Source organism: Mirounga leonina, unplaced genomic scaffold (genome assembly GCF_011800145.1).
Source record: "Mirounga leonina isolate KUSES-001 unplaced genomic scaffold, KU_Mleo_1.0 Mir_114, whole genome shotgun sequence".
In the NCBI taxonomy this organism is placed as follows: Eukaryota; Metazoa; Chordata; class Mammalia; order Carnivora; family Phocidae; genus Mirounga; species Mirounga leonina.
The window spans coordinates 19,460,878-19,592,634 of NW_023270265.1; the positions used below are offsets into that span (position 1 = coordinate 19,460,878).

The following is a 131,757-nucleotide window of genomic DNA, read 5'->3' on the forward strand; positions in this document are numbered from 1 at the left end:
AAAATGGTGTTTCCGGGACACCTGGCTGGCTCAGTCAGAGGAGTGTGCGACTCTTGATCTCGGGGTTGTGAATTCGAGCCCCATGCTGGCTGTAGATAGTACATAAATGAATAAATAAACTTTAAAGAAAATTATGTTTCCATTCCCCAAATCACTTTGGCTTATTTCTTTAGCTTAAAATCCTTTGCTAAAAGTAAGTAGTTGATCCAAAATTGGGTAGATGTTGTATATAACATTTTATGAACTGCCTTTTTTGTATATGGTTTTTATCTTGAAATATTAGACAATTACCATTTCCTGTATGATTAAAAATTCATTTTAAGAAACTAATTTTTATGGGACACCTGGGCTCAGTCGGTTAAGCGTCTGCCTTTGGCTCAGGTCACAATCCCAGGGTCCTGGGATCGAGCCCCACATCGGGCTCCCTGCTCAACGGGGAGTCCACCTCTCCTCTGCCTGCCGCTCCCCCTGCTTGTGCTCACTCTCTCTCTCTCTCTGATAAATAAATAAATAAGTAAATAAAATCTTTTTTAAAAAAGAAAAAAACTAATTTTTAGGACCTGGATATTATTTCACTGCAGTACTATAATTTATTTAATAATTACCCTATAGTGAACATTTCATAATACTTTATATTGGACATTTTCCCAATGTTTTATATAAATAATACTATGGTGATTATCGTCATATTGAAGTATTTGTCCACACTTTTTATTATTTTCTTAAGATATATTCATAGAAATGTCTGTACTAGGAAGTTGCATTAATTCATTTAAACCCATGTATTACATGGGAAATGATTGTTTAAATTGTATCATTGCCAAGAACCTAACTGACTAATTTGCTAACAGGAAGAGAATGATTAGCAACTACCCTCTAGTAAACCACAATTTCATAAGATTATTGTTTGTTTTACTAAAAGTTGGCCCTTGATTGCAAATCATTAGGAGCCAATCATAATGAAAACCCTGTATGAGTTCACAAGAGTGTTTAAATTTCACAAGCTTTGTATATCCCAGCACAAAGCTGAATTCAGTTTGGTGCTTTCATACAGTCTCTCAACCTTGCTTTTCAAAGAGTGCCCTTCATTTCCTTCTCCACATTTCCAAATGTCATAAGTCCATAAAGGTCCAAATCAAATGCTCTTTCCTTTAGGATCCCACCTTACCAAGAGAAACATCTGCCAAATCCTGCCCTCCTCTGTTCTCCTCCTCAGCCCTCATGGCACTCTTACAACATCGAGCACTCTCTGCTCCATCTTACAATAGTTGTGCCCATATCCCATCTCCTATATTAGGCCATATGCTTTCAGGACACAATCTTTTATTCCCAGCTTTACTGAGAAATAATTGGCATACATCACCGTGTAAGTTTCAGGTGTGTCGCATAATGGTTTGACACACATCCGTTGTGAAATGATTACCACAATAGGTTTAGTTAACATCCATCATCTCATATAAATACAATAAGGAGAAAAGAAAAAAATTTGTCCTCGTGACAAGAATTCTTAGGATCTACTCTCTTAACTACTTTCCTATATATCATCCAGTAGAGTTGACTATAGTCATCATGTTGTACATGACATCCCTAGTACTTATTTTCCTTATGACTGGAAGTTGGTACCTTCTGATCACCTTCCTCCAGTTACCCCTCCACTCACCCCCTGCATCTAGTAACCACAAGTCTGATCTCTTTTTCTATGATTTTGGTCTTTTTTGGTTTGGGGGGCAGGGAGGTTTAGATTCCACATATAAGTGAGAATCATACAGTATTGGTCTTTTTCTGTCTGACCTATTTCACTTAGCATAATACCCTCTGGGTACATCCATGTTGTTGCAAATGGTAGGATTTCCTTGGTTTTTTTAATGGCTGAATAATACGGCTGAGTAATACTACTATATATATATGTATATATTTATGTCTCAAAACTTCTTTATCCATTCATCCATCAATGGACATTTAAGGTTCTTTCCATATCTTGGCTACTGTAAATAAGGCTGCTATGAACATGGGGGTGCAGATGTCTTTTTTGAGTTAGTGTTTTCATCGAGGACAGAATCATTGATTCATCTTCACATCCCACAAAATACCTAAGGCATAGAAAAGACTCAATAAATAATTCTTGTAGACTTAAATGCACAAACGGTAACAACCCTAACTACACACAATTTCATTAACAACTAACCAAAAATATATATTTCTAGTATTAAAGAGTGAAAAATTAGCTTTTACTCAATGGTATTGAGGAAGTTTGTCTCGAAGAACATAAAGACTACCTTGATAAAAGCTGCCTAGTACTAGATTTGGACACATCAAAACCTAAGTAATTCAATATGATTCACACAGAAATAACATACAATTCAGAAATTTAGTTAATCTGAATTTTGCATCTAACATCATAACTAACTTTATCTACCTAAGGGCTGAGAATAAGCCTAATTATACTTCCAAATAGCAAAAGTTTCATGATTTTTCTTCCTTTTAAATTACTTTTTTCCTGGAGTTCCTGGGTGGCTCAGTCGTTAAGCGTCTGCCTTCGGCTCAGGTCATGGTCCCAGGGTCCTGGGATCGAGCCCCGCATCGGGCTCCCTGCTCGGCGGGGAGCCTGCTTCTCTCTCTCCCACTTACCCTGCTTGTGTTCTCTATTTCTCTGTCTCTTTCTGTCAAATAAATAAATAAAATATTTTTTAAAATAATAAATAAATAATTACTTTTTTCCTTTGGAATTTTTAATACTAATCCTTAACTACTTGATAAATGAATCTGACCACCAGTGATTATTTTGGTGTTCTCTTTTCCCCTGTCAACAGTAAGTTTATAATGGATTGATATGTGACAATACAAATACAGCGGCCTGTTAACTTCGGTATGATTTAAGTCAAAGGTTGGCAAACTTTGTCCATAGGGGGTCCTACGGTAAGGACTTTAGGCTTTGCAATCTCCCTTGCAGCTACTCAACTCTGATGATGTAGCACAAAAGCAGCCAGAAACAATACATAAACTAATGGGCACCACTGTGTTCCAGTGAAATTTTATTTACAACAACAGGCAAGCAACTGGATTTGGCCCGAGGACTGTAGTTTGCTGACTTCTGATCAGAATGGTGGGTATATTACTATACATTCTTTTGAATTTTCAGTGTGTTTTAAAGCTTTCATAATAAACTATTGGCAGGAAAAATATGTCTATGAATTATCCAAAGGTTTTAACTATTATGCAAAGGTTTAAATATTAAAAGCTTATAATTGTCCCCAAGTCTTTGTTTTTATATATGTTCTTTGTTAAAGCCTTCAGATGGTAGACACTCTGTATCAAATTGTCTCAAGTGTCTTTAGGTTTGGATGTTGAAATCATTCTGATGATTAATCCAAAATGGCAATAGGAAGAAGAAAATTTTCCTCCTTACTTTTCTCCCTCCGTGCTGCATGGTGACTTTCCACTCAACTGGGACCTTTCTGTTCCTGTCGTGGGGGGAGGTGGATGTTTTTGTGGCACAGTTATTTTATATGCAGTGGATGTGCCTTTTTCTGGGCTTGTTTTTTAATGTTCCATTATTTAAAGTTGACATTATCTGAAGTTGACAGCAGTGACTTTTCAAGTTGTGTTATTTCCCTGAATATTTCTGTCTTCATAGTGCTTAAATAATTTGACATATTTTCATTTTCTTCACAATGTGGATTTTTTAAACAGTTTTATCTGATAGTTGTGACATTGATTATTTAAAGACATTAAAAAGAACCTCAATTTGTAGGTGTTTATAATTTCAGCCTGCTGGATAGAGCAAGATGACAAGCAAGACCTAAGACATCATTTAGGGTATATGTAGCCTTCTTGAATTCAGGCAGAAAAAATTCTGTTTCGTCATTGGCTTAATTCATAATCACAGTCAGACCTTGAGAGACAATCATAGTGTCTTTGTTCCTGACAGAATTTTTCTTCAGGCCTATGAAGTCCTTCTGGCCCTAGGGCCAAAACTGTTCCCCATAGAAAACAAAAAATGGGAACACGGAAAAAAATTGTCTATGTGGTAGTATCATTCCCAGCACAATCACAGGTGCTTCTCTTGTGACTCCCAGTCCTCCAGGATGCTAAATGTTGCCTCTCTGCCAAAACTGAGGGTCCCGCCCAGGCTTCCTGCCTCTGGGCTCCTTCATGGAGACCCTTCCCTTAAGGTCTCCCCAGAGGGCTTGGCCCTCTTCCTGTGCTGCAGTCACCTGCACTAAAACCATGGTCGTTCTGGAGAGGCACCATTTTATTTTATTTTATTTTATTTTATTTTTAAGGTTATTTATTTTAGAGAGGGAACATGTGTGTATGAGTTGGAAGGAGGGACAGAGGGAGAAGGAGAATCTCCAGCAGACTCCCTGATGAGCACGGAGCCCAATGCAGGGCTCAATCCCACAACCTGAGATCATGACCTGAGCCAAAATCAAGAGTCAGAGGTTTAACCGACTGAGTCACCCAGGTGCCCCGGCACCATTTTAAATAAAGAAACTGAGGCCGAGAGAGGTTAGATTACTATCCTGCCTTCCCTCCTGCTGGGGTGAATCCCCCCCCTTCTGGAATGCTTCTGCCTGGCAGCCCACTACCGTTTCCTGACAAGACTACTCTCTTCATGAAATGGTGCAGACAGTACAAATTCTGAACTCAAAGAGATCAGGGTTCAGCTCACACAACTGCCACTTACTAGTTATGGATTTGGTCAACTTACTTAACCCTACTGTTGTGGCCTGATGATGGCTCCTAAGACACATCCACATCCTAATCCTGGAACCCATGAATGTTACTTTATTATATGGCAAAGTTTTTGCAGGTATGATTAATTAAGGATCTTGAACTGAGGAGATTATCCTGATTATCTGGGTCGGCCCTAAAGGCCATCCAAGTGTCCATATAAAAAAGAGACAGGGAATGTAGACACCACACACACTGAGGAGAAAGCTGTGTGAAGATGGAGGTGGGGATTGGAGTGTTGGGGCCACAAGCCAAAGAATACGACAGCCACCAGAAGCTGGAAGAGGCAAGGAATGGATGCTCCCCTGAAGCCTCCAGAGGAACCAGCCCCACTGACTTCTTGACTGCAGGCTCCTGGCCTTCAGAACCGTGCGAGAATTAATCTCTGTTGTTTTAAACCACAATTTCATGGTAGTTTGTTACAGCAGCCACAGGAGATTAATACACCTGCTCAGACTCCATTTCCTTATCTGTTTGACAGAAATAAAATATGTGCCTTGCTGGCTGTTTTGATAAGATTAACAAATGTAAAATACTAGCTCAATCTCCTGGCACATGGTAGGCGCACACAGCCGCTATTGTTCCTAATTACCTTCATCATTTCTGAATATGGATAGAAGAGTATAGGCAGCTTATCCTAAACCCATCACCACTGTTTTAAAAATCAGTCAACCAAATCCCCAGTGGTTTATCTTTGTATAGGAAGAACTGCATATTTATTTACAGTTTGTATCAAAATACTGCCTCTCATCAAAAAGCTCTTTTCTATACTGTTGCTATATTATTATGAAGTGCCGGATTTATTCATGCCAATAACCAAATAAGCCATGTTGCATTTTTCCAAGTATTTAATTGTGCATTTTATTGTAAATTACATGTTTAAAAACGGAAAATAAACATTTCCAGCTGTTTTGAGGACAGCAAATCTAAATTCAAACTGCTGAATTCTGGAAAAACTGCGGATCTCTTAAAGTATACTGCAATTAAGAAAAAAAACAACAATGTCAACTTTTGCTTATTCAAGACTTGAACATTCACTGAGGTGTAATTAGGGGAGGGTGGGAGTTTTATGTGATGAAAAATTGCCTCCCCACACACAGAAGTGTAGTAGTAGGGGAGTACTCATTCATTTCACCAACGATTATTACGGCACAGTGCCAGACAATGGAGCATGCAAGGATATGACAGAGCCTCTTTACCATGGAGGGATTCACAGGACAGTGAAGGACATAAACATATAAACAGACAGAGTAAAATTCAGAATAAGTGAAGCTAACATTTACCCTGTGTCTGCTCTGTGCAAGATACTGTATGACCCTTTACATGCATTCTCATCTCATCCTTACAACAACCCTATGAAGTAGGGTTTTGACAAGGCTAACTCCCCAAAGGCCACATGGCTAGTTTAAGAAGAATCTAATTCCTGAGCCCTCTCCCTTAACCAATCCTGCAGAGGCATAAACTACATAATATGAGAACACAGAAAAGGAAGAAACTTACTATGCCTGAAGGAAGTGAGGGGGTTTCGTCTCACAGCTACATTTAAGCTGGACCAAGGATGAATGAATAGGAGTTAAGACTTCATTTTTTAAGGTGGAGAAAAAGTCAAAAGGCACCCCAGCAGGGAGAAGGCTGTGCAAGTAGGAGGCATCAAGAAAGGACTATGTGTTCAAGATGGCTAGAGTGTCATTGAGCTTAGTGGTCAGGAGTAGTACCCTGTACACAAAGAAGGACATCGAATATTTAAATGCTTTGGCGAGAGACCAGATCATATTTGCATTTTGGAAAAATGCCTAAAGATCCTGGAGGATGGGCTACACAAAAAGAAGTCAGTCCTGGAAGCAGGGACTCCTAGTCCAAGATGGGAATCAGAGCACTACCCACTTAACAATTCCAGTTGGATAATCAAACAAATGCAAAAGAAAACATTTTATATTATTGTTGGAAATCAGGGAAGAATGCCATGCACATACCAGAAGACACTGTGGCAGAAGAGATGGCCCTGGTTGGTCACACTCATCTAAAAATGTCTGAAACAAATTTGAAGCTCAGCTGAGAAACTCCCTCCACACACACTACATTAATATTAGACAAAATAGAATCCAATGGAAAAAAATAATTTTTAAAAAAGAAAAAAGGGTAATATTAGGTGGATAAAAGGGAAAATTCAACCAAGAATACAGTCATGAGAGCGCCTGGGTGGCTCAGTTGTTAAGCGTCTGCCTTCGGCTCAGGTCATGATCCCAGAGTCCTGGGATGGAGCCCCATGTCGGGCTCCCTGCTCAGCGGGAAGCCTGCTTCTCCCTCTCCCACTCCCCCTGCTGGTGTTCCCTCTCTCACTGTGTCTCTCTCTGTCAAATAAATAAATAAAATCTTAAAAAAAAAAAGAATACAGTCATGAATGATCATGTACCATATAACATAGCGTCAAAATAGATAAAGCCAAAGCTGCTGTAAATACAGAGAAAAGTCTAAAATTGCAACCGTAATAGAAGGCTTCAACATACCTCTCTCTTCTTAGTAGATCTAGTTAACAGAAACAAACATGGTTAGTGTATAAAAGCATAATTGAAAGCTTGAGTTAATAATATATATCACACTTTGTACCATAAGCTTTATGTATTGTATCACATCCTAGTCAACAAGATTTCCACACATTTCAAAAACTAAAATATTGTACAGGCTACATTTCCTAACCACAATACAATTAATAAAAGGAAAAAAACCCAAAAAGGTAAGTCATTTGGTATTATTAAACACTGTCTTAAATAGTTTGAGCCACAAAAGAATATAATACTGCAGTTACAGAATTGAAGAAATAAATAGAACACTACATATCTAAACATGTGGAGAAAAAATGTGAGAAAACTCAGAGGAAAATGTGAAGCTGCAAGTATTTGTATTAAACAAACAAATAAATAATTCAAATATACTTTATTCGAGGAGCTGTAAAAAGCACCAAGAAATAAAGGAAATATGAGGAAAGACACAATGCAGCAGCTCACAGCGTAACCTAATCAATTCAAAGTATTAATTATTTTAAGAAATGGTTCATTTTTAAAGATCAGTAAAACTGGGCACCTGGGTGGCTCAGTTGGTTAAGCGACTGCCCTCGGCTCAGGTCATGATCCTGGAGTTCCCTGGATCGAGTCCCGCATCGGGCTCCCTGCTCGGCAGGGAGTCTGCTTTGCCCTCTGACCCTATCCCCTCTCATGTGTTCTCTCTCATTCTCTCTCTCACAAATAAATAAATAAAATCTTTAAAAAAAAAAGATCAGTAAAACTTAACTCTGGAAAGCTTAATCAAGGTAAGAAGAAAAAACAAAAATGTACTACATAAGGAATGAGAAATGGGACACAAACAAATTTTTTAAATTTCAACTAAATAGACAATTTTCTGAAAATATGTATAGATATATATTATAAAATCTTTGGTGAAAAGATGATAAATCTAGTAGGATAGTAACCACAGGGGAAGCTTTTTAATGAATCAAAAATATCCCCTCAAAGATACCAAGTTAAAGTCTCATGTTGTTTCACAGATTGGTTCTTACAAATCTTAAAGAGGAATACATAATTTATATGCTCAAGAACACAGAAAAAGAAGGAATGTTGCCCAATTCATTTTACCAGATGATATGACTTTGATACTTAAACCTGAAAAAATATGCAAAAAATACAATTATCTAACACATAGATTCAAAATTCTAAATAAAATATTGAAATTATAGCCTAGCAGTATATCTTTAGAATAACTTAATTTAGAATTCAATTAATGTAATTCACCATGTTAACAAACTAAAAATGTAAAAGCCATGTGATCATCTCAATAGACCTAAAGAAAGCATTTGACATCTAATTCTCAGTGAACTAGGAATACAAGGGAACTTTCTCAACACATTAAAAAATACCTATGAAAAATGTACAGCTAATATCAAACTCAGTGGTGAAGGTCAGGAATAAGACAAGGCACTCTTAGCACTTCTAGTCACCATTGTACTGGAGATGCTGGCCAGTGCAATAGGTAAGGATAAAATAAAAAGCATCCAGATTGTTAAAGAAGAGGTAAAACTGTTGTTACTCACAGATGGCATATTTGTCTGTGTAAAAGTCTGACGGAATCTACAAAAAAGGTACCAGAAACTCATAAGTGAGTCTAGCAACATTGCAGGATACAAGATCAATACAAAAGAAAAAAATCAATTGTATTTATATACTGCAATGAACAATGAAAATTTTATATTTTAAAATAATACTATTCACAATAACAAAATAATATTTTAGGGGGGGGCACCTGGGTGGCTCAGTCGGTTAAGCATCTGCCTTTGGCTTAGGTCATGATCTGGGGTCCTGGGATCAAGCCCCAGGTTGTCATCGGGTCCCCGCTCAGTGGAGGTCTGCTTCTCCCTCTCCCTCTGCCCCTCCCTCTGCTTGTGCTCTCTCTCAAATAAATAAATGATTTTTTCAATTTTTTAAATATTTTAGGGATAAATCTGACAAAAGATGTAGAGTGTCTATGCTCTGAAATCTACAAAACCTTGAGAAAAAAAATTAAAGAAAAACTAAATACATAGGCATACCATGTTCCTAAGTTTGAAAATTCAATATTGTTAAGATGGTGATTTTTCCCAAATTGGTCTGTAGATTCAACACAATCCCAATCAAAATATCAGCAATTTTTTTAAGAAGTGAACAAGCTAATTCTAAAATTCACATGGAAATACAAAGGACCTAAAAGCTGAAATAACACTGAAAAAGACCAAAGTTGGAGGACTAACACTAACTGATTTCATTACCTTTTAAAGAGCTATAATAATCAAGATAGTGTGGTATTGGCTTAAAGATAGATAAATTGACAATGGAACAGAATAGAGAATTTAGAAAAAAATGCATACATTAAGAACTAATTTTTGGCAAGTGCAAAGGCGTGAAAAAATTCTTCAAAGAATAGTCTTTCCAACAAAGGGTGCTGGAAACTTAAATACTCTATACAAAAAAACAGCAACATCTGATCCATACCTTGCACCATATACAAAGATTAACTCAAATGGATCATAGACCCAAATGTAAGACCTAAAGGTATAAAACTTACAGAAGAAAATAGAGGATATATTTGAGACCTTGGGTTGGGCCAAGATATCTTAAATATGACAATGAAAGCACAATCCATAAAAGAAAAAAATGATAAATTGGACTTCATCAAAATTAAAAACGGTTATTCTGCAAAAGACACTGTTAAGAAATGAAAAAGATAAGCAACAGAAAGGGAGAACATATTTGCCAAGCATGTACCTGAGAAAAGATTTATATGCTGAATACATAAAGAATTCTCAAAATTTAACAGTAAGGAGACAAAGAACCCACTTTTTTAAAATAGGCAAAATTTTTAGGCACTTCACCAACAAAGATATATGGATGGCAAATAATAAGCACATAAAAAGATGCTCAACATCACTGGTCATTATGGAAATGCAAATTAAAGCCACAAGGAACTACCACTATATACCTATTAGAATAGCTTAAATTTAAAAGACTGACCATACCAAGTGTTGGTAAGGATGTGAAGGAACTGGAACTCTCATACAATGCTGAAGGAAGTGTTAAGTGGTACCACAATTTTGGAAAATAGGTTGGCTCTTTGTTTTAAAAGTTAAACATTCTTCTCAGGTTTCCCACCACAGATTCTTTTGCCTGTTTCAGAATTTCATCTAAATAGAATCACACAGTATTATTAAATCATTTTGGATAAAGCTTCTTTCATTCATCACAATGCCTTTTAAGTTTATCTGTATTGTTGCATGTATCAGTAGTTCTTTTCTTTTTACCACTGAACAGTATTCAACTGTATGAATAAACTGTAGTGTGTTTATCTATTCTCTTATGCATGGACATCTGGGCTGTTTCCAGCTTGGGGTTATTATGAGTAAGGCTATGAATGTTCTTGCACAAGTCTTTCTGTGGACCATGTTTTCATTTCTCTTGGGTAGATGCCTAGGAATTAAATATCTGGATCATAAAGTGAGTCCGTTTCCTTTAATAAGGTACTGCCAGAACTTTTTCCAAAGTGGTTGTACTATCTTAGATCTTCACCAACAATGTACAGAAGTTTCTGTTCTGAGTAGGTACTGACAGAGCACAATTGTGAGCAACTTTCTGGGGTGCTGGAAATGTCCAAATCTTTATATGGGTTCTGGGAGGCACATATGCATGTATTTGTCAAAACTCAGCATAGGTACACTTTTGTGTACATTTCATTTCATGTAAACTTTGTATCACAAGAAAAAACTGCAAACAATACTGAATACTGGCTAATGATTTGGTTACTGAAATATATAGGGGGAATCATACTGGTGTTTGTAATTTACTTTGTAACGCATCAAAAAAAAAAAAAGACTGGACAGAAGGAGGTGGACAGAGTGATGATTGCATTGATATTTGTCTCATAAAGCAAGTAAATAAAATGTTAATGACAGAATTTTATACTGGGTAGAAAGGAGGTCACTGTAAAAATCTTTTCAACTTCACTATATGTTTAAAATATTTCAAAAAAATGCTGAAACTGAAAAAAGGTGCAATAAACATATACCTACAACAGGAGCCAACTATTCCACTCCACTCCTGGGTATCTACCCAAGAGAAATTAAAGCATACATCCATACAAAGACTTGTACACGGATGTTCAAAGCCACCCCCCCCCCCAAAAAAAAGTTCATACTGTATGATTTCACTTACATAAAATTCTAGAAGATGAAAACTAATCTATGGTGACAGAAAGCAGAACACTAACTGCCTGGAGATAGGATGTGGGATGGATTGTGGGGAAGGGCAGGGAGGGGAAGAGGGAAAGATTACAAATGAGAATGAGGAAGTATTTGGGCCTGACTGTGGTGATGGTTTCACAGTTATGTACATGTGTCAAAACTTATCAGATTTTACACTTTAAGTAGACACAATTTAGGGTTTATCAGTTGTACCTCAATAAAGCTAGGGGGTGATTTGTTTGGGTTTTTAAATCCTAAAGAAAATATCAGAAATTTTAATCCATCTAAAAAATGTTTTAGAAGATTTTAATAATGTAAGATTTAAGCAATGAATGAAAAGATTATATAATATTGGAAAATTATTAATTGCTAAATTATATTTAAAATTTTACATTTTAAATATTTATTTATTTGAGATAGAGAGAATGAGAGAGACAGAGAAAACACGAGTTGGGGGCAGAGGAAGAGAAGCAGGCTCCCCGCTGAGCAGTGAGTCTGATGCTGGCTCAATCCCAGGACCCTGGGATCCTGACCTGAGCTGAAGGCAGACGCTTAACTGACTGAGCCGCCCCGGTGTACTGAAATTTTAAATTTTAATTAATATTTAAAATTCTGTATTTTTTTAAAGATTTTATTTATTTATTTGAGAGAGAGAGAATGAGAGAGAGCAAGCACATGAGAGGGGGGAGGGTCAGAGGGAGAAGCAGGCTCCCTGCCGAGCAGGGAGCCCAATGCGGGACTCAATCCAGGGACTCCAGGATCATGACCTGAGCCGAAGGCAGTCGCTTAACCAACTGAGCCACCCAGGCGCCCAAAATTCTGTATTTTTAATTCTAAGATAATTCATAAATATTTCGTAAAATGATTTTTAGAAGTTTCTCAAGCTGATATCCAAAATGGTATTAATGGTAAAATCCTATATGGTTTCCCATGAAGTCAAGAATGCCCAATATTGCTACTTTTATTGTTTTTTTAATTAATCTGACATTCCTAACTAATAAAATTAAATAAGTAAATTGAATAAGAGATATAAATATTGGAAAAGAAGTGATAGAAATGTCATTATTTGTACATGAACTGGTTTTCTACCAAAATTTGTAAAAATAAATCAAATGGAAGAGTAGTGGAAGAAATTCCAGTAAGTAGGTGGTTTGTTATGAAACATGTAAAAATAATCATTTTCATATTTACTAAAAACAACAAAAATACAGAATATTCCAGAATACCTTTAAAATAAATATGCAGACCTGGGGCACCTGGGTGGCTCAGTCAATCAAGTGTCTGACTCTTGATTTTGGCTCAGGTCATGATCTCATGGGTCACGAGATCAAGCCCAGCATCAGGCTCTGCATGGGGCATGGAGCCAGCTTGGAATTTTCTCTCTCCTTCTCCCTCTGTCCCGCCCCCGACCCCCCACCCACCACCCCACACCCTCACGCTTTCTCTAAATAAATAAATAAAAATGCAGACTTAATATGGAAAAAAGTTGCAAGTCTTTATTGGACTTGGAAAACTAGAGAGATGTTTTATGATCCTGGAATAGGAAGGTTCGGTGGTAAGATGTAAATTCTGTAGAAATTAATCCAAAACAACACTATGACAGTAAAAATATCAACAGAATTTCTCTTCAGTTTGACATGATTCAAAATTTTATCTGCAAGAATAAACATACAAGAACAAAAAACAACAATGTTGAGAAGGAATATCAGTGGAAACCTGGAAACCTGCCCAACAAGTTAATAAAATGTACTAAGAAAGCACAATAACTTAAATATTAGGCTGGAATTTGGACAGTTGTAGGCAGATCAGTGGAACAGAGTTTAACATCCAGAGAAAGACCAGGATCTGATGCCAGTAGCACCTCAAATCAACTCAACATTAAAAGTGTAAAAACTGACAATAAAGACTGTAAACTTCTAACAGAAAATACCACAAACAAAAATGAAAAGACAGGTTGTGGGGAGAAAAATACAACATGTGTAACAGAAAAGAAGGTTAGTTATTCACATACAAAAGGATCTCTAACAAAATAATGTGCCTCATTAGAAAAATGTGCAAAATGCTAAACAGTGAATTTTTAAGAAATAATAATGATGAATAGACAAAGAATGAACATAATCATTATTATAAATCTGAGAAATGCATATTAAAATAATGAGATAAAGATTTTCACCTGTCGAATGGGCAAAGATACAAAAGCATAATAATACCAAATATTCACGAAAGTGACTTTTTGTTGCATTTGGCCAAAGGGAGGCACCAGAAAGAGATAGGAAGCAGGGGAGAAAGATTGGAATTTTTATTCCCCACATTAGGGCTGCTGTTTGCCATGCTGTTCTTCTACCTCTATCCACAGTACCCGTTAGATGGCCACCAAGAAGCTACAGCTCCCATCAGGTTCTAATAATAGCTTCCTCCCCATACCTCTTCAGACCCACGGGCCTTAGGTAGAAAAGATTTCCTGCAATTTGTACATGAACTGGTTTTCTACCAAAATTTGTAAAAATAAATCAAATGGAAGAGTAGTGGAAGAAATTCCAGTAAGTAGGTGGTTTGTTATGAAACATGTAAAAATAATCATTTTCATATTTAAAAAACTACCATTTAAAAAACTTAGTCCCTGGATATTCCAGCCTGCTGGTTCCCCTAACCCTGTCCCCACCCTTCTGTAAATGCTCCCTTTATTAAACTAACTCCCTTTAGCAACCTGGTTTCCTGACAGGACCCTGACTGATACATAACCCTACAGTATGAATTTATTGTTTAATTTAGTGTGTGTGTGTATAAATGCAAATGTGCACTTACATGTAGGTAGAGACACTCAGAAAAATATCAGGATGTTTAAACACTAAAATGTGTTACGACAGATAACTTAGAAACACACACACACATATATATATATACACATACACATATACATAATATAAATTCAATAAATGATAAAGAACGTAGGAAAGAATCAGTTCAAAAAATGCCATCACTTAGCTTTTTGTCCAAAAAGTCTATTTACACCTTAACTATAAAAAGATTATTTTAGGGGCACCTGGCTGGGTCAGTCGGTAGAGTGTGCAACTCTTGATCTCAGGATTCTGAATTCGAGCCCCACATTGGCTATAGAGATTACTTTAAAAAAATAAAATCTTTAAAAATATATATGCAAAGACTATTCTAAAATTGCATGTGAAAAAATTAAAACCTTAAAAGAAGAAAATATAAATTAAAATTTACCCAATCTCGGAGCAATAGGAATTTATAAGCTCCACAGGAAGGTTGGATGGGGAAGGTTTGGAAAAGATGAATCAACCTACCATTTAAAAAACTTAATTTATACTGGCTATAAATGAAACTAAATAAAAGTGTATACAAAAAAATAATTATTATAAGACCAACAAGAAGTTCAGATCATTAATATAGAAAGGACAATAGCCAATGAGAAAAGAACTTGAATGGAAAGTCCACAATTTTTATACCTCCTTTCGAAACATTCAAGCCCCATCTCTTGTGGCCCCTTCTCAAACCTATGCCTGTTCCTTTGGCTTAGAATTCTCACCCCTTCCCAACCAAATGTTATCCCAAAACCCCACCTCCCTGGCAAGTCTCACCGTATCTGCCAACTTCACAGGCAAACATCTTACCTGGCAAAACCCCAGCCAGAAACCCCCCACCCACCTCTGTGCCTACACCCAGGCAACTTATGTTGCTGGGGAAAACCACACAACCATGCAGATGATTTGGCTTTGAGTGAATGACCGTAAATCCCAATCAGATAGATATCCCGCCTGTCCTGCTCTTAAAGACAGTAACTGAATTTTAAAGCATTGTCTACAAACTGGATCCACTTCCTTATCTCTCGTTCACTTTCAGTCTCCCCCCATCTACCCCCTTCACTCACCCACTCTAATAATGTGTTTCTTAATCAGGTTGCCAAATCCCATAGACACTTTTCAGTCTTCAATCCTATTAAACCTCTCAACTGACCACATCCTCCGCATTGAAACGTCATTCTCTTCTGATTCCGTGAAACTTCACTCTGCTTTGTTTCCTCTTTACCTTCCTGCTTGCCCTTTCTCAGTCTCATTTTCCAGCTTCCCTTCTCTTGCCAATGTCTAAAGAGTAGAGTATTCCAGGCCTCTATTCTGGGGTCTTCTCATTCTATATTGGATGATCTCATCCATTCACATTTATTCTAACATCAGTTCTGTGCTACCAACTTCCAGATTTTTACCTCCAAACCAGGTTTCTCTCCTGACCTCAAGACCCATATCACCGCTACATTCTTGACATCTCCATCTGGATGTGTTGTAAGCTTCTCAGATCTGATGTGTTCAAAGCGGAGCTCTTCCCTTTCTACACCCTCCCCCATCCAAGCCTGTTGCTCCACATGTCAGTAAATGACACCTCCATCAAACCAGTTGCTTAAACCAAAAACCTGGAAGTCCTCATTGATATTTCCCTCTTCCTTACCTTCCAGATCTAATCCATTACCAGTTTTTGCTCATTCAACCTCCAAAATAGATCTCAAACCTATTCTCCTCTACTGAGGACTTGGCCCCATCCAAGCCACCTTCATTTCCCTGCTAGACTACTTTCAGAGCCTTTTGACACTTCTCACTCCCACTGTTCCCTTTCTCCAATCCATTCATCACATAATGGCCAGGAAAATACTCTTGAAATGTAAATCTGATCAAAACTCTTCATTGGCTTCCTATTAAAATTAGGATAAAAATCCAGACTCCTCACCATGATTCTACAATATCTGGCTCCATGTATGTTTTTTACTTCATTTCGTATCCTTTCTGACTTCTCATTCTACTCCAGTGACACTGCTCTTCTTTCAAGTCCTCAAACATACCAAACTCTTCCCATGTCAGGGAGGTCACGTGTGCTTTTCTCTCTACCAAACCATTTCCCATGACTCCTTGCCTGTCTAACCCCTATTTGTCCTTCTGGTCTCAGTTTAAAAGTCATTCCCTCTAAGCCAAGAGGCTTTCCCCAACCACCACTAACCCCCCCCCCAATCTAAATTTGGTCTATCTATTATACCATCTTACACTTTGCTTTCATAGAAGTTACTTTGGTTTGTATTATATACTTATTTATGCAATTATTTCTAAGTGTTTTCCCACTAGAGCTAGATCATATACTGCATGAGGACAGGTGCCAGCAAATATTTGCTTGGCTCATCACTTTTATAACCAGCACTCTGCCAGCACCTGGCACACGGTCTTGCTTTTTTTTTTCCCCCAACAATTGGATTAATGAATACATGAAGATTCAGCTCAAGCCTTACTTCTTCTATAATTTCTTTCTCAATCACCCTTCTGTTCCCCCACACTGGTAAATTTCAGCACGTGTTTCCTTGTTCCCCACTGGGTACTGTACATATAACTCACACTTGACAGTCTCACTGAACTTCTTTTGGGTCCTTAGATGAGCCATTACTCTGTTGTTTCTGTGTCTTCACATATGCTGTTCCCTCTACCTGCAATACTGCTTTGCTCATTTAACTAAATAATCCTACTCACATGGTCAGGGTCAATTAATGTTAAAGAATGAATTGTGAACCTGCTTGAACAGCTCCCTCCCTAAGAAGGTGAGAGTAGATCTGCTTAGAAGATCTACTTCTTACACTAAAATTTTCAATGTGATAATCACATTAGAAATAGGAAATTCTAGGGGCACCTGGGTGGTTCAGTCAGTTGAGCGTCTGACTCGATTTCAGCTCAGGTCATGATCTCAGAGTGGTGTAATCAAGCTCCGCACCAGGCTCTGTGCTGGGCATGGAGCCTGCTTGAGATTCTCTCCTTCTCCCTCAGCCCCTCCCTGCCCCAACTCTCTCTCTCTAAAAAATAATAATAATAATAATAATAATAATAATAATAAATAGGAAATTCTAAAATGACCGACTACTGTTCCCAGAATCACACTTTGCTGCTGAAAGTATTACAGACTTAACTCTATCTCCAACCAATGGAGAGGAAATAAATAAACCAGTTTCTCTGAATTGGCCTCAAGGGACAGTGTCAGTGCTATCTGTGCTAACAAAATTTCAGGCAAAAAAGTAATGATTACATGAGAGTGCCTAATTTTCTACATAGCTGATTGGCTTTTTCAGAAGAACAGCCTTGAAAGTATCCAGAAATCAATTGGGTAATGCACACTCAGCAACCCCAAAGTTGACATAGGATGAAAACCAGGGAGACCTTAATAGGCACTGTCCAAGTAAAGATGTGCCCTGAGAACAGAGAAAAAGGAAATGACTGACATATACTGATACAGAGTCAATCATCAATGATATGGCATGCGCTATTTTTTTATAATAACTATGTCACAGTCACCATAGGTTGGCTTACTTGGCATGCATCGCTACCCTTTGTTCCTTGGCTTCCTCTACTGTAGAAGCTAGGGAAGCTAAATAATCACTCTCCCAGCCTTTCTCAAAACTAAGGATGGCTAGATAAAAAGTTTTGGCTGAATAAGATACCTCCATTCTCCCATTCGCTTAAATCAAAAACTTGGAGTCATCCCTGACTCCTCTCTCCCACACCCCACATCTGCTCCATTAGCAAATTGTTTGCTCCATTTGTGTGATATATTCCAAGTCCAAATATTCCTCACACTTCCACCACTATTATCTTGCTCTAAGTCAGCATTATCTGTTGTCTGAGCTATGGCAATGGTCTCCTATTTGGTCTTTCTGCTTCCATCCTCCCCCCTACAACCTATTTTCCAAAGAACCCCTGAAGATCTTTTTAAAAATGCAAGCCTCATCATATTACTCCTTTGCTCAAAACTTTCCAATGTCTTGGGGCGCCTGGGTGGCTCAGTCGTTAAGTGTCTGCCTTCGGCTCAGGTCATGATCCCAGTGTCCTGGGATCGAGCCCCTCATCGGGCTCCCTGCTTAGCAGGAAGTCTGCTTCCCACTCCCACTCCCCTGCTTGTGTTCCCTCTCTCACTGTGTCTCTATCTGTCAAATAAATAAATAAAATCTTTAAAAAAAAAAAAAACTTTCCAATGTCTTTAAATACAGTAAAATATAAACTCCTTGCCATAATCTACAAGGCCTTGCATGATCTGACTTCCAGCTTCCTCTGTGGCCACCCCTCTGCTGCTTGCTCACTCTGTCCAGCATCACTAGCCTCCTTGCTCTTACTCAAACATGCCAAGCACATTCCTCATTAGAGCCTTTCTGTTTGCTGTTCCCTTTGCCTGGAACACTCTTCCTCCAGACACATTTCCCCCTCATTTATTCAGAACTCTACTCAACTATCACCCTATCAGGGGCAACTTCCCCAAACACTATTATCTAAAATAGCATGCTGCCCATCATTCTCTACCATCTACCTTCCCTAACTTTGTTGCACACATTGCTACTTGGCTTTATCTTTAATATGTATTGATTTCTTTATTATCTCTCTAACACATACATACACACATACACACGTATATACATGCACACTATTTTATTTACCAGTATATCCCCAGCATCTAAAAAAGTGCTTCACATGTAGTAGGAGCTCAATAATTATATTTGTTGAGTTAGTAAAGTTTCCATAGACCTCTGCCCATTCTTGAGTTATACCATATCACCATTCTTTATCATTTCTTTTATATTTTCTAGGTTAATAATTATGGCAGACATTGTTCATTGTCCACCCATCACTTAAGCCTCATACCCTGCTTCCATGACAATAAAACTTTGATCTGTTTGGGCAACCATAGAGCCATTGATCTATCCCAATCCTAAATGATGAATCATGATTTTCCTAGACTAGTCATGGTTATTCTATTCCACTTTGCCACGATTGTTATACAATAGACATGCGATCTGATTTTGTCAAAGGGAAAGTTAACTAAAAGGTTTCTCTTCTCAAATAAAAGACAGAGTCTTAGAAGTAGCTAATTTTTTGTGCCTGTCTCTTCTTTCCTTCTTGGAGTATGAGTGTGAAGATAAATGTTCAGAGCTGTAGCAGTTATCTTGCAGCCATGAGGTGACATGCATGAAGACTAAAAGTCACTCAGTGAGGATAGTAAAATGGAAAAGTAGAAAGACAATAGGTCCCTGATGACCTCATTGAGCCAGTGACTAAACTTGGAACTGCCTACTTCCAAAGTTCTTATTAAGTGAACAATAAATGTCCTTATGGCTTGGGGTGCCTGGGTGGCTCAGTTGGTTAAGCGACTGCCTTCGGCTCAGGTCATGATCCTGGAGTCCCGGGATCGAGTCCCGCATTGGGCTCTCTGCTCAGCAGGGAGTCTGCTTCTCCCTCTGCCCCTCCCCCTCTCATGCTCTCTCTCTCTCATTCTCTCTCTCAAATAAATAAATAAAATCTTAAAAAAAAAAATGTCCTTATGGCTTAAGCTATTGTTAGTTTGGTTTTCCTTCATTAACTACCAAATGAAATCCTAACTGATTCAGTTATTTTATTTATGAGTGTGTTTGTGAGAACAAATGTATTTTTCCTTTACATAGAACATTCTAGTTAAGAAAAGGAAAGGAAGGGCACCTGGGTGGCTCAGTCGTTAAGCGTCTGCCTTCGGCTCAGGTCATGATCCCAGGGTCCTGGGATTGAGCCCCACATCTGGTTCCCTGCTCGGCAGGAAGCCTGCTCCTCCTCCTTCCACTCCCCCTGCTTGTGTTCCCTCTCTCGCTGTGTCTCTCTCTGTCGAATAAATAAATAAAATCTTAAAAAAAAAAAAAGAAAAGGGAAGGAAGAAGGGAGAGAGGAAAGGGAGAAACAAACTCAACAAACTAACTTGTGGATGACATAATCCTGGAAGTGGAATAAATTACAGGAAGGATAATTACGTGTGTGTGTGTGTGTGTATGTATATATATGTATGTATGTAGATATATGTATATATATCTCCCTCACTCATCACCTAGTCTCAACCTCCTCCACTTTGTCTTTATCCAATCTTTCCACTGATATTGAAGGATCATAAACTAAGCCACTGTTTTCATACATCTACCACCACACTATAAAACCTTTAATGGCTTCTCCTAATTTATCAGAGAATGTTCATCTAGTTAGCATTGAAAGATTCTAAGATCCAGTCACACCAATTCATTGAATTTACCTCCCACTATCTCCTAACCTAAGCCTTCCTGCTCAAATAAACAAATAAGAACAAACTCTCCTTACTGAATTCTTATTCCTTATTACATCTAAGTAATTGATCTTGACATTCCTAGTTGCTGAATGACCCAGTAGACAAAGTAGGTATTTAAAACACTAGCAAAGCAGAAAGAGAGAGATGACTATAATGGACTTACCCAAAATTTTGCAACCAGAAAATATGGAATAAGCCATTTTAATTTCATCATATATGCAGGTTTTGTGCTTTACAGTTTTAGAATTGTTTATTTTGAATTACATCTGGTATACAAACATCATAAATTTTCTTCTAAAGGTTAAATTAAGTGCTGACCATTTAGAACACATCTTCTATCTAAAGCCTGCTCCACCCCTCGAGTGCAAGTCAAAATCCAATCTTCTCCAAATAACCTAAGACCACAATAGGATCTTCTTAATTGCATTTTTAGTTTTTATTAAAAACAGTTCATTAAAAATAATATTTGTTAAGAATATTAAAAACTGGACTCAAGTTTTCACTTAAATATACACACTTATTTGTATTGTAAACTGTTCTATGTGAGTTATAGCTCCTCTCTCTTATTAGACTCAAAATTTCCCACTCACAAAATCACCCTCTAGAACGCATCGTACTTTCGCTTTTGTCTCCCACATTGCAACTAGAACAGTAAGAATGCAATGAATACCTTTTGAACCCCTGACCCGCCAGTTTACATGACCAGTGTGCAAATGAATGTTTGAATAAAAATATTTTATGTTTCAAGAGTTATCAGCAAACTATTAGGCTAAAGATAAATCTCGGATTAAGTTATAAAGCAAGATACTATAATCAGCATCAATAAATGAAGAACTGAATCCTCCTTTATGAAGTTCTGCAGGAGTCCACCAATTTTAACCAATTGCTCTTGCAGAGTCTCTCCTAACAGGCAAGGGAAGAGCCACCCAGGAACTCCTTTGGTCAGACATTAATCATCCTTACCCATTCCTGCTCCTGTCCCTCTCACCCAGCACTACTATTACCCGCATCATCAAAAATATGTCTGTTTTAAATCAGAACATAGATTGGCAACCAACAGCATCTATGCCTTATCAGAACTGATTGCCAACACATGCCAACCCCCAGCTGCCTATGATTGTCTGCTACCTGCCTCACTGACAAAAACTGGTGGCCAGCTTACTTCTTCCTCCACTTCATTGTTAGCGGGCTATCCTGCTCCCTCCCTGTTTGGAAATCATGTCCAAAGATGCTCTCCATGAGCTGCCTCCAACATGCCAAAGGGAAGGGAGGAGTACTTTGGCACCCTAATTTTAAAAAGGTGCCAGCCCATGATGTAAAAGGAAGACAATATTCTTCTGCAAATGTGGACACTGCCTATTTCCGTTACTGCAGTCATTAGCTGATGTCTTTGGCAGAGAACATATCGAGTAAGCATTTCCAGGATGGGCCTGCAGCCTTGGAAATATATCATCCAAAACAAAAAGCCAAACTTCTGATTGTTTCTCAACTTGCACCCACATATTTGCCAAGACACCTCATTTTAAAACAAATTTTTTAACAAAGCAAGAGCCAAATTCATATTCCCTCTATCCCCATGCCAATGACAGGTCATTCTGATTTTTACTTTTCTTTTTGGCCTGTTTTCTTTCCCTTCTCAATTAAACATTTTCTGTCACCAGTAACTACTGCATTTCCCATTTGCCCATTTCTGTTCCCTGGCCTCATTTTTCCTGTCCTCTACCTGAACAATAGAAATTTAAAAAACTAAACTGAATTTTGGGTAATCTATAATTGAGATTTTAAGGTCAGTATATTAAAAACTGGATATGAATAGGACCTGACTCAACAGATAATTTATTTCCTTATAAATCTGAATATAGATGTGTTTAAGATTCATTATACTTCTAAAGAGAAATGTAAAGTTTTTCTCAGGAAACTTATTTTGGAAAGTTGTGTACTCACATTATGCCAATGTCACATTATGATAGATAATAAAATTGAACTATTATAAACTCTTTTCTATTAGATTCAATGACATGAGTTTAACAGGCAATCCAGAGCTCCAACTTCAACTTCAATTCCAGTGTTAAAATACCTGATTATCATGTGCTCCACTTAATGAGTAACTAGCTGGAGAGTGAGATCTCTTTGATTGCAGCATGATATGTACATACCAGACCACTGTTATTTCCTATTTTTAGCACAGTTAAAGAGTAACAAGTATGTTTTAGAAGGCCATGGAAAAATACCACATAGCTAGGAATGTTGAAAAAAAATAAATGCTTCTAATTACAAGTTAAGTTTCTCTCATTCTGGGCTTGATTTTCCTTAGGGTCTTAGAAGGATATTATATGATATATCAAGCCACAGAAACAAAAAATAACTTCCACCAACATCCTATTATTTAAGGCTGGGTTGTCTAGTGTGAAAACTAGGTCTTCAAGCACTGATTCAAGCATACGCATAATTTTTAACCTTTTCCTAAGAATTGATCAAGATCTGAGTCCCAATTCTACCACTCAATAGCTGTGACATTAGCTTTTCTGGATTTCAGTTTTCTTCATTTGTAAAACAGAGTTAATAACCCACTTCACAGAACTGTTGTGAGGATTAAATGAGAGAATATATATGAAATACCTAGTTCAGAGGCTAGAATCTAGTGAATTTCCTTCAAACCCCTCTTCATCTTCAAACTTCCATGCTTACTATTATGAGCCAATAGGGATGTATGTGAGCGTCCTTTCCACTCCTCTATAGCGATGAGTTAAATGAGTATCTTTGTTTATAGGTGGTCTTGCAAAAAATATTGTTTTGTGTGTGCACGTAATTTTAATTTATATAAATAGTATTATATAATATATCTCATTCTACTCCTTACCCTTTTTATTTTTTGGTTTAGGGCATGGAGGAGTTCTTTGTTTCTTATTACTGTAGTTTGGGAAAAATATAAAACTGTTATGAATTAGTCCTTCATAGCTCCTTTTCAAAAGAGAGACTTTCTAAGTCAGGTATGCCCAGACTTGCTTGGAACAACTTTATCTGAAAAGATTAGATATACGTGCAAAGCAAATACATGATGAAAGCATGCAGGAGGTTTTTTTTATCTGCAGAGGTGGGAGGGTGCGGTGGATGCTCCAGGGTTGAGTTAATCATATTCTTCACAGTCCATTATCATCATTGGTCTGTGCAAGGCCTCGCCCTTATTTAATTTATTTATTCCCTTTAATCACCATTCTTCATGCCTTGTTCCTTCACCCCCTGATAGGCAGCCATGCCGATGAGTTGAATGGGTATCTTTTTGTTTATTAAGTGTACTTGCAAAATATATTGTTTTGTGGAAAGATAATTTTAATTTGTTTAAACAGTATCACTCTGTATCTTTTCATTTCTTATTTTTGTCACTCTGCACTATGCTTTTAAGTTCATCTTTAGTGCCATGTGTAAATCTAAAATCTACTTAGCCATTTCTAATTCTTTTTTGTTCCCATGGTGTGCAACGATCATATGTTACCTAACCACTTTCCCAGCAATGGACACTCAAGAAAGCATCAAACCACCTACCACCACAAATAATGCTGAAATGAAAATTTCTATGAGTTCTTACATTTACCTGTGTGACATTTCTTTGACGTATATACCCAAGAGTAGAACTGCTATATACTAGCAATATAACTATATGCTATGTACTAGTATACAAGTAGAGTATAATATACTCGCTATAAACCTCTAATTTTATCAAGTAATGCTGGATAATGCCTGTCTAACAGTACCAGCAGTACCTGGGAGTTCCTATAACATCAAACCTGGCATGACATAGCTTTCTAATAAGTGAAAACTGATATCTCATTGTTTTAACTTGCATTTCTCAATTACTGATACATTTCTTCATGTGCTTGTTGGAGTTTCCTATACTGTAAATCAGGCAATTTGTGTTCCTGTCCTTTGCACATTTTCCTATTAGAATTATTGTCTTTTTCTTGTTGATTTGTAGGCGTTCTTTGGATATATTAAATATTAATTTCTTGTCAGTTTTAAAATTTCAAAATATATTCACATTATGTCATCTATTAATTTTGTCCACAGTATCCTTTGTGGTAACTGTTAATTTTGATGTAATACCTTTGTCTTATGATCTGTGCTTTTAGACTTTTGTTAAGTCTTCTTTCCTTGCCCCTGGGTTACAAAAAATATTCTTTTAAGTTTGCTTCTATTAGCTTTGTAGCTTACCTTCCTCATGTCAGTCTTTCAGCCATCGAGACTCCAACTTTGCATGTGAGCTTAGGTAGGAATTCAGTTTTATTTTTCTTCATGTACTGAGCCAATTTTCCCAACACCACTGCTAATAAAATCTATAACACCCAGTGCTCATCACATCACGTGTCCTCCTTAATGCCCGTCACTCAGTTACCCCATGCCCTACTTACCTCCCCTCCAGCAACCCTCAGTTTGTTTCCTGTAGTTGAGTCTCTCCATGGTTTATCTCCCTCTCTGATTTCTTCCCATTCTGTTTTCCCTCCCTTACCTATGATCCTCTGCACTGTTTCTTATATTCCACATACCATGATGTTTATAATGCTGAGGTTAAAATACTGAGATTTCATAAGAAAAGTGAATTGTAGTGAAAATGATTCAATAGTCAAGAATTTCACACTGCCAACACTTGATTCTCTTTACTCTTCAAAGAAAGAAATCTATGGTATATTAATGGGCATATTTTAAAACTGCAACCAGATGCTGCAAGAGGATACCAAGAAATATTTCTTAGAGCCATATACAACCGAGGAGTGTGTTATTAGATATTCAAATGTTTGAAAAACTTGAAGCATTAGCATCTGACTGAGAACCAAATGTGCTGTTCAGAGAAAAATCTCCCCACACTTTTGGATCTGTATTCAATCCAAAAATCCAAAACTATCTGACAAAGTCTGCAAACACTTTTTCCCACTTCTAATGACTTAAAACTGTGATTTAGCATTTTCTAATTTAGAAGAAAATAAAGAGTAAGAAAATAGCTACATAAAACCTGAACTACAGTTCAAGTCATCCATGATCAAACCTGTCAGAGAGTATTATTATTAATTTTAATATGCTTTACTTTTTTAAATGCCAATAGATTTTAAACCTAAAATTGGTGATTTATATATGCTCTAAAAATCCATTAAGTGGCCCATGGACATCCAAAGTTAGAGAAACACAGGTGATAATAAGTTATGATGAGAGAGCGTTTTACTCTGTGCCTCTGCATACCACTGATTCACAGCTTGCATCCAAGGTTTCCGGCAGGAGCCAAGAGAGAGTCACTCTCTTCCTCGATACATGTTGTTACTATACCAAACTATTTTTATAAACAAGAAAACTGTAATTTGGATAAGTAAAACGAGCAGAGTCATATAGATTGCACATACCAGAAGCAGATCTAACTCAGGTCTTCCCACCCCTAATTCAGATTCTGCTTTGCACCATTCCTTCTCAGAATTGGAGCCTTTGGGTGCATTTGGCATAGTACAGTGCTTTTCGGTTTTGTTTTTTGTTTGTTTGTTGCTTTTTTCTTATTTAGTATTGTTCTTCTCCTCCTCCTTTTTCCTCTCCTCCTTCTCCTCCTCTACCCTCCCCCTCCTCGTCCTCCTTCTCCACCTCCTCCTCCTTCTTCTTCTTTAATATAGGTGGCACATTGCTTTAGCTATTTAAACCATCAACTTAAAGGAATACTTATCCTAGAACTCTAACTGGGTTAATGGCTGCTAACTCACTGAAGTTCCTACATCTCAACTAGCTGCAAAGCACTTATTCTCTCTTTTGCACCTATTAATGCAAAGCATCGGTTTCTCTCCCTACCCGACAGCCTGCCTCCACTTCACTTCCAGACCTGCACATAAAATAAGAAAGCATGTGAGTACTGGATATTTTTTTATTTCTTTTTATGCCTTGAACCAACATTGTGGTTTGTAGTTGGGCTGAAGGTTCATATTCATCCTCTCTGCCAGTCTTTAAAACTCAGTATTACTAACTATTGCCACTAGATGGCGGTCTTTACCAAGAACTGTAAGAGCTATGCCAGCTGGTGGCAATTTACAAGTTTGAAAGCCTACCTTTTACAGAGGTTAAGTATATATGTGGCCATTTAGTAGACTTACTCATACAAAGCTTCTATCTAGGATCCCATTTTTTAACCCCCACTTTGGAAAAAGTCAATAAATGTTTAAAAATATAATGTGCTTTCCGGCGCCTGGGTGGCTCAGTCAGTTAAGCGTCTGACTTGATTTTGGCTCAGGTCATGATCTCAAGGTCTTGATCAGCCCTGCTTTGGGCTCTGTGCTCAGCCCAGAATCTGCTTGAGATTCTCTCTCTTCCTCTCCCTCTGTCCCTCCCCCAGCTCGCCCACTAAATAAATAAATAAATGAATGAATGAATGAATATCTTTTAAAAATGTAATGTGGTTTTGGGCGCCTGGATGGCTTAGTTGTTAAGCGTCTGCCTTCGGCTCAGGTCATGATCCCAGGGTCCTGGGATCGAGCCCCGCATCCGGCTCCCTGCTCCGCGGGAAGCCTGCTTCTCCTTCTCCCACTCCCGGCGTGTGCTCCCTCTCTCGCTGTCTCTCTCAGTCAAATAAATAAATAAAATCTTTTAAAAAAAAATGTAATGTGGTTTTTAAAACATAGAACAACTGTGTTTCAAGTTGAAGTTTTTTGTTTTTTTCTTTTTTTGTTGAAATATATTTGACCTATAACTGTGTCAAGGTATCAACATGTTAATTTGCTGTATTCATATAATATGTTTGTAGCAATAATTAGCACCTCTATCATGTTACATATTTGTCATTTCTTTTTAGTAATTGGAATAATTAAGTTCTAGTCTCTTAGCAAATTTGATGATAAAACAATAGAGTTGTTTATATTCACTGTACTGTGCATTAGATCTCTAGGACTCATTTACTATTCAGTGCAAGTTTGTTGCCTTAAACAACATCTGAAAATTTTCTTAAAGAAATAGGGAGTTTTGGGGCGCCTGGGTGGCTCATTCGGTTAAGCATCCTGACTTTGGCTCCAATCATGATCCCAGGGTCCTGGGATTGAGTCCCGCATTTGTTTTGCATCTTTTCTCCAGGTGATAAAAATATTTTTAAGTTAAAATATAATCTATTGAGGGCCACCTGGGTGGCTCAGTTGGTTAAGCATCTGACTTTTGGTTTCAGCTCAGGTCATGATCTCATGGGTTGCAGGATCAAGCCCCTTGTGGAGCTACTCCCTGACCACCCCCCAACCCTTGCACTCAACGGGGAGTCTGCTTGAAGATTCTCTCTCTCTGCCCCTCCCCACACGGGTGCTCTTGTGCACATGCTCACTCGATCTCTAAGTAAATAAATCTTTTAAAATCTATTATAGAATTTATTATGTGCTACAATTTTTCCTCTGGTCATCAATGAGATTGTTTCTTCCCCTCAGATGCCCTCTTATTTATTAATATTTAACAACTTATTATTTGATTAGTAGAAAAAATTGAGCACCTTGTTTGAAGGAGGATTGGTTGGTTGATAGTTTTTCAGTAAACTTTTTATTGAAGTATAACATAGCTAAAGAAAAGTACACAGATCAAAAGCATATAGTTTGATTAATTTTCACAAAGTGAAATGAGTGTGTTTTTGTGCAATTGCAGATTTTATGTTTTTAAAATTAATTTGCTATTTGTTTGGTTACACCCAAGTAATCAGCACCTAGATCAAGAATTAGGACACTACCAGCCACTCAGAAGCCTATCTGTGCTCCTTCTTGGTGGTCACTTCCCTGCAATGGTGACCATTATCCTGACTTCTAATACCATACATGACTTTTGCCTCTATTTGAAGCTTATATGAATCTTCTTGCTTCTGTTGCTTCCCATGGTGTTTGTGAGACTTATCATGTTGTTTTCATTGCTGCATATCACAACTTTTTATTCATTCTACTATTAATGGACATTGGTCTTATTTCCAGTTTGGAACTATTATGAATACTGCTTCTTTGAAGTTCATAAATATACCTTGGATCAAAGTATGTATGCATTTCTTGGGGTGAGTATATACCTAGAATAGGTGGGATTGCTGCGTCATGTGATTTGCATATGTTCAGCTTTGGTAAATACTGCCAGTTTTCTGAAATGGTTGTACCAATCTACACTCCCACCAGCAAGACATGAGTTCCATTGTTCTATTTCCTCCCCAGTATTTGGTATTGTCAGTCTTTTTATATTGTAGCCTTTCTGATGGATAAGTAGTGATTGATATCTTACTGTGGTTTTATTTTTTTTAAAAGATTTTATTTATTTGAGAGAGAGAGAATGAGAGAGAGAGAGAAAGCATGAAAGGGGGAAGGGTCAGAGGGAGAAGCAAGCTCCCTGCCAAGCAGGGAGCCTGAGGAGGGACTGATCCTGGGACTCCAGGATCATGACCTGAGCTGAAGGCAGTCGCTCAACCCAGGAGCCCCTCACTGCGGTTTTAAATTGTGTTTCCGTGAAGACTAATGAAATTGTTTATATGCCTATTAAGAATGTTCCAGGCTTTTGTTCACTTTCTTATCATCTTCTGTATCATTTTTAAAATTAATTTATAGGACTTCTTTATATATCTGAGGCTTTTCAAGTCAGTGGTCAGACATAAATATACTCTATCTTTTCCCACTCTGGGGCTTGACCTTTTTATTCTCTTAAAGGTATTTACCAACTTTTTTTCTATGTTAGCACATTCTTTGGGCCCTCTTTTTAAAACTTTGCTTATTCCAGGAGTGCCTGGGTGGCTCAGTTGGTTGAGTGCCTGACTCTTGACTTCAGCTCAGGTCATGATCTCGGGGTCTTGGGATCAAGCCCCACATTGGGCTCTGCACTCAGCATGGAATCTGCTTGAGATTCTCTCTCTCCCTCTCTCTCTGCCCCTCACCCCACTCATGCACTCTCTAAATTAAATAAATTAAATAAATTAATAAATAAATAAATAATTTTTAAAAAACTTTGTTCGAATTTCATGAATGTATTACTCTATGCTTTCTTCTTAAAGTTTTATTATTTAACTATTTATATTTAAATCTAATGCATCTGCAATTGTTTTTTGTGTGAGGTATGAGGCAAGAGCAAAAACTCATTTTATTTTTGTTAACACCAACACCATTTATTAAAAAGACCATCATGGGGCACCTGGCTGGCTGAGTTGGTAGAGCATGTGACTTGATCTCAGGGTTATAAGTTCGAGCTCCACTTTGGGTGTAGAGATCACTTAAAAATAATAAAAAATCTTTTGGAGTACCTGACTGGCTCCGTTGGAGGAGTGTGCAACTCTTGATCTTAGGGTCATGAGTTCAAGTCCCACATGGGGTGTAGAGCTTACTTAAATAAATAAAAAACCTTAAAAATAATAATAATGGGGCACCTGAGTGACTCAGACGGTTAAACGTCTGCCTTCAGCTCAGGTCATGATCCCAGGGGCCTGGGATGGAGCCCCATATCAGGCTCCCTGCTCAGCGGGAAGTCTGCTTCTCTCCTTCTCCCTCTCCCTCTGTGTGTGCTCTCTCTCTCTGTATCTCTCACTCTCTCCCAAATAAATAAATACAATCTTTAAATAATAATAATAATAATAAATCTTCTAAAAAATAAATTAAAAGACCATCATTCCACTACTGTACTGCAGTTTTTTATCTTTGTCATAAATGAGGTAACTATTTGTGGGTTTCTTTCTGGAATTTTTGTTTTCTTTCATTGGTCTATTTGTCTTTCCCTGGCTCTTCATTATTATAACAACATAACAAGTCTTGACAACTGGTATTCCAAATCACCAGCCTTGTTCTTCTTCAAGATTATAGTATTGACTATTCTTGGTCCTTTGCATTTGCAGATAAATTTTTGATTCAACTTATCAATTTCTGGGCGCCTGGGTGGCTCAGTTGGTTAAGCGACTGCCTTCGGCTCAGGTCATGATCCTGGAGTCCCGGGATCAAGTCCCGCATTGGGCTCCCTGCTCGGCAGGGAGTCTGCTTCTCCCTCTCCCGCTCCCCCCTCTTGTGCTCTTTCTCTCTCTCACTCTCTCTCTCAAATAAATAAATAAATAAAATCTTTAAAAAAAAACTTATCAATTTCTATGGGGCAATAAAAACAACTGCTAGGATTGCTATTAGAATTGAATTAAATCAGTAAGTTAATTCGGGAAAAATTGATACCTGTGGTAGCTTTATAATGTGTCAGTTTAGGCAGGCAAAACTACATCTTCCAGAATTCCCTTCCCTGATGGTTTTTTGTTAGAGTGGGCCACAAGAGACTTTTTTGGGGGGGGTGGCGGGCATGAGATTTGAAGGGCAGAAGTAATGCAGCAGTCATAATTTTTATGTTTAGAATTCCGGAGCAGGCACTGTTACAGCTCGTGCACGTTGTCACTTACCTCATGGCTCACCTTGTTGTGGTAACAGCAGTGGCGCCTGCAATTTTTCCAACTTCCTGCGAGTGCTCTTCCAGCTTCTCTGACTTCTATTAATTTGGTCATCTTTAATTTATCTCAACAATTATTTGTAGTCTTTTGGTGTGATGGTCTTGCCCACCTTTTTTATATTTATTACTAGATATTTGATGTTTTTGATGCAATTGTAGATTTTATCTTTTTAAATTTTATTTGCTATTGTTTGTGGCTGGTAGATAAAAAAACAAATTGATTTTTACATTGTGACCATGTATCCTACAACCTTGCTTAAATTTAGTTTTAATAGTTCATGAACACTTTTGGATTTTCTACATACACAATCATGTCATCTGAGATTAATCTGTTTCCTTCTTCTTCCTTTTCTTGCCTTTTTTGGACTGTCTGGGACCTCCAGGACAGTGTTGAGTAGAAGTGATGATAAAAGGTAACCTGTGGAGGCACCTGGGTGGCTTGGTTGGTTAAGCATCTGTCTTCAGCTCAGGTCATGATCTCAGGGTCCTGGGATCAGCCCTGCATTACGCTCCCTGCTCAGCGGGGAGTCTGCTTCTCCCTCTGCCCGTCCCTCTGCTTGGTAAACAAGGTAAACTTGTTTCATTGCCCATCTCAAGGGGGTGTTTTTAAATAACTTACTCTTACGTATTATGTTTTCTCCAGGTTTTTTGTAGATATTCCTTATCAGTTAAAAGAAATTCCTTCTAGGGACGCCTGGGTGGCTCAGTCGCTTAACTATCTGCCTTCAGCTCAAGTCATGATCCCAGGATCCTGGGCTGGAGTCCCACATTGGGCTCCTTGCTCAGCAGGGAAACTGCTTCTCCCTCTGCCTGCCACTCCCCCTGCTTGTGCTCTCTCTCTCTGACAAATAAATAAATAAAAAACCTTAAAAAAAAAAAAAAGAAGTTCCTTTTACTCTAAATTTGCTAGGAGTTTTATCATCAATGATTTTTGCATGATCAAATGCTTTTTCTGCATCTACTGAGATGATCATGCATTTCCTCTTTTTTCCATTAATATGGTGAGTTACACTGATTAATTTTCAAATGCCAAACCAACCTCAATTTGGTCGTGATATATCATTCTCTTTATACATTGATGGATTTAATTTGCTAATATTTTGTTTAGGATTTCTGCATATCTCCTGTTGTAAGAGATTGTAATGAAAATCATTTCATTTCTTAACGTCCTTTTCAAGCTTTGGTACCAGAGGTTATGCTAACCTCTTAAAATGAGTTGGAAGTGCTTCATATTTTTCTATTCTCTGGAGGAACTGTATAAAAGTAATGTTATTTCTTCCTGAAATATTTGTAAGAATTCACCCATAAGGCCATGTGGGCCTGAAAACATCTTTATGGGAAAGTTTTTAATTACAGAATCAACTTATTTAGTAGATATGGGACTATACAATCTATGTTGTATATATCATCTTATTTTTTTTAATGTCATATGATCTGTAGAAATGGCCTCTTTTTATTCCTGCTTTGGAATTTTGTGCTTTCTTTCTCTTTTTTCCTTGATTTACCTTGCCACAGGTCTCTCAAATTTACTAGTCTTTTCAAAGACCCAACTTTTGGTTCTGTTGGTTTTCTCTATTGTGCATTTGTTTTCTATTTAATTAATTTCTGCTCATATCTTTAATTACTTCTTTTTTTTTTAAAGATTTTATTTATTTATTTGACAGAGACAGAGATAGCAAGAGCAGGAACACAAGCAGTGGGAGCGGGAGAGGGAGAAGCAGGTTTCCCTTCGAGGAGGGAGCCCGATGTGGGACTCGATCCCAGGACCCTGGGATCATGACCTGAGCCGAAGGCAGATGCCTAACAACTGAACCACCCAGGCACCCTCTTTAATTACTTCTTCCTACTTTTATAGATGTATTTGCTGTTGTTTTTCTAAATTTTCAAAGTGACTATTTAGATACTTCATTTTCAGTCTTTCTTCTTTTCCAATATATGAATTTATTTTATTTTTTTATTATTTTCAGTTAGCCAGCATATAGTACATCATTAGTTTTTGATGTAGTGTTCAGTGATTCATTAGTTGCATATAACACCCAGTGCTCATCACATCATGTGCCCTCCTTAATACCCATCACCTGGTTACCCCATCCCTCCACCCCTTTCCCTTCTGTAGCCCTCAGTTTGTTTCCCAGAGTCCAGAGTCTCTCATGGTTTGTCTCCCTCTCTGATTTCTTCCCATTCAGTTTTCCCTCCCTTCCCCTCTGGTCGTCTGCGCTATTCCTTATATTCCACATATGAGTGAAACCATATGATAATTGTCTTCTCTGCTTGACTTATTTCACTTAGCATAATCCCCTCCGGTTCCATCCATGTCAACGCAAATGATAGGTATTCATCCTTTCTGATGGCTGAGTAATATTCCATTGTATATATGAACCACATCTTCTTTATCCATTCTTCTGTTGAAGGACATCTTGGCTCCTTCCCCAATAGATGCATTTAAAGCTATAAATTTCCCTGTATCTTTTTGGAGGAACACAATTTAACCCATGACACAGCCTTAAATTAATTGTTATTTTTACTACTTCCCTGACAATGCTAGGACTTTAGAACACTTTAACTCCATTTACCACCTCCTGCCTTTTGTGTTATTGTTATTGTACATTAATTCTATATATTTTAAATTGCAAAGAACATTACTGCTATTTTATATAGTCAAAATCCATTTATATTTACACATATATTTAGCTTTTTCATTGCCCTTCATTTGTTTTCTGCATTTTATTTTTCCATCTTGAAGCATTTGCTTTGCCTTTTGCTCTTAGTCTGCTGGGACTCAAATTACATGTATGTCAGACCCGTTCACTATGTCCCATTTGTCTCTGCTGAGATTCTCTTAATCTATTTTCTCCCTTTTTTCTATTTTCTTGACTATCCTCGTCATAGTTATATTTTAAAAATTGGCTGATATCTATAATTCTAAATCACCTGTCTGATTTTTCTCTTGTGTTCATGGTCATTTTGTCTTATTTCTTGGTATGCCTGATATTTTTGATTGATAGTCAGGTATTGTATTGAAAAACCATAGAGGCTCTGGATCATGAGGGAATTTCCAGGGAGGGTTCATCATTTCCTCTGCTAGGTAGGTAGAGTTAAGGCAATCACCTTAATCTAATCGAGACTGACGACTCAAGGTTAGGCTGCAGTTTTACTATAGGCTTTTTCTACCTCTTCATTATTCCCACCCCAGAGTACAGGCTGCAGAGTTCCAACCAACAACTTGGGCAGTTCCCCACAGTCCCCCCTTCATGACCTATCTTGAACTCTAATCCTTAACTCCTTGGTAGACTTAGATGACCAAAAAACTCCACTCTGCTTTTCAGAAACTTTCTCCCTAGCTTCTTGCCCCCTATACTTTGTTACTTCAGGATTCAGCAAAATGGCTTGGAATAAACCTAATCAATGGGGCTCAGTTTTCTGCCCCTCCAGCCTCCAGTTTGTGTCTGTTTAGATCCACAGGACTACCAAAAGCTTTGATGGTTTCTCTGCCTTCCAGCAGCAACCCTTTCCCCCAAGACTCTTAGGGGTTTCCAGCCACATTCCTTGAGCCCATATTTGTGAAATTCCTCATGGAAAAACATGACTGCAGAATGTTAGTTCAGCTCTCCATGGTTTTCCCCTGTTCAGAATCTTGACCTCTCAAGTTCTAAGTTGCCTTTACAGCATCCCCATACCCAAGATTTTTTTTAATCCAACTTCTCTATTCTTTTTTTTTTTTTTTTAAGATTTTATTTCTTTATTTGACAGAGAGATAGAGAGCATAAGCAGGCAGAGGGAGAGGGAGAAGCAGGCTCTCCACTGATCAGGGAGCCGGATGCGGGGCTTGATTCCAGGACCCCGGGATCATGACCTGAGCCAAAGGCAGCCGCTTGCTTAACTGACTGAGCCACCCAAGTGCCCCTCTAGTTATTCTTAAAGGGTGCATTTTTCTGCCATAAGTTACTCTATTGTGCTAAAAGTAGAAGGTCTAACCACAGAGTTTCAGAGCTTCCCCTTCAGTAAAGCTATTGATTATGATTTGGGAAGTTAGACTGCTGAACAAGAGAGTTTATCTTTTTTTTTTTTTTTGATCAGTATATGATGGTGTCTAAATCCCAACTGTAATTAGGTGTCTTATAACAAAATATATATTTAAATTATAGAACTTATCACTGGACACTTCTGTCTGTAAATTCATTTAGAAAAAGAAATATACAGGGGTGCCTGGGTGGCTCAGTCGTTAAGCGTCTGCCTTCGGCTCAGGTCATGATCCCAGAGTCCTGGGATCAAGCCCCACATCGGTCTCCCTGCTCCTCGGGAAGCCTGCTTCTCCCTCTCCCACTCCCCCTGCTTGTGTTCCCTCTCTCGTTGTGTCTCTCTCTGTCAAATAAATAAATAAAATCTTTAAGAAAAAAGAAGAAGAAATATACAAAATAAAAAACAAATCTTTCTCACAGTTCTGGATGCTGGGGCCGGCAGACTCATGTCTGATGAGAACCCTCTTTTTGGCTTGCAGATGGCCACCTTCTTGCTGGATCTTCACATGGTGGAAAGAGAGATCATCTTTCTCTGTTTCTTCTGAAGGCACTAATCCCATTATAAAATTCCACCCTCATGGCGTGATTACCTCCCAAAGGCCCCACATCCAAAAATCATTACACTGGGGTTTGGGGCTTCAACATACGAATTTTGGTGGGGACACAAACATTCAGTCCATAGCAGCCATGAATTGTGGTATATGATTAAATCAATTTTCTGTAGCTGTATGTGATAGATGCTGCATTTGCCACCCAGATCCCTCTCCAGAAATGGAGGACTTATCCCCTCAGCCCCTGGAAGTGCTGCAGGAGGACAGCCCTCAGCTCTCAGCCTTCTTTGGGGATTGTTTTGCCTGAAGAAAACTGGCCCAATATCCTACCTCCTTCCAAAGGTAGCTCATATCGAGTGACTAATCAGTGCAGGACATATAAGCACCTGTTCCCCTGGCCCAAACTTGGGACAATTTTGAAGGGCTGTCCCAGATCCAGAGTTTGTCATCAGGTTGGTTGATTGGGACGGCATCTCAGTTCAACTTTCTCCCTCTACCCAATCCTGTTTCTTTTGTCCCCCTCCCCAAGACCACTCCCTATTAAATGTCCTGCACACTAATCTCCATCTCAGAGTCAGCTTCCCAAAGAACCCAAGTTATGACACAAGCATTAATACAAGTACATGGTGTTAACCTTTGTTAACATATTTTTCCCTTTTGCTGACCTCTATTTTTCAAATTTTCAACAACAAACATTTGGGGAAAAGAACAAATATGAAAGGTTCTTTTTTTGTTTTTGTTTTTTTTTCTTTTTTTACAAAATAAGATGAGGATATATTTCTATCAGCTTTAGCAATAACAAAACATACCAAATTTTTGTCTTGAACATAAAATAGCTGAAAATACCATAGAAATTGAGAAGCCAAAATACCATCCCTATTTATCTAGAGAAATTCAAAGGAATACACAGATTAAAGTAAGTAGGCCAAATAAAAAATGCATTTTTATGAAGCCTGTGCATTTAGGTAGGTTTGAAGCTAGGAGGATTTTCTTTAGAATGCTTATTTGCATGTAAAGCACAAACTATGTTTCAGTTTAAATTCATGTCTTCCCTTTAATTTTTATGGGGAAGACAAGTGAGTCACAAACATTCTGTTGAAGGGAAATCTAGTCAGTTGCTTGAAAGAGCACAGCCCAAATAAAACAAGGACTGACTAGGTTGTAAAGAAATGACCTTATGATTTAAAAGAATTGCTGCTTTGACATGCTTATTTAAAGAAAAATACTGTTGGAAAATTTCCAGTTTCTATGTTCACCATCTCTCATGAGATCTGACATATGTTGAAGTTATGTTTTGATTTGACACAGCATGTTCAGTGATGGTTACTCACCTAGTACAAGACATGGAGAAGAAACCTTTGGACGCAGAGCAGAGGACACCTCCTTCCATTTTGTAGTGTATCCTGGTGTCATTTTCTGTGAATGTGGTCAGGTAGACTTGTTTTTGTTGTTGTTGGGCTTTCTTTTTTTTTTTTTGTCTCTTTTGGTGGGGTGGGGGTGAGCTAAAGCCATAGGAAGAAAAATGTGACGTATGTGTCCAGTATATACTGTTTTGTTTTTGTTTTGCAAGAAGAGTTGAACTATTTTTGGTAACAAGAGTAAATGGTGGAAAATGAAAAAAAAAGAAAAGAAAAATAAGAGGCATATAATCAGTTCCCATTAGGTAGTAAGTTAAATACCAAGCCACAGCTTCCTCACTAAATCATTTTGCAGTGCGGTCTCATTCCCAAGCTCCTACAACATCACACTTGAGCCGAGATTGCTTAGTAACACTTTTTCATTCCCTCGCCACTTGTTCATTTGATCCATCTGCCCAGTCTACTATGATCTTGTGAGCTTTCAGTCCCACACATATCTGTGTTTGACAAGCATTTCTTTTTTTTTTTTTTCAAGATTTTATTTTATTTATTTGAGAGAGAGAGAGAGCACAAGAGGGGGTATGGTCAGAGGGAGAAGCAGACTCCCTGCTGATCAGGGAGCCGGATGCAGGACTCGATCCCAGGACTCCGGGATCATGACCTGAGCCGAAGGCAGTAGCTTAACCAACTGAGCCACCCAGGCGTCCGACAAGCATTTCTTAACAACCATCAGTGGCTCAGTGTATTAATTGCCCAGGGCTGTGTACCATGAACTGGGTGGCTTATAATAACAGAAATTTATTCTTTTGTAAGTCTGGAAATCAAGGTGTCGACAGGGCCATGCTTTCTCCGAAACACTCTATGGAAGATCCTCCCATGCTTCTTCTAGCTATTGGTGATTGCCAGCAATCCTCACATGACATTTTCCCTATGTGTCTGTGTCTATGTGTCCTTTTCTTTCTTATAAGGACTCCAGTGGTTGTATTTAGGGCCCATCTTAATCCAATATAACCTCAACTTAATTACATTGACAAAGACCCTATTTCCAAATAAGGTCACATATTAAGGTTCAAATTAGACATGATTTTAGAGGAGATACCATTCAATTCAGTATAGTCTGCCCTCTGGCTCCCCCAAACCCACATCCATCGCATATGCAAAACACATTTTACCCCATCTCAAAATCCCCCCAAATCTTAACCCATTACAGCATTAAATCTAAATATCATCAACAATCAATTTGCTAGCTATATGAAGAAAATAAAAGATATTGAAAACCTATCTTATGCCATACTCCAAAATCAAGGGCAGAAGGATTAAGGATGTAAGTGTAAGAAGCAAAAATTTTCACTTTTAGAAGAAAATAAAAAATATGTTTTCCACCTTGGGGTAAGGGAAAATTCCTTAAACACACACAGAAACACAAAGTAGATGAAAATATTCATAATTCAACTATATTAAAGTTAAGACATCTTTTCATTGGGAAAGTAAGCAAGCAAACCATAATTGGGAGAAGATAGTTTCAACACTGATGAAGGATTAGTATCCAGAATATATAAAGAATGCCCATAAGTCAATAGTAAAAGGTAAACACCCCAATAGAAAAATGGGCTAAAGGTATAAATAAGCATTTTACTGCAAAGGAAATACAAATAGACCATAAACATGTGAAAAGATACTCAACTTTATTTGCACTTTATATCATCTTAACCGTTTTTAAGTGTACAGTTCAGTAGTGGTAACTACATTCACATTGTCCTATCACCATTTATTAAAACTCCTTCTTTTCAGATGAGAGTTGCAGTGCCACTTCAAGCTTCCCTATATTCATGAGTCTATTTCTGGACTGTATTTCATTCCATTGATTGATTTAGATATTCCCCCTCCAATACATCTCTTTTTTTTTTTAAGATTTTATTTATTTATTTGAGAGAGAGAGTGAGAGAGAGAAAGAGCACAAGAGGGGGGAGCGGGAGAGGGAGAAGCAGACTCCCTGCTGAGCAGGGAGCCCGATGCGGGACTCGATCCAGGGACTCCAGGATCATGACCTGAGCCAAAGGCAGTCGCTTAACCAACTGAGCCACCCAGGCGCCCCCACCTCCAATACATCTTAACACATCCTCTAGGACTATCATAGTACAACTTGGTAATAAGTTTTAAAATCGGGTAGGGCAAATCTCACACCTAATTCTTCCTTGCTTTTTTTTGAGATTTGGTCTCCCATATAAATTTTGGAATGTGTCCCGAGTTTAAATCCCATTGGGAATTTGATGAGACTTGCATTGAATTTATAGATCAATTTGGGAAGAATTGCTATGTTCAGGTTATCAAGTCCTCCCATCCTTGGATGTAGCATATCTCTGTTTATTTAGGTCTTATTTAATGAATTTCAATAAAATTTTGTTGTTTCCTTCATATAGGTCTTGCACATTCTAGTTTTATTGCAATCATAAGTGGGTTTTTTTTTAAGTATGGCTTATCAAACTACTGTAAAAAGACATTTTTGAAGCACTTGTTGACTTTTTTTTTTAATATTTTATTTATCTGACAGTGAGAGAGAGAGAACACAAGCAGGGGGAGTGGGAGAGGGAGAAGCAGGCTTCCCAAGGAGCAGGGAGCTGGATGTGGGGCTTGATCCCAGGACCCTGGGATCATGACCTGAGCTGAAGGCAGACGCTTAACGACTGAGCCACCCAGGCGCCCTGCACTTGTAGACATTTTAAATGGACTGGATATTAGATGATATTAAGGTATTGATGTTAATTTGGTTAGGTTAATATGTTCAAATGGTATTCATTATGGTAAAAAAAACAACAAGATCTTTGATTATTAGAAACTTATACCTAAATATTTACTAGTAAAGTGACATGATACTTTGTTTAAAAGTTAATAAAAATCATTTTACATAGTTCATTTTATAAATAAGAGAAGAGATAAAAGAAGAATGGCAACATTGTGACAATTGTTGAAGCTGGGCAATGGTTACAGGGGAGTTCATTATACTATTCTCCTTATTTTTGTGTATGTTTGAAATTGTCCATAATAGACTTTAAAATATATTTTCTACTTATTTTTTGTTAAGGTATAGAAATGTATATACCAATTCTGTGGTATTTTATTATGGCAGCCCTAACAAACTAATACACTTCATATAAGTGGAATAATACAGTATTTGTCCTTTTTGCAACCAGCTTATTTCACTTAGCATATTGTCCTCAAGCTTCATCCATATCATACCATATAACAGGAATTCCTTCCTTTTTTAAAAGTGGAAAAATATTCTTTTTTTTAAGATTTTATTTATTTGAGAGAGAGAGCTCAAGCACAAGCTGGGGGGGGGGGGAGGGGCAGAGGGAGAGGGAGAAGCAGGCTCCCTGCTCCTCAGGGAGCCTGACTCCTGACTTGGGGCTAGATTGAAGGACTCCAAGACCCCAGGATCATGATCTAAGCCGAAGGCAGAAACTTAACCAACTGAACCACCCAGGTGCCCCTAAAAGTGAAATAATACTCTATTGTATATGTATACCACATTTCGTTTATCCATTCATCTGCTTGTGGACATTTGAGTAGTTTCTGGCTATTGTGAATAATGCTGCTATGAACACAGCTGTGCAAATATCTCTTAGAGATCTTGCTTTCAGTTCTTCTGTATATATGCAAGAGGGATTACTGGATCATATGCTAGTCTGATTTTAAATTTCTTGAGGAAATGCCATAATGTTTTCCATGGTAGTCACACCATTTTATAGTCCACCAAAAGTGTGCAAGAATTCCAGAATTTCTCCACATCCTCACCAGCACTCATATTTTCTGTTCTTTTGACAGTAGTCATCCTAATGGATGTGCAGTAGTATCACATTGTGGTTTCGATTTGCATTTTCCTAATGATCATTCGGTATGTATAAAAATGCAGACTAAGACCTTTTTGAAATACCATTTACATCCACTATATTTATTGGAAAAATCAATCTGACAATACCAAGAATTGACAAGGACAGAGATTTAAAAAAAATACACACTGCTGGTGGGCATGTACATCATTAACAATCTCTTCAAAAAACAATTTGGCATTACCTTGTTAAGTGAACATTCATTTTCCCTCAGCAATTCTATTCCTAGGTAGTCCATTCCTGTGGTGCTTTTCAAACCCTGAGTCAACACTCATTTGTGAGTTCTGTAATCCATTTACTGAGAATCACAAATAGCATTTTTTAAGCACTGGGGATGTGAGTATTTAATTATTTCGTTAAACTTTTGTTCTATATATGTGAGTGTGTTTACTGGTTGAAGACACCAATTGCATTTCTGTCTCAAATAAATAAAATCTTTATAAAAAAATAAAATGATCATAATAACAAAACTTGGAAGCAAACCAAGTGGCCAGTAAAATTGTAAATTTGTGGTGTATTCATACAAAGCAACTCTATAAAGCAATGAAAATGAATTCATGAGACTTACAAACATCTCCTTAAGTGAAAAAAGACCACAAAGACTGACATTTTTATAAAGCTCCAAAACAAGTAAAACTGAACAATATGTTGTTGAGGGATACACACATGGGAAAAGATTAATAAGGGCAAATTAGTATACACAGAATAATAAAACTAGGAACACATTTGGCAAGTGGATGAAATGGGAAAGAAAAGCGTAGATGCAATAGTATTGATGCTGTAGTTCCTACATGTATTCATGGATATTCATTTTATTAATATGCAATATAAATTACTAAATATATTATGATGTATATATAGTTATATAATTTATATATGTATAAAAATGTTCCTTCCTAAAAGTGTACATCCTCTATCTTCTTGCACAGTAGTGAGTCAACATTCCCAAACAGAAACTGAATTTCCTGAAAAACAGGTTAAGAAGTTAAAGACAACAAGGGGGAAAATGCTTGTCAGCATGCCAAAGGTCAACATGTATCATTTCATGTAAGCGTACCTTACTTTCAAGCAGTTTCCTGAGGCCAGGGCATGGAGTAGGGAATGGTAACAGCTAGATCACTACCTTAAGCGTGACAGTTAACTGTGCTTTCTTTCCTTCCTTTGATTGTCTATACATATATATATATATATAGCAAATCATCAAACTTTGTCGGTGATGCGTATACCCAGTGTATCCACACCCCAACCAAGTCAGTACAATGATGATATCCTTATGGGCACATTAGTAACTTCTGAGCTAACGACTTGGGAAGAGTAATTAATCAGAGCCATCCCTCTCAATTATTAATTTAGAATTGGAACAAACTTTCATCGCTTTCCTAATTTTTAAATGAACTTGAGGCAGCTCATCCAAACGTCCCATTAAGTGGAAAGAAATTCATTTGTTTTCGAGATGTGACTCACAAGAAACAACAGAATAGCAGTTGCATGGGGAAGGGAAGAGACGGTAAAGAAAACGGAAAAGAAATCCCTCAGGAGAAAGGGATTGTGAAAGCTGAAAAATGGAAAACTTCCACACTAAGAATTCCAAAATAATATGCAAGATTGGCGGGGGGGGGGGGGGGGACTTTCAAGGGCTCTTTTCAGTGTAATAACAATAAGGAAATTCAGCTCAGGAAATCCATGCCTTAAGAAAAGACAACTAAAACCATTCGACTTCAGCAAAACCCACTGCAAAGATGGCGGTGGGACGAAGCCCCTCTCCTCCCGCGGCCAAAGGTTCTCGCCTCGCGTTTCCCACAAGCCCCTCCGCAAGGCCCCCGCTTGCCGAAACCTGCCGGGCCGGTCTCCCCCGACTGCGCACGCGCCGCACCACGTCACGTGCCCTCCCAGGGCTCAGCGGAGCTGGCAGGAGGGGCCTTGCCAGCTTCCGCCGCCGCGTCGCTTCGGAGCTCGAACGGCGGGTTCGCGCTGCCTCCGCCGCGGAGGGGTAGCCCGGGGTCGCGGGGCCGAGCGAGGGGCGCGCGGCGGCGCGGCCATGGGACTGCGCAGACCCCGGTGACAGCAGGGAGCCCAGCGGCCCGGGCCCTGAGCACGTCTCCTCCGGGGGGCCTCGCCCTCTTGCTCGCAGGGCCGGGGCTCCTACTGCCGTTGCTGGCGCTGCTGCTGGCGGCGGCGGCGGCCAGGATCATGTCGGGCCGCCGCTGCGCCGGCGGGGGCGCGGCCTGCGCGGGCGCGGCGGCCGAGGCCGTGGAGCCAGCCGCCCGCGAGCTGTTCGAAGCGTGCCGCAACGGGGACGTGGAGCGAGTCAAGAGGCTAGTGACCCCCGAGAAAGTGAACAGCCGCGACACGGCAGGCAGGAAATCCACCCCGCTCCACTTTGCCGCAGGTAACTGGGACCGACGTCGCCTGGCCTCGCCCTACACCCCACCTGCCCACCCTGGCTCTCGGGCCTGAAACCAAACACTGTGCTCCTCTGCCGCCAGCTGTTCCCCCCTAGGACTCCGGTGCTGGTCGTCTCGTTCTCATCGATTGGGGACCGAGGCGAGGACATAGGGCTAGGGGGCGAGCGTGCCCCACTCACTGGAATTTTTTTTTTTTTTTTTTGCTTTGTTTTATATCAACAATACCTGTACCAACTTCCGGTCTTGCTACTCCAAGAGCCTTACATACACAAGAAAGAGTAGGGGACGCAGTACACCTTGTGGTTTGAAAGGCCAGTTATCTCCACGATTTATCGTTCTTGCAAGTTCCATGATAACTTTATCAATCCTTTGGATTAGGGTCTTAAAGGCCTTTGTAAAATACAAGGATGTAATTTAGGAGGAGTAGCTTAATTAGCCATTGACACATTAGTGTTAATGGGTTTATCAGGGTAGTCAGTCATTAGCAAGTTTCTGGAGAGGCTAGAACTGGAAATAGTCTAGTTTGGGTGAACTGAGATCTGACTTAGGGTGGGTGGGGGCGGGTCGTGGCTGCCACATACACACAAGTTGGGGTGAAAAGTGGTAGGATGAGAGGAAAAGATGGTGGAGGTACTTTAGGTTGGATCTAGAATTGAAATTGGGACGAACCTCGCCTCATTCTGAGAGATCGTTTGAATTACATTTCCTTTAATATTTACTAGGTTGACTTTATGATATAAAGGTATTTAGTTTAATTGAAGAATTTAAAAGAACTAGGAATGAAATAGTTTATTTCCATAAAGCATTTATACCTTTCACTTGGAGAAAAGATCATGACTATATTCTCAGGTGAGCTATGCATGATTGAAAATGGGAGTAGGTTCTCATACTTAACGATAATCATGGTTTTTTATTTTGTTTTACATGATTGTTTAATTTTTTGAAAAAGCAGAAGGATACGTTTTAAAATGTTCCCTCCTTTTGGAGTAGAAATGATGAGCAGAGAAAGAGTGTAAGAAAAATTTCCATGTTCACAGACATTGCCTTTACTTGATTTGTTTGCTTAACTTGTCCCTGTTTTAAAATCTAAATCCTACTAGAAGGTATGCTTTCTTTATCAGTTCCAACTTTGTTGGGTTCCTATTTGGGGAGCCTTTTTAAGAGGAAGGTTTGGTGGGAGAACTAGAAACAGCCTGTGGGCAGCAGAAAGGGAAAGGAGAAAAATACTGAAGTCAGATCTCACCTGTTTGCCATTTTGCCTAAAATTTTAGTGATCAGTGCTATCTTTTGTCAGCTAATTTGGATTGTCCTGTTTGGCCATGTAGTCAACATTTAAACAACCGATTTGGCAAATTGTCGTAACCAACTGATAAGTAATCCAAAGGGTAGTGTTACTTAGATTCTGTTCACTTGATCTGTGGGATAAAAATAGCCAAGCAAGATCTTAGTTGCTACCTTTCAAGAATTTGGTGTATTAATGAGTTCATATCTGAAAATAGTAATATTTAGAGGTTATGGGATTAGCTTCTTATTGACCTTGTTCCTCCTCCACCATCCCACTCTCAGTTCTTTCCCAACATTTCAAAGTACTTTTTTTACATGGATTTCATGTGGCTGTGACTGAAATGGAAAATTTGTTTTTGGAACCAGCCTGTCTCACTGTTTATCCAAATTATCTGGTAAGAGGTTATACAACTGAGAATTTAAGGTGTAAAAGGAGAGTAAGAAAATAAAAGTTGCTAATGGTGTACATTAAACCAGAGCATTAAAAGCCCTGCATTTAAACCCAGGCATATAAGAAACTTTTTAAAAAATTAGCTTTGTAAATTCAATCTGAGTTATTAATTAATGAGAGAACCTATTTTAATTTTTAAATAAATGTATCCAGCTGCATTTTCTCTTATATGTGGAAAATAAATTTTATAATCTCTTGTAGACAGTGAGCTGTCACTCATGTTGGTGTGCATATAAACATGCCATTGGAAGCTCAGTGTAGGTGTGGGGACTGTGGAACTGCTTGATGAAGCAGTTCCTGGTGTTTGTACATCGTAGGGTAAGCTGTGGAGGGAAATTCTTTTTTTTTTTTTTTAACCAATTAAAGTTTGGCAGTTTTATGGGGACAGGACACATTTTTGTCTTTCTGTTTTGATTTCCAAGGAATAGGAATGAGATCTGTGCAGACTAAGGAAATGAATCATGATAGAACAGTTTAGGAAAATTTGGTTTGTCTTCTGATCTAAAATATTTAGTTAAATTAAAAGAAGGGACGCCTGGGTGGCTTAGTCGTTAAGTGTCGGCTAAGTGTCTGCCTTCGGCTCAGGTCATGGTCCCCTGGGATCGAGCTCCCTGCTCAGCAGGAAGCCTGCTTCTCCCTCTCACACTCCCCCTGCCTGTGTTCCCTCTCTAGCTGTCTCTCTCTCTCTGTCAAATAAATAAATAAAATCTTTAAAAAAAAAAAAAAAAGAATAGGCACTTGCTCCCAGTAGTTAACTCCCAAGGAGTTAAGTTCTGTTAATGAAAAATAATCAACATAAATAGGAACTTTTTTTCTATTGGGTGCTTTTTTACTCTTAAACTAGATTGCATTTCTTCTAGATAAATATGATTTAAGAAGCCATTTGGTTTGTTTGTTTTAAGATTGATTTATTTATTTTAGAGAGAGTGAGAGAGCTCAGGGTGGGGGGTGGCAGAGGGAGAGAAGGAATCTCAAGCAGGCTCTTCACTGAGCTTGGATTCCGATGTGGGGCTCAATCTCATGACCCTGAGATCATGACGTGAGCCAGAATCAAGAGTTGGACACTTAACGGACTGAGCTACCCAGGCGCCCCTTCAGAAAAATTGTTTCCTCTTCAGTCCCCCACCACACACAGAGGATATGAATGATTTTTTTTTGTAATACATCACAAAACCTGTAGAGGCAAGTTGATAGATAGGGAGGCTGCAAGTCTAATTTTGCCGAAAGCAATAGCATCTGAAATTCTTGACAGTATAATCCCCTAGAAAACAGCAGATTTCAGTATAGGAGCTTGGTTCTCTGAATTTATTTCTGAAAAATAAAGAAGAGAGACAAAAACTTTGGGAGAAAGTCATGTTGTTTGTCATAGCCGAAGAAAGAAATATGTAGCATTCTCTAGAATCTTAGAATGGGGTTGGGGGTGGTGATAGAATTCCATGGCTTCGGTCTTTGGGGTGTGCAGAGAGGTATCACTCAGTAGAGAAATGTGTAAAACATTTATTAGGTTTAAGGAATTCACATGTAGAGATGATGGAAAGAGATGAGGTACATAATTTATATGTTATTAGACAATGACAAGTTGAAAAGAGCTTGTATTGTAGAGTTCTAGCTAAGCAAGGTAACACTTGTTTTGTATTTATATGCTACTCAGCTGTCTACATTGGACTAAACCTGAATTTCAACTATTATATTCAGTTTTGTGTGAATTGCATGTAAAAGGGTTTTGGGGGGGTTGGTGTCTGTTTTTGTTTTTGTTTTTGTTTTAAAGATTTATTTATTTGAGAGGGAGATGGAAAGCGTGCTAGCAGAGGGGAGGGGCAGAGGGGGAGAGAGACAGAATCTCAAGCAGACTCCCCACTGGGTGCAGGGCTTGATCCCATGACCCTGCACTGAAAGGAATAGTCCAGCCGCCCAACCAGCTGAGCCACCCAGGCGCCCCTGGTTTTGTTTTTTATTCAGAGGAGGGAAGTGGAATTAGAGCATCTGGAATTTAGTATAAAAGCAACAGATAGAAAACTAGAGTCACTTTAGAGATGAAAGAAGACTACGGTTAGACAATGTGACTGTCTTCACATATGTAGAAGACAAGTATAAAAGTGAAGTGGATATTGGATATGAGTTGTGTGGCTTGGGCAATCAAAACCAGCGCCAGTAGGTGAAAGGTTACAAGGAGTCAGACTGCCTTTAATAATCTGTTCGACTGTGGAATCGGCTGGAAGTGTCCAAACAATGGTTGGAACATTGGCATCTTTCAGAGATGTTGTAGAAAGAGTGGGCAGTTGGACCAAATGGTCAGAATCTGGACTGGAATAAGAAAGTGGAATGTTTACCCCAAATGAATGTTCTAGCAAGTCAGCTACTGAAGATATAATAGCCTTTGTGATTGCCATTCATATCCTTTCCCAAAATGGTGCTGTTGAAGACCTCCAAAAACATCTCAATAGCATTTCCTAATTTTGGCTATAGGCCAAAGCCATAATTATAGGAGATGCACAAAATGGACCCATATTCCTTACCTAGGACTAGAATTATAGATTGTTTCCAGGATTTGTTTTTGTTGTGGGAAATGATTAAACCCCACATCAGTAAAAAACCCCAATATCGGGACGCCTGGGTGGCTCAGTCGGTTAAGCGTCTGCCTTCGGCTCAGGTCATGATCCCAGGGTCCTGGGATCGAGTCCCGCATCAGGCTCCCTGCTCCGCGGGGAGCCTGCTTCTCCCTCTGCCTCTGTCTCTCTGTCTCTCATGAATAAATAAATAAAATCTTAAAAAAAAAAAAAAAAAACCCAATATCAAGTAAAGACCAGTCTAAGAATTCAGAATCTTTCTTGACTTACCAGATCTCCCAGTATATTACCAAGACTTGAGCTATACCTCTTTCTTCAGATCTTGTTGGACTTAGAGATTGACTTCAGTAATAACTAGTTTGGAGTATTTGTTTCAGTACTCCCCCATTCAAATTGTCAGGATTTGAACAACCCAGAGGCTATGGCACTCTTTTCTTTTCTTTTTTTTTTTTTTTAAAGATTTTATTTATTTATTCATGAGAGGCAGAGAGAGAAGCAGGCTCCCAAGGAGCAGGGAGCCCGATGCAGGACTCGATCCCAGGACCCTGGGATCATGACCTGAGCCGAAGGCAGACGCTTAACCATCTGAGCCACCCAGGTGCCCTATGGCACTCTTTTCCAGGTTTCTCCTAGTCTGACCAGAGAGGTAGTGTATCTGTCCCAGGTTGAGCTGAGCAAAACCTTATTCCTTGTATTCCTCATTCTAAAGAAATATGTATGGAAAATACCTTTTCTGGATCTTGGTAAACTAAAGTTAATAGTGAGTGAGAGGTTTAAAATGGCATCCCTCAGAAAAATCTGGTAAGAGTCCTGGCTGTCTAAGTCAAAGCTGAAGGCTTCTTGATTATACATTCCCAACTCCCAGACCACAAGAGCCTTCTCTGTCTCATGGTGTTTGTTGACGTTTTCTGTTTTAGAGCTTTTCCTTCTGACAAAACCCTGTGTGACCAGCCTGAGCATCACTATCATTTCATATCGGACGGGTTATATCAATGGCCCATTCCACATTTGGACTGTAAAAAAAGGGGAGGTGGTGGCCCTCGGTGAAACTTCCTAAGAGGGGTTTTTCTGTTGTGACTTCCACTGCTCTTTGGAAGCCATTCAGATTAAATCATGTTTTAGTATGCAAAATAAGATGTTGTTAACAATAGTCATGGTTGGCAATAGTCCTGAAACTGATGACACTGAGATAGTAGTGAAATTTGGCAAGAAAAAAATTGAATAGACTCCTTAATGATCACAAATCATCAACTGCATATTCTCTTGTGAGGGCCATTTGCTTACTCTTCCAACAAAGTATTAGTGTACTAAACAAATGTTTATCAAGTCCTGCTATATGCCAGGTACTGGCCTTGGCCAGTAAACAGAAATGAACAGGACGGGCGCCTGGGTGGCTCAGTTGGTTAAGCGACTGCCTTCAGCTCAGGTCATGATCCTGGGGTCCCTGGATCGAGTCCCGCACCGGGCTCCCTGCTCAGCAGGGATCTGCTTCTCCCTCTGACCCTCCCCTCTCTCATGTGCTCTCTCTCTCTCTCATTCTCTCTCTCTCAAATAAATAAAATCTTTAAAAAGAAAAAAAAAGAAATGAACAGGACATAATACCTACCATTAAGTGACACAGTTTATTGATCAGCAAATTTACTTTCCAAATAAGCCTGTTTTGTTTTCCTGCCAGTGCTTTTTAGTGAATTCAAACTCAATGTATGATTTCATCAGTATTTTCAAATGTGGAGCAGTATTTGAAGATGAGTCCTGTTCCACAATTATAAAATAGACTGCAGTGTACCTGAGCAGCCATGACTACTAACTTTAGGCTTCTGATACCTTTGTAAAGAGATCCTTAGGATTTGGAGATTGGCATTAACTCTAAGGATATGCCTTCTCATGTTTTACCTGGCCATGATTGGAATATATCCTGCAAAGCTTTTTTTTTTTTTTTTTAATTTTTTAGAGTACTTACCAGAAGACTTTGAGCTGTTTTTGAGCCCATTAGAATGAGGATTTCATCAAGGATTAGCCCTCAGAGCTTGAGAAGCATCTTAAATCTAAAGGTTTTGGGCGCCTGGGTGGCTCAGTTGGTTAAGTGTCTGCCTTCTGCTCAGGTCATGATCTCATGGTCCTGAGATCGAGCCCTGCATCTGGCTCCCTGCTCAGCAGGGAGTCTGCTTCTCCCTCTCTGTCTGTCCTGCTAGTGCTCTCTCACTCTTTCTCAAATAAATAAATCTTTAAAAAAAAAATCTAAAGGTTTTGCCAAACTCCTAACAATAAAAGATTTTAAAATTTGAAATAGCTACTTACTGACCCCTCTAAATAATTTTTTTTCATGCCAAGAAGTGGCTTCAGACCTTCAAAAGCTCCAACTCTTCATTTAGTCTTTCAGGATAGCAACATGACCTCCACTCACATATTGTAGTCCTTACAATACGACTTTAAAAACGTGCTGATTTTGAGGGTGCCTGGGTGGCTCAGTCTGCCTTTAGCTCAGATCATGATCTCGGGGTCCTGGAATCGGGCTCCCTGCTCAGCGGGGAGTCTGCTTCTCCCTCTCCTCCCCCCCCCCATTCTCTCCCTCTCTCAAATCTTTAAAAAAAATAAAAAATAATTAAAAAATAATAAATAAAAAGGTGCTGGTTTCTGCTGTCAGTCTCCATACAGGTTTCAGTGATCTTAATGGCTAGGGAATCACGTTGATACGAAGCTATCTTAGTCATCTGTGTCTCCGACTGTTGGTAACTATGTAGCTATAATTCCACCCATATCTTCTCCCCCGCTAAAACTTCAGTTTTAGTATTCAGTCTAGTATTCTTTCATACATGTCAGTATTGAGTCTCTTTAACTCTGGTTTTAAGCAAGCCTCTTCTCTTCCCAAATGATATTTTAACAAAAGGCTACTTCTGGGCACCTGGGTGGCTCAGTCAATTAAGTGTCAGCCTTCGGCTCGGTCATGATCCCAGGGTCCTGCTTCTCTCTCTCTCTCTCTCAAATAAATAAATAAAATCTTAAAAAAAAAAAAAAAAGGCTACTACTTGACCTGTCTTCAGCTGGATCACCAATCCTTCAGAACAGGTGTCTTCCTAATTGACACTATCTGTTGCAACAACCACATGTTCAACATGCCCACCTCACCTTTTTTGAGAAGTTAGCCTGTGAGTCTCCATTTTGATTACTTCAGATGTGTTGATTACCACTGAAAAATAGTGATCCTTCTAAAAGTGCTTGGGCACATCGAGTAACTTTCCAAAAGAAGAGGTACTTTTATTAATTTTTCTTTATTCTGATTACTTTTCTCTTACTCTCCAGATCAAGAATTCTTTTCCAAAAGTATTTCTTCGTCCATGTGGGTACTGAATGGCTGGGGTAGAAGAACCATTAATTGGGGCAACTGTGGATGACTTACTTGGAGAGGACAGTAAGATCAGTGATGCCCAGGCAGAGATAAGGAAGACTCAAGTCAGAGCATAGTGGCAAGAGATTTGGCCTTTTCCTCAGACTTTTCCTTCTTGGCTTCTGCAATGTCATTCTTGCTTAATTTACTTCTCAGTCTCCTTTTCTCATATTATGATGTATTAACTCAGCAAATATCAGTAAATTGCTATGTGCCACACAGTATGAAGGACACTGGGACTGTAATGATAAACTAAAAGAGACTGGTTCCTGCCTTTTATGGAACTTAAGAGTCCAGGAGATAAGTAAATAGTAAATTCAAATTTTAGTAAATGCCAGTGGACATTGCTGTGAACAACAAAGACAAAAATCTCCATTTTTCTGCAGCTTGCATTCTAATGGAGAAGAGGGGGAGACCAAGGAAACAGAACGTTAAGATAGGAAGTAATACAGGTGAGTAGAATGGACTGCTTTAGGGAGGATGGTCAAGGATGGTCTCCTTAAAGTGGCGACATTTCAACAGATTAAACAATAAGCAGAAGGAATGAATAGTGAGGGATGGCTACAGTGAGTAGTGAGAAGTGCAGAGAAGAAAGAGGAGCAGCCCAAGCAGAAGGGCAGCATGTACCAAGTCCCTGAAGTAATGTTGGCATACTTGATAAGCTGAAAGAAAGCTCGGTCACAGCTTGGAAACTGAAGAGTGGCATGAAATGAAGTTAGAGAAGTAGGTAAGAGCTAGTTCATGCAGCATGCCTTGTAGGACACAGTAGTAGAGTGATTGAATTTTATTCTGTGAGCAGTACTAGGAAGCCAGGGAACTATTTTAAAGAAATATTGTATCACTGGGGCACCTGGGTGGCTCAGTCATTAAGCGTTTGCATTCAGCTCAGATCATGATCTGGGCGTCCTGGGATCAAGCCCCTCATTGGGCTCCCTGCTCAGCGGGGAGCCTGCTTCTCCCTCTCCCGCTCCCCCTCCCGCTCCCCCTGCTTGTGTTCCCTCTCTCGCTCGCTCTCTGTCAAATAAATAAAATCTTAAAAAAAAAAGAAATATATCATTGATAATATAATATTGGTACATATTATATCACGGTTTAAATAATTTAAATAACAATGATTGTTTATTTGTTTTCTGGTGGAGGTTTTTTTTTTGTTTTGTTTTTTTTAAGATTTTATTTATTTGAGAGAGAGAGAGCACAAGTAGGCAGAGAGGCAGGCAGAGGGAGAGGGAAAAGCAGGCTCTCCACTGAGCAGGGAGCCCGACATGGGGCTCGATCCCAGGACTCTGGGATCATGACCTGAGCCAAAGGCAGCTGCTTAACCAACTGAGCCAGTCAGGCGCCCCATCCATGATGATTGTTTTTTAAAGGTCACTGGGAACAGAACTGGAGAGGCCCAATTAGACTATTGAAATAGTTCAGGCTGGAGACAGTAGTGGTTGGGTCAGAGCAAGGGTCATTAGAAATGAAGAGAAGTTTGGGAACATGTTGAGTTTGAGATGCCTTTGAAATATCCAGGTGGAGATATGTCCAGTAAACTGTCTGGAATTCAGCTGAAGAGTCTAGCTAGACTGGAGATTTAAATTTGGAGGTTGTGTATCTAAATGGTACTTAATGCTATAGGAGTAGATGAGGTCATCTAAGAAGGGAAAAACGGATAGAGAACTGAGTCTGGAGGAATGCTGACATTTAGAAATTGGGTGGAGGAGGCAAGATGGCCTCAAGCAGATAGGACTGCCCAAGACGAACTCTTCCTCTTCTGCCACAAACCTATTTTGTCTTCAGCCTTCCCATCTAAGTTGATGCCAGCTCCACCCCTTTATCTCTCAGTCGAAAAACTTTAGTGTCCTCCATTAAATGTCATCCATCTCTCACTCTCACCTTTTCACCCCTACTCTCACCCCACATCCAATCCATGAGAAACTATGCTGGCTCTACCTTCAGAGTATCCAGAATCTGCACTATTACCCTGACAGTTGCCACCAGATTCTTAGAGTGGTCCTCGAGCCTATATATCTGGCCCTCATTACTTCTGACCTCATCTCCTACTTTGCTGCTGCTTTCTCACTCAGCTCCAGCCACTCTGGCCCTACTGTTGGCAATTAGGCTAACTCCCTGTCTTTCAAGTCCTTGATCAGATGTTACCATCTCAACAACACCTATGGTGACCTCCCTATTCAACTTTATAACCCACCTCCATACACACACACTGATCACTCTCCTTATTCTGCTCTCTTTCCTATAACATTCTAGCATATTTATTTTTGCATTTATTGCTCATCTCCCCCCATCTCCACAGAATAGAAGTTCCTCAAAGGCAGGGATTTGGTCTCTTGTTCACTAGCATGTCCCAGGCACCAAGAAAAGTGTCTGCCAGATATTCCCTGACCATTTGTTAAATGAATGGATGAGACAGGAGGAAAACCAGGAGTGTGTGATGAAATGGACATTTTTAGAGAGGCTGTTTCAGCAAGGAAGAGAGTACTTAGTTGCCAAATATTGATGAGGGGTCTGGTCAAATGACAAATATATGTCCCTTGGATTTGGTAACATGGAGGTTTTATTTATTTATTTATTTATTTATTTATTTATTTATTTATTTATTTTTAACGTGGAGGTTTTAAATGACCTTGATGAAAGCAGTTATAAAGAAGCAGCAGAAGCCAGACTGGATTTGGAAGAAATGTGAATAGGAGATAGAATTGGTGATAGCCTTTAGAGATTTGATTATGCAGGGGAGCAGAGAAATGGAAATTTGAGTTTAGGGAAAATATTGTTCATAAAATGAAAGATGTAGAACATGTTTACATACTGTCAAGAATGATCTAGTAGAAAGAGAGAGGTTGTTGGGAGTGGGGAGAGAACAGAGACCTTGAGAAGGTAAGAAGGGACTAAGGTGCAAGATGAAAAGTGATGGATCTTTGGTAGAAAGTACACCTCTTTCCACAAAACGGATAGAAAACTAGTGCTTTGTAGTCAGCCTCATTTATTTTCACGCATGGTTTCAAATGCCATCTTGATGGTCACAGCTCTAGCTCATACTGGTTTCCTGAGTTCCAGATCTGCAGAACTTTCTACTTGGTATTTGATCCACAGGCACCTCACAAAGCATTTCCAAAACCAAATCATCTTGACTCACAGAACCTGTTTTGTTTCTCAGAGATCTGATTGTCACCCCCATTCCTTCTCTGTCCCGAAATTAAAGAAGTCACCAGATGCTGTCAGTTTTCTCTTTTTAGTTACTTCTGGCAACATTGTGTGCAGTAGCAAAAAATTAGTAACAACTATCCTTGAGAAAGGAACTACAGATCTCCAATTGATGATGGTTTGACTTATGATTGTACAATTTTACAGTGGTGCAAAAGTGGTATGCATTCAGTAGAATCCATACGTCAAATTTTGAATTTTGATCTTTTCCCGGGGTGGCACTATGCGGTACAGTACTCATGATGCTGGGCAGGGGCATTGACCTGCAGCTCCAGTCAGCCATGCAATCGCAAGGGTAAACAACCAGTTCACTTAAAGCAATCCTGTGCAACCATTATGTTACTCTTTCAGTATAGTATCCAATCAATTACAGGAGACACCCAACACTATTATAAAATAGGCTTTGTGTTAAATGATTTAGCCCAGTTGTAGGGTAATATATGTGTCCTGAGCACATTTAAGGTGGGCTAGGCTAAGCTATGATTGATGTTCAGTGGGTTAGGTGTATTAAGTGCATTTTTTACTTAAGAGTATTTTCATTTTAATGGGTTTATCAGGATATAACCCCATCAGAAGTTGAGGAAGATCTGTAGTTAAATTATGATACTTCCAACAAATAAAATAGGTACTGATAGGAGTTGATTTCTGGGATATTATTAGAGTTTTTTTTAAAGAAAGATACAGAGCAGTGGTTTGTTTGTTGTTGTTTTTAAACACTACTAGGTATTTGTTTGTTCTTCAGTAACCTCTTAAAATGTATAGCAGTATTTTTCGTACTATTTCTAAGAGATGCCTCAGCAATACAGGGATAATTTTCTTTGGGTCTTTGTGAGGGGCTTTTGAAGAAGGAGGATTCACCCTGAATTGTATCATTACACTGAATTCAGTTAATTTGCAACTCTGTGAGTGCCAGTTATGTACCAGGCATTGGGTATTTTTGCAGTGATCATGCCATATATTGGAATTTTGTAAAATTTCGTTAGGAATTGTTAGCTCAAAAAGGTATATGCACACCCCTGTTCATTGCAGTGTTATTTACAATAGTCAAGACCTGAAGCAGCCTAAGTGTCAATTGATGGATGAATGGATGAAGGAAATGTGGTATATGTATATATTTATAATGGAATATTATTTAAACCACAAGAGTGAAATACTGCCATTTGTGACATGGATTGACCTTGAGCACATAATGCTAACTAAAAGAAAGAAATATTGTATGATTTCATTTACATGTGGAATCTTAAAAAACAAAACAAAAACCCAAACTCATGGATAGAACAGATTGGTGATTGCCAGAAGTAGGGGATGGGGATGGTGCATGGGTAAATGTGGTCCAAAGATACAAGCTTCCAATTACAAAAGTAAGTGCTGTGGATGTAATGTACAGTATGGTGACTGTAGTTAATCACTATATATTTGAAAGTTGCTAAGGGATGAGAGATTAGATCTTAAAAGTTCTCATCATAAGAAAATTTGTAATTATGTGTGGTAATGGATGTTAACTAGACTTACTGTGATCATTTGACAACATATATAAATACTGAATTATTATATTGTATGCCTGAAACTAATATGTTTTATGTCAATTATATCTCAGATTTTTTTAAGGACAGAAAATGATTCTATTAAAATCTGCTGCCTGAAAACAGTGTTAAAAAACACTATTCACTATTCCATAGACAAAATCCAGATGCTACCTTAGCATGATATATAAAAGGTTCTTCCTCATCTGGCATCTGCCTAATTGGCATTCTGTATCCTATTAGGAATGATTTGCTCTTTCATGTTCCATGCCTGTGTACATTTTGTCTCTTCTGCTTGTGCTCTTCCCTTATTCCGATCCTTCCCCTCATTGTTCCTCTCCCTATTCTCCTAATGACCCCTTAATTCTTCTGTAAGCCTTCAGCTCAGATGTCATTGCTGGAATCTCCTTGGGTAGTCCTTCTTAGTCTCTGCTTTCCCCCAATTTGGGTATTCCCTTCTTTGGACTCTAGTAACGTTTTATATATACCTCTATTATGGCAGTCATATTGTATTGAAATTCTTGACTCTTCTTGTTTCTCCCTGTCTTAAATTGTGAACTCTTTGAGAATAAGGAGAATCAGAGATACAAAGATACTCATTTTTGTGACATGGAGCCTAGAAATATTAAAAGAAAACATAGAATCCAGTTAATCTTTGCAGCCATCTAATTCTTCCATCAGCTGCAACTAGGCCAGCCCCGGGCATACACCTTAAAAGCATTCTACTGCTGCTTTCTCATTCAGCTCCCACTGTGGTCTTAGAAGAACTAGTATTCAGCGTTGGTGGTTTTAAGAATATTGGGGTAAAACTTTAGATGAGTGAGAAGGGTCTTCTGTCTCTCCCAGCACAAAGGTATACCTCCCCATCTGCTTTAACATATGCCTGAAATTCTTTTCATTTCATTTTTTTAGCTGTAAAAAGGTTTTAAGTGCTGTTATGTGAGAATGAGAATGGTAGGAGATTGAAATTCATTGGTACTAAATCCGTAAACCATTATAAATAAGTTGTAGGACTTTTTCGTTTTGTTAGATATGGGGGCAGTTACAGCAGAACTGTGGGACATGGTTTTCTAAAGGAGGCCTCCTACCTAGAAAGAAGTTGCTTGTGTTGTGCATGTGACAAAGTAGGGGCTCCTTTGAAGACACCTGACGTCACACCTTTGCTGGGATCACTTTTATCTTCCACTGCATAGACAAATATAAACTGTAAGCAGATTTCTTTTGTTGCTATCTCATAGTCCCCCAATTTAGTGGAACCATTTTATGAGATAGATGTGGGAAAGGGATTCTGTAGCAAGAGTTACTTAGCACATCTGAAAATGTATGCACTCTAAATATGCAGAACTCCATATTTGCAATTAGAAATGCTATTCTAGAGTGGAAAACATTTGAATGTTGGGCTTTCGGCCACCTATTTCATAACCATTCTCTGAAGCTGGTAGTACAGTTGACCCTTGAACAACGTGAAGGTTGGGGTGTTGACCCCCTGTGCAGTCAGAAATCTGCATATAACTTTCGACTCTCCCAAAATTTAACCACTAACAGCCTATTGTTGACCATAGAAGCCTTACTGATAATATAAACAGTCAAGTAATACATATTTTGTATATTATATTTACTGTATACTGTATTCTTACAATAATAACGAAGAGAAAATACATTTACAGAACTGTAAAAAATCTGCTTATAAGTGGACCCATGCATTTCAGACCCATGTTGTTCAAGGATCAGCTGTATTACTTAAACTGTTAGAGAGACCCTTGGCTTTCTCGTTAAGATTAGTGATATATTCCAGATCCTCTTTTCATCAGTTATTTTTTGAATTGTTGAATCTTTTGTTATTCTTCATCCAAAGACATTTTAGCATGGCTAGTACTTAGCGACACTAATTAATATATTTTCTTTGGCGAACTTAAATGTGGATAATTTGTTTTCTTCTAGGTTTTGGGCGGAAAGATGTAGTTGAATATTTGCTTCAGAATGGTGCAAATGTCCAAGCACGTGATGATGGCGGGCTTATTCCTCTTCATAATGCATGTTCTTTTGGTCATGCTGAAGTAGTCAGTCTCCTTTTGCGACATGGTGCAGACCCAAATGCTCGTGATAATTGGAATTATACCCCCCTCCATGAAGCTGCAATTAAAGGAAAGATTGATGTTTGCATCGGTAAGACTATTTACTTTCCTGAATTTTCCTGAAACAGTTTGTAACTATTCTAAGTCTAAATTGAATTCATTTGTTAATATGATCAAATTCTGCCAGGATGAATTTAAATACTAAAGAACACTTTGTGATTTAATCTAACCATTATTTATTGAGTGTCTGTTTTTATATGGTACTAAGCTTAAGTTCTTTAAAGAAGAGAATACAAAATTCCTGTTCTCTAGAAATTTAGATTTCTTCTGAGAGAGTAAGACACATGAAGAACCAGGTAAAGTCATGGTGGACGTGAACAGGAGTGTTAGAGGGAACTGATTACAGTGACTTGGTTGGAGTCAAGTTGCTTCCTCCTGGAGTCTTTCCAGGAAGTAGTGGGAGAAAGATTGAAAAGGTAGGTAGACTTCTTTAAAAGAGCTTTGAATTCCAGGTTAGGGTGCTTGATATTTTTATGTAGGTAGTATGGAATCACTGAAGACTTCTAAGGAAACAGTCTGATGAGAGTAGCATATTTTCAGAAGAATGATCTGATAGGGGGCTAGGTTGAATAGATGGCATCAGAGAGACCAGCTAGGAAGCTGTAGAATAACCCAGATGAGAAATGATGAGGGCATGAAGTAGGGCTTACAGAAACATTTGAAGGACAAATTATCAGTCATTTAGAATGCTTTAACAAATGATAGAGAATTTCCTGACAGGTTGATCACTGACAAAATTATCATTGAAAAGGTTGCTTATTTGAGAGTTTTCATTAATCTGGTGTTGACTTTTCTGAGCCTACCAGTCAGGGACTGGTAGTAAGCAGGAGTCTGCTTACCTTAGCTCTATTTCCTGATGCAAAACAGGGGCAGTTAAAATCCTGGAGACTGATAGAAAACCAACTGTGTGCATTAGGAAAAGTCCAGGTGCTCTAAGCTGGACTTAACTGTTCTCCCCTCATCCCAGTGCCCCAAATCACTATTTATACTGGTCAAGTTAGTTCAAGTTAGGTCATTTATAAAGATACACATTACCTAGTAACCTTTGCCCAATTCTCCTTTCCTGTGTGTTATCTAAGTTGCTACTCCCTCTGCTCATAGTCCTTTTCTAGTTCCTGAGTCTCAGGCATATAAATAATCAGCTTTAATAATAATGTAGGGTTTTCCAAATATAGTTATAGGTCTTCACTGTCCAATATGGTAGCTGAGGACTTGTAATATGGCTATTGAATTGAGATGTACTTTTTACAAACCAGATTTCAGAGATTTACTTTGGGGGGGAAAAAAAAAGGAATGCAAAAATCTCAATTTTATATTGATTACAATATAAGTAAAATACTGAAATGATGGTACTTTGGGTATATTGGGCTAAGTAAAACGTGTTTAGAATAACTTAACCTGTTACTTTTTATTTTTTTTAATATGGCTACTAGAAAATTTTAAATTACATATATGGCTCACATTTTATTTCTATCGGCCAGCACTATTACAGGTAGTAGTAGAGTGGAATGAATATAACCCTGTCAAAGAACAGGAGGTAGGCTCCGCTTTCTGCATGTTATTTGCCTGTCTTTCCCCAGCACCTTATTTATAGAGTGTGCTAGAATATCCTTATATAACAAATAACAATGCAGAATATAGCACAAGTCTTTTTTTATGTGCTCTAGGATGTAATGTAACGGTTTTGATTTGGGGTTTGTTAACCCTACAGAGAGTATTTTTTTCTTTTTTGAAGAATTTACCTGTGTGATTTTATTTTTCTTTTTTAATTCTATACATCCCTATTCCTGGGCTATCCGTAGCTTTAGAAATTCCATTTTTGTTATGATAGGACAGTCTAACATAGTCGTTCATTTGGAATGAGAGAACAAGCTTTCAAGCAAACTAGCCTTTTATTTCCTTATATACTTTTATCTCCTTAGTCACAAAGCAAAGGAAACCTGACATTGAGCTTAGGGGACATTTATTTAACGTGTCTTGTACATTAAATAATGCAATATTTTATACAATCTTATCTTTAAAATATAACATTTAGCATGCTATCAGGATATGAAAGGTCTTTAAATAACTCAAAGACTTCTGGACCAGAATTTTTGAGAAGATGATTTACTAAAATCAGATTGTCATGATTACCATTTTGAAAGGTAGTGTTGCTCTGTTGCAGTGCTCTTACAGCATGGAGCTGAGCCAACCATCCGGAATACAGATGGAAGGACAGCATTAGATTTAGCAGACCCGTCTGCCAAAGCAGTGCTGACCGGTAAGTCTATGTACTCATTGGGTATTCTAGGAAGAATATAAAGAATTGAGCTTGCTAGGTAGACGGTCTGCTTCCTGTAGTTAATGACTTAACTAGATTTTCAAAATACTATCAATTCAGTTGTTACTCTTTTCTACATCTGGACAATTGGCACTTGATTCTTGTCTAAGAAAAGTAAAACTTCTCTTTTTTCTTTTTAAATTGGTGTTTAGATTTGTGCTTCCTGCCTTATTTCAGTCAGGGGTAATAGATTATTGTGTGTTACTGCCATGTTTTCAGGATGTTCTTTAAATGTCCCTGACTTTTCCGAGCAAAAATAAACAATTGGGACTACATCAAAATAAAAAGCTTTTGCACAGAGAAGGAAACAGTCAACAAACTAAAAGGCACCCTACAGAATGGGAGAAGATATTTGTAAATGACATCTCTAATAAAGGATTGATATCCAAAATATAGACCTTAGAAAAATCAACACCCAAAAAACAAATAATCCGATTAAAAAATGGGCCGAAGACATGCACAGATATTTCTCCCAAAAGACATATAGATGGCCAACAGACACATGAAAAGATGCTCAACATTGGGGCACCTGGATGGCTCAGTCATTTAGCCTCCAACTCTTGATTTCAGCTCAGGTCATGATCTCAGGGTCATGAGATCGAGCCCTGCATCAGACTCCATGCCCAGCATGGATTCTCTCTCTGCCTTTCCCTCTGCTCCTCCCCACCCCACTCCTGTGCGCACATGCGTTCTCTCTCTCTCTCTCAAAAAAAAAAGATGCTCAACATCACTTATCATGAGGGAAATGCAAATCAAAACTACAATGAGCTATCCCCTTACACCTGACAGAATGGCTAAAATCGACACGAGAAACAACAGGTGTTGGATGTAGAGAAAAAGGAACCCTTGTGCACTGTTGGTGGGAATGCAAACTGGTGCAGCCACTATGGAAAACAGTATGGAGGTTCCTCAGAAAGTTAAAAATAGAACTACCCGACGATCCAGGAATTGCACTACTGGGTATTTACCCAAAGGATACAAAAACACTCATTCAAAGGGATACATGCACCCTGATGTTTATAAAAGCAGCATTATTTACAATAGCCGAGATACAGAAGCAGCCCAAGTATCCATCCATAGATAAATGGGTAAAAAAGATGTGGTATATATACACAATGGAATATTACTCAGACATAAAACGATGAATTCTTGCCATTTGCAACAACATGGATAGAGCTAGAGAGTATATGCTAAGTGAAATAAGTCAGTTAGAGAAAGACAAGTGCCATATGATTTCACTCTTGTGAGGAATTTAAGAAACAAACAAAAAAAACAAGCAAAGAGGGAAAAAAGAGAAACCAAGAAATAGACTCTTAACTATAGAGAACAAAACTGATGGTTAACAGGGAGGTGGGTGGGAAGATGGGTGAAATAGGTGATGAGGATTAAGGAGTGTACTTGTGATGAGCACCTGGTGATTAAAAAAAAAGGAAAGTAGCTTAAAATATTTGAAATCTCAGAAATTAATGTGCCCAGTGAGTAGGTTTATGAAACATCTCCTTTTGAAATCAGAGAATTGATATTTCCAAGCTAGAACTGCCTAAAAATGCTACTTTTCTAAGCATTGCAGTTCTGATAAAAATTTTTTGTAATGTATATGGTTTTATGATAAGGTTTTATATAGACTGTCAGTTTTAAAAAGTAAAATATTTTAAAATCTAAAAAAAAAATAAATGTCCCTGAGTTTTCCAGATAACATGTTTTACCCCTTTATATACTATTTTTTTAATGTGTTTTAATCTTTTTTTTTTTTAATGAAACCCTTTCAAAAAGCTCTAACCGTTATCTTTTCTAAACAGTGGATTCTGGTCATACCAGTTTCAGTACCTTGAAGCATGTCAGTTAATGTTCTCTCGTAACATATTCATGTCTTTGGAACCTATTAACATGTATAAGGCTTAGTCTCAGGTTCATTTTAGACTGTCAGGCTTTTTTGAATGGTAGTATCCCCTTCACATGTTTCTTCCTCATCAGAGTGTTCCTCTTAAAAAGCTCTCTGCCATATTGTTTTCTGGATTCTTATCTGTGTGATCACCATTAGAATCATGTCTGATCTAATAGTCAAGAGCCTGAGGGGTTCTGCTATGAGCTCTTGTGCTTGGACTTTGTGATATTTCTTCTGGTATTACCAGGAAAATTTAGACCAGTCCCCAAAGAGGTTCTAGAAAAGTGAGCTGTTATTGAAACTATCACTTCTGTGTTCATTTCCCCCTTCACTATACCATTTTATTCCCTGCTTTTCTCTTTTTAAAAAATCTTGGGGCTCAAAGAATCCTTGCATTAGCAATCTGTATATATTTGTATTGTGGACAGCAGTTTGGATTTTATTTCAGCAAATCAATAAACACTGTCCGTGACATTAAATTATGTTAATTTAAGTTGTATTCATTTTAAAGTTTTGTTTGTATGCATTTGTAAATATGGAAGCCAAGCTATGGGCATAAAGAATTTACATTTAATCCTGTTCTTATGTGTATATATTTAAAGTAGCACTATAATATAATTTTAGTGTTGGAAAATCTGCATTCATAAAAATATTAAGGATTATGTCCAGTTGGTAATGCCATAAGATTATCTTTTGTTATCTCTATAATGTTGGCATATTGGATTTTGTTTTGTGTTACTTTTGAATGAAGTTGTGGGTGCATTTTGTCCATTGCACAAATAACATTGGTTTTAGGAAATTTGAGGAGTAAAAAGAAAAGGAAAAGCTCTCAGTAACCTACCACCTAAGACAAACTTTGTTGAAATTTTGGTGTATTTTCTTCTTGGCTTTCCTTTTTTGGTGCATATTGTTTTCAAATAGCTTCATTATGTAATATTGGATTTTTTTTTTTTTTACTTTCATAACAAATGTATTCCATGTTCTTCATACAAATATTTTTTAAATTGCACAGTATTGTGTTAATTAATCATTTTGTATTTATTGGAAATTTATTTCCAAATTTATCTACTTTGAATGTAGTTCATGAGGATCTTTATGCATTAAGTTGTTACTACTTTTGTGATTAATTTTTTTTTCATTTTTTCCCCCTAATTCACAGGTGAATATAAGAAAGATGAACTTTTGGAAAGTGCCAGGTGTGTACTGGTGTTATAAATATGTATCGTGGATAACTTCATCATTAATTTTTTTAAATAATAAACTTTAAAAGAGAATGAATTTTTGTTTGCTCACATACATGTCTGCAGACGGGATCTGATGAATACAAATTGCTAATATGTTTTTTTGTGTGCTAGGAGTGGCAATGAAGAAAAAATGATGGCTCTGCTGACGCCCTTAAATGTCAACTGCCACGCAAGTGATGGCAGAAAGGTAGTTCCTTTGACAGCTAAGCTGTTGTTCTTCCTCCTGGTAACATGAAAATGCATTTATCTTACTAAAAATTAAAACATTTGATGAGAATGCTGATACTTTCTTTTAAGCAGTAATTTGGATTAATTCTTAAACTTAGTAAAACTTTACTGATAAACATTTAGTTGTTTGCTTCCTACTTACAATAATGAACTTACAAACTTATACTATGCCTTTGGTAAATATGTTGGATTTTGTAAACCCAAAATGAGAACTATGAAGATGGTAAGTTTTTTTCTGGAATTCTGGTATTATATTTGGTTTTTTACCTTTTCACACATTTTTTTAGCTATTATTGTAATTTCATTCATTTGATTAATATTTCAGTCAACTCCATTGCATTTGGCAGCAGGATACAACAGAGTAAAAATTGTACAGCTGTTACTACAACATGGAGCTGATGTCCATGCTAAAGATAAAGGGTAAGTAAGCATTGGGAAAAAATGAGGATTTCTTAAATGTTACTGTCTTTATTATAATCTCTGTAACCATATAAAAATCTTCTTGCTAAATAGTGTAAACATTATTGAGCTTTTACAGTATGCAGATTGCTCTGAGGACACAGGAATTATAAAACCTTAAAGCTACCACTTAGAGGGCTTACACTACACTTTAGGAAGCATGACTAGATACCTAACAATATAAGTTCTCTACTAAGTGTGAGGTGATAATAGAGATAGTACTGTAGGAGTTCCCAGGAGGGAACTCTCAGTGATAGCCATCCTGGATAGAAAATCCTTCAGGAGGAGGTGATACTCAACCTGGACTCAGCTTAAGAAAGCAGAGAGTTTAGGGAACATCATTGTGCAAGAAAATTTGTGTGAGAGGATGTGCTAAAGCAGATATTACAGCATATTTAAGAAACAATGACTAGACCAGTGTGGCTGAAGCAGATGGATTTACATAGGGGAGAAATGAAGGCTAGGGTTGGAGAAGTAGGTACAACCCAGGTTTTAGAGGACTTGATATTCCAGTCTAAGGAATTCACACTGTGAGCCACAGTAGCCGTTGAAAGATCTTAAGCAAGGGGAAAGATTTTTTCTAAAAGAGGAGTTTTAGGGGACACATTCTGGCAGCAATGTGTAAGGTAGTTTGGAGAGAAGGACCAGAGGTCAGAGAGCAGTGAGAGTAATCATTGTAAGGGTTCAGGCATAATGAGGATCTATAATAATGTTGCAGAGGAATGGAAATAAAGACACAGGTGCAAGAGATACTATAGTGTAAGAATGGGTAGGATTTGTTGACTGGATGTGAGGAGAGAGGAATAAAAAGATAACTACATTTCAAATTCTGAAGCTGAGTGACTGATCCCAGTGATACACATACTAAAATCCAGGAGGGAAAATTATTTTGGAGGAATTATTTTGGAACCAGAACTCAGGAAACTCAAGTAGAGGTAGCCATTAGATAGTTGGGGAATGAAATTGGTGCTCAGGTTAGAAATCATACAATAAAAAATGGTGAGGGGTGCCTGGGTGGCTCAGTCGGTGAGCATCTGACTCTTGATTTCCACTGAGGTCATGATCTTGGGGTTGTGAGATTGAGCCCCGCATTGGGCTCCACACTCAGTGGGGAGCATGCTTGAGTGCTCTCTCTCTCTCTCTCTCTAAAATAAATAAATCTGGGACGCGTAGGTGGCTCACGCAGGTAAGCGTCTGCCTTCGGCTCACGTCATGATCCCGGGGTCCTGGGACTCAATCCAATACCAGAAATCCAGAAATCACATAGGGTTCCTTGCCTAGCAGGGAACCTGCTTCTCCCTCTGCCTGTTGTTCCCCCCTGCTTGTGCTCACTCTCTTTCTCTTTCTCTCTCATAAATAAGTAAAATATTAAAAGAGTAAAAAATAAAATAAATTTAAGAAAAAAAGTGGTGAGGAAAGCCGTAAACCTTTAAAGAGAGGACAGGTAGAATTAATGACTACACTGTCAGTGGCCATTACTCACCAGAGGCCATCATAGCAGTGTCTGTGGTAATTAGTGAGTGATTCCCCAAGTAAGAGCAGCTTAAAGATACAAGCCAGGATTTTAAGGTTCCACTGTACCTTCCTATATAGAAAGTTCTTTCTCCATGACCATCATGAAGGAATTGGGTTTAGTTTATTAATTTACCCTATAGAATCTAAAAAAAGGTTTCAAAGAAGAGCCAGTGTTCGAGCTCTGAGTTTGGAAAGGATTGTAGGAGTAAGCCAGGAGGGAGGAAATCTGTTCTACACCAAGGGGACAGTATGCCCAGAGGCATAGAGGGAACTACATGTGGTTGAGCATACCATCACTAAAGGGTAAGGCTCCAGAGTGTTAGACCATTGCATGCCAGGCTAAGCAGTTGGAACCAGTTTTCAAAAGCAAGGAAGAACCAATGAGACATTAAAACAAGGAGTAACTACATCAGGGGTGCCTGGGTGGCTCAGTCGGTTAAGTGTCCAACTCCTGATTTTGGCTCACAGTCATGGGATCAAGCCCCACATGGTGCTCCACACTGGGTGTGGAACCTGCTTGAGATTCTTTCTCTGTCCCCCCACCAGCTGTCTCTGTCTCCCCCCTTAAAAAAAAAAAAGGAGTAGCTACATCAGATTTACTTTTAGAAAAATCTGGCTACAATTTGAAAAAGAAATTGAAATAGGGGCTGTTTGAGTAGTACAGGAAGAAATATTAAAGGCATGGTGGTAGCCTTGGAGAAAAAAAAGATGGATGTGAAAGAGACTTGGAAGTTAGAATTATTGGAACTTAGTGTTCAGATGGATGTTAAATTTTGTGCATTTCTATTAAAGATCACAAAAGCCATTTGCTATTTAAAGCTAAGTGTGAATTTAATTTAAATTAAATGAACTAACTGTAATAACACAAGCTTCTTTCATCCCCCTGCCCTCATATTGTAGTGATCTGGTGCCCTTACACAATGCCTGTTCTTATGGTCATTATGAAGTAACTGAGCTTCTGGTCAAGGTTAGTTCTCTTCTATTTTTCTTAGAATTATATAAAATCACTTGAAATACACCATATACCTGTTTACTTTGTGTTTTTAGTGCTTGGTGGATATAGAAGGAATACATATAATCATTCTAAGATGTAGATGAGTGATAAGTCAACATTTGACTGCTTTGAGATTTTTGAAATACCTTAAGATTTTAAATATAAAATAGCACTGTCATCTTGTGAATAGCACCTTAAATGATTCTATAATTTGTGGCTAACGGTGAAGTTTCAAAATCCTTGAAAATACCAGAAAGCAATTTTTAGTGATTCATATATTATGAAAACCACCGGTTACATTTGCAAGATCTTCCCAGTTATACTTTGGGTTGCAGCAGGCTCATTTGGTAAGCTGCACTTCTTCCAATATGCTGGGCGGCTCTTGTTTAACAAGCAGCTTCCCAGGACCAAAAACAAACTTATTTTGCTCCCTGTTGGATGAAAATAGAAGATACATATTCTCCTTCAGAGTAGGCAGGAGGATGTTATCCACATCTATTTCCTTTTGTCCCCCAGTCTCTGCACATATATTTGACCACATTTTTTAGGCTTCTCTTACTCTGCACCATTCTGCCCCTTTTAATGCTTTCCCTCATTCTAGCAGCAGCCGTCATGGCAAAGATATCTGTTCCCAATGCCTCCATGCTTTCTTTTCGGCATGTGCTACAACAGGATTATTTTCCCACAGAAACAACTTCAAGGATTAGATACTCTCTGAGTAGCCCCTAAGCCTTTTTAAATGTATAAGGCGGTGGTTGCAACATTATACATTTGTAGCAGTAATGCTTTTCTTATTGTAAAACTGAATCTTGAATTCAGCAGAACATTTGGAATATTATTATGGATAAAAGTGAAACATGAGACAGACTGCATTGGGACCTACAGACAACTGAACTGTGTTTTCCTAAGACCTGATGTTCAATAAATAAGAATGGCAGGCTGGGGCACCTGGGTGGCTTAGTTGGTTAAGCAACTGCCTTCGGCTCAGGTCATGATCCTGGAGTCCCGGGATCGAGTCCCGCATTGGGCTCCCTGCTCAGCAGGGAGTCTGCTTCTCCCTCTCCCGCTCCCCCCTCTGTGCTCTCTCTCTCTCTCTCAAATAAATAAATAAAATCTTTAAAAAAAAAAAGAATGGCAGGCTGACTAGAGGTCATATGTATAGAGGAGGTTAGCTGAGGTGAGGTTGCAGTTAGCAGAGCACTCAAGCTCAGGAGTGTCTGGATTTGGCAAGTAGATAGAGACAGGGAATACAGGCAGAAGGTGTAGGCAACACTGAGTCAGTTGGCAACTCTTACTAAACAGTTGGCTAGCAGAAGCTGGCATTTAACTGCAAACATTCACTTAACTGCTTTTCATGACCTGGACACTATAGAAATTGTGATGTGTTTCCTTAAAAAGCTAACATGATCTTATAGTAGAGTAGAAGTAATAGTGTCAACAGCAAATGTAGCAATAGATGGAATGTACTTTTTCTCAGACCAAATTGAGACTCTGTTGTTATTCTAGGCACTCAATAATTTCTTTAATGGAGCTTTTAAACTAAAGTATATTTAGCCAAGGGCCGTGAGGGTGAAAGGAAATCTAGAAACCATCTGATAAGAAAGATGAGTGAAGGAGCTGAAGGTGTTTAAACTCAAAAACGTAAGAGTTGCTCTTAAATATTGCCAAGAATATGGATCTCTTTTGCTCCAAAGAAAACCAGTAGATCAAAGTTTAAAATACATATTTAACTTAATGTAGAAAAGAACTTCTAGTAAGACAAGTTATCTAGTAATTATGAAAAGTCATAGTAGTTGAGAATTAGTTTCCCATCATTGAAAGTACTAAAGGAGTGAGTAGCTCATTTGCCATCTGAAGGAATGCTATGGAAGGGATTGTGAGAGATGAGAGATTGAACTAGAATGACTTCTGTGGTCTCTCCAACTCCAGTACTTGGAAATGGCTGAAATTAAAAAGACTAACAGTACCAAGTATTAACAAGGATGGGGGAACACTAGAACTCAAATATTGCTGATGGCAGTGCAGAAATAATACAACCACTTTAGAAGACTATTTGTCAGTTTCTAATAAAAGTAAACCTGTATCTACTATATCATCCATCCAGCAATTCCATTCCTAGGGACAAAGCACGTGTCCATAAAGAGACTTACAGATGAATGTTCATAACACCTTATTCAAAATAGTCAAAAACTAGAAATAGTCCAAATGCCCATCAGCAGGATGATGGTTAAGTAAATTATGGTCTGTCAGTACAATGCAATGCTACTCAGCAATGAAAACTATTGATAACGACATGAATGAATCTCAGAAACATTGTGTGTGAAGGAAGGTAGACACAAAAGTACATACCGTGTTACTCTGTTTTTATGAAGTTCAAGAACATATAAATCTAATATATGGTGCTAACAGAATGGGGGCATGAATTATCTATAAAAGCATGAGGCAACATTCTGGTGTAATGAAAGTGTCCTGTATCTTGAATTGGGTCATGGTATCATGGATATACACACACACACACATATTTGTCACAATTCCTCAAACTATTCACTTAAGAACTATGTTCTACTGTGTGTAAATTATACCTCAAAAAAGGGGAAAACTTAGAGAAGATGCAAGTTAAATCTAAAGCTTCATTCTTTTTTTTAATGTTAATCACCATACCTTACATCATTAGTTTTTGATGTAGTGTTCCATGATTCATTGTTTGCATATAACACCCAGTGCTCCATGCAATACATGCCCTCTTTAATACCCATCACCAGGCTAACCCATCCCCCCACCCCCTCCCCTCTAGAACCCTCAGTTTGTTTCTCAGAGTCCATAGTCTCTCATGGTTCATCTCCCCCTCCGATTTCCCCGCCTTCATTTTTCCCTTCCTGCTATCTTCTTCTTTTTTTTTTTTTAAACATATGTATTAATTTATTTCAGAGGTACAGATCTGTGATTCAACAGTCTTACACAATTCACAGCACTCACCACAGCACATACCCTCCCCAATGTCTGTCACCCAGCCACCCCATCCCTCCCACCCCCCACCACTCCAGCAACCCTCAGTTTGTTTCCTGAAATTAAGAATTCCTCGTATCAGTGAGATCATATGATACATGTCTTTCTCTGATTGACTTATTTCGCTCAGCATAACACCCTCCAGTTCCATCCATGTCGTTGCAAATGGCAAGATTTCATTCCTTTTGATGGCTGCATAATATTCCATTGTGTGTGTGTGTGTGTGTGTGTACACACCCACATCTTCTTTACCCATTCATCTGTTGATGGACATCTTGGCTCTTTCCATAGTTCGGCTATTGTGGACATTGCTGCTATAAACATCGGGATGCACGTACCCCTTCGGATCCCTACATTTGTATCTTTGGGGTAAATACCCAGTGGTGAAATTTAAAGCTTCATTCTTGTTTTTAACAATAAAAGAGTTAAGTAAGGGTCCTTGTGCATACGCCTAGCAACCGGCTACTTGGTTTTCCATGGGGAAAAAATGTATTTCTGAAATAATAGGTTTAAAAAATGAATTTTGAGGGTATAACCTATTTAAGCTTGCATGATGTTAAATTACACAGTACTAATAATTCTAAATTCTCTTAAAAAATTGGACACTAAATATATGCTTTACCCTCCCCCCCCAATCCCTCAGCATGGTGCCTGTGTAAATGCAATGGACTTGTGGCAATTCACTCCTCTTCATGAGGCAGCTTCAAAGAACAGGGTTGAAGTATGTTCTCTTCTCCTAAGTTATGGTGCAGATCCAACACTGCTGAATTGTCATAATAAAAGTGCTATAGACTTGGCTCCCACACCGCAGTTAAAAGAAAGATTATCATGTGAGTATACTATGATGAATGTTCAACTAGGATATTAAGATGCCAACAAACTAAAAATTTGTTCTTTCTCATTTGTTTTTAGAAATTTTTAAATAATGGAAAATTTTCCTTACCATGGGTATCTATTGTTCATACTAGCGTATTTAGTCATCTGGAGATTTCTACTCATTCTACTCTTAAGATGCTATGAAAAGAAAATATATTTGTATTTGTTTTTTCAAGTCAAGTTAAATGAGATGGTAATGCTTTTGAAAAGAATGAATTTGGGTTTTGTTCCTATCTTTGATGTGAGTTTCTTATTAATCTGCCATGTCATTGGTAGGATTACTGTCTTGTAAACATGGTCCCCAGATCCTAACCATCTAATATTCTTTGGTATCTGGCAGTTGTGTGGTTTTCTGTCTGTAACTGAAGTAAACATAGTGAGAAACAGCCACCTAATTCAGATATAGTATTGCTATACATAAATAGGAAACTTGTATTAAATTTGTATTATTCTAGAACAATAAAGGATAATGGGTAGTTTCATAAACCTGATGAATAAAAGAGGAATCTTGAGAAAATACTCTTTGATTTGTTCATCAGTAGGTGGCTCTTGGAAATACTCAATTTTCTGGTCACCAGCTCTCTGATGTTTGAGCAAAAAAATCATCTGCTACCGCCATGATGTTAGTGTACGAACCATGATCACTCTTTGTTTTATTTCTTTACTGAGAAAAGTTCTCTGCTTTGGAAAATTCTTAGAACTCTCAGGTCTGGTAATATATTGCAGTACTCCAGATTCCTACAGACCAGAATAGACCCTGAGTTGGCCATGGGCTATTTTATCCGTGTATACATTTAGGGATGAATTATGTCATAACTGAGGGAAACTGGTATAGCACTGTCTCTGCTTTGGGGGGTTATATTTGGAGAATATCTTTACAGCTTCTCTCTGACTATTTTGGTAGATAATTTTGAAAATAATTTCAAGAAAAATACTAAGTATCTTTTACTAGGTAAGTCCCATCAATTTGATAATTCTCATGCAGATTTACATGTTTTTCTCTTCATCTAGATGAGTTTAAAGGCCACTCACTGCTGCAGGCTGCCCGGGAAGCTGATGTAACACGAATTAAAAAACATCTCTCTCTGGAAATGGTGAATTTTAAGCATCCTCAAACACATGAAACAGCATTGGTAATGTTTCAGATTAAAGTTTTTAAGATGCAATAACCAAAAACATGTTGAACTGATCATAACATCCTACTTCTTTTGATGATACAGAGTAACATAACGTCCTACTTCTAGTAAAAGAATTGTTTTTAAAAATCTGTGTTTTTTAAAAATTAATGCCTGAACATAAAGAAAAAATGTCAAACAGTACAGAAAAATAGACAGCCTCACCCCAAAAGGCAATACTGTTACTCATTTGAGTATTCTTCCAGAAAAAAACTTAATTCATATACTGGCGTATGTATGTAGCTTTTTTATTATTGTAATAGTACATATCATTTCCTTTTCTTATTATGAAAATTATAAGTGCTTGTGATTGAGAATTTTAAACCCACTGAAAGTAATGAAAAAGAAAATAATTCTGTCATCCATAGAAAAACCACTTGGTTTTCCTTCCAGTATTATAATTTTTTTCAAAATTAGATCTGAAGTCTGTATATATCCCCTCTATACTATGTAAGTAAAGTGTCTGTGTGAATAGAGGCTACTTCCCTGGTAGAGGTAATAACACTTCTTTGGAGCTGTAACAGAGTAGATGAAAATCGGACAACCTATGGAAAAGCAGTCAGAAGAGAATGAGAGCTAGTAGAGATAAAGTCGGTGGAAGATAGGAAGGCAATGGTGTAATCAGAGACTACCTTAGAAATACCAATTTTTTTGGGAAGATTTTTATTTATGAGAGAGAGAGGGCACGTGAGCATGGGGAGGGGCAGAGGGGAGGAAGAGGCAGGCTCCCCACTGAGCAGGGGGCCCAATGCAGGGCTCGATCCAGGGCTCAATCCCAGGACCTCGAGATTGTGACCTGAGCCAAAGGCAACACTTAACCGATTGAGCCACCCACACGCCCCAAATAACAATTTAGAAGGAAGAAAATCAGTCCTGCTGTATGAATTGCAGAATGTGGTTTGGGTGAAGGAAGAGGACCCTAAATAGACCGATGTGTTGCAGGGCAAATTTAACTCATACTCTTACCTAATATTTTGTAGGTAATTAATTTTCTTGGTTATTGATTAATTTTCTTCCTTATACCATGATGTAAACTATGTGAAGGTTATGTAGAAACCTATCTATAAAACATATTAAGCCTTTTTGCTAACTTAAGTTGTAAAAAAAATCCAAGTAAAAAAATAAAGCTGCAGGGGCGCCTGGGTGGCTCAGTTGGTTAAGCGACTGCCTTCGGCTCAGGTCATGATCCCAGGGTCCTGGGATCGAGTCCCACATCGGGCTCCCTGCTCTGCGGGAAGCCTGCTTCTCCCTCTCCCACTCCCCCTGCTTGTGTTCCCTCTCTCGCTGTGTCTCTCTCTGTCAAATCAATCAATCAATCAATCAATCAATCAATCAATCTTTAAAAAAAAAATAACAAAGCTGCAGATTAATAAGAAATGCTAGTGCAAATTTAAAATCATAGCATTATCAAGATGGTGCAGAGAAATTTAGAAAAACTGACAGGAAAATTTTCTGGTCTGAAAAGCTAATACTACCTATTATCTCCCCCTAAATATTCTGCTATTGAGCAACTTATTTTTGTTATTAACCTTAAAACATACTAGGAGTTAAGTATTGATGGACAGTTGTGGTGCAGGGGCAGTGTCTTCCAGGTTTCCAGAGATTATAGGCACTGGCTCAGGATGGGACAGAGGAGTAGATGTGCTGTTTTGAAATGGACATGATCAAGAATACTTGGAAATAAACCATTTCCATTCTGTGTGCTGTCCTGATAGATGTCCTGGGATGATTACTCATAACATACCAAAGTAACTATGTTTACCAGTTAGAAATGGTTTTATTGAGGGCAAAGGAATGATTTTGGTAACAGCAACCACAACAAAGAATGAATCTGAAGCAAAGTCATGAAGATCAGATAAGCTTTATAATTAACAACAGGTTAAAATAAGAGAATAAATTTCATATGTACTGTATATTCAGATGTATAGAACAACTTAGCAGTTATCTAGAACTTTTATTCCATGAATTCTCAAGCTTCAATTTAACTTCATATTTTTACATTGATCTAGTCATTCATGCATCCAGACATTTATTGAACGCCTGTTGTAAATGAATATCATTTCAGAATTGGGGATGCAAAGATTTGGGACATGACCATGAGATACATTCTAGGTTTATAACTAGCAAATCCCTACCACCCGTCTCCTTTCCTCTTTGATATATCATAAATATAGATGCTACAGACTCCAGTTTAGTGTATCATCTGCTCCCATTGATTTTGACAAACAGGTAGTCCAAGCTCCTTACTCTGTTTGAGCAACTAATTGAGAAAGATATAAATACTAATCTTGTCACCTGTTTGATCTGTGCTGTTACCAGGCAGCATCCAGAGCTGATGAGTGTCTTTTATTACTTGATGTAAAGAAACTCCAACCTTTGGAGTGTTTCATTAATTAAACTTTTAAAAATAACATAGACACCGTGCTATGTGGGAATAGCTTTAAAAGGAGTGTTGGTGACATTAATTTAAATTTCCATCACATCAGTAGTGGCTTTTTCAAAGATATAGGGCAACTGTAAAACTTGATCAGAATATTTAGTAACATATCTGATAAATAGGATTTGCAGCCCTGGCCAGAATTTGGTAATTGTTGTACATTCTATCCAATAGAAAGCCTTTGAGTAGCGAAGTCAGGTCAAAAATAAAACAAAGAAGTTAAATAACTTCTTAGTTGTTCTTGATTGGAAACACAAATGTTCTTAAGTAAAAATTAGTTCTGTGTAGTCCTTGATTAATGCTGCAATTTAAATTATCTAGCATTGTGCTGCCGCATCTCCGTACCCCAAAAGAAAGCAAATATGTGAACTGTTGCTAAGAAAAGGAGCAAACATCAATGAAAAAACGAAAGAGTAAGTCTACTTTTAGTAATTAAAAACTACTGACACTTTTTTTTTTTTTTTGAAAATACATTGATTCTCGGCTGACTTTTTCTTTTTAAGATTCTTGACTCCTCTCCACGTGGCATCTGAGAAAGCTCATAATGACGTTGTCGAAGTAGTGGTGAAACATGAAGCAAAGGTAGACTTCCTTTTTGGTAATCCTTGGTAATCCACTGAGTTATTTTCTGTTTAGCAGATGAAACTCCTGGCTTCCTAAACTGTTTACTCTCTCAGAAGTATTACTTTTTTCCTCTTAATCTGTACTTAAAAGTAGTCTAGCAGATACTTTCCTTTAGCTGATTTTTTCCTAGAAAGCCTAAAGATTTACTCAAAAATACATGCTTCCTATATATCCTTCCTTCTCCATTCCTTTTACTCACACCCCACTGGTCTAGTTATCCTTAAGGTCTTTTTTTTTTTTTTCCTTAAAGATTTTATTGATTTATTTGACAGAGAGAGACACAGCGAGAGAGGGAACACAAGCAGGGGGAGTGGGAGAGGGAGAAGCAGGCTCCCCGCTGAGCAGGGAGCCCGGTGCGGGGCTTGATCCCAGGACCATGGGATCATGACCTGAGCTGAAGGCAGACGTTCAACTACTGAGCCACCCAGGCGCCCCTTTTTAAGGTCTTTTTCTAATAGAATACTCTTCAGAACATCCTCAGGTAGAGACACACTGATTATGACCAATCATCTCCAGTCTTCTCTCACTCGTATCTTCTGTTCCTTGGCTACCATGATAACTCTAGTTGTTTACACTAGCCACAGTCTTTCTTACTCTGTTATTTCTGTGACTAAACCAAAGGACTTGGAACAGAAAGAAATAAATTATTTAAATAATCTGACTGAAAACAGTTCCCCTTTTTGTGAAGTCAGTGTTCTTTAATTGGCATTTGTATACAAAGCATTTTATTCTTGGAATAATTATGTTTTCATCAGGCTAGAAATCATCATTTCTTACCCAGGAACTTTAAAAAACACTACTCAGTAAAAGATACATTTGGCATCCCAAATTGGAAGAGATGACAGTCACCTAATTCAACAGTTTTCACAGTTTTCAGCCACGGATCCTTGCCTTTTCCAAACAAAATCTTTAGTAGAAATTCATTATGTAACAAAGAATGGTGCTGCTCTGAATGAAGGGAAAAGAAAGGAGTAGAGACCCTTAGCCCTTGGGTGACCTCAAGGCTCTTCCCTAAATGTGCTTTGCAAAATAGTTTTCTGATCTGTCCTTTCTTGGGTTCCCACTCAAGGAACCACTTAGAATTCTTTCTACAACTTCTTGTTTGTGTTTCCTTTCAGTGTCCTAATTTCTCTTTGATTTGGGGGAATTCTTGATAATGTATAATCTCAATCTTTCCTATTGTAAATTATTGAATAAAATAAAGTTTATTCTGCTTGACTGCTTGGCATATCTCGTCTGTCTGTTCTATAACTTCTCATTGATTGCTTTTTTCATACATGTGGTACAATACTAGAATATCTGGATACATACTAAATGTGAGTTGTGAAACTCAATGAAACAGTCATGACTAGTGGGACCAACCATCCAGGAACTGAGGGATTTCCAGAAACACAGGACTGTCAGTACTAAAACCAGGGAAGTCCCAGGCAAACCAGAACAAGTTCGTCACCCTGATCTTAACACAAAGTGGTACCCAACTAAAGTTTTCAAGTGGATGTATTTCACATTTCAGTGAGTTTTGGTATGTGAATAAGTAGATTAATTGTCCTGAGCAGATTAATTGTCCTGAGCATTTTAAATCAATTTTCAAGTTCCATAAGCATGGAGACTAGCAATTCATAATCCAGTTTTTTTGGTTTCATTGAGAAAGTCTTACTATATTCCTGTTCAAATATTCTCCAATTCCATGGATATGAATTGGACTATGTGTCAGATCACACTAGTGGCCAGAGGAACTTAATTTCTGAGGAACTTAATTTCTCACTTGTGTTTTAAAAAATTAGTTACCTGGTGGGGAAGGGTGCAGGTACAGATGAGATGGGGGAGTTAATGTTTTACGATATTGTCTTATTACATAGCCATCACTTTCTCCCTTTATCCATAAATGTATATATACATATTAAACATTTCAAAGTAATTTGCAAATTGCTATGCACTTCTCCCTAAATATTTCCATGTATTCATCATCTAGAGGTCAGTATTTATTTACAGGTTTTTGGGGGGTGCAAAACTTACATGCAGTGAAATGCACAAATCTTCCATGAACATTTGCTGAATTTTGACTAACGTATACACCTGTGTTACCAAAACTCATCAAGGTACAGAACGTTATTTCATGGCTGAGGCAGCGCCCCATCCAAGGCAATCTCCACCCCTAATGCAACAACCATTTCATTTATTTCCTAGGTAGATTAGATTTGCCTGTTCTAGGCCTTCATGTCTATGGAATTGTACAATTCATACTCTTCTCCAAGGCTTTCTCCTCTGTATATTTTGGAGATTCATCCATGTACCGATCCTTTGTTCCTTTTATTGCTTAAAATAGACCATAATGTATTTATCTATACAGATTATATTTGTAAAAAGGGTAGAAAAGCCAGTAGGAATAAATATTTTAATGCTAAGTTAGTCTCTGGCTTTGTTACTGTTGTCTATCTTGGAGTTAGTCTCCACATTTCTGGACCTCAGAGATCCATAAAAACATGGATTAAACTTCGTTAGGCAATATCTACCTCTAAGTGCAGTAAATATACTAATACTTTTTAATGGCAAACACAACTGTTATTCAACATTTCCTGCTTTTAACCCAAAAGTCTTTTCTGATATCAACCTTCATGAACTGGTGAATTTATGCTCTAAATTTGAGCAAAAACATTTGTTTTGGCCCTGGATAATAGGCTTCATGAGAGAATAATTGGGATTTTTAAATTAGTAACAAGCGTTAAACACATGATTGGATGGTTTTAAATTTTGAGTTATACCTAATTTTAGCACTTTCTGCATTGTTAAGGTTAATGCTCTGGATAATCTTGGTCAGACTTCTCTGCATAGAGCTGCACACTGTGGTCATCTGCAAACCTGCCGCCTACTCCTGAGCTATGGGTGTGATCCGAACATCATATCCCTTCAGGGCTTTACTGCCTTACAGATGGGAAATGAAAACGTGCAGCAACTTCTTCAAGGTATTAAATGCTTTCATGAAATGAACTTTTTTTTTTTTTTAAAGATTTTATTTATTTGACAGAGAAAAACACAGCGAGAGAGGGAACACAAGCAGGGAGAGTGGGAGAGGGAGAAGCAGGCTTCCCGCGGAGCAGGGAGCCCGATGTGGGGCTCAATCCCAGGACCCTAGGATCATGACCTGAGCCAAAGGCAGACGCTTAACGACTGAGCCACCCAGGCGCCCTCATGAAATCAACTTTTTAAAATTAACCTTTAAATTTTTTCACATAGGGGCGCCTGGCTGGCTCATTCAGAAGAGCATGCAACTCTTGATTTCAGGGTCGTGAGTTTGAGCCCCACTTTGGGTGTAGAGATTACTTAAATAAATAAAACTTAAAAGTAAAAATAAAGTTTTCCACATACTATGTAGAAGTTGGTAATAAAAAGAAAATGTAGAATATTTAATTCATTATACTCAAGTGTTCCAAATGTCATTAAGTCTATGATTTTGTTCCAGAAGCATTATCTGCTCAAATTCTCTAATAGCTGGCTCTTAAGTTTTTATCTAGAAAGTATTTAAGGTGTAATAGTTGCTATTTTTTTTAAAGACAGGAAAACATAAAAAAAGTAGGGTCTCCTGGGGAGGGTATGTGCTCTGGTAAGCGCTGTGAATTGTGCAAGACTGTTGACTCTCAGATCTGTACCTCTGAAACAAATAATGCAATATATGTTAAGAAAAAAAAGAAGAAGAAGAAGAAGGTAGCAGGAGGGGAAGAATGAAGCGGGGGAAATCGGAAGGGTAGACGAACCATGAGAGACGATGGACTCTGAAAAACAAACTGAGGGTTCTAGAGGGGAGGGGGGTGGGAGGATGGCTTAGCCTGGTGGTGGGTATTGAGGAGGGCACATTCTGCATGGAGCACTGGGTGTTATGCACAAACAATGAATCATGGAACACTACATCTAAAACTAATGATGTAATGTATGGGGATTAACATAAGAATAAAAAAAATTTTTTAAAGTAGGTGTCTCTCAGTTGAGCATCCATAATGATAAATAATACTCTAAAGACTGGCCCTGCCTCTTCACTGTTTTTTTAGGTCTTTTATATATAAGGCATATAGAATTTTTGTACAAGGTAACCAATTATTTGACTTACTAAAACATATTTGACTATTGAATACTTGTATATTCATTATATTTTTAAATATTTAGATCAAATATATCTATACATTTTACATAGGTTATACATTTCACCCTAGAAATCTGGTCCAATAAATTTTAAAGTGACTTTGATGTCTGAAAGCTCAGATGAGAAGAAATACAACAGATCAAGCCTCTTGTATCTTTAACATTTTCGATGATCTTTATGCCTGTGATCTGGAAACCACCTTTTGAGAAAAATACTGAATAGATGAAGGCAGGTTGACAAAACAACCTGGAAACTGCCAAAATTGAACTATGAGACTCTTTCAGAATTCCCTTTAGTGCCTCATATAACACACATTTGTTTCAGTGTCAGTTTGGGGGTTATAACACCAGTCCTATTCAGTTGCCTCATGATGGACATTTACAGTCTTACTAGTTTTGTGCTAAGTGCGATTTCTTACCTTTCCAGCTAGTTTCTTTTTTTTTTTTAAGATTTTATTTATTTAACAGAGCACAAGCAAGGGGAGCAGCAGAGGAAGAGGGAAAAGCAGGCTCCCCACTGAGCAGGGAGCCTAATGCAGGACTTGATCCCAGGACCCTGGGATCATGACCTGAGCTGAAGGCAGACGCTTAACCAACTGAACTACCCAGGTGCCCCTCCAGCTAGTTTCTAGTAAATTGTCAAGGTAGAGTTTCCAGGTCAAAGGATAACATGTAATTGTTAAATCATCTTCTAGAACAGTTGTTAAGTACCATATTATATTCCTACTAACAGCATATGACAGGACTTGTTTGTCAGCACTGGGTATTATGATTCTTAATCTTTTCGTTTGGTGGACGTGTGTGTATGAACTTAAGAAGTAATAGATGCTTTTTTTTAATACAAAATATAGAAATATTGTCAGTGTAGTTCCCCCATTTCCTCTTTGCTCACTAATGGATAAAAAAGAAAAACCCAGGATCTCTCATTTTAATTTGCATTTTTAAGATATATGTTGCAATATTTTTTCCATTTTTTATTTGCCTTATAACTTTGTTTAATGTTATGTTATTGCCTGACATATTTTTCCAAATCATCATTGGTTCTGCCTTTAGTGTACTACTCTAAGATGCTTTTCTACTCCAAGTATAAAAATACTCACTTATATTTTCTTTTAATATTTTTAAGGTTTAATTTTTTTATCTTAAGGTCTCTAATCCATTGGAGTTTATTTTCTTATAAGATACAAAGGTACATGTTTTCTTCCTTTCCTGTGAGATTTTAAATGAGCTATAAAACAGAATTTCAGATCTGAAAATGACTTTAGTTACCTTCTAGTCCATCTCTTCTTTTTTTAGAACTGAAAAAATCTGAGGCCCCTTGCCCCAGTTTAGATAGCTACTTAAGGGCAGAACCATGGTTAGGTCTCTGGCCATTGGTCTCCTAACTTAAAGTTTTTCCACCATCCAGTGGCCTTGGTTATAGAACATGCCATCTTTCATCTGTTTTATATTCCATTACATTGTTTAAATCACATTTATTATTCATATTTACACACGTTTTGCTTATTTATATGTATATACATGAAATGTTTCCCCCAAAAAACTTTTTTTGTCTCACAAAAAAAATTTTTTTTTTTTTTAAGATTTTATTTATTTGACAGAGACACAGCGAGAGAGGGAACACAAGCAGGGGGAGTGGGAGAGGGAGAAGCAGGCTTCCCGCGGAGCAGGGAGCCCAATGTGGGGCTCGATCCCAGGACCCTGGGATCATGACCTGAGCCGAAGGCAGTCGCTTAACGACTGAGCCACACAGGCGCCCCTTGTCTCACAAAAATTCTTAACAAAGTCTTCCTGGTGTTCCTCTGCTACCATGGAGATTTATTATATAATCTGCCAAACTGTAAAAGAACTTTACTTTGAGATAAGCTGCCTCTCTTAAAGCTTGGTCCTGCCTTTTCCATGGGAGTTAATCACTCTTTCCTTCTCTTTTCAGAGGGTATCCCGTTAGGTAATTCAGAGGCAGACAGACAATTGCTGGAAGCTGCAAAGGCTGGTGATGTAGAAACTGTAAAAGTAAGATATGATCTTATGTTTTTGTTAACTTTGGGTTTTTATTTTCCGTATTTAATGAATCTGTACTGTTGTAATGAAGAGCCTAGTTATATGTGCCTTGTTTTAAAAGATAAATAATGATAATCTAGTTCTCTGAAAGTAAGAATCATTGTTCAATGAAAGAAACTTTTTAGTTTCACATGCATCTCAGTAAATACCTCACAATCACAAATTTAAATAAAGTGCATGTTTATGGAAATAAATTTCATTTAAAGAGCCTATTCATTTGTCCCTTTAAAAGAAAAAGATATCAAATTATTGTCCATTGTTCACATACGACACAACAGGAAAGGGACAAAGAACTAAACAGTGTGTCACTGTGTCGATGTATTTCTTCTGGTTTCATTTCTTTGCCCTCTCTACCACTGTGTTGCCACTGCCTCCTAATAATCTTCAGTTCATAGAGCCAGCTTCAGCTCTTATATGGCCCATCTCCTGTGGTTGTCCTCTGTAGAATAACCCTTCCTCAGATTTTCCTTTACTTTTTATCATAGAGTCATATATAATGTCTTAATAAAACATATTTGTTACCTACAGAAGTTGTATATCCCAGTAAATAACTCAGAAGCCTAACATTCTGAAAGAGCAAGACTACGTTTCCATTCAACTAATATGGATTAAAATTAACTCAACATGTTTTGTGAATGAAATAATTCTTCAGTAATGCGATGGAGTTTGGGGGTTTTTTCCAATTTATTCTAATGTTATTTTAATTCCCAAAGCTAGCAGGGAGATAAAAGCTTTGTTATATTCGCCCATCCCTCCCCCAATTGCCCCTAGACTTTTTCAGAAACAGTTCTGGTCCCATTTGAGGGAACAATGACATATAATAAGTTTTATGAAAATCTAAATTTATTGATTTGTGACAGAAGTAGCTACATGAAGCAATTTCACTATATTTCTATTTGGTGTCCTCAATCCTGAACAGATCCACCACACAAAGTCAATTTTAGATTTTCTGAGAATGAAATATGTTGGGCCCATCTGAACTTGAGCTCTGAGGAAACTTACTCACTGTCCTTTTAAGTAAAGAGATTTCGGGAAGTTGATTTAAAAGTCCATGGTATCTTTTCCTACTGCTTTATCTGTGTAGATAGTACAATCATCTCCAAGTAACTTAAGATTTTTTTTTTTAATAATTTCATTTTTCAAAGAAAAAACACCATTATAATGGAATCTTACTGTTTGACATGTTTTATATTTACATTCTCATTCCCTTAAGTGGGGGGTTAATAAGATATTAGGAGGATTTGGTTTCTATTACTAAATACTGCTGACTTGTGGAAAAACAAGTCACTTGAGTTAAAAGTAGTGAGCTGATTTTTTTTTTTTTCCTGGAAAATTGATTTAAAAATTAAAGGCAGGGGCGCCTGGGTGGCTCAGTCGTTAAGCGTCTGCCTTCAGCTCACATCATGATCCCAGGGTCCTGGAATTGAGTCCCACATTGGGCTCCCTGCTCGGCGGGAAGCCTGCTTCTCCCTCTCCCACTCCCCCTGCTTGTGTTCCCTCTCTCGCTGTCTCTCTGTCAGATAAATAAATAAAATCTTTTTAAAGAAAAGAAAACTTGTTTCAGAGTACACAAAACTAAACTGAGAAGTAGGGAGTAAAGTGGCTGGTAAAAACTACCCAATGTAGCAGCACTTGGCACATGTATTAAAAATACTCATTCCTAGAGCCCAACTTCAAAGCCATGAAATACTGTTTCAAATGGGACCCTGAATCTATATCTTAGCCTCTTCTTTGGGAAGCATAAAAAAGCTTTATCAGTCTGGTAATTAAACCCCTTGAGGTGAAACCCACAGATAGCTACCTCCATTGAGTTATTAGGCTTAGGTTATCCCTAAGGGATAGGGTAGAATAGTAAAAAGTAAGACTTTTTACTAATATTGATAGTCTTTAAACTTTTTTTGAGCACCACGATTTATTATTTATGTTGCTTTTCTTCCCCAAACATTTGTACTTTTCATACAAGCATGAATAAAAGTGTTATTCTTAAAGCTTTTCTCAGCCAGGCTTCCTCATCGAAACCAAAGAACACAAAAAAGTACTTGAGTATTTTCTTAATTTTCCCAAGGATCATAAGTGTAGTTCCTTGACTATAAGCATCACCTAGGAACTTGTTAAATTCTCAAAAAAAAAAAAAAGAAGAAGAAAAAGAAATGCAAGTTCTTAGGCCCCACCCCAGACACACTAAATTAGAAAATCTGGAGGCAGGACCCAGTGCACATGAAAATTTAAGACCTGCTGGTGCAGAGCAGAACTTTTTAAACTTTAATGTGCTTACAGATCATCTAGGGATCTTGTTAAAATGCAGATTCTGACTCAGTAGATGAGGGCAGAGATTCTGCATTCTTAACAAACCCCAGGATCCAGCGTACCTCTACTTATATTTGTCACAAAATGGAAGTTAGGATTGCTGATAATTGGTACTTTAGATTACATTTATGTTACTATTTGTAGTAGTGGTAATGATAAAATTTACCCACCAGCTTTAGCAAAAGATGATACAGGCGTAGATAAGAGGACCATAGGGATTCCCAATAAATGACAAGGTGAAATAAGTAGTTTCTGAGAATACTGATTTAATGAGATAAGAAATTAAATCAAAATATGTAGTGTTATGTGTATACTGTGTTTCATCCTGCAGAAACTGTGTACTGTTCAGAGTGTCAACTGCAGAGACATTGAAGGGCGTCAATCAACGCCACTCCATTTTGCAGCTGGCTATAATAGGGTGTCTGTGGTGGAGTATCTGCTGCAACACGGAGCTGACGTGCATGCTAAAGATAAAGGGCAAGTACCAACAATTGCCGTGGCCTCTTTTCCTTTATCTGACCTTTTTAGGAAAATCTGGAAAAACATTTTTTTAATAATTTTATGATAATTGGTAGCTCTTTTGTTTTTAGGGAAGTCTGTTACCTAATACTGGCTTAAATGTAGCTTCTTAATTTCAGTTAAGATTTTATGATGATTAGCATATATATATGTAAAGACTTATTTGCATAATGCCTTATAATCTTATAATGACTAAGGAGATTAATGTGATTGATTTTTAATATAGTAAATTTTTTAGTTTGCATTGAGGATATTTGAATTCTTCCAATTTGTCTTAAAATTATTATTTTTTTTAAAATACACAATTCTTGGGATGCCTGGGTGGCTTAGTCGGTTAAGGATCTGACTCTTGGTTTCAGCTCAGGTCATGATCTTGGGGTCAGGGAATCAAGCCCCACTTGGAGTCTGCTTGAGATTTTCTCTCTCCCTCCCTGCCCCCCCATGTGTGCGCTCTCTAAATAAATAAATAAATAAATAAATAAAATCTTTAAAAATACACATACACACCTCAATTCTAGATCGAGTCTATAGGTGTTTGTTACGTTCTCTACAATTTAAAAGTATTTTTAGGGCAACCCTCTCACATCCCCTCCCTTTTCCGGAGCTTTGTACTAACACTTTACTATTGCTCCCACCAAAAAGAAAAAAATATATATTTTTAAAATTTCCTTCCCACACCCTCCAAAAATAATTCCATTTCTGCTTTCAATAAATTTAGGTTCTATAAAATATAAGCACTGTGATCCCTTATGCAGTTCAAGAAATTTATCAACTATATGCAGTTATCTAAATTAAACATATCTTTGTGTTGCATCGCTTATGTAGTCTTTCATTTCAGAGGCCTTGTACCTTTGCACAATGCATGTTCATATGGACATTATGAAGTTGCAGAACTTCTTGTTAAGCATGGAGCAGTAGTTAATGTAGCTGATTTATGGAAATTTACACCTTTACATGAAGCTGCAGCAAAAGGAAAATACGAAATTTGCAAACTCCTGCTCCAGGTATATTTAAGTACTTACTGTGGACCTGGTTTATTACATAGATGTTTGTATTTCTAATAACTTTCAATATAAACTTAAACTGGTAAAGGGGTATGAAGCAAAGCTATTTAATTCTCTACCTAGATTTCAGAATAAATGTCATGAACACTGTATTTTAACCTACAAGGATGTTTACCACACACAGGTTTATTATTGTATAAAGTCAGCTATCATCAAGTAACAGTTCTCTGATTATTATCCTAATTTTTCCTATATAGTACTTTAACTCAAAATATTTGATGGATTATGTAATTTATAAGCCAGATTTATTTGGCACTAATAAAATTGATAGTACTGGTTTAATACAGGTACCCATGTAGATATTTTACAGTAAAAGCAAAAGTTAAGGCACTTGGCTGGCTTGGTAAGTAGCTCATGTAACTCTTGATCTTGGGGTTGTGAGTTCAAGCCACATTTTGTGCGTAGCGCTTACTTAATAAATACATTAAATTAAAAATATATATATATGTTAAATTTATACTTTATTTCAGGGTTTGTGGAAACTAAAAATAACATACATGAAAATAAGTTATTAATGAAATTCTGCCTTATTTTGAATGTAGTTTAAAATTTTTACTAAATTACGTTATAGGGGCTCCTGGCTAGCTCAGTCAGTAGAGCATGCGACTCTTGATCTCAGGGTCATGACTGAGTTCAAGCCCCACGCTGGGAATGGAGCCTACTTGAAGAAACAATAATAATAAGTTGAATTATAAAAGCCCAATAATATTTAACTGTCTCTGTATTCTTTTTATTATAATTTTCTGTGTACTAAATAAAATATAAGAAACGTTAACCTTTAAGGTAGTCTGTCAGTATAAAATAGTTTTTTTTGCTATAGTTCCACTGACTGTTTTCTCATAGATAGACTAAGGGCAAACTTAAGTCAGTTCCTCCTTATCTGTTTTTCACATGCCCAGCATGGTGCAGACCCTACAAAGAAAAACAGGGATGGAAATACCCCTTTGGATCTTGTTAAAGATGGAGATACAGATATCCAAGATCTACTTCGGGGAGATGCAGCTTTGTTAGATGCTGCCAAGAAGGGTTGTTTAGCCAGAGTAAAGAAGTTGTCTTCTCCTGATAATGTAAATTGCCGTGATACCCAAGGCCGACATTCAACCCCATTACATTTAGCGGGTAAGTGAATGAAGTTTCACAAATTTAAGCTGGTGACATCTAAGGTTCATTTTACCAGAGTAAAATATTTCCTGAAAGTAAACTGAAAAGATGCAGCTCAAATATCTCCTAATGCCACCATAAACCTGAGTGTGTTTGTGCAGGCCAAGTGTGTTTCACGTTCACTTTAGTACTGGTGTGGTTACCTGCAGTAAGAACAATGGAAGGAGACTCTGCCGGTCAGTATAGTGCTTTGGAATCTCTATTCCAGTCACCATAGTTTTAAGTCCTCTTTGGTGAGTGAGTTTTGGCTATAAAAACTTGAAAAATCAGCCTGCTTGAACAGCCTTTCTCGTGGGAAGCTAAAGCTTTCCATTCTTTTGAGGACAGCCGTTAAGCACAAGAAGAAAGAAAATCTTAAGGCTTTCAGAAGTTACATAAACCTATTACCAAAGTTGTTACATTAATTCATGAGGCCTGCCATAACAAGGTACCACAGACTGGGTGACTTAACAGAAATTTCTTTTCTCACAGTTGTGGAGATAAGGCATTGGCAGCATTGGTTTCTCCTGATGCCTCTCTCCTCCACCTGCAGATGGCCACCTTCTCACTGTGTCGTCACTTGGCCTTTTGTCTGTTGTGTGCACTTGCCTGGTGTCTCTCACTACATGTCCTAATCTTTTATAAGGACACCAGTCAGATGGGATTAGGGCCTTCCCTAACAGCCTCATTTTAACTTTTATTACCTCTTTAAAGACCTTACCTTCTAATACAGTCACATGCTAAGGTACTGATGGTTAGAGCCAATACAAGAATTTGGAAGACAGTTGAGTGCATAACATTTTTGTAAGTTTCACTCATGAAATTGACACAGTCCACCTTTGTTTCTAGTGCAGGTGCACAACATTTCCCTTGAGCTTTAGCTGCATTGAAAATGCTAAGGAATGGGCCATTAAAATCACTGAGCTTACAGCTAATACTTCAGTGGTGTTACATTGTAGGCATAATTTGACTCAGACAAGTTTATTTAAATACATATAGTTTAAAAAGAAAAAAGTAAATAGAGAAAAAAGTATGCAGATGATTCTACCACTTTGTGTAATATGGGAGATGGAAGTCTACCCTTCTCTTTTTTTTTTCCTCTGTTTATTTTAGTCTCATAGTGTGAAAAACTGAGTGTGTTCCTAGTATTTAAAAGATAATTTTGGTTATATGTGATTTTTACCTTTAAATTTTCACCCTCTGTAAGTTAGGACCCCACTGTCCAAGGAAAAGAATTATTCTATCTATATGTCTTTTAGAGAATTTTGGAAGTGATAAGCACAAATGCTAACATGGTGAGAAAAGGCTTTTATACTTCCACTTGCAATCAGAAGTTTCTCGTCCATGCAAGACAGGATGTGACCTGTGTATATCTGAATTATGCTGTGTATATTTATTTAGATTAGCTTTTCTATATCTTTATGGTAGCTTATCTAGAACATTTAATAATTACTATTTAAACCCATGTTGTTGGGCACCTGGGTGGCTCTGTTGGTTAAGCGTCTGTCTTCAGCCCAGGTCATGATCCCAGGGTCCTGGAATTGAGCACCATGTCAGACTCCCTGCTCAGCCTGCTGAGCCTGGGAGCCTGTGGAGCCTGCTGCTCCCTCTCCTTCTGCTCTTCCCCTCTGCTCGCTCTCTCTCCTTGCTCTCTTTCTCTCGCTTTCAAATAAATAAAAATCTTTTGAAAAAATAAAAATAAATCCATGCTGTCTCTGTGAGTGGTAAATAGGTTGTATATACAAAACATTTCTGCCCACTTGTGCAGTATTATACCTTGAGACTTGGAAAGACTTTGGATTCATTGTAATACTTAGCTTATGGTAGTTCTGTGGTTTTGTTTTTCCCTCCTTGATCTTATTAAATTTTTTGGCTTTAAATCCTTCAGCAAAAGAATAAAAACTACAAGAAAGTAAATGTGAAAAATATTTTGAACTGTTCTAAAGTTTCAGGTGATAGCTGGTTTTATTTTGGCGAAGTTAAGTTCCAGATTTGCTCTCGATCTGTGATACTAAGCTAGCTGACAATTCCCAAGATGACAGCTAAGAGGTTATGGTATATTTATAAAATGCTAAGTTTTATTTCATGGCTTTAGCAACACTAGATTTTGCTGCCAGACTTGCAGAGATGTATATCCCAAAGATCTCTCTCTACAAAATGTCTCTGTGTCCTTCTGGGAAAATAGGGTCCTGAGCCCCGTGCTGGTGTGCTATCTCCTACTCTGCTGGCTTCTTGTGTTCCTTACTTGGCTTTTATATGCTTGAATGCCTCTTACTTATAGCCCTTGAGACCATGTACCTGAATTTAGGAAGTTGCATATAACAACCATAAAGGCAAAGACTTTGGTAGAAGATTTTAAAAGGAAAGATACAAGCAAATCCATCATATAACTTTTGAGAGTCTCTGAAATGAATGAGTGTCATCACTGAAAGCTTCCAACTTGAGACCAGTGGGCAGTTTTTTCCATAAGATAAATTTTTAATAGACTCCAATGGGGAATATCAGATTTCTATAAAATCTCTTTATTTTTTAAAGAATGTTTGTGCTTTTTATACAGATATATACAGATACATAGATGTAATTAATTTTTATATTAACAAGTGAAAGTAATTTTACTTCTTTTCTAAATTAGCTGGTTATAATAATTTAGAAGTTGCAGAGTATTTGTTACAACATGGAGCTGATGTGAATGCCCAGGACAAAGGAGGACTTATTCCTTTACATAATGCGGCATCTTATGGGGTAAGTTCTTTCATATTACCTTTAAAAATCTCTGAAATTTTCTAAGTGAAAATCAGTATTGCAGTTCAAAGGGCATTTAGTTTGACTTTCTCATTTTATAGAGGAGTAAATATGAGGACTAAAGAGATGAAATAATGTCCAAGTCTCAATTCTGAATCTGTTGTAAGTGAGCTGTGTGACATGCAGCACATCTGTCATTCATTGTATTACCTTTCTTAGCACCTCTTATTTTCAGTGGGATGTTGATGGTTTTGTTTATTTGTTGGTGCTAGGAAACCCACTAGGACTCCTAGGAATCTGTAGAGATTCAGATGCATTGTTCCTGAGTTTATAATAGCCCTAAATGTTATAATCAGTATTGACCATCTTCAATAGTATAGTTGGAATAAGTGAGAAAGGTTGCTGGTTTATAAATTGATGTTCAGCAGTTATAACACTTGAATAAATGAGAAATTGTTTAAGTTGTATTCATTTATTTAGTTCCCATCCTGTGTAGAATTCTTAAATATTTTCTAATTTCTCAAGTTATTAAAACATCTGTAATTTTTAATCAACTACACATAAATTATGATGTTGGGGAGAAACACAATTTTTCATTTCCAGAGTAGGTTTGAAAATATGGAAAAATAGGTATATAGCTAGTTTCTTTTTAGGAACTAAAATGTGATAATATTTCAGAGTGTAACAGGAGTATTTTCTTTTACAGCATGTAGATGTTGCAGCTTTACTAATAAAATATAATGCATGTGTCAATGCCACGGACAAATGGGCTTTCACACCTTTGCATGAAGCAGCCCAAAAGGGACGAACACAGCTTTGTGCTTTATTGTTGGCCCATGGAGCTGACCCTACTCTTAAAAATCAGGAAGGACAAACACCTTTAGATTTAGTTTCAGTAAGTGATGGACTCTTTGAAAAATCTCAGTGCTTTTCTGACTTTTTATTTTTTATTTTTTATTTTTTTAAGATTTTATTTATTTATATGAGAGAGAGAGAATGAGAGACAGAGAGCACGAGAGGGAAGAGGGCAGAGGGAGAAGCAGACCCCTGCTGAGCAGGGAGCCCGATGTGGGACTCGATCCCGGGACTCCAGGATCATGACCTGAGCCGAAGGCAGTCGCTTAACCAACTGAGCCACCCAGGCGCCCCATTTTTCTGACTTTTTAAAGTTCACTTGGTGTATATAAAATGTCTTTGTGGTGAATGTGGCAAAATCTATTTTTTAGCCCAATTTAAACATAGGACTTCTTTGGTGTTAAAATATAATATGTAAATAATAGGATTATCAGTCAGTTATTGTATCCTGAGTGCTTTTGGAAATAGGAAAAAGAAGTATATGGAATATAGCTGCTTACATTATAGTTGGGAAACAAAACAGGCACAGGCCCTCAGTGAAGGCTGTTAACAGTGCATACTGTGCAGAGTCATACAGGACATACGGGTCTTGATGAACTTGCCTAGCCAGGGACATTGCCCTCAAGGTACAGCCACAGAGCCTGCTTCTAGTAGGGATTCCCTTCCCTCCCCACCGCCTCTTCCCAGAGTTCCTGTTGCTTACCTCACCAGTAGTGTTCATGAAACAAGCTTGTTCCTCCAGTTTTCTATGAAGTTTTGGGTTTTTTTTCCTTCTTCTCAAGGGAACTCGTGTAGGCATCTCCATTGTAGCCTTTACCTCTGCTTTGGCTGCTGGGACACTGGCGCCTCTCTGGCCTCGACCACTGGGGAAATTGACCAGCGTGGTGGAGGGAAAGGGAGAAATTCTTGTTGCGATGGGATGGAAGGGAAGTCTTTTCTGCAGATTGCTTTCTACTGAGAGAGAGTCCACTGTTTAAAGTTACACTGAGAAGCTGATTGAGTTCAGCTGCATTGGGGGTTAAATAGATTTTTCTCAGCAGGCTGACAACCCAACTGTATCTGCAATATTTCTTCAGGGAAATGTCTTTGTGGTTCCAAACTACCTGGGAAGTGCACTTTTCTAATTCATTCCACCCATTTGTTAGTCGACCAGACATAAGTGATGTGAAACAAAGTGCTCTAGAGGACAGGTATGGGCTTTAGAGTCCAACAGACCTGCCGTAGAATTCCAGCTCTACCACTTGGAGTTGTACAGTCTTTCACCTTGCCTAATCTCGAAGCATCTGTCACATCATCTATAAATGGGGGTTAAATATGTCTGGTTAAGGGGCACCTGGCTGGCTCAGAAGAGCATGCTACTCTTGATCTTGGGCTTGTGAGTTTGGGCTCCACGTGGGGTATAGAGATTACTTAAAAATAAAATCTTTAGGGGCGCCTGGGTGGCTCAGTCGTTAAATGTCTGCCTTTGGCTCAGGTCGTGATCCTTGGGTCCTGGGATCAAGCCCCGCATCAGGCTCCCTGCTCAGCAGGAAGTCGGCTTCTCCCTCTGCCCCTCCCCCAACTTGTGCTATCTCACTCTCTCTTTCAAATAAATAAAATCTTTAAAATAAATAAAATAAGGGCGCCTGGGTGGCTCAGTTGGTTAAGCGACTGCCTTCGGCTCAGGTCGTGATCCTGGAGTCCCGGTATAGAGTCCCGCATCGGGCTCCCTGCTCGGCAGGGAGTCTGCTTCTCCCTCTGACCCTCCTCCCTCTCATGCTCTCTGTCTCTCATTCTCTCTGTCTCAAATAAATAAATAAAATCTTTAAAAAATAAAAAATAAAATAAATAAAAAATAAAATAGATAAAATTGATACTACTATAACTCATTTCAGTGTTTTTCAGAAAATCAGAGTATCAAAGTTAGATTTTTTTTATGCTTTGCCACATTTAACAGGTTTTTTTTATTTTCTGTGTCTTGAAACATGTTCTGAATTGTTTTATATTTAATAACAGTTTGATGATATCACTTGTTCTACTTTTTAAAATAATTGTTTTTATATAATATGCAATTCTAGTGCAAATCTGCTGAGTCTTTGTCATATTTTTAAATGCATTCTGTTGGGTGTAGGAGAATTTTAAAACTTGCTTATCACAGATTTAATCTCTCTCTTACACACACACTAGGCAGATGACGTTAGCGCTCTCCTCACGGCAGCCATGCCCCCTTCTGCTCTGCCTTCATGTTATAAACCTCAAGTGCTCAATGGCGTGAGAAGCCCAGGAGCTACCGGAGATGCTCTGTCTTCAGGTCCATCCAGCCCATCAAGTCTTTCTGCAGCCAGCAGTCTTGACAACTTATCTGGGAGTTTTTCTGAACTGTCTTCGGTAGTTAGTTCAAGTGGAACAGAGGGTTCCTCTAGTTTGGAGAAAAAGGAGGGTGAGACATTCTGCAAAAATAACTTTCTGTCTTGTAGCCACATATTTGTCATTTAGAATGCTACCAAGTCATTTTTTAACCTTAAATACAACTGTTAGTATCAGATTAATTAGCATAGCCTTCAAGTTTTAGTCTTTTATTGTTTTCTTCATGTTAGTAGAATTCCTAATGAAACTTTCTCCTTCTGAGTTGAGAGTTCATGAGTCTTATGCCGCTAACCTACTACTTAGATGTAAATATGCTTTTTGAAAGGTTTAGAAGTCTTGTGGTTGAGTAGGTCTGCCTTTATTTACCTCTTCCAGTGCATTATTACAGTTATGAAATACCTTTATTCCATGTCAAAATACCCAATTGTGAAGATCGTTTTAAGAGAAAGAAAAAGACACACATACTTACAGTCTATAAAACTGTTCTCTTTACTTTTTACCTGTCAAAATTTATCTCACCTTATGCAGCATTGTGGAACTCTTTTGTGAAGTAGCTTACATTCTCAAAGATAAGGAATTTTTTTTTGAGCAGAAATAAAATTGACTTATTAGTTTCAGTATGGACACTTATCTTAAAGATACAGTTAAAAGTAAAAATTTTTTTAATGAAAAGATTTTTTTTTTAACCTGAGAGTGCCCCATAGGCTGTTTCTTCTAATGATGTTGAAATTTTGTAGCTTTTTCTTTTTGCAATTTTTGATGCTATGTTCAGATATTCAGTATTATATCCCAAATGCCAATTAGTAGTTTGCTTCATCTTTACATTCTTCATGTGTATAGTAATACCACAAAACTTTGATGTTATAATGTTGATATACGTTACTCTGTTCGTTCTGGATTTTTTATTTTCTAGTTCCAGCAGTAGATTTTAGCATAACTCAATTTGTAAGGAATCTTGGACTTGAGCACCTGATGGATATATTTGAGAGAGAACAGGTGAGTAGATGAATTATTTGGTTTGGTTTGGTTTTCTGTGGGACCTCAAGGAAAAATTAGGACATACTTGAAATGCCCTGGACCATTCAGCCTGTTTGTGGGGAGAGGAGAAGGGTTTTTTAAGACTGGAAATCAGTCACTCTTCTAATTTGGCTATCTTGGAATTTCTGTTTAGTTTATTAGCACATAAAGGTGGACTCTCATGAAATTAAAAAAAATACATGGAAACAAATGAAAGTACACATTTCTTTCAAGTGCACATGAGACATTCTCCAGAATAGATCACATTAAGTCACAAATCAGGCCTGAACAAATACAAAAAGATGGAGATCATAGCATGCATATTTTCTGACCACAATGCTATGAAACTTGAAGTCAACCACAGGAAAAAGTTTGGAAAGACCATAAATACATGGAGGTTATACAGCTTTGCTATTAAACAATGAATGGGTCAACAGGAAATCAAAGAAGAAATTTAAAAATGCATGGAACAAGTAGTAATAGTAAAATAGCTTTCTCCAGTGGAAAGCTTAGCTTATTTAGCCCTTAAAGTAGGTTATCTTTGAGCTCTTGTTTGTTCAGTTCCGTTGTGTCAGTCACTACCTGCTCTTGACACTTCGCTGGCCACTCTGGGAAGGCACATAGGTACGCTAGGTATAGATCTGGGCTTTTCTGGAACAGTCCCAGTTTAAAGTACACTGTCAGAATATATTTACTGATTTTTTTTGGTTCAGAGAATATGGTTAACGTAGACTTGTACCCCTAAGAAACTTTTGATCTACTTATGGAGCTCTAACAATATATGAAGAAATAACTTTGAGGCATGGATTTTAGAAATTCCAAGAAAAAAAGGTTACTGCGTGCTGGACTATTCAGGGAAAGCTTCAAGATTTCTGAATGTCTTCAGTTTCATAAAGTGAGAATAATATATTTGAGGGAAAAGGAATAGTTTGAACCCTGAGGCAGAAGTACTAGTTAGCGTAGTCCGGAGTCTGGAGGAAGCAGTGAAGGCATTGTATAAATAGGTTGGTTGTAGAGTGATGGTAGATAAGTGCATTTTTATTTTGCAGTTTAAGTCAGCTCAGGTTCTTATGCTGAATGAAAATAATTATATTTTTGGTAGTTCATACCTGTAATTTAATCAGCTGCAACTTTTCAGCTTCAGTTTAATAACTGATTTGCTTTCATTTCTAAGCTGTTCACAAAAATCCGAAGTAAATATATAAATCTAATACACTATAAAAACACCAGTATATGAATGTCTAGCAAATGTAAGCCTTCTAAACAGTTTCATCCTCTTTTGTCAGATCACTTTGGATGTATTAGTTGAGATGGGGCACAAGGAGCTGAAGGAGATTGGAATCAATGCTTACGGACATAGACACAAACTAATTAAAGGAGTTGAGAGACTTATCTCTGGACAACAAGGTATTTCATTTTAAATTAATGCTATCATCAATTTAACAGTTGGCATAAAGACAACCCTCAACTTACTAAATGATAATATATAAATCTGTGAGAGCAAGTCCATTTAATAGGAAGAACACTAGGATTCAGGAAACCTGGAATCAAGTTGTAACGCTGCTACTGTTAAGTTTCCTGAGCTTCTGCTGGTAATTTTGTGAACCTAAGTAAAATTTCTGGGCCATTCAGAAGTTTGGGAATTTTTTTCGCTCTTAAGTTACTCTAGCTCTAAAATTTTATGATTCTAAAAGATCAGAAACTTGAATATCTCCTATCTTATGGTAATATAATAGGCAACACCTAGGCATTCAGGCTGCCTATAAAATGTTGTAAATCTCTCTTTTGTTGTAAATGGCTAAATTCTAAACACTTGTAGTGGAAGTACTGGGAAACAGTGTTCTGAGGAAATCTGGCAGAACAGCATTGAATAATCTCTTTATTTCTTCTGAATGTTGGTACTTTAAAAAAATGCAAATTGCATTTGTTCAACAGATGTTAACATTTCCTATGTACCAAGTCCTGGGTATGAAAAGGTGAACTGTTCTAAGTATCAAGACCACATTGTTAAACTGAGGGTGTGATTTACCATGCCTGGGGTCAGACACTTCCTGTCATTGAGGTCCTGGCTATACACCTGGAGTTCAAAAAAAACCTAGACTAGCAAAAATGAAGACATTTTCAGGGAAGGATGTATGATAGGATAGGGTCCATCTCTTGAAAAAGAAAAAATACCTCTAAAAATTAGGTGATTGAAGCTAAGGAATACTTTGAACTGGAATTCTGGAATAGGATCAATTAAAGGTAGATATACTTTACTTGCCTGGTAGGGTCTAAGGCAAAAATGTTTAAAATATGAGGTAGTCTGGAATATGTCTTATAATGACAAAATTGTATAAGAAAAAGGAGGGAACACCCATGGCTCCCTGGAATGTTAGTATACAATATAAAAAACATCAAAAATGAAGAGAAACCAGAACCCTCAGTTGTGGACGGCCATCATGACTCTACTAGAATGATAGGTAGATCTGGTTAGGATAGAAATTACAGTGGAGTACTGGAATAACGGATCATTTAGGATAAAGAGGCAGGTTAAAAAAGAAATTAGGCAGTGTTTGTTCATTAAACGTACAGTGTCTGGGATACAGTTACTAAGACTGCATTGAAAGGCTCAGGAAACAATGGCAGAAACAAGATATACTGCCCCCAAGTGGCAGAGGTGTGTAACTCCATGCCGTCTCTGGTCTGTAGTCATTCTGTTACATCCAGCTGCAATTGCAAAGGAACGTTTGTTCGTACATGAAGGAGAATTGTCATGACACAGAATGACTGTGTCTGCTCTAGCACATCAGGGTCACTTGCCTGCATAAAGTTACCACCTTTCTTGTCTTCGTTTGAAGCCAGGATTCTATACATTTGTTATACGCAATTTTGCAAAGTGGAACCAGTGGTAGTCTTCTGACAGTCTGTCATTTTGCTGGCTTAGCCCTAGCTATAATTCAGTGCATCAAGTCAATAGATTACTTGTCCTTATCTTTGAGCACTGATAAAAGATCTTGGGATGGTACACAGATACTTTAGTCAAGCATGTGTTGTAGTCTTTATTCTGTTAAGTCTTTATTCTCTGAAATATTCCCCTTTATAAGTCCCCACACTTCTTGTAGCTATTGTAATTCAGCTATAAGTCTTTATCAGAGTTTAGCATGTTGCTGGTAGTCTTGTTATTCAGACCAGTACTCAGAACTAGAATAGTGCTCTAACTCTCCAGGGCAAACTGCCATGCTCTGATCTAGCAGTAATGGATTTGATCCCTGCCTGAGAAAACAGCAGAGCTTTAGAGATCTTGTTGTAAGGACTGAAGGAGAGGTGTGTTACAAATATACCAAAGAAAGTAGAAAATTCTTTTTGAGATTCCACATAAGAAACTTTTGTGAGAGTAAAGGTTCAAAATATATAGTTATCTTGACCATTGACGTTCAGAAAACACAACATTCGTTGCTAAATTAAAAACTGTTATGGGTTAGAATAAGCATTAAGTAGTTAGTAAACATTATGGAGTTATCATTCTGAGATGATTCAGAATTATCTGAGGCTATACAAGTTTCTGTCATAATTCATCCTCATATTTACAAAAATTAAAGACTAAATGCTGAAAGGGCTGTATAGTTAGTGAAGGGAAGTAATCTGAAGAAAAAATGTGTGACAAGCTCCTTAAGAATAAGAGATAAAGAATAAAAAGATTTTCTGAACTATTCCCAGAAAACCCTTACAGCTTGTTGAGTCAAAATTAGTAGTCCAAATGCAGTGTGGTGTTCTGATTTGGATCCTAGAACAGAAAAAGGACATTAGTGGGAAAAACTGGTGAAATCCAAATAAAGTCTATAATTTACTGTGACAGATGCACTGTGGCTATATAAAATGGTAACATTGGGGGAGCATTAATGTCCTTAATGGTAACATTAGGAAGTTGACTGAAAGGTACACAGGAATTCTCTGTATGATCTCAGCCTTCCTGAAAATCTAAATTCGTCTAAAATTAAAAGTTTTTAAAAATCGGTAGTAAGCATCAGATAAATGAAGTGGCTGTTTTGGGTTGATGTTAATTGGGGCGTTTTTTTGGCAAATTTTTTTTACCTTCAAATTTCATTTGCTAGGTCTTAACCCATACTTAACTCTGAACACCTCTGGAAGTGGAACAGTTCTCATAGATCTGTCTCCTGATGATAAAGAGTTTCAGTCTGTGGAGGAAGAGGTATGTTCATATACCTTAAATGAATCTTGGTTCAGTAGCTAAACTTCCTAGAGGTTTCCAGATCTTAAAAATGTAGGGTTTTTTAATTGTCCCTAACTCTTTACCACCTGGAAAACATTCACAATCAGCATTTAAGGTACACTCCCTCAATAAACTTTAATTCCAGTAATTTGGTTCAGTACTACAATTAATACTAACCCAGAATTCTGTTGGAGAAGAGTTTACTGTCATTTGGAAGAAAAAAAAAAAATGCCAATATTCCCTCCCTTCATGAAGGCAATTACAAAGCCCAGTATCTCAGACAAAACCCAGAGTATGTGGATGCTACTTATCCAGGAAATTTTTCTTCCAGCTTTCTTTCCACAAAACTCTAGGATCTACTGAAATCTCTGAATAGTGCCTTACACTTTGAAGAACATATGTGTGCGGAACACAGATAAAAAGTTGAGTAGGACTGAGTTCTAAAATTCAAGAAACTCCAATTCTCAATGAAGTACAAATTGTGCTTTGTTATAAGGGCAACATGAATGGAAACAGATAAATAATTGTTTTGTTTTTTAGCATGTCAGGTGGTTAGCTTTGTATGTTTAACTCACCTGTGCATCTTTTTTTTCTTTAGTTTGCATTATATAATTTTCACCTGTAGTTTTCAGATTGACTAGCTAATTAGCTAATAGCTATCTCTAGAAAATAATACTTGTGAACTTATAGAACTCATTCCTTAAACAACAAAAATATTAAAATCTCATTTTGTATTCTCAAAAATAGAATCATAGGAGTCAAGAACCATGTTCTCCATATCAGAAAAAACAAAAGTTAATACACATATATTTGACATATTTTTCCATCAGATGCAAAGTACAGTCCGAGAACACAGAGATGGAGGTCATGCAGGTGGGATCTTCAACAGATACAATATTCTCAAGGTAAGAAGTTAGTGAAAACAAAGTTTTCTGAGACCATAGTTTTTCAAAGCCTGAAATGATAATTAACTTTCATAAGAATATAATGGTCTTTCTAGCCTAGTAAGTCTTTGACATAGCATCAGGGGCTATTTTGGGAAAGATTATATCCTTGGAAGGTTAAGATTTTCAAAATCCTATACTCTTTTCTTTTTTTTTTTTAATACTGTTTTCTTTTTGGTGCTGTTTTCATAATGAATAATTAAGCCCCTGCTGAACATGCTCAAGTTTAGAGGATATGCTTTATCTTGGAATAATGATAAATCCTGTAGGTTTAGGACTTTAAATATATAAACTACTGTTAAGGTACTCTGTTATAACAAAGCTGAATTTCTTTTGTGGCTCAGGAAAGGCCTCCATCTTTATATTTATACCATGCTTCCTTTTATTTGTCTTGTGACTACTCCAGGTTTCTTTTTTTTTTTTTCTCCAGGTTTCTGTGAGTCCCCATACATATCACTTTTCTATAATTTTAATAGTACTCCCTCTATATCTTCATCTTTTCCAAAAACAGTCTTTAAAAAATGTTTTAAGTCATTCAAATGAGAGTCCTGTCTTTTACTTGACAGGACTTTCTCAGGTATTCTTCTCAGGGCCTTTTCCAGCTTTGCTATGTTTTTCTTGAACTACAGCAAGCAAAAATGCATACTCTACTTGAGATGCATAAATATTTTTGTTAACTATGTTGATATATTTTAATTCTAAAATAAGACAATTAAAATGTGGCAAGTGTCTTTATAATACCTAAATTTTAAACTCAAAAGTGAATAGTATCAAATCTTTCATCTGTTTTATATTAGTTTCAGAATAATAAACTATTATGAGTATATTAGTTATCATATTTTAGAGTTAGTGAATACTAAAACTATTTATTGAGATTGCTATGTTCATACTATTAAATGATTTAAAACAAAAGCACACATTATTCAGGTAAAGGAATCCTACTTCTGGAATTTCCTTTTTATTAGTTTATATCATAGTATGACAAGAATAACATCTTGAGATTTCCATTCATGAACATATATAGTAATTTTTAATAAAACAAATAATTATGCTTATTATAGGCAAATTTCAGTCAAGGCTGCATTATCTGCAAGCAGTAACAAAATGTAGAGATTTATTAAGGGTAAGGGCAGGAGAGAGAATATGTTTTTGATTTTCAAAATAGTTAAAGTCAAGCAAAGATATGCTGTTTTCTTCCTCTGTAAAGATATTTTAATGCAGTATTTAATGAATTTTTCAATGATTTTTGTTCCTTTTTTTTTTAACATGAATGAGATTTCTGTGTCAGTTGTGTTCGTTGATTACATCTGTGGCAGTATTTTGAGTGTTGTTTTTTTTTTTTAAGATTTTTATTTATTTATTTGACAGAGAGAGACACAGTGAGAGAGGGAACACGAGCAGGGGGAGTGGGAGAGGGAGAAGCAGGCTTCCCGCAGAGCAAGGAGCCCAATGCGGGGCTCGATCCCAGGACTCTGGGATCATGACCTGAGCCAAAGGCAGATGCTTAACGACTGAGCCACCCAGGCGCCCCTATTTTGAGTGTTTTTGAGCCAAGACTAAAACCACCACCTCCCAGATGTGCTCTAGGACCAGCAGGGGGTGTAACACCTTTAAACATAGCCAAGAAATAGCTCTAGGATTGTGAATTTTGATCCTAGAAATACTCCAAATAAGACCAGCATCCATCCATCTTTAACTCTTCTCCAAACAAAAATTTTAGGAATTGGAGGGATAGGGAAGAGTAGAGGGTGTGTCTGTGTGTCTGTGTACGTATTTTAAAAATGGTGTTTGAGGGTGCCTGGGTGACTCAGTTGGTTGGGCGATTGCCTTCAGCTCAGGTCATGATCCCGGAGTCCTGGGATTGAGTCCCACATCGGGTCCCAGCTTGGTGGGGAGTCTGCTTCTCCCTCTAACCCTCTCCCCTCTCATACTGTTTCTCTCTCTCTCCCTCTCAAATAAATAAATAAAATCTTAAAAAAAAAAAAATGTTTGTGGCACCTGGGTGGCTCAGTCGTTAAGCGTCTGAGGTCTTCAGCTCAGGTCATGATCCCAGGGTCCTGGGATCGAGCCCTGCATCGGGCTCCCTGCTCCACAGGAAGCCTGCTTCTCCCTCTCCCACTCCCCCTGCTTGTGTTCCGTCTCTCGCTGTGTCTCTCTCTGTCAAATAAAATCTTTAAAATAAATAAATAAGTAAAATGGTATTTGGTGTGGCTATTCCAAATATTTTTAATTAATAACAGATAAAGATGATACTTTGAGCCAGATAAGGTAGGGAGAGGTGAAAGAGACTGTCTCTTTTTAATACTTATATACAGAACTCAACCTACCTGATCGGGAGATGTTTTAGTAATAATTCTAAATTAGAATGGAAGTATTTTAGTCAATTGACAGTATTCTTGACGTTCACATAAGGCTGTATAAGTTTTTGATTTCCAAAATGTAGCTATATTTCTATCTTTATGTTTGAGACCAAGTATTTTTAGTTGAGTAAAATAAAACAGTTTACATTTCAGAAAAAACTTTTGCCTCTCTACTGGCTATGTGGCCCATTTTGGTTGAGATGAACAAGTAGGTAAGTATGACCTAAAGATTTTGATTTCTCCGATTTCTTTTTTATAGATTCAGAAAGTTTGTAACAAGAAACTATGGGAAAGATACACTCACAGGAGAAAAGAAGTTTCTGAAGAAAACCACAACCATGCAAATGAAAGAATGCTATTTCATGGTAAGAGTCCTCTTCCCCGAGATGCCTGGCTGGCTCAGTAGGGAGAACATGCAACTCTTCATCTCAGGGTTGTGAGTTCAAACCTTACTTTAAAAAAAAAAAAAAGATTCTTCTTCCCCTACCCTACCACCATCCTCTTCTACATTAGTTTTTTTTGTCACATAGGAAATAATGAGTCTGTTTTTCTCATGCCATTTTTAAAAAGTAAACATTATTTCTGTAAATATTACATTTATATTTGTATTTCCAATCTCTTTTGAGTTTGTATATTTTATAATGGATTTAAAAATAGGATTGCCATAAGGACAAAATGTAGAAATGGAAATGTTAACTATTCATATTTTCCTATTCTCTTTATATCGATGCTGCATATTATGATCACTCTTGAGAAATGGTGTATTTTACTTTTACCTAGTTGATTGAATTAAAATTAAAATAAGGTCTGAGGGGCGCCTGGGTGGCTCAGTCAGTTAAGCATCTGACTCTTGATTTTGGCTCAGGTCATGATCTCAGGAGGTCGAGCCCCGAGTTGGACTCTGTCTGCTCTGAGTGTGAAGTCTGCTTAAGATTCTTTCCCTCTCCCTCCCGTCTGCCCACCTCACACAAGCTCGCTTGCTCTCTCTCATTCTCTCAAAAAAATAAAAATAAAATGAAATAAGGTCTGCAAATCGCCTCAGAAGACCGTATACATCCTATTCTGCCTTTGATTCTAAGTGTCAAAACTACATTTAACTTCATTGTGTTAAAAGAGCCATTGTCAGTTAGGGGTGCCTGGCTAGCTCAGTCGATAGAGCATGCCACTCTTAATCTTGGTTTCCTGAGTTCAAGCCCCATTTTAGGGATGGAAATTACTTAAAAAAAATAAATAAAATATTTTTTAAAAAGCCATTGTCATTGAACTTAGAGAATTTTCTGAGAACTTCTGTAGAATTGAGAGCACCTTTATTCTTGAAATTTCTTGGGTTTTTTTTATGTTGCAAACTAACAGATGTTGATTGGTCTTTCTTTTTTTTTTTTTCTCTAAGCAGCGTGGAGCCCAATGTGGGGCCTGAACCCACAACCCTGAGACCAACACCTGAGCTGAGATGAAAGGTCAGACGTCCAACTTACTGAGCCACATAGGCGCCCCTGGTTTTTCAAATTTATAGCAAAGATGAATATAGATAGTAATATAGTGTTTATCAAGTCTTCAAGCACATAGTAGCTGCCATCTGTTTTTTCATTTGGCCTTAATTGCAGAAAATTTTTTAGAGACCTATAAAGTTCTATAAAACACAGCATTTAAATTTCACAATCCCCTGGAAGAATGGCTATAGCGAACTGAATTGGTGCATAATATCTAAATAGCATTTCTCATTCTGAAACCCTAAAAATCATTATGATAATGATTTGGCACAGAGTATAATATTTATTTATGTACTGACTTGATGATTATAATGAATGATTTTTCTATTTTATAGTATAAATGATTTTGGTTTTTCCAAATTAACTCAAATAAGTGATTCTATTCTTCAGTGTATCTGTAAAGTGGAATTTAGCATATTTTCCTGTCCCTTTATGAACGGGGACCTAATCTTGATGAATCAGTTAACTGTTATATTGGCTTTTCCCAACGCCCACCCCTCACCCTACTCTCCGGCCTGGTTCCCATGGCTACCTCCTTCCCTTTGGCTAAGCTCTCCTTGGCACACATGCAAGGAAGGGGGAGAAAGTAGTCAGTATGCAGAGAATGAAGGAACATACCACATATGCAGATAGAGTCTGGTATAACAGGATGAAAGGCAGAGAAGTGGAAGGATGGGAGAGAAGAGGTATAAAGAAGAGAATAAACAGGGGCGCCTGGGTGGCACAGTCAGTTAAGCATCTAACTCTGGTGTTTGGCTCAGGTCATGATCTCAGGGTCGTGAGATCGAGCCCCAGGTAGGGCTCCACGCAGAGTCTACTTAACACTCTCTCTCTTGACCCTGCCCCTCCCGCACCCCCCCACACACACATACACATGCATGCGTGCTCATGCTTGCTTGCTCTCTCTCTCCCTGTCAAATAAATAAATCTTTAAAAAAAAAAAAATGAACATGAGAAGACCACTTTGGGGATGCCTGGGTGGCTCAGTTGGTTAATCTCCCCCTTTGGCTCAGGTCATTGTCCCAGGGTCCTGGGATCAAGTCCCACATTGGGCTCCCTGCTCAGCAGGGAGCCTGCTTCTCCCTCTCCCTTTGGAACTCCCCCTGTTTGTGCTCATGCTCTCTCTCTGTCAAATAAATAAATAAAATCTAAAAAAAAAAACAAAGACCACTTTGGCCACTTTTGATACACAGATATGAGTGTCAGTGTAAGACGTAATTGCGTGCAGCCTTGCTGTATGAGGTGAATTGTAAAACTCTTGGTTCTGGATTTGTATGGATTTGGGGTCTGGAATTTGATAACTTTAGCATTGGTATTTCAAGTAATCTTTTTTCTAGTTGAATCTATGTGTGTCTTTTTTTTTTTTTTTGACAACTCATCCACCACCTTATTAGAAACATCAATCGATATTAGCAATTCTTCTAAAGTAGTTATTTATTCTAAAGGCATAAACTAGCTGACAGTTAACTTGTTATCCTTGTTTTTTTATATTCTTTCTTGTGATGTTCATGTATATATGTTTAAGAATTTAACTCCAAAGAGGATTTCATTTTATTCTTCTTCTAAGATAATTTTAAATTGTTACCCATCTACATGTATTTTAGGATCTCCCTTTGTGAATGCAATTATCCATAAAGGCTTCGATGAAAGGCACGCCTACATAGGTGGCATGTTTGGAGCTGGGATTTATTTTGCTGAAAACTCTTCCAAAAGCAATCAGTATGTCTATGGAATTGGAGGAGGTACTGGGTGTCCAGTTCACAAAGACAGATCTTGTTACGTTTGCCACAGGTAAGAGATGTACTTGTTCTCATTTTTTTTTTTCTTTAAATTCAGTTAACATATGATGTATTATTTGTTTCAGGGGTACAGGTCTGTGATTCATCAGTCTTATATAATACCCAGTGCTCATTACAACACATACCCTCCCCAGTGTCCATCACCCACTTACCCCATCCCTCCACCCCCGCTCCCCACCAGCAATCCTCAGTTTATTTCCTGTGATTAAGAGTCTCTTATGGTTTGTCTCCTTGTCTGGTTTCATCTTGTTTCTTTTTTTCCTCTCTTCCCCTATGATCCTCAGTCTTATTTCTTAAATTCTCATTTATTTTGATAAGAATTTGATAAGAACTGGTTTCATATTTGAGAAATTTGGGGAGAATGGCATCATCTTCGACAACTTTAGGTATCCAAGCCAGGCATGTTTCAGGTTGCTTTTGGCCCTCTCACCAGTTGTAACAATAGCTAGTATTTATTAAATGATCTGTATAGGACAAGCATAGTTCTGAGAACTTGACCTATTTAATCATTGGAACACCTAGTGTTTTAAAGAATATGGAGTAGAAAATACCTTTGGACTTGAGAGATTTTATTGTGTCCCTTAAATATTATAGGACTGTAGTTTTTTTTAAATATAGTATTCAAGGGACCCGTGGATGGCTCAGTTAAGCGTCTGACTCTTGATTTTGGCTCAAGTCATGATCTCAGGGTTGTGAGATCAAGCCCCATGTCAGGCTCCATTGCTGGGTTGGAGCTGCATAAGATTCTCTCCCTCTCCCTCTGCCCCTCCCATCCCCCCTATTTAAAGTTTATGGGGGGTTTTTTTTGGTTTTTTGTTGGTTGTTTTGTTTTGTTTTTTTAATTTGAGAGAGAGAGCGAGAGAGATCGCATAGGGAGAGAGAGAAGCAGACCTGCAGCCTATCAGGGAGCCCTGTGTGGGGCTCGATCCCAGGACTCCGAGCCCAAGGCAGATGCTTAACCAACCAAGCCACCCGGGCATCCCCCCCGCCCCTCCTATTTAAAAAAAAAATATATATATGTATGTATATATAGTATTCATATATATACATATATAGTACTCATATATGTATTATTCAAATGCCAAAATGGCATTACTTGCCAAGCCTAATTATTTCATAGAAATGCATGAAGGAGTGAGGGAGTCTCTCTTCCACTGAGATAGGATCCTAATCCTCTATTTATGATATTACTACTTGAAAAGTTACAATGAAACATACCAATCCCTTTTAAAAAGCACGTTATTATCAAATAACTACTTCGCACTTTCTTTCTCCACCTTTAGTTACCCTGGTCTAATAACTCAGTTGTTAAAATCATTCAGATAACTTGCCCCTATTAATAAACTCCTCATGGGTAAGTATAAATTATCTTTTGCCATTTGAAAAATTGAGTAAAATTAATTGTTGAGATTTATTCTGTAGTTAGGACACTGCTTATAAAAATCTAGAACAATCTTCATCAAACATTAGCAAACATGAGAATCATTTAGAGGGCTTGCTAAAACAGAGATTCCTAAGCGCTGCCTACTCAGTTGCTGATTTAGTAGGTCTGAGATGAGGCGCCAGAACTTGAATTTCTACCAAGTTCCCAGGTGATGCTGATGTTTTCTGGTCACTGATGTAGAAGAAAGCCCGAGAGCAGTAGTTCTCAGCCTTGATGACACAATGGAATCACCTGGGGAGCTTTACAAACTACTGATGCTGATGTCTCTCCCCGCCCCCGCGCCAAGAGATTCTGTTAGAATTGATTTGGGCATTAGGAATTTTTGAAGTCTTCCCAGCTGATTTTTGAAAGGTTGCCAAGGTAAAGAACTGTAGTCCTGGAGGAAAACAAGGTCTGTTTTTATATTACTCTTGTTGGTTTCCCCTTAAATTTAGACTTGTGTGGGTGCCTAAAGTCAGCCCTTCTGGGCATGAACTCCCATCCACTTCTGTTTTAGATCATAAATTAATTGGACAGGTTAAAAGGCGTATAATTTCTTGAGATTCTATAAATTGAACTCTGCTGTCTTACTATCTGGAGGTAAAAGTTCTGAGCATTTACTTTTTTTTTTTTTTTTTTTTTTAAAGATTTTATTTATTTATTCATGAGAGACAGAGAGAGAGAGAGAGAGAAGCAGAGGGAGAGGCAGGCTCCCAAGGAGCAGGGAGCCCGATGCGGGACTCGATCCCAGGACCCTGGGATCATGACCTGAGCCGAAGGCAGACGCTTAACCATCTGAGCCACCCAGGCACCCAAAAGTTCTGAGCATTTAACCTATTTGACTTATAGTTAAATAATTCTGATTATAATAAGCAGTGTTTTAGTACCTCTTGTAAACTGTCTTTTGAACGGAATGGTTGGTTCTCTGCAAATAAGTTTATTTTTATTTTTTTATTTTTTTTAAAGATTTTATTTATTTATTTGAGAGAGAGAGAATGAGAGACAGAGAGCATGAGAAGGAGGAGGGTCAGAGGGAGAAGCAGACTCCCTGCCAAGCAGGGAGCCCGATGCGGGACTCGATCCCGGGACTCCAGGATCATGACCTGAGCCGAAGGCAGTCGCTTAACCAACTGAGCCACCCAGGCGCCCCTGCAAATAAGTTTATTAACTTAAGACTTTTGTATTTGGATTATCATAGGGCTGATTTTAACTGTAATAGAAATCTATTAGAAATGCTAAGGTTTCCAGCAGGCATATTTAGAACAAAAAGTATAGATAGCTTCTCTTCTTTGGAGAACAGAATCAACTGGTTCACCAAAATCTTTTCTCCTCTGAAAAACAAGAGAAACCATGAAGTAATTAAAAAAAAAAAAGTTCATTGGAAATAAGGAAGGTCGGTCATATGCCTGAGGGGATTGGGAGAGAATCTACTTAAACTTCTGGTAAGGGAACACTATTTGAAGAACTAACATTTTAGCTGAAACCTAAAAAAATGAGTGTTAACCAGTTGAAGAGTGGCAGAATAGACACCATTTTTTGTGGTAGAGGAAACAGTGTGTATGATGGCCGTGGGGTTAAGAAAGTTGGCCTGTGTGAAGAAAGAAAATTAATGCTCCTGGTGCACAATGAACACGAAGCAAGATTTGAGAATCTGGAGCCATTGTAAGGAATTTGGATTTTCTTCAAGTACACTGAGTAGCCTCTACAAAGTTTTAAGCAGAAAAGTGATGTAATTTGATTAATGTTTTATGTGTTGGGTTATTTTTTTCTAAATAACTGGTTGCTTGGATAGAAAATAGTTTAGCTAGGAATTAGAGGAGAAATAGGAAGAGAAGTTCAGAGGCCATTGTTCCCAGTCCAAGTTTGTTTTTTTTTGTTTTTTGTTTTTTTAAAGATTTTATTTATTTATTTGACAGAAAGAGACACAGCGAGAGAGGGAACACAAGCAGGGGGAGTGGGAGAGGGGGAGAAGCAGGCTTCCCGCAGAGCAGGGAGCCTGATGCGGGGCTCGATCCCAGGACCCTGGGATCATGACCTGAGCCGAAGGCAGACGCTTAACGACTGAGCCACCCAGGCGCCCCTGTTCCCAGTCCAAGTAAAAATTTTGGTGATTTGAACTTAACAGTAGCCATAGAATTAAGAGAATGAATTTCAAGTACATTTTGAAGGTGGAATCAATTAGACTTAGTTACATGTCTTAGATAAATGTCCAACTTTGCAAGTTACTTCATGGGAGCCCCTTAAATCCTCCTTCCCACTTGGGCTGTGGTTTGTGCTTTTGCTCTGGGTACAACAAGATAGCAGAGCCTCCATCTCTATAAGGTTGTTACATTTTCAGTTTATATAGTTAACATAAGAATTCAAGTGGCAGATTCATTAATGAGAGTAGTAGAAGACATTCTTACAAAGTTTTTTTTAAGGATGAAATGACAAAACCAACTCTGTTTATGTCTGAGTACATTAAAAAACTTAGGTAGCATACAGAAATGAAACTGCCCTGTACTTCCTTGTTGTCATGGAGATCTTTTCCTTTTCCTGTTACAGGCAACTGCTCTTTTGCCGGGTAACCTTGGGAAAGTCTTTCCTGCAGTTCAGCGCAATGAAAATGGCACATTCTCCTCCAGGACATCACTCAGTCACTGGTCGACCCAGCGTAAATGGTCTAGCATTAGCTGAATATGTTATTTACAGAGGAGAACAGGTAATTCAGTTTTATTTGTTCATCTTCAGAAATGATTTAGAGCCATACTTCTTACTAGTCTCTTAAATTGACAAGGCATATTGCCTTAAAAACTGGGTTGGGGTTTTTTTTAACTTTTATTTGGAAATAATTTTAGATTTATGGAAAAGTAGCAAAAATAATAGAGAATTCCTGTATACCCTTTACCCAGATTTTCCCAGTGTTAACATTTTATCATTCTCCCGCGTATGTGCAAATACAGATTTTTTTCCTGAACTGCTGGAGAGGAAGTTGTAGGTTTGCTGTGTAACCTTAAATGCTTCAGTGTGTATTTCCCAAAAACAAGGACATTCTCTTTTAAAATTATCAACATTGGGAAAATACCATTGATAGACTATTATCTTACAGACTTTATTCAGATTTTGCCAATTCTGGTGGATCTTTTTCTTTTTTTTAACCTTCTGTAAAATATAATTAATCAGAATCCTGTATTTAGTAGTTAACCTGTCTGTAGCAAAGAAGCGTACAATTCCTTCTTGCTGTTAGTGACACAGATCCAGTCAAAAGCATCTCTAGAGCAGTATTCTGAACTGAGGATATGTAGCAGGATCACCTCAGTTACTAAAAACAAACACATGCTTAGGATTCATCCTAGACCTGCTTATTCGGAACCTAAGTGGGATTGAAATCAAGGTAAGGATGTTTTTAAGAAAATGTCCTTAGATGATTCAGATCCACACACTAACTTAGAACCTCTTCTCTGAAGATTAGGAATCCTTATGGTAAAATCACCTTTCAAAAAAATTTGTTTACCAATATTTAAATTAATCTTTCTCTTCCAGGCTTATCCTGAATATTTAATTACTTACCAGATTATGAGGCCTGAAGGTATGGTTGATGGATAAATAGTCGTTTTAGGAAGCTAAATCCACTGAACCTAAAATCATCTAAGCAGCTGGTGGCCTCTTAAATTTTACTCCTTTGCTGAGAAATATCATCTTGTCCACAAGCCTGTGGCAAAAGGATAAAAAATGTGAAAGAAGTTTAACATTCTGACTTGATAAAGCTTTAATAATGTACAGTGTTTTCTAAATATTTCCTGTTTTTCAGCACTTTAACAGATGCCATTCCAGGTTAAACTGGGTTTGTCTGTACTAAATTATAAACAAAGTTAACTTGAATCTTTTGTATGTTGTGCATTGATTCTAACAGAAATTGTAATCCCCTCAACAGAACTCATTTTACTAATACAGTACTGTGTTCTTGAAAACACAGCATTTACACTGAATACAATTTCATTTGTAAAACTGTAAATAAGAGCTTTTGTACTAGCCCAATATTTATTTACATTGCTTTGTAATATAAATCTGTTTTAGAACTGCAGCGGTTTACACATTTTTTTCATATGTACTGCACATCTGTACTTCATCTTGCATCATTATGATTGAGTGAACTTTACATTTGATTCCAGAATCTATGTTAAGCTGTTAACAAAGACTTTGTCAGTTGGGAAAGATTGATTTATCAGATTTAATTTGCTGATGGAAGCATTTATCTCTCATTAGGAATCTTTCCCATTGAAGAACTTATTTCATGAATACTCTGGGGATTTAATTTGTGATAACTTTGTATGTATAAGACACATTCCAAAGAGCTTTATGAACCTCCTGATTATTAAAGACACTTCTTTTCTGGGTTTCACATGGGAAAATTTTCTCATTTCATTTTGTGAAAATTAGAGTGAGTGCTTCTTTGTTTTAGAGGCTAAATCCTGCCACTGAGCAACTATGTATTCTTTTCGTGGAGTGTAAATAGGAAGTTACATTTCAGAGGTAGGAAGGGTAATCCTGAATAATTTTCCAATCTTTTCTAATTACCCTAAATCTAAAGAGGAAAAAGAAAGCAAATGGGAGTGGGTCATTTTTTTTGTCCTAAGTATTTTTTTCTTGTTCTTCTTCCTTGGCCTCACTGTTATAGCCAATCTGTACACCATAAGTAGGCTGAACCCAGAACCATGAAATAAATGTGGGTGTCCCAGTTCTCTCCAGGTCACCTGCATGGGCAGGTGCTGTGACACGGTGCTTCCTGGTCCTGGGTAGCCTCACTGTGACATTCACAGTCACTTGGAAATATGCTTTGTGCACACATGGTGACAGGCTTGTTGGGCAGCTGTAGAGGGGAATGCTGTCCCATAAAATGCCATTCCTGTTTTCTGATGGAAAACTATCTTTTCCATGAAATAGGCTTAACGCTTCTTGGCACAGAGACATGAATTATATATAGCTTGGCAGTCTATTTGTTGACTCTAGCTGCCTCAGGAGGCAAGGCAGGGTTATACTGACTTAAGTCTCTGTAAGTGAGAATGTTCCCCTTCGCTCTATGTACCAGTTCACTTTTGTTTTATATTTTATTCCATCTCTAAATTATCTGGCCTTTTACAGTAACTTGTACATAAAGTGCTAGAAAATCATGTTTCTTGTCCTAAGTAAGAGTTAATCAGAGTAAATGCATATCTGGAGTTGTTTCTATAATGTAAATTGTGATCATTATTTAAGAGGTCAATTTTTGACCTTGAAAGTGCTTTTATACAGCTCTCTAATAATTGCAGTTATGATCCTAAAGTAATTTCTTGGAACACAAGTGGAGTCTGCCAAACTTTATATAATTTTTCAGATTCTGGAAGCTTCCAGATTTTATAATTAGAAGGTAATGAGATGAGTTAATGGAGTTTATATTTACATATCTCTCAACATTGAGCCCATACCACTCCCCCTATAAGTGAATCTGGAATTGCTTATCACATAAAGTCATCAAGGTCTCTGAGTTTATATAGTGCAGCCTGTGTTCTTTCATCTAATCCATTGCTTAATTACTGTGTTGTTTTCCTATGAATGATTACATTGTGGTTAATATGTTAGCATGGCAATATTTTCAGATAGCTTTTTGTTTGTTGGCAGTTTGGGGGTGGCTTAGGGGGTGGTTGGGAGGATTTTTTTGGAGTGTTTGCATGAAATATCTTACTTTATAATGATGGAATTGCTTTTCTTTTGTCTTGTGATTTTGGTTTTTTTGAAGTGAGATTTAACTTTGTGTGTGAGTAGTGCTATTCTATCCATCTGGGATGTCTTGTACTGTATCACATTCCATGCCCTCATTTAATTCTTAATAAAGTGTTCATTGGTTTTTCTGGGTAGCATGGTAATTACTGGAATAGTATAAATATGTTGAATGGTCTTTGAGAATATGGATTAAGATTACAATAAACCACAATTGCAGGAAAACAATGTAGTTCTGAGTCTAACAGTGATAGAGTGCAGTTTAAAGTTTGAAATTTTGAATGTTGTGACCATAACTTACTCAGATGCTTTAAGATGGAAGTAACTGTAAGATGCTTTCAGACATTTAATTGCTCCAATACAAGTTTTGGCAAACCTTGTAGCTTATTCCTGGGAAATCTGTCTTCTTCTAAAGAGGAATGAATTTTTTGTTTTTTGTTTTTTGTTTTTTATTTTTTTATTTTTTAGAGAGCGAGCGAGAGAGAAACAGCATGAGAGGGGAGAGGGTCAGAGGGAGAAGCAGGCTCCCCGCTGAGCCGGGAGCCCGATGTGGAACTCGATCCCAGGACCCTGGGATCATGACCTGAGCCGAAGGCAGACGCTTAACCATCTGAGCCACCCAGGCGCCCATCTTTTTTTTTTTTTTAAGTAAGCTCTTGACCCAGCTTGAACTCATGACCCCGAGATCAAGAGTTGCTGTTCTACTGACTGAGCCAGCCAGCCACCCCTAAAAAAAAACTTTATAGGGGCGCCTGGGTGGCTCAGTTGGTTAAGCGACTGCCTTCGGCTCAGGTCATGATCCTGGAGTCCCAGGATCGAGTCCCACATCAGGCTCCCTGCTCGGCGGGGAGCCTGCTTCTCCCTCTGACCCTCCCCCATCTCGTGCTCTCTCTCTCTGTCTCATTCTCTCTCTCAAATAAATAAATAAAATCTTTAAAAAAAACTTTATAAATTTTAAAATCTTAAAGTTAGTGGTATTTATTACTCTTAAAAGATAGTAATGTCTCTATTTTATATTTCAGTATAAGCGTTTTTGTGTATGTGATCAATTCTCTGCTTTCCATGATAAGAAAATAATGATGCAGATAACCCATGAGTCATTTTGCTTTGAAAGATTTTTCAGCAGCTTTATCTTACTGCTTTGGTTAGGATAATATTAAAGTGTGTGCTTGTTAGTTCCTAAGCATCCCAGTGTCTGATATGATCCAGTTGTTTGCTAGGTGGTGAGGAAAGAAAACATGTAAATAAATTTCCATAAGCTTTTGTAATTAGTATTCCTGACTGGCCCTTTACCTGCTGTCCTGCCCTGTTAGAGAACTAGAGTGACAGAGGAAGCAAGTAGTAGTAGCCAATCTTCACCAGGAAAACGGTCAGATTTTTATTTTTATTTTTTTAAGATTTTTTATTTATTTATTTGACAGATACAGCGAGAGAGGGAACACAAGCAGGGGCAGTGGGAGAGGGAGAAGCAGGCTTCCCACGGAGCAGGTAGCCCGCTGCGGGGCTCAATCCCAGGACCCTGGGATCATGACCTGAGCCAAAGGCAGACGCTTAACGACTGAGCCATCCAGGCGGCCCATGGTCAGATTTTTATAAAGTTAGACCATAATGTGGCCTTTTCACTATCTGCTCAATCTCACCCCCCACCCTGCCACCTCCTTTTCATGCATATTCCTTAGGCAGACTGTGACCTAAAATACTTAATTATACCCCCCTTTTTTTTTCAAATTTTTATTTAAATTCCAGTTAGTTAACATATAGTATAGTATTGGTTTCAATTATGCTTTTAGAAGGCTTTTGCTCCCTACAGAGAAGCCACCATTGTCAGAAGTATCTTTCTAAAAAAAAGATAAATTAAAAAAAAAAAAGTATCTTTCTACTTCATCATCCACCCACAGTTGTCATCCTCAGAGCCCCCCGCCAGGTGGTCTTCCAGTAGACCAGTGCCGCAGAGAAGTTCCTGCAGGGGGAGTTGGTCTGCACACTGTTTGGTACCAGCCCACGGAGAGATGAAAACAAAATTGAGGGGAAATTTTTTTTTTTAAAGATTTTATTTGTCAGCGAGAGAGGGAGAGCACAAGCAGGGGGAGCCACAGGCAGAGGGAGAAGCAGTTTCCCCACTGAGCAGGGAGCCCAATGCGGGACTCAATCCCAGGACACTGAGATCATGACCTGAACCGAAGGCAGATGCTTAACCATCTGAGCCACCCAGGCGTCCCGAGGGGAAATTTTTATAGCAATTTGACATTGCTACAATGTTTTTAATTTCTTTAACAAAAATATTGGTCTGCAACAAATTGGAAGTTAAGAGGAAATAAAAACTGGCCCCTTAAAGATCATTTGAAATAGGAAAAATGTCTGTTTTGTTAACCTCATACTTATCACTTCACACATCTTGGCACATAATAGTTCCTCGGTAAATTTTTGTTGTGTGAATAAATTAATAGTGATTAAGTGGATTAGTGATTGGGTTCTAGTGTCAGATAGGTCTAGATTTGAATTTTACCCTGTCCCACACCAACTGTGCAACCTTAAATTATATAACCTTTATAGTACTCATTTCCTAGGGTTGTTGAGAGAATTGAATGATGTTCTGTATGTGCCTCTAAGTAGTTGGCAATAACTGGTTATTGTAACTAATATTACTGTTTGCTAGAATGCTCCAGGGCTAGTGGTTGAGTGTTCTCAGTTGTCATGGAAACATAGAACATAGAATTTTAAAACAGCAAGAATTATTAGCCACTGATCCCTTCAGTGTTCAAATGAAATCTTTAAAAGCTCAAAATGTCAAGTATATAAATCTTTAGATGCCTGAGAATCTTAGTTTGAAAATTGCTAATAAAAGCACATAGACCTTCTGGCAACCTGGTTGGAGAACCCACAGCCCAAGCCGCATCATATTCCTACAGTACAGAAAAAACAAGTGAACTCATCAAAAACCATCCATTGTAAGCACAAGTCAGCAGACATAATCTTGGAGGATTAGCACCCCCACAAACTTAAAATAGTAGAGGGCGCCTGGGTGACTCAGTTGGTTAAGTGACTGCCTTCGGCTCAGGTCATGATCCTGGAGTCCAGGGATCGAGTCCCACATCGGGCTCCCTGCTCAGCAGGGAGTCTGCTTCTCCCTCTGACCCTCCCCCCCTCTCATGCTCTCTGTCTCATTCTTTCTCTCACACATAAATAAATAAAATCTTTTAAAAAAAACAAAATAGAAAAACTGAAATAAAAATGGTTATAATGATTGGAGCAAGGGAAGAAAGCATAAAAACCATTAGAAAAGACACTATGAAAAAGGCAAAACAGATACAAAAAGCTAAGTCTCTTGGAAAAAGTATAATTCGTGAAATTAAGAACACAGTGGACAGATTAAGCCACAGATTGGGCATATCTGGAGGGAATTAGTGAACTGGAAGATAAGTCAGGAAAATACCTGCATTGTAACAGAGGAAGAAATGGGAAATAGAAGAGGGCTAAGAAGACAGGGAGTATAGAAGATCCAACTTAAGAGGGGAGGGAAGACATTTGAGGATTTTTCCGCAATATTAAGGACATGAAATGGAAAGAAAACATAACAAATATCTAGGAGGGTGAATGAAAACAAGTCTACTTCTAGACAGGTAGTAGAATTGCAAAAGACGAGAAAAATCTAAAAGCAACCAAAGAGAAAAGACCTCACCTGCAAAGGAAAAATTACACTAACAGCAGGCTTCCAATGGCAGCAATGCAGGCCAGGAGACGATAAAATAAGTGCTGAGGTTGTTGGCTATGAATTCTACATACGATAAATTAGTATTTAAAAGGGAGGATGGGGGACGCCTGGGTGGCTCAGTCAGTTAAGCGTCTGCCTTCAGCCCAGGTCATGATCCCAGGTCCTGGGATCGAGCCCCACATTGGGCTCCTTGCTCATCAGGGAGCCTGCTTCTCCCTCTCCGTCTGCCTGCCACTATCCCTGCATGTTCTCTCTAAATAAATAATAAATAAATAAAATCTTTTTTAAAAAAGAAAAAGGAGAATGGAAAAAACATTTTCAGATTTTGCTGAAAGAACATAGGATTGTTCTTTAGGAAAGAAGGCAGTTGAGACCAGAAGGAAGGAGTTAGATGCAAGCAGGATGAACGAAGAAATTGGTAAACAGAAATACTTCTGTAAAAACAGAATAAGTGTTTTATTAACTGGTAGGGAATAATCTTCAAGACATAACATGAAAAAGGCATGAAAAGAAAAAAGAGGTTAACCAATACCTATGATTGGCTACTATTCTATAAAAGGAAAAAATAAAATATGCATTTGCTTCTTTATGCATAAAATACCTCCGGGATACATATGAACTGTTGGAAGGACACCTGAGGTACCAGGGGGACAGAGGTGTTAAAAGACTTTTCACTATATATCCTTTTTTTTTTTTAAGATTTTATTTGAGAGCAAGAGAGCAAGCATTAGGTGGGGAGGGGCAGAGGGAGAGGGAGACTCCCCACTGAGCAGGGAGCCTGACATGGGGCTCAATCCCAGGACCCTGTGATCGTGACCTGAGCCAAAGGCAGATGCTTAACAGACTGAGCCACCCAGGTGCCCCTTAAGGCAGTGTATATCCTTTTATTCTTTTTGAATTGTGTATCAGGGCTATTTTATCTATTTAAATGAAACACTGTAATAAGTGTTGTCTATAAAAATACTGTAGAAGTAAAAAATAGATTTGATGTTTTAAAGACAAGGTGGAATGTACTACTTGACAATAATATAGAAGATGGGAGAAACTTTAAAATGTTGATGAATTTCAGAGTTTCTTAAGTGTGCATATTAAATTTTTAAGAATAATCACTAAAAGTGGAAATAGAATTGTAAAGATAAAAAAGGGTTAAAAAAAAATGAATACTCCCATAGAAATGAAAATAACAGACAAGTCCTGCACTTTTTTCCCATAAAATAACCTAGGGTAAGTGGGAAATACCTGTAAAGAGCTAAGAATAGGCTAGACACATTCCAGGGGAGAAAGGGGGTGGAGATTAAGAATATAATTAATGCTTTAGCAACTAAGTGTAATATTGGTGCAGGAATAAGCTCATTGAACCATTTGAGCAGAGTATATATGGGATTTTTATATACACCAGAGATAGCATTACAGATAATGTGGAAAGGAGGACCTTAATGGAACAACTGGTTATCCACATGAAAAAATCTATTTGGATACATATACAAAAATTGTAAATGTATTTTATGTAGTACTTATATATGAAAAGCAAAGTATGTTAAATGTTTAGGAGAAACTATGGAAGACTTTCTGATTTGGAGAGACAAGAGAACTTTTAACTGAGCTTTAAAGAATGCTAGCCCTAAAAGAAAAGACTGATAAATTTAACGTGTTAAAATTAAGAACATGTGTTCATCTAATAACATCTAGTTATTAGTAGAGAAAGTAAAGAGGCAAGTACACAAAGTGGGAGAAAATATTTGCAACACTTATAAAAGGGCAAAGGACTCAGACTATATTAAAAACTGCATATAATATGTGTATTTAAATCAATTTTATGTATAAGCCAAAAGCCAGCCTCCTGCTTATGGGAGAAACATAAGTCAAGAACCGGATGAAGGCTGCCCATTATCACTACTTAGCACTCTTCTAGAGGAGCTACCTGATACTATTAGTCAAGAGGGAAGACGTTAAAAATGATAAAGGAGACAGTGAAACTGTTTACTTACAGTTGATAGTATATGAAAAACGCAAGAAAATTGAAAAACTTTTAGAGTAAGAAAATTCAACAAGATGAGTAGGTACAAAATAAGCAGAAAGTAGTAGACTTCCTATTTATGCATAAAAAGCAGTTGTGAGATGAAATGGAAAGATCTCATTTATAATAACAAAATATATATAATACCTAAAAAATATGTAATGCTACTTAGAGACAGAAAATAAGACAGCACAAATAGAATACCATATATGCTATTCCTAGAAAGATTCAGTATGATAAATATTTTGTTTCTCCCTAGATTAATATATAAATTTGCCATGACCTAATAACATACCGAGCCTTTTCTGTTTTAATTGAAATACAGTTGACACACAATGTTACCATTAGTTTCAGGTGTACAACACAGTGATTCCACAAGCCTGCTAACACCTGCTCACCACGTGTAGCTCCCATCGGTCGCCTACAACACCGTCACAGTACCATTGACTACGTTCCCCATGCCGCACCTTTTATCCTGGTGCCCCGCTCATTCCATCACCAGAGCCAGTGTCTCCCACTCCCCTTCACCCATTTGGCCCATCCCCCCACCTCCTGCAACCATCAGTTTGTGCTCTATTTATGGATCTGTTTCTGCTTTTTATTTGTTTATTCACTCGTTTTTTAGATTCCCTGTGTAAGTGAAATCATACACTATTTGTCTTTGTCTACATGCCAACCTTTTTGATGGAAGGAGTGGAAAACCAAACATTCTAAAGCTACCACGGAAAAATTAATATACAAGGACTCTTACTAAAAATTCCCTAAGGGGTACCTGGGTGGTTCAATGGGTTGAGCGTCTGATCCTGAATTTGGCTCAGGTCATGATTTCAAGGTCCTGAGATCAAGCCCCGAGTCGGGCTCCACGTGGAGTCTGTTTCCTTCTCTCTCTCTCTCTCTCTGTGCCCCCCCTCAAATAAATAATAAATAAATAAAATCTTTTTTTAAAAATCTTAAGAAAAAAGTAGTGAAGGACTATTAGCCATATCATATGTTAAAAATATTTTTAAACTATTATTAAAATAGTAACCCTGATACATGAGCTAATCAGTGGAATGGAAGAGGGAGCCCAAAAGTGTGTGATAAGGGAGCCCAGTCTGTGATAAAAGTGTAGTATATTATGAAATTGTGGGAAACATAATGGTCTTGCAACAACTGAGCATTCATCTGGACCCAAGGCTTATTCCTTACATCAGAATATTTCAGGTGAGTCAAATGTGTAATGATAGAAAATGAAAAAAAAAAATTATAAGAAAAAAGGCAGAACAATGTTACTCATCTAGGCATAGTGAGGATCTTTCTGATGTAACACAAAACCCAGAAGCTATGAATGAAAGGATCTATAAATCCAACTTAAGAAAAATGTTACGTCTGCAAACAAAAAGGTAAATGGCAGACTGACGAATGTTTGCAACACAGCCAAGGAATTGATTCTCTTTAACAAAAAGCTCCTGAAATATCAAGAAGCAAAACAACAACCCAAAAGAAAATGAATATACAGAAAAGGAAATTGGCATTTAAATGGCATTTAAAAAAAAGAAATGCAACTTAACCCATGTACTGCGATACCATTTTCCACCTCTATTAGCAAAGATCAAAGAATGGTATTCAAAGTATTTAACACCCTGGTGCCCTGGTCAATCAGAACAGATTCTGAAGACTCCTTCTTCTGCCTGTTGTCAATCCTTCAGTTGGTGGATTGTGGGAGGGGTGTTGGAACTGGAGCGGAGATATCCCAGTGGAGCACTGGGGGGGGCTTGGGGCAGCAGCTTGTTGCTGGTGGGTATGGGAGTATGCTGATATTTACCAGTACAATCCCAGTGCAGTGTAGCTACCTATCACACCTGGTGGAGGAGAGTACCTGTCTTGCATTGTTGAGAAACAGCCTCGAAAAGGAAAACAGTATTATTTGCCCAAATTGTAAATGGGTCCTTTGAGTGAAAGGTCCCATGATAAGAAAATACATCACAGCCTTATTTGAAAAGACAAAGTTGTACGTAACACATCTATCAATAGGAAACTGGTTAAATAAATTATAGCACATTCATACACCGGAAAGTCTGGAGTTATGAAAAGAATGAGCCAGTCTGTGTGTACTCATCAAGACAGATTATTGGAGAAGGAGTGGGGAGCAAGACTCTTGATCTCAGGGTTCTAAGTTCGAGCCCCACGTTGGGTGTAGAGATTACTTAAATTATTTAAAAAACAGGGCGCCTGGGTGGCTCAGTTGGTTAAGCGACTGCCTTCAGCTCAGGTCATGATCCCAGGGTCCTGGGATCGAGTCCCGCATCAGGCTCCCTGCTCTGCGTGGAGCCTGCTTCTCCCTCTCCCACTCCCCCTGCTTGTGTTCCCTCTCTCGCTGTGTCTCTCTGTCAAATAAATAAAATCTTAAAAAATATATATATATTTAAAAAACAATATATATATTTTGTTTTCATTTTGTTTTAAGATGAGATTAAGTTAGGGAATATCTAAGGGTTCTCTTAAGCTCTAAGTCTGCAAAAGGGTAACCAAAACTGAACTGAGAAGATCCCCAAACCTGCTCTATCTTGAGTCTTCCTCTTCCTGGTTCATGGCCTCTCCATTCTTCCGGGTGTTCAAAACAGAAACCTTGGAGTCATCATCATCTTTCCCTCATGGCCCACATTCACCCTTGTCCACCACCGCCCCCCACTTCCAGATCCCATAGTTTTGGGGGTTTTTTATTTTTTAATTAAACTCTAGTCTACTTTCAATTCAGGAACCAGAATAATCCTGTTGAAGCATCAGTCGAACTATGTCCTGCCTCTCGCTCAGAATTCTGCGGTGACTCCCCACTTCGCTTAAAAAGATGAAGTCCTTCGAATGCACAGCTTGACATGCATGACCTGCCTGTGCCACCCCTCTGTCACTACTCTCCCACTCAACCCCTGGCCACTTCAGCCTAAGGAACAGGCAGGCATCTTCCCCCCAGTATTCCCCATGACTTACTCCCCCCCCCCACTTCCTTATTGTTCAAATGTCATGTTCTCCAGGAAGCCACCTTGTTTTAAATTTCATTGCATTCTCCCTCTTCCCCAGCCCACTCCAATCTTCCTTAACCTGCTCTATTTGTCCTATTAAACAGGTTCTAAATTCACTATAGTGTATTGATTATATTTATTGCCCATCTCCCCCCACTGAAAGATAAACTTCACAAGGACGGATTACTGTGATGTAGCCCGGTGCCTAGAACAGTGCCTGGCACATAGATGACAATGAATACCTGGTGAGGGAGTGGGCTTCTATGTTCTTCACTCAGGTCCTGTAGAGTCTACTTAACCATTATATGGAGAGAGCAGTAGCTAATAGTGGTATTACCAGTAGTAACAATCATAAAGACAGTCATTTATCTAATTCACTGCCAGCAATAATGTACTGTCAATACTTATAGTTATTTTTAAAGTTCACCCCCTGTAACAATAATAGCCGCAATCCCCGTCACCATGTATTAAATCCTTACACCAGGAATCAGATAATCCCACATTGAATATCTTTCAGATAAGGGAACTAGAGCCAAGAGTTAAACTTAATGCCCATGGCCAAGGCTGATAAATCTTTTCAGATTCCCTTTCTTCTGTGTTCCTCAACCTTGTAAGTGCTCTTGGCAAGCTGTAGTCTTTTCTCGAGACTCTGTGGGAATGCCGTTTGTTGCCCGAACCACACAGAAATGCAGGATGGGTCAGTCTCTGAGTTTTCTGGTACTTCCAGTCTCAAATCATGGGTCATGATCGCTGTGTTTCTCTCCTGGAGCCAGCACTTCTCCCCACCTCAGTCAGCTCGCAGATGCTGTCAGAGGAGCTTTATGTCCCTAAAGCAGAAAACTAGTCCACCGGGCCTGCAGTGCCTCCCCTCCTCAAACAGATGCTGGGAAGGATGTTTTTACTTAGGATCTCGAATCAACGGAATTTTAAACGGACCAATTGGAAGAACAGATGGATTCTGGATGAAGCTGTAATCCGGAGGTTGAAACTGATTTCCGTTGGCAGTTTCAACCCTATTTGTCAGGAAGGGAGAGTGGGAACTCTTCTGGGGGAGTGTTCTGTCCCAGAAAGAAAAGAATGTTTTCTGTTCTGACCACTGAATAAAGGGAGAATGAATCTAGGCAGAAATGACCTGGCTGAAGTTTAATAGATTTTAATATAAAAAGGCTAGCAGATTCCAGTGGAAGCGAATATAGTCAATTTGTATTTATTGACAGGGATTAAATAAACTAATCCGACAGGAGCCTTTGCAGGCAATTGTTTGGGAGCAAGATAGATCCATCTGCGTGCAAAGAATCGTGAATGAATGAGGATCCATGGCTCAGTGGGCAGGCGGAGCCTGGAGGAGACCACCAGTCCGGATAATCAGACATTCACATTTCCCACTGTTTTGTTCTATTGTATCCAAATGTGAGAAGCTGCTTTCCAGTCCCCCACATACAAAGCTCTTTATTGGACTTTACTGAGGCATGAACCCCACTGCTTTACCGAAGCTGCCAGCCTCAGAAGGAGTTTTGCTTGATGGCGTCTGGCAGCTTGGCTGTGCCCCCAAGTAGATTTATGAGCTGTGAAAGATGGTCAGATTCACACCCTAAGCATTCCTGATAGGATTAGAGGGTCGGAGACATGCCTGCATTTGCATACCGCCCCGATACAGGGCACAGCTTTGTGCCTTCCCAGCCCTTCTGGGTGGGGTGCGGAGAGGGGCGCAGGAGGTGACACCACGCTCCCCTCTTGCAGGTGGCAACACAAAGGGTCACCAGGAGACTCCAGATGATGTTATTTGGCATTTAACATCTTCGAATGGCAGCATCTCCCAATGAAAAGGACTGAACTGAAGTGGTAAATGCATCCCCTTTCAGGGCCAGCTACCCGTCCAGGACTCCCCATGGAGAGAAAGATCATCTCTTCTCTGGGGGTGGGATCGACTCTTCCAACCGCCCAGACGAGCCCTGAGGGTGGGCCTTAAAAACACCCATTTACATCATGCTAATTACCGATTGTTCTGATGGTAGCAGTAAAAGCATAGTGATTGTAGAAAATCTGGAAAAGGCTGAAAAATACAGCAAAGTGAAAATCACCCATTATCCCATTTCTTAGAAATAGCTAACCATTACCATTTTGGTTATATTTATTTACAGTCTGCTTTCTAGGCACATAGGCAAGTAATTGGTGGTTTTTGTTTTAACAAAGCCGGATCTTATTGTATAACAATCTTTTAATATTCTATCTGAAGCATTTTCCCATGTTCTTAAGTATCTCTTTAAGAGAAAAGCTTTTTTTTTTTAAGATTTTATTTATTTATTAGAGAGAGAGAGATCACAAGTAGTCAGACAGGCAGGCAGAGGGAGAGGGAGAAGCAGGCTCCCTGCTGAGCACGGAGCCCAATGCGGGGCTCAATCCCAGGACCCTGGGATCATGACCTGAGCCAAAGGCAGATGCTTAACGACTGAGCCACCCAGGCGTCCTGAGAAAAGCTTATTTTTAATGACTGCATAGTGTTCCATCATAAAGAATAAAATATCTCAGCTTAGGTTACATTAGCCCAAGTAATGTGTTTTACTTCAGGGGACAACGTGCATGAACAAGCGTGTGCCACACAAACAAGATGAAGTATTAAGACTCTCCCCCTGAGTTTAGCCTGACACTAAAAGGCTATAGGAAATTATATTAGGCTAAAGGATATTCTAAGTCTATAATAATTAATTAAAATATGGGCTATCGTTGCAAGAAGAGACTGAAAATTATTAAAACAGTAAAAAATATTTCAAATCAATGGGGGAAGAATGAATTCTATAATGGTTCTAATACAAGTGATTAGGGGAAAATTTAAATTAAATCCTTACTTCAGGGGCGCCTGGGTGGCTCAGTTGGTTGAGCATCTGCCTTCGGCTCAGGTCATGATGTCAGGTTCCTGGCTGGGATCGAGCCCCACACCGGGCTCCCTGCTCAGCAGAGAGCCTGCTTCTCCTTCTCCCAGCCGCTCCCCCTGCCTGTGCTCTCTCTCTCTGTCAAATGAATAAATAAAATCTTTAAAAATAAATAAATGCTTACTTCACATCATATTCTAAAATAAGTTCCAAGTGGGGCTCCTAGCTGGCTCAGTCCAAAAAGCATGTGACTCAGTCTTCAGGTTGTGAGTTCGAAGCCCACATTGGTGTAGAGGTTACTTAAAAAAATAAAATCTTACAGGGCGCCTGGGTGGCTCATCGGTTAAGCTTTTGGCTCAGATCATGATTAGGCTAAAGGATATATATAAAATATATATAAAAAATAAATAAACAAGGGGCCCCTGGGTGGTGCAGTTGGTTAAGCACCCAAATCTTGATTTCGGCTCAGATCATGATCTTGTAGTCATGGGATCAAGCCCCATGGCAGCTCTGCACTCAGCTCAGAGTCTGCTTGAGATCCTCTCCTTCCCACTCATTCTCTCTCTCTCTCAAATAAATAAATCTTTTTTAAAAATTAAATAAATGAAATCTTTAAAAATAAAATAAATATTCTCTACCGCTCGTCCCCCCCCCGCAAAGAAAATAAAATGAAATAAAATCTTGGGGTGCCTGGCTGGCTCAGTAGGTGGAGTGTGCAACTTGATCTCGGGGTTGTGAGTTTGAGCCCCACGTTGGGTGTAGAGATTACTTAAAAAGTAAAATCCAAATAAATACAAATAAAATAAAATCTTTTTAAAAAATAAATAAAAATAAATCCCAAGTAGATTAAAAGTCAAATATTCTTTTTAAAGATCTAATTTATTTATTTGACAAAGAGCACAAGCAAGGGGAGTGGCAGGGAGAGGGAGAAGCAGGCTCTCTGCTGAGCAGGAAGCCCGACAAGGGGCTCGATCCCAGCCAGGACCCTGGGATCATGACCTGAGCCGAAGGCAGATACTTAACCAACTGAGCCGCCCAGGATTCCCTCAAATGGCAAATTTTTTTTTAAAGAATAACACTCTGTAGTGAAGGTGCTAAAAATGGGTACACCCACACTGCAGGTGGGAGTGTAAATTGGTGGAACCCCCCTGGAGATCAATCTGTTATATATAACACCACACAGTAGATGATACTTGTTACTATTTCTTTTACTATCTAAAAACGGGGGCTGGGAAGTGCTATTTGAGGATTTCCAGATTGTACAGCAGTTAAAACATCTAACGCCATTCTATTTTGTAATACTGCTTTATGCATTTGTGGGTTAGCGAGTGGTTGGAGAGTATGAAAAGGTCAGATTGTGGCCTGGGAGATTCCAGGTGGTATTGACCACAGGCCAGAGAGTAACATTGCACTTTGTTACAGAGCAATCGTGAGATATTTGAGTCCTAGATCCTAAGACATAGTTATATAAGGAATGCCGATCTGTGCCCTGAATGGGGAGACCCACCGGGGCAGACCAATACAGGCAGAATCCCACATATCCAGCAAGCTGTTTGGTTTTGAAGTTCAGCATAACGCTGTGCCCATTGTAAGAAGGAATTATCAGTATAAATTAGGGGAAAAAAGAATGAGAAAGAGAGGTACAACCTTCATTGTCATTTGAAGAGAAGTCTGAGGTCTTCCACAGTTCAGAGGAGTAAGAAGGCATGTTCACTGGCACGTGGATCCCTGCGAGGAAGATACAGGTTTAATGCTTGATATGTGAATCCATGAGGAATGTCCTTCTAATTTTATGGCTGTGGGAATGCAAAAAATGACCCAGTAGGGGCTCTTCCATTTTGGAGTTAAATCCCCTACTGTATTAGACTTCCAATCCTTTAAGTAAACCATGTCTCCTGGGTTTACGTGAGGTAGGTTGTTAGTAACAGTTAAATCAGTGTGGGGAGGATATGGTCTGTGTGTTTGTGTAGAGATTAATGAATTAGCCCAACCTCAAATGAATGATTTAACAAAGCAGTATAGTCTTCATCTGTTGGTAGGTCTACAGTGAGAAAAGGCTTGCCATATAATAATTCAAAGGGGCTTAGCACTATTGGGTGTTTTTGGGCAACTCGCATTCTGAGAAGCCCTACTGGTAAATGAGTAATCCAATTTTCTTGAGTCTCAATGCTGAGTATAAAGACTTTTCCTCTATCATTTATAAACCAGTCTTGGGCACTTTTTTTTTTTTTTTTTTTTAATCCCTGTTCCTGGGCTGCTTAGATTTCTTGATGTAAATAGACCAGGGATATATCTTTTATTGGTATTAGGACTGGTCCGAGACTCAGTATTTGCAGACATTGTGAGGCTTGCCTGGCTGCATGGTCTGCCAAGTTATTTCTTTTAGATTCCATAGACATGTCCTTTTGATGTCCCCTGAGGTGAATTACAGCCACCTCTTTAGGGTTGTGTACAGCCTCTAAAAGCGCTATTATTTTAGGTCCGTATTTGATGGGACAGTCAAGACTTGTTAATAACCCTCTCTCTTTCCAAATTGCCCCATGCGGGTGAGTGCTTTAGCTCCGCTTTCTGGACACATGTATTTGCTGGGAGGCCTTTGGCCTCAAGAGTCTGGGCTAGACTGACTAAAGCATTACCCCACTTTTCTTATCCCCTTTTCCATGAAACCACTGCCATCAGTAAGCCAATTGTCATCTGCATTATCAATAGGAGAGTCTTCTAAATCTGATCTGCTAGCATAAACAAGACTAATCACTTCTAGACAGTTATGTTCTCTAGAAGTACCACAGTCAGGTCCAAGCATAAGGGCAGCTGGGTCTGAAGTCTGACGGGTCTTAACAATCACGTCGGTGTGTCCAAGAGCACAGCCTGGGATTGAGTCCGTCAGCCCCACCCCCCCCCCTTCATTCATTGGTGGCCTGGAGTGTCTAAAACACTTTCAACCTGACGTGAAGTCCTCAGTCAGGGACTGTCCCATAGAAAGTTCCGGAGGCTTCCTCTGGCAGGAGGGCTGGTGCAGCCCCTGCTCGAAGACAAGCCGGCCACCCTTGTGCTACGTTGTCAAGCGGCTTTGAGAAATAGCTGGTCTTGTTTCATTTCCTAATTTCTGGGTAAGAACTCCCAAAGCTTGACCCTATTTCTCGGCTACATATAAAGTGAAAGGTTTTTCTAAATTTGGTAGAGCCAAGGCTGGGGCTGATAAAAGCTTAGCTCTTAATGGTTGAAGGCCATCTGCTGGGCTTTAGTCCAGAGTAAAGGCTCTTCATCAGGGCCTTTCACTGAATCAGAGCATGGCTGGGCTAAGAGCCCAAATCTAGGAATCCACAGGCGGCAGAAGCCTGCCTAGGAAAATGTGGAGTTGCTTCTTTGTAGTTGGGGGCTCAAGATATAATATAGCTTTTTTTTTTCTGTCAGTAGATGGAGTACAGTGACCTGGTGTTATTAGCTCGTATTCTAAATATTGTACTTTCTGTTTGGATATTTGTGCCTTTTTAGGGGAGATGCGATACCCTGTCTGCCAAGAAATCAAGGTTATAGAATTACTGTCAGACATTTCCTTGGTGGGACTACAGATTAAAATATCATTCACATATTGAATTATAGTCCCTTAAGGCAAGGATTTATCAGGTCTTTACTAAGTGCAGTCGCAAATAGGGGAGGACGGTCTCTAAATCCCTGGGGCAAGACTGTCCAGGTGGACTTGAAGGTGAGGTCCATTCAAAGGCAAATAGTGGCTAAATCTCTTCACTTAGAGGGATGCAAAAGAAAGGGTCTTTTAAACCAAGTGCTGTAAACCAGTTAGCATCACCTGGGTGAGAAGAGCATATGGATTTGGCCCTATGGGATGAATAGGCACCACTGCCTCATTTATTGCTCTTAAATCTTAGACCATGCGACCCATTCTCCATTTGGCTTTTTTTTTTTTTTTAAGATTTTATTTATTTATTTGACAGAGAGAGACCCAGCGAGAGAGGGAACACAAGCAGGGGGAGTGGGAGAGGGAGAAGCAGGCTTCCCACTGAGCAGGGAGCCCGATGCGGGGCTCGATCCCAGGACCCTAGGATCATGACCTGAGCCGAAGGCAGACGCTTAATGACTGAGCCACCCAAGCGCCCCACTCCATTTGGCTTTTTACCTTTGGAGTGTTATAAGGAGATTGACAAGGCCTTAAAATACCATGTTTAAGAAACTTATCAATATGTGGTTGTATCCCAGGCATTGCTGCAGGTTTTAAAGGGTATTGTCTTTTATAAGGTATAGTAGTTGGGTCCTTTAGGGTCACTTTAAGTGGGTGGGCTTTAAAAGCCCATCCTGGGACATCACAGTCCCAGACCTGTGGATTTACTTCCTCCCAGATATTAGAAGGGATATCAGGGTAAGGTCTTGGTTCCCCAAGTGTTAAAGAGAACAAGCTGTCCTTTTCTTTAGTAAGAGCAAATCTGCTCCCTAGTTTATACATCAAGTCTCATCCAAGTAATGGAGTGGGACAAGATGGAAGGACCAGAAAAACATGAGTAACCAATCGACTTTTTGTATTTACAAGTTAAAGGCATTGTCTGATGGCACATTTTAGTTTCCCCTTCTATGTCAAGTTTTATGGTTAGAAAGACAAGCAGGACCAGGAGTGCTGAACAAAGGGCGGAGTAAGTAGCTCCTGTATCAGTGAGAAAATTAATGAACTCACCTCCCCCCTCCAGGGGGACCTGGGGCGCAGTGATTTTGCTGTCAAAGGGAGCCAAGCCAGCCTCAGGGGCCCTTCATGCCGGATTCTCTGGTTCCCGCTCTCGGGCGGGGTAGTGGGTACCTGACTTCCCCTCTCTCTGGAGACAAGGACAGTCTCTCTCCCAATGTCCTTCTTGTTTCCATGCAGGACATGGCCCCGGGAGAGAGCTTTTGTCGGGACATTTTCCGCTCCCTCTGAAACATGGGTCTTACCTGACTTCTTGTCTGCAGTCGGCCATTGCCCCTGCTCAGTCTGGTGTGTGTGTGTGGGGGGGGGGTCCCCAGTAGGGATAGCCAATACTCCAGCCTGTGTCTTACCCTGTAACTATGCCTTTCAGTCCTTTCCCTGTCTGAATATAATGTCTCTATTATTAAAAACTCCTGTAGCCACCTCCAGGAAGGATTGGACAGGAGTTTGAGGGCCTAAAGCCATTTTAATTACCTTTCGGCCGATGTCAGGTGCCAACTGATTCCTGAATGCATGTTTAAAATAGTTATTCCCCGGGGGCTGGCTCGGTAGGAGGAGCGTGGGGCTCTTGCTCTCGGGGTCGCGAGTTCGACCCACATTGGCTGTTGAGATTACTTAAAATAAATAAAAATTTTTTTAAATGAATCAAATAAAAGAGTTATTCCCTCAAGCATAGTAGGGTCCAGGTTTGTATATTTACGGATAGCCTCTCTGAAGCGACTCTGAAATAGGGCAAGATTTTCATCAGCTCTTTGAGTGACTTCCCAAATCTTGTCAAAGCTTACAGGTTTCATAAATCCTTTTTTCATTCCTTCTATCAGACAGGTGATGGATCATAACGATTTCTTCCCCGACTATCCTCTTGATGGGGCCACTGTGATTCAGTAATTGGGACAGCAGTGCCCCCTACTGGATAACATTCCCTATCAATAGTCACCGGTTCATCAGCGAACCCTTGAGGCGCCCCCCCATTCCCCGCCCAGATCCCGCTTTTCCTCAGGGATACAGCAAAGAGCTAGTATGATTATATATATATATATACACACACACATATACATATATACATATATATATATCTTGCCAGGTCAAGTCAAACATATTGGACACTTGTTGAAAAACCTCAAAAAACTGAGAAGAGTTTTCAGAATGTCATCCTAACTTTTTATCTGAGCCAAGTCTGCCATGGAGAACAGGACATGGACTGTGATAGTGCCCATTTCTCCATTAGCAACCTCCCTTCAAGGATCAAATCCTGATTTAGGGGATATTCCAGGAAGATAAGGAGTCCCGTTCCTCATGTGCCCTTCCAGGCTATGTGCAGAAGACTCTGGGGGCTTATAAAGAGGAGGAAAAGTGACAGAATCAATGTCCCCTTTATTTGGAGAGGAGGCCTATGATTCCTCCAGTAAGCTGAGTTCATTAGGAGGAGGAGCAGTGAGAGGCTCAGCGTCCCCTTCATGAGAGATGGCCTGTGATTCCTCTGGCAATCTGGGTTTATCAGGGGGAGGAAGAGGCCTGTTTAGACAATCATCATCCAATATATCAGGAGGGGGCTTGTTAGCCTGGTTAGCAGCCAAACACATTCTGCAAGAGGCCTTTAGGTCACGGTCCTGATTTAGGGCCACAAAGGCTGAGATCTCACGCATGCAATTTTCACTTGCCTTGTTTCTACAGAAGAGATCTAACTAATAGATGGTATTGAAGTTTCATGTCCCATTAATGGGCCATTTTTTCTTGTCTCCTAAGGGGTCCTGAGGCCATGCAGCATTACAGAAGATCAGTTTTTTCTTTCTTGAATCTTGCAATCTGAATTGTTTCCATTGGGTTAAAAGGCATCCCAAGGAAGAGTCCTTGGGAACTGAAGAAGACGATCCCATGTTCCTAGAAAAGTGAGAAGGTCCATTCCTAAGAAAATCCCACCCCACCCTCGACTCCCAGGTGGCGTCCCACGAAGGATATGTCAGAGGTTCCTGGTGTCAAAGCAACCTGAGGCATCCCTTAAACAAAACCGCTATGACGACTGCCCTACCCAGTAGGAGGGATGCCAGCATCCCCCCACTTCCCCGTTGCATCCTAGCCTACAAATGGGTGCCAGTGAATGGACCAAAGAAGAACCCACTGTTCTAACCCATGGAGAACACTAGGAAAACTTTACAAGGGGAAATTACCCAATATTGTAGGTGAAGTAGTCAGTAGGGGTCATTGATGAAAAACAGTAAAGATAGAAATCCATCATGATCTCAGTAACATTCCAACGTATGTAGTCTTTTCAGCCAACTTTCCTAGAAAACGGTCCCCAGTTGGTTTTAATTCAGCCGGGTACTGGTTTCAGCCAGCTCTGAGTGGAGAACTCTTGGCCCCAAGTGGCGAGCCCAGAGATGTGGAGGCGATCACATTAGACCAATGAGGAAGAGACCTTACCCGGGAGTCAAGATCAGCAGCTGTCCTAGTGACGTGGGTGGCTGTCCCGTGCCCCAAAAAGACAATTTGTGTAAGAATAGGGATAAAGAATGGGCACCAAGTTTCGGGTCTGGTTACCATTCGGGCCAGGGTACTAGCTTCCAGCCAAAAGGCCCACTTTCTCCTCCCCATAGAGTAGCCAGAGGCTAGAGGATTGCAGCCTGAGCGATGGACAGGAAAGTGTTCCAGTAAGACCACACTCCTTGAAAAGCCCCTGGAATGAAAGTAGAAGAAGAGAAGGAGTACTCACCAAGTTGGCACTAAGGCTGAGTCCAGTTGAGAAGACTCAGGCCCCGCTTTCGGGCGCCAAAAGGATGTGATGTGGGCCAGGAGCGAATGGTCGAGAAAGAATTCTTGGGACGTTTTCAGTGCAAAAAGTTTCCCTTATCACATTATACGAGGACAGGACCCGTTGGCAGAAAAAGCTGCACCTCTGTCCGTGAGAAGTGACTGATTAAATACCTTCTAGTTAGTGGGGGACTGAGGATAGCCTAGGTCTCTAAGGAATTTGGAAGTGAAGCTGTCAGGACCGTGAGGGGCTAGCTGCTGCTAAGATAGGGTTACTGGCTCCTGCCTAGCATCACAGACGACTTGAGACCCTTCGGATGTATGTCAGCGGGCCACAGGTTTGAAGGACGATTGCTAACATATAGCTTGGCGAGTGTTTACGGCTTTCAGGGAAAGCGGCACTAACGAGAGCAAAGCTATGGTGCAAAAGCAATAAAGAAAGTCCTGGAGAGAGCTGTGGAAGCATGACCATCTGCACACCTCACGAGTTCTGCCCGGAGACTGTGGGCTGAAGCCAAGTCTGGGCTTCGCTTCTTTTTCTCCCACCATTACCACAAGGGGGGCCATCCTGTCCATGGCTAAGCCACGATCACTCTGTGGCCTGTTAGAATATTGTATGCCTCGCATTGGATATTTTTTAAAGCCTGTGTTTGGGCCTCCTGTCTTTTATTTTCAGGATTAAATTGTTAGTGGTATGACATGGGTTTTCAGAGCAGTACCCTAGTTTCTAGCCTTGTGTCTACAGAAAATAAATTCAAATTCTATTATTCAAATAAGGATTATCATCTAGGAGTCATTTAGATTGTATTATTAAGTAGGAGGTTGTGTAAATCCATTGTGCTAGAGAGGGGATCCCCATGCTGGCTGTCGGTAGAATCACCTGGAAAGTTTAAAAAATACGCTGTTTGGGCCTCACCTCCAGAGATTCTGATTCAATTGGGCGAGAATGGACTTAGAGTATTGGGTTTTTTTTGTTTGTTTTTTTTTTAATCCCCAAATGTCAGGGGCGCCTGGCTGACTCAGTCAAAAGAGCATGGGACTCTTGATCTCAGGGTCGTGAGTTCGAGCCCCATGTTGGGAGTAGGGGTTACATACATGCATAAATACATACATCCCCAAAAGTTCTAATGTGCAGCCAGAGTGGAGAGATGCAGTTTTTGATTCCTTGTTCAATTGCCTCTCCAACAGGGCTGCTGGCTCCATGTAGACAGGGACTGCTTCGGTCTTGACATGACTATCTGCCCAGCATCCAGGACAATGCCAGGGACATCTGTATTAAATGAATGTAATGATGCCCTTGGGAGTTCATTGATTTGAAGCTTAAATGGCAGCTTGTTTAGACCCAGTCCTGGCTTCGGGCGGGGGTGGGGGATGGTGGAGGAGTTGTAGGCTCTAAGAACTAGTTTGAGCAAAGTTTGGAGGTAACTGAAGCAAACTGGTGAAGATAAGCCTATGATAGCTGACCAGGGTATGCGGGGGTTTCAGCAAGGGCTGGGGACAGGCTCAGCTGGCCGTGAGTATGAGAAGACTGATTCAGTGTGAAAGGCTGAATTTACTTACTCCTTGAAGAACCCTGGGATATCAGTTGTATGAGGAAAGTGAGATGTGAGGCCGGTTAAGAGCTTGCAGTAGAGGCAGGGACTGGCCAAGCCCAGGGAGCTGCGGAGACCCCCATGGTCAGAGGCCCCCATGGTCACAGGCATGCCCCTGCTTTCCTGTAATTCCAAGCATGAAGTTGTGCTATACATCAGAGCTCTAGAGGCTAGAGCAGTGATCAGCAGGCAAGACTGATGAAAACTGAGTAAGGGGATGGGTAGGGGAAAGAAGGATTAAAAAGCTGGTATAGAACAGTTCTGAAACTAGAAAGCCAGAAGGAAGAGATTCGGCTTTGGATTTTCTGCAAGTGACTATCTGAAAGGATGAGGGGAGGCCCAAGGCCTGGCTTCTTTAGAAGTGTTGTGTTGTGTTGTGTTGTGTTGTGTTGTGTTGTGTTGTGTTGTGTT

The 131,757-nt window shown here is 38.5% G+C and overlaps 1 protein-coding gene across 2 annotated transcripts; it reads left to right on the forward strand.

The window, feature by feature from the left end:
• The first annotated feature begins 42,807 nt into the window (after positions 1-42,807).
• On the forward strand, positions 42,808-110,850 carry TNKS2 (tankyrase 2). 2 transcript variants are annotated; one of them, XM_035025028.1, is made up of 27 exons: positions 42,808-43,240; positions 57,612-57,836; positions 59,970-60,065; positions 63,170-63,206; positions 63,366-63,441; positions 63,808-63,902; positions 66,357-66,423; positions 70,100-70,286; positions 71,344-71,465; positions 74,266-74,357; positions 74,448-74,526; positions 77,360-77,531; positions 80,636-80,715; positions 83,402-83,547; positions 84,428-84,593; positions 85,553-85,772; positions 88,426-88,535; positions 89,242-89,430; positions 91,557-91,809; positions 92,650-92,732; positions 94,040-94,160; positions 96,848-96,945; positions 97,797-97,871; positions 100,530-100,635; positions 103,365-103,551; positions 107,527-107,683; positions 108,505-110,850. In XM_035025028.1, the coding sequence occupies exons 1-27, from the start codon at positions 43,042-43,044 to the stop codon at positions 108,565-108,567; spliced, it is 3,501 nt and encodes a 1,166-aa protein (XP_034880919.1). In that variant the 5' UTR covers positions 42,808-43,041; the 3' UTR covers positions 108,568-110,850. The 2 variants fall into 2 exon arrangements, with proteins under 2 accessions (XP_034880919.1, XP_034880910.1); XM_035025019.1 differs by lacking the exon at positions 89,242-89,430 and having other exon boundaries at positions 42,953-43,240.
• The last annotated feature ends 20,907 nt before the right edge of the window (positions 110,851-131,757 follow it).

Excerpts from the sequence above, each read along its gene's own strand:
- TNKS2 (XM_035025028.1), top strand. The coding sequence starts at position 43,042 with ATGTCGGGCCGCCGCTGCGCCGGCGGGGGCGCGGCCTGCGCGGGCGCG. Across the intron at positions 70,287-71,343 it reads GTTAAAAGAAAGATTATCAT|ATGAGTTTAAAGGCCACTCA; the intron begins GTGAGTATACTA and ends CTCTTCATCTAG. Across the intron at positions 97,872-100,529 it reads ACAGATACAATATTCTCAAG|ATTCAGAAAGTTTGTAACAA; the intron begins GTAAGAAGTTAG and ends TCTTTTTTATAG.